This window comes from Cydia amplana, chromosome 3 (genome assembly GCF_948474715.1).
Source record: "Cydia amplana chromosome 3, ilCydAmpl1.1, whole genome shotgun sequence".
NCBI lineage: Eukaryota > Metazoa > Arthropoda > Insecta > Lepidoptera > Tortricidae > Cydia > Cydia amplana.
Genome location: NC_086071.1, coordinates 298,926 through 443,104, shown reverse-complemented (window position 1 = coordinate 443,104; position 144,179 = coordinate 298,926). Strand labels below are relative to the sequence as shown.

At 37.9% G+C, this 144,179-nt stretch overlaps 2 protein-coding genes across 2 annotated transcripts; both read left to right on the top strand.

The window, feature by feature from the left end:
* The first annotated feature begins 56,801 nt into the window (after positions 1–56,801).
* LOC134662632 (uncharacterized protein K02A2.6-like) lies at positions 56,802–60,150 on the top strand. Its single transcript, XM_063518905.1, has 2 exons — positions 56,802–58,580; positions 60,121–60,150. Exons 1-2 carry the CDS (start codon positions 56,802–56,804, stop codon positions 60,148–60,150), a joined length of 1,809 nt encoding a protein of 602 aa, XP_063374975.1.
* A 392-nt stretch (positions 60,151–60,542) lies between these two features.
* Positions 60,543–129,179, top strand: LOC134662631 (eye-specific diacylglycerol kinase). The gene is made up of 20 exons (XM_063518904.1): positions 60,543–60,895; positions 71,285–71,426; positions 74,863–75,066; positions 95,545–95,631; positions 95,759–95,888; positions 96,101–96,407; positions 100,183–100,351; positions 106,517–106,745; positions 106,974–107,166; positions 107,673–107,775; positions 109,320–109,510; positions 111,414–111,511; positions 113,029–113,154; positions 113,625–113,895; positions 114,287–114,562; positions 116,626–116,673; positions 120,712–120,775; positions 124,054–124,233; positions 126,237–126,378; positions 129,101–129,179. The coding sequence occupies exons 1-20, from the start codon at positions 60,543–60,545 to the stop codon at positions 129,148–129,150; spliced, it is 3,363 nt and encodes a 1,120-aa protein (XP_063374974.1). The 3' UTR covers positions 129,151–129,179.
* Positions 129,180–144,179: the final 15,000 nt, after the last annotated feature.

Genomic DNA, 144,179 nt, shown 5'->3' with positions numbered 1-144,179 from the left:
GATTCATCATGTCTGTCTATCTGTCTGTCTGTCTGTCTGTCCGTCCGTCCGTATGTCACAGCCACTTTCTTCCGAAACTATAAGACCTATACTGTTGAAACTTGGTAAGTAGATGTATTATGTGAACCGCATTAGGATTTTCACACAGAAATAGAAAAAAATAAAAAAGTTTTGGGGGTTCCCCATACTTAGAACTGAAAATCAAAAATTTTTTTTCCCTAAACCCATACGTGTGGGGTAGGTCTTCAAAAATGATATTGAGGTTTTTAATATATATTTTTTCTAAACTTGTGTCAAACCCCCCCCCCCTGTAACTTCTAAAATATGAGAATGATAAAACTAAAAAAAATATATGATGTACATTACCATGCAAACTTCCACCGAAAATTGGTTAGAACGAGATCTAGTAAGTAGTTTTTTTTAATACGTCATAAATCCCCTAAATACGGAACCCTTCATGGGCGAGTCCGACTCGCACTTGGCCGCTTTTTAGGATTCCGTAGTCGAAACGAAGTATTCGTTCAGTTAACATTTATTTTGATTAAATTAAGGAGTATTATCTTGTGCTAATTAATGGCAAACAAACAAACACAAACACTGGGATTGCGAGTCTGCACACAGCCGATTTAGTGTTGCGTCACGTAGTTCATAGTGAACGACCGCTTCTCCATACAAACGTAGTCGCCATTTTCCTCCCTGGGTATTAATACTATAAAAAAATTACACAACTCAATGTATATTGACCATAGCTATAGCAATAGCTAGCGAACGGGTCGTTTGATTCTTTTCGATTTTTAAAATTTTATTTTTACAAGATAAAAATTTAGGTAGGTATGCTATTCGTTATTCACTCCTAACTCTTATAATAATCATTAATATCTAACAAAATAAAACAAAAGGGCATAACTATATTTAAAAACCATCTAATTTTATAAATGTTTTTCCCATAATGTCAAATTGTCAATGTCCAGAGAGGAAAATGGCGACTACATTTGTATGGAGAGCCGGTCGTCCCCTTTCCTCGTAACACATTACGCAGCATTAGCAACCCGACAAGGAAGTTCAGTTCAGTTAGTTCGGGCAATTCCAATTAAGAAACATTTGTCCGTCTCCCAGGACCAACGGTACAAATTAATTTCGTTCCCGTGTTTGTTTATAGGTATAGCTAATGCTCAATATTGTTTTACCTGTCGTGTTTCGCGATGTTGGCATGTTGCTGTGTTTCTGTTAGTATGTAATTTATTTACTGTTGCATGTTGCATCGGTACAATTGAAAACACGTGAAGACCCTATAAAAGTTCGTCACAACATTTAAAGTTAATATGTCATTGAGCGTGAACACGGGTTAATTAATGTATGTTCTCCACGAATGTTTACTTCAGTTCTTTTAATCAAGCAATGCGACGAGTTAAACCGTTAGTGTAAGTACTTACTTAAATAGATAAGTACCTAGAACTCTTTATAAATAATTGATTAAACATGGAGGCAGCAGCAGAATAGCAGTAGGCACGGTTAATTATTAGTGTCATAAACAAGGAGCCTTACTTAATTAAATAGTCAGCTTGACTGGCGTGAACGACTCCAGAGACCGGATCGTATCGGATCCGGTCCGGAAATACTCAGGATAATGCAGATTGTCTTGTTTATTACGTAATCCTTTTGTTGGTACTGTTACTGTTGCGTCTATATTAGATCAAAAAACGTTATTTTTCTTGCGACATATCCGTTAAAAAAAACCGGCCAAGTGCGAGTCGGACTCGCGCACGGAGGGTTCCGCACCATCAACAAAACATAGAGCAAAACAAGTAAAAAAACGGTCACCCATCCAAGTACTGACCCCGCACGACGTTGCTTAACTTCGGTCAAAAATCACGTTTGTTGTATGGGAGCCCCACTTAAATCTTTATTTTATTCTGTTTTTAGTATTTGTTGTTATAGCGGCAACAGAAATACATCATCTGTGAACATTTCAACTGTCTAGCTATCACGGTTCGTGAGATACAGCCTGGTGACAGACGGACGGACGGACGGACAGCGGAGTCTTAATAATAGGGTCCCGTTTTTACCCTTTGGGTACGGAACCCTAAAAAGGATAACCTGGTCCGTCTTTTGCACGCTTACCTACAGAGCGTGCTTCGTCTGAACTAGATAAGTTGCAGGAGCGAGTCAGCGATGGTTAGAATTTTAAATAGAAAGCTATCTGATTTTACTCGCTATTGGGGTTCACCCCCTTTCCCCAAGGTAATTATTATTCTCTTTATTTATTTATCTTCTTAGTTTAGGTTTTTTACAATATGAATATAAAAGTAAAATAAAAAACACTTACAAAACAATAAAAAATACATATAAACATATTACAAAAAAACCTAACCTAGGGTGCCGCCAGCAGCGGGGCAAGGCCCAAGCTTAATTATTCTCTTTATTTATTTGTCTTCTCTAAGTTAGGTTATTTTATAATACGGATATAAAAATAAATTACAAAAACATATAAAAATAAAATACAAAAACACGTTATTATTATTATTAATAAATAAATAAATTAACTTCGTTTGAATAAAAAAATAATATTGATAAAACGTTCAGGGGAATGTGTCGCGTGTCGGAAGGTTTGTCATTCGAATGAAACTAAACTAGGTAATTGTGAACCTATACGGGATTGTTTGATCGCCGACTTAAAAAACTTTTGTTAACGACATTCCTGTAGGTACTCTGTTAAAGAGTACAGTGATCAATACAAATATTAATACTGTATTAAGTACTTGACATTTAATTGAAAGTTAGTTTATATTATTTTACCTTTTTAGGGTTCCGTACCCAAAGGGTAATAACGGGACCCTATTACTAAGACTCCGCTGTCCGGCCATCCATCCGTCCGTCCGTCCGTCCGTCCGTCCGTCCGTCCGTCCGTCCGTCCGTCCGTCCGTCTATCACCAGGCTGTATCTCACGAACCGTGATAGACAGTTGAAATTTTCACAGATGATGTATTTCTGTTGCCGCTATAACAACAAATACTAAAAACAGAATAAAATAAAGATTTAAGTGGGGCTCCCATACAACAAACGTGATTTTTGACCGAAGTTAGCAACGTCGGGCGGGGTCAGTACCTACTTGGATGGGTAACCGTTTTTTTGCTTTTTTTGCTCTATTTTTTGTTGTTGGTGCGGAACCCTCCGTGCGCGAGTCCGACTCGCACTTGGCCGGTTTTTAGATTATTTTGCTTGTTTTGCTCTATTTTTTGTTGATTGTGCGGAACCCTCCGTGCGCGAGTCCGACTCGCACTTGGCCGGTTTTTTTGTATTGATTTTTTTGACATTATTTTATGGAGTTTGACATTGTATTGAATTACCTAGGGAAGCCCTAGTGTTATATACCTACAACAGATTTTATTTTTGCTTTTTATTTTAATCTCTCATTGACATTACTGATTTAAACTTTGTTATATTTTAAGACTATTTCTATTTTTGTGTTGCAACCATTATTACTATTTTTTTTTCTGTATACAATTGACGATCGATCTTTTTATGAATTTCTGCTATTTTTATGATAAATAACAAGTAAATTGTCAATGAGAAATAAATATTATCTATCTATCTATTTATTCTTTAAAGTAATAGTGTCTCTATCTTCTGAAATATAATCTGTTTTTTAATCTAAATAAAATTTGTACATATAAATCTGAAAACGAAAAATGGCGCATCTTTCCAACCTATGAGGTACCACAGTACTTGAGGGGGTAATATAAAGGATGACTCACGTTAGATTAGACCGGGCCGTGGCCGGGCCGGAGCTTCCGGAGTTTCGTTTTTTATGAAAAGCATCACGTGATCACCGTTCATCTGTCATAGAAAAGTAAGCGCTGGAAGCTCCGGCCCGGACACGGCCCGGTCTAACGTGAGATGACGTTCATCCTTAAGCTGAATTCGTCATGATTTCAAAGATATAGTCGTAACAGTGGTAATCTAGATAAAAATTGAATCGATCTGCTCCGGGCCAGCGGCAGACAAGTCTGGCGAATCGACTCGAGATCGTTAGTTGTTAAGTGTGTGTCTTGTAGACGCGAGTGCTATTGGAAGCATTTCTATTTCGGAGCGACACGAATGTCGCGTACGCAGCGTGTGACCGCCAGACCACGCGCCGCGCTGCGCCGGCGCATTTCGGAGTGTTACTTTAGTTCGCGCGAGTGTTTATAGAAACAAACACGTGCTAACACCCACCGGGAAGTTAAAGTTATCGACTATCGTGGATGTCGAGCAAGCGAGTGTTCAGTGAAATAAATACTAGGATTTATTTTATATACATACATCAAAAAGTGAGGTTATCATGCAATGTGTTTCAACAGTGATATGGGGATATTGTTAATTTAAATAAACCCTAATAAAAGTAAGAAGTACCTAATAATCATGAGGATAATTTTACAGTGAAGGATATTATTATCAGTCAACTTGCGCGTGGTGTTATCCTACCTACATATAGCTATAGGTCGACAAAAAATTCAGTTTCTGATTAAGTGTAACCGTGAATTCAATGAGGACCCCAGGCTGGTTAACCACGACCCATGGAAACTACGTCATGTCCTTTTTGCTCATTGATGATCCATTTACACTCAGTGTAAGAATACTTAACTTGATAATTAGGTACTTACCCGCGGGGTACCCGTGAGTAACCCCTTTGTTATAATAATATGTTATTAGGAGGCCAATTCGAATGTATACTGTGCACTGACATCTGAATGATGTCATTTAGTTATTCTGCGACACGCTCGTGCCAATACATGTATGGACTAGTACGAGCAAAATGTACGACAATTGAATGACATAATATGTCATTTTGATATCAGTGTAGGTTCATCTAAAATTCTATTTTTTTTATATCAAATTTACGCACTTCATTTGTTTGTTGTTTGATAACACCTCTAAATGTAAAGGTACAATTATATGTGTGAGAGCATACCGGTCTAACTAAATATATATTTAGGTAGGTACCTACTTAAATATTTACACGCTGTAATGTTCAAACCAGGTTGTTGTGAAGGTTAAGTAAGTACATTGCCGTCACCTATTCTCTAATTATTGAGTCCCGCATTGTAACGTTAACTACATTCAACAATAAAAATATCGTTATAACATGATAGGTATACGAACAACTTGTAGAATGGAAATGGTATTATTTTACATGCTTTTGTTGTGCGTGGAGGCGGAGGCCGCCATGACTCATACAATATGGAGTCCTCTTCATTTGAATTCCCCTTCTGTTGTCGCTGTAAAGCGAACGTTGCTTCGGTTCGTATTTTATTCAGACTGCAAATAATTTACTCTCTGAATATCTGACAAGTTAAAATGTTGTACACGGTACCTATAGATGATTTTTTTATTTCACTGCTCGATGCGATATTTGTTCAAACCTACTATAATTACCTATACATTATGTAAAAATGGCATCTAGGTATTGAATTAAATAGGTACTTAATAATGTAGGCTTATTATGTATTGTACATATAACCGTAAATAGTTCTAAATTTAGGAGTTACCCGGGTGTTATCAGACAGCATGATTCAAAGCCATCAGGTTCGATATAGGTATCTCATAGTAGGGACGTTTACCCGCATTACCGAGTGATCGAAGTTAATGTACGCCGCGAGATAGCGCGTGTTTGCACAGTGATATGCCGCCGGGGGCTCGCTACGCGCGCCATCATCACATTCCTAACGAGTCTAACGACGACCTTAATTTAACACCGCATCCTGTGAGTTTGTAGCATGTAACAATAGTGAAGTGAGTGAGAAGTGCGCGTGAACCGTGTGCGTCGCTCAATCGGCGAGCCGATATGTTGTTGAATGGTGCAGTGAGCGGGCCTGCAGTACAACGGAGACGCTCAGGTCTCTGCGGAGCTCGATGCTGTCGTGGGGCACGGGCAGGGCACCCGGCCGCGGCTCGGAGGCTCGGGCGCCGGCGCCGGCCGCCGTGCCCCACGCCAGCGACGAGGAGCCCGCCGACGAGGGCGGTGCCGAAGGCGCGCTGCTCGCGGGCGCCGCCGCCCTGGCTCGAAGACGACACGCCATAAGAATCAAAAGGAAACCAAAAGTAGCTTTTCGAGTATTAAGGTCTGTAACACTTCTTCATGGTCTCATCGCCGTTTAGTATCTAAGGGCTAATTTAGACAGTGAGTTTCATGAGTTCATGACATTGCGGCATTTGATCAATCGGCTAAATTGCATGGAGGTACCTCTAACCTTAAATATACACATAGTCCGCATTGTAACTAAAATCACATGCGAGTTATCGCGTCGTCTAACTGCGTTTTATTATCGAGTGATTAATTAAATAATAACCTATTTCTAACTGCTACTACTATTTAAATTGAAGAATTCTATTATAGTTTGGCTAGCGAATTCGTCAACTGCAAATTTAATTTAAGTGCTAATCGGCCGGTGGCGTTCGTAGCCTCATTGTTCGACAATTTAGGTCAATCAATGAATAAAACACTCGTCGAGTCCATTGTGACAAAGTACCGCAGCGACACACCTGTTCAATTTTTTAATAAATTTTCAATAAATTGCAATTGCTTACTCGAAGCAATATGGAGTATCGATCGATGCATTTTTAAAGTCTAGCAACTAATTGGCTGAATTGATGAACGTGAATTTTCGATAACAGGAACAAAGTGGCATTTATTTTAATGACGTGGGTGTGAACCCAATTAAAACTACCACTTTGTTTCGGTAAGAGCTGTGTCTAACTTTCTCAGTCGATGGTTTTGTGTTCGAAAGATTTTAATGCAGCTACGAGTTCTTGCATTTTCTAATTAATAAGCCTCATCTCGTAACCTCGTCCGCGTAGAATTCGTTAAGTTTAATTAATACCTCCATTAGTACATACCTACATACCTACCTACCTACCTACTCCCGTACTAACTTTTACCATCCACTTCACCCCATTCGTTCTGGAGTAAAAATAAATATTTGGTGGTAATTAAACTTGGCGATGTCTATTGCAGACTATGTTAAATATGATTCAGCAGTTTTTGTGTTATTTGGTGACAAGCCGCGCTTTGAAATAAGGTGACATTTTCAATAATTTAGTATGGAGAAGGAACCGTATTGTAGGCGACGGGCCAAAGATTTATGTATTTTACTATTTTGGTAAATAAAAAAACAACGGGTTGCACTCCGGGAGTGCCGACAGAAGTGAAAACACAATGACTAGTCCAAAATGTCGGCAGCACTATGTATAATTGACCCATCCTCCTTTCTATTGAAAAACTTTAGTTCCGAAATTGCTGGCCAGTAAGCTTAAATTTGTAGCGTTAATTGTTTAAAATTCGAATAGAAATTGTAAAGTTACCTTGCAGACCTCGCATCTAAATATATTTGGTCATGATATTTTGAGTTTTATTCACCAGTACTAGAGTTCACTTTTATTAGCGATTTCATCAAGAGGTAGCTTTATTGAATTATATTTGAGTGATATAAAGTTAGAATGTAACTGTGAGATCCTCGTATTTCAGCCCGTACAAGATTAGAACCTTTTTCATGTAATATATGTCATTGAGTTTTTCTTTATTGATTTAAATGCCATCTAAATGAGTGGCCATCTAAACCTTATGGTCACGTGATCGCCTTACGGTCACGTGATCACCTTACGCTGTCTCGAGTTTATCATTTTTCCCCACCTCAAAAAGTGCCCAGCGCCGCTAAAGAAGTTTTTGACTTCAAAAATATCTAAGTACCTATTACCTCCTTAAAATAAATTATATCTTACTATGCTAAGAAATATCATAAACAACATGGAATAAACATGGTTTTGTTATGACCAGAGATCGGACAAATTTGCGTCATTGCTCGCAATAATGTGGACATGACTCCAAAATTGATTAAATAATTAATCATTTAATCAGCGTTGCCAGATGGTCACAAAAGTCACATTTTTCGTGACTTTTCGCCTTCTCGTGTGACATGTGCGTGACTTGATTTTGAGGCAATTTTTGTGACTTTTTAAGATAGTCGATTTTTGGACAAGTTTATTTTTGCAATTCGTATAATTTAGGAACTCTAGAAATTTGACACTTGCGCTGACCCTTGACGTTACATCAACAATCATGTTTATTATCAGTCATGGCAAAATGAGACTTGTTACCTTGACGTGACGGTGTTATATAGTTTGATAGTAGTAGTTTTTTTTAGTGTAATGATTCATTTCTTTTAGTCTGTATCTATACTACTCATTGTACTGCATCAGTCATTTTGAGATTTTTGAGCGCTCTAAAACCATTAATTTTATCCGGGGGTAAATTATTTACGCATATACTTTTTTATTTTCTTTTGATTAAAGATTCGCAGACAGGGAAATCGACTCCACACTCGCGTTCGCGCTTCCACACCGCGACAGTGTAAACTTTTAAAACTTTTTTTTCGCACTGACTGACTGTGACTCGTATCTTCTTAAAGTCCGTCAACCAAATCTTGTCAGTAGTAAAAGGCGGCAAATTTGAAAAATCGCGGGTTAGCAACACTGTGTTCAAATAATTCCAAAACGCGTGTCATCTGGGTCAATTTCACCAAACGAGCATTTTTGTCTAATTCCCATGGAATTTTGAAATACCAACATTACACAAAAAAAATTATGCTGATAATTTGATAAAAAATATAATAAATATTAATTTTCTTATGGGGTAAAAATATTCATAAAACTATAAAAGTTATTTCAATTAAAAGTTTGGTCAGGGCACGGGAATTAGTGTGTCCATGGGAATTAGATTTTACTAGCACGTAAATTAGAACATAGCACAGGAATTGTTTTCTTAACTTATTTTGGTAGTTAAAACTATTATTTATGTATATTTTAATCTACAATAATATACTTCGACCATACTGAAGTGGCATCGAATATTTACCTTCTTTAATTTTAGTTTCGGACGACAAATCTACGAAAGTATGATACACTAAAAACTACGTATTTGACTAATCGTTTCCTTGATTTTAATGGCAACTAATCTCTCTTTCTTAGTAAAATATACATATTTCAAAACAATACTTTGAGTAGTTGCGTAAACTTGTCCGCCTTACATACAAAACTATTCATTAAAAAGTGTCATTATGTATCTGCATGTAGATAGGTACAAGGTGTATGATCTGGTATATGGCCGTATAGGAAATGATACTAAGAAATAAATAGGGGCACAGAGAGAAGAAGTTATTGTGTAAGTTAATCTGAAGAAATCGAATATGCTGCCTTCATATTCATAACACAAAAAATTGTTTGACCACATATGAGGTAAGGTGGGGTAAAACTATCACCGGGGTAAGACTATCACAGACAGACAGACATGACGAATCCATAAGGGTTCCGTTTTTTGCCATTTGGCTACGGAACCCTAATAAGGTATCTAATAGTATTACGGTTTTAATACCCCCTGGCACTGATTAAAATAACCGACTTGGTCTTGATCTCAAAACTTTTTTATAGTAGAAGAACTGCGTTGCGAGACTTGCATCTTTTTACATGTAATGTTTTTGATAGGATCCCATCTCTTTTTGTAGGCTGTCCTTCTTTTCAGGTAATCATACCCATACCATACTGATACTATGTATACACATATATCATAACTATACACATCTTTATACATACTCACATCGTACATCGTAGTGTACCTTTACTTTCCCTACTAGTTGTAAGAACTAAAAGGTAAATTTGTTATCGCATATATTTCTAGGATTACAAACTTATTTATGCAGTTATTAGATCTTTAGAACATGACTAATATTGCAGTATTACGTTTCAAATTTGGAACTTGTGGGTATGCTAGAAGTACCTTAGAATAATGATGATCGTGAGTGATTGTGTCAGTGACAAAACTAAGGGATTATAAAGTGCATTAATTCTTAGACTACATGTTCAAATTAGATGTTATTTTGATAGAATGTTATTGAGATTTGATGGTACGGCCGTGCCACTTTGTTTTGCTCGACTTGGCGGCGGCACTGCCGTGCCCCCAGATCCTTTGTCCTTCCCCGGGCCTCAAACTATCTCCATGCCAAATATCATCAACATAATATTGGTTCAGCGGTTTAAGCATGACGAGATAACAGACAGACAGACAGAGATACTTTCGCATTTATAATATAGTAAGAATAGGATATATTTAATTTTTCTTGTATTAGAAAAGCTAATTTATAACAACTAATCTATTAAACGAGCAATTCTTGTATATATTTCGGGGATCTCGGAAACGGCTCTAACGATTTCGATGAAATTTGATCATATATGAGGGTTTTCTGGGGTGAAAAATCGATCTAGCTAGGTGTTATCTCTGGAAACACGCGCATTTTTGAGTTTTTAGGTAGGTATATGTTTTCCAAGCAAAGCTCAGTCTCCCAGATATTTAAACTTTATACGGCATACGCTGTCAGCTGTCAAATTTACAAAAAAAAACATTGCAAATTTGACTCATTTTGTTTCATGTAACCTTAGGTACAGGTATTATAATATGTAATCATTCCAGAAATAGTTTTATGTTTATATAATATTTTAATGTTATAATATGATCAATGAATAAGGTAAGGTGGGGCAAGACTAACAGTACAAGGATTCCATACAAGTGATAGTCTTACCCCGGTGTCGTAAGAACCCCACCTTACCTTACGTATTAAAATTGCCCGGGTTATTCGGGTCCACCCTGTATGTACTATAATACTTATACTAAAAAACCGTTCACAGATTTTTGTGCATTCTTTAAGATTTCCTTAAATGTAAAATAAAAAGATATACTTCATATTATTATTACATATAATATATATTCAATGCCAATATATATATGTAATAATAATATGATGTAAACATTGCCAATTAACTTACAGTGCCCCCAATAAAAGATTTGTTGACAATATATGTAATACTTTCTAATTCCCGTGCCACTTAATCAGCTGTTTTAGGTAAATATGCTATGGGAATTAGGGCACGGAAATTAGAATTCGTAATAAAAAAATTCGCCAAAAATGTAATTCGTGTTTGACCAAACTGTTATGTTATCTCTTACATAAAGATACATAAAGGGCTCCTAAATATGACAATTGTTATTGAAAAGCTATGTGGAAAATAAAATTTATAAGGGGCATCGAAATTAGAAAAAAATTGTCGCCCACCCGGCTTCCGAAATACTTACGCGATTTGCTCGAACACGCCGCGGCTTGACTTACATCCGCTTGCTTTGAGAGACAGCCGAATACTGCCAGTACAGAGGGCCTACCGCGAACCACGTTCGACGTGTTGCCTCTCTGTCGCACTTGTAAATTTGTACGTAAGAGAGACAGGGAGACAACACGTCGAACGTGGTTCGCGGTAGACCCTCAGGTGAGGCGGGATACGAGGCGGTTCAAATACAAACGTCGGCTGTCAGAGCCCTTTGAGTTTTGCCAACGAAATTGTACTCGCGCGCTCGGACAAAATTTAAACATCGATCACGAGTTATTTACCACAATGAAGCTAATAGTGTATGTGCTCAGTGATGGTAAATATCATCTAGTTTAAGTATTTGACACTAAATTAGTGATACTAATGTAGAATTTTTCGTAGGATTTTTCATTATGCTCAAAAGTCGATTCCGGACAGGGCACGGGAGTAGTAATTTGAGCCTTTAGGTATTTTTAAGTGTACTCTAAAAACCAACTAATCAGTGAATTCATATGGAACTCGGTGTGAAAGGGTGACTTCTTTATGTAAAAAAAAAATGGTAAGTATTATCTGATGCTAACCCGCGATTTTCATCACGGACAGAAAAAAAATCGTGTTCAGAAATTGACCCATCTGTGTTTTTTCTGTGGAATGTGGATCGTGAATGACAGCCGTCACCTTATTTGTTTTCATTCTGAATCGTTTTTCAAGAGATATTTCTGCTGTCACCATTTTTTTTTTCTCTTTATTTGAGCTTGTCACAGAAGTGAGCATGTCGCTCCATAAAAAAAACAACAAATTAATATATGTTCTTAAAATTAACTGTAGCTGTCACCATTAAATACCAATACATTAAATAAGAATAAGCAAAGCTAAGGGGCCTACAATGTACAATCATGCTCGTTGATGGTAAACATTACTGAAACAAACAAACAAGTACTGGAAGAACTCTTTCGAACTTTTAAGATTATGTTCAGTTTTTTTTTTGTTTTAGGGTTAAAAGGCATAAATAAAATTAAAACGTATGCCTAAATCTATCCAACAAGACCATAAATTGTGTCCTGGAAACCGTCCATAGGCCCACATGTCTAATATTTTCAGCAATCAGTTGTGACTATTTACAAAGGTAAACCTTTTAAACAGTATTAAGAGCCTTGATTATATCGCCGTTCTTTCGCAATATCTACCTAATCCATACATGTTTGTTGCAGGATTAAATCTTGCCCAATATAAGGCGTTCGTAGTAGGTAGTATCTCTTCAGACAATACTTACCTATGGCGGTTTATGTACGTGTACAACGCAACCAAGTCGAAAAGTGACCCTTATCTTATTTACCTTTAAATTAAATAAACACCGAAATATCAGTTGTTTTATTTTTAATATGTATATTGTACCAATCAAAAAAAATACACAGGTATGGTATTCATATTCATCCAGAACAGTACACTAATTTACATTAACAAGTGGCATATTATATTGTAAATAACAAATATATGCACTATCTAATTATCTGCATTTTGATATGATTTTATTTTAGTAAACTTAGAAGACATAGATAGGGAACAAAGAGAATATAAGCACTACGATAGGTAGTTGTTTTTGATATCTTCAAATTTGTTCATCATTTTGATTAACATTGTTTTAACATCGCTTTTAAATTGTCCGTCCATCGTCCATGTTTCAATTTTTTTCAATAAACCGCGAGTGACAATATGAATTGACGTACGCAGGGCGCGCTCAGCGGAAAAAAAAAATCTTTTGGTTCGATGTACATTGCTGCTTTTCTTAGCGCAATACTGCTCTTTGAGTGTTGCCCTACTTTAGTTTGCTTTACATTGCTACTGACAAGATTTGGTTGACGGACTATAGTAGTTTGTGGACTGATGTGACTGGGTTAAGGTTGGTAGATTAAGGCGTGCCCAGACGAAGACAACCCCCCCCACCCCACTCCGACCGACGTGCCCAGACGAAGACAACCCCCCCCCCCCCACTCCGACCAAACTATCCGATCAAAACAGGACGCGCGGACGCAAACACCAATTTGGCCAGTTTCATCAATTTTAATTTTATGGTGATAAGTTGCTTGACTGTACATTTCTAATATTTCTAATAGATTTTTCTGTCATCTATAGGTAAAGAACTATTTTGTGTATTTTTTTCAAAATTTTAGACCCAGTAGTTTTTTTTTTCTATTTTTGTGTGAAAATCTTAATGCGGTTCACAGAATACATCTACTTACCAAGTTTCAACAGTATAGTTCTTATAGTTTCGGAGAAAAGTGGCTGTGACATACGGACGGACAGACAGACGGACAGACAGACAGACAGACATGACGAATCTATAAGGGTTCCGTTTTTTGCCATTTGGCTACGGAACCCTAAAAATGTGACTTAAGCAGCAAAAACGTGACTTTTAGGGAAACGAAACGTAACTTATGACTCCAGAGCCCTGGCAACACTGCATTTAATTAATTTCTTACCTGAGGTTTTATTTTGATTCGTAAACACAAAGATTTCTTATACCTAATGAAAATGTATTAAAAAAATAATCAGTATGTTTTCCAAATTTTATGTAGGTATACTCATTTTTTTTATATCAAAAATATATTTAAGTGCTATTTATTGACTAGGGAACAAAATTAAATCTCAGGTAAAAAAATAATTAAAATAATTAAATGTTTAATTATTTAATCAAATTTGAAGTCATGTCCACATTATTGCGAGCAATGACGCCAATCTGTCCGATCTCTGGTTATGACTGACGCTATTCTACCCCAGCCCTGTCACGGCTGTCACGCTCCTATCTCTTCAACTTACCTACCTCTATATATAATTAGACAACACATGAGCACATGAGCAGTAGGTGTTCAGATTTTCAAATACGTAGGTATATTACGGTTTTGATAGGTATTGCTCTGATACGGTCGGAAGTTGTTTAACACCACTAACAACCTTTAACATGGAAAAATAATATAAATGAAAGAGGATTTTATGTTCTCCCCACTTGCCCTTGAAAAGTAATAAAGTAATGACTAAAACCCTTGTTCTAGTATTTTCTCAGAGAATGTTTTTTTTTCACAAAGTATTTCATAAAGTTTAATGTTGCCCTCCTAGACATATTTTCATAGAGTGCGTAGATTCAGGGCAAAAGGCGAATTTCTAAAAGATGAAATATATTTTTCAAGGTGGCGGTCGAGGTCCCCAAACATCAGATGGTCTGGCTGAACATAAAAACAGGGCATTTTATTCATACACCAACAATTCACGATTATTCTAGATATTTCGACCTTCGCTCAAATGTGCTTTAAACAGTAGGCAATTTTTCAAATGAAATCCGTGCCTATAATAGGTATGACTATGAGTTATGTATTAGTATATGTTTATAAAATAATATTGGTACACGCATTTTACGAACCTAAAACAAGGCGACAAAACAGCATGGCTCCGTTTATTTGTGATGAATTCGTCGAAAACTCCGAAACACGATACCCTTCCAAGTCAATATACCTAACTATTTATGTACCCAATGGATTTCCTCATTACAATAAATTTTGGCAAAATGGGACTAATCAGGATGTTCCCCTTAATTAAAAAAACAAATTAAATAAATAAATATTATAGGACATTCTTACTCAGATTGACTAATTCCCACAGTAAGCTCAAGAAGGCTTGTGTTGTGGGAATTCAATAATAAAAATAAAAAGAGCTTTGAAGGAGGTTATTTAAACATTAAATTATAGTGATTAAAAACCTTTTGACTGAAATGAACACCCACTCGTAGATCTAAAATATCTAAGTAATGGATTCTATGGATTGAAGCCTCCGGGCGGATCCATTACCTATTGTTGCGAAATTCAACGATATTAAATTCTGTAAATCGATCGAGCATCCTCGAGTATAATCGCACAGGCTCACAGTAATTTCCAGGAACACATTAATTACCAAAATAAATGAAATGGAATCCATTATTTGCATCTGACAATTGCGATGCCAGATGCTATTGCTATTCACACCTGTTATCGAAGCTAAACCAGGCTACTGCGACACAACAAAGTACCATTATTGGATTAGAATATTTTGTGAGCACTCTGCCGATGCAAACAAAGGTGATAGTCGTTATTTAGGTCAAAATAATTATGTCAAAATAGAATAACGTTGATATGTTACGGGCAACTTGATAAGTCCGGTAACTACGAATTGAATTATGACCAGAGCTCGGCGGGGGTGAGCTATTTACATTATAATTTGACATGTCTTACGTCATATTATAAGGAAAAAAATAGCTCACCCCCGCCGAGCTCTGATAATGACCGGTATGTATGCGGTATGCGTAATGCAATAAAATCAAGGAGCAATGTAATTAAAACTGCATGATTAATCACTTTGACCGGTCAGTATGACCATCCTACTTTAGGCAATGTAATAAAATAGATGAGCTGTTTAGTTTAAGTATGAACTGCAATCCCTCACAGGACTTCTTATGTTTGCTGCAATCCCGCACAGAAATAAATTGTTTATAGAAAATAAGGTTTAGGTTAGGTTAGAATTGCAACCCCCTATATGCAGAAATAACCTGCTTCCACCACGGCGCGACCGAATTTATCACATTGCCCGCTAGAGGTAGAAAGTATTCATACTACCCGGTCTAAGTGAAAAATTCAAATATAAGCCTTGATTTATTAAATGGACCACGGGCCGTCGGGCATTATTAATATGGACCGGCCAATGTACGACGAAAAGCACCTTCGAGGGTGCCTGAACGTGTTTCTCGTGATGAGAAGCCACTCCGCGCCGGAAAATGATTCACACAGGCGTCGAAGAAAAGGAAGCCGCGCAAGGCGCCTCGCAACAGCCACTGTGTGGCACTGCGGAGATATTGCTTCTGACCTGAGAGTTGCCACGCCGAATACAGCGCTACACAACCTATGTGTCGCGCCTTCACGTTTCCGCCACGGCTGACGATGTGGTGGAAAACTTCGTGTAATTTAAAACCAGATATAGATTAATGTTACACAATAAAGAAAAATAATAGAGAACCCATGATTACAGGTAATTCATTATAAGATTAAGTACCAGAGCATAAATAAGTACCTATTTTCCGGTGTAAAATTAAGATTTTACTGTCGATAAAATGATCATATTTACCAAGTTAGCTACCTATTTCAAATAGATATCTAACTATAGGTACATTTGTCGTAATAAACACTACATGTTTAATTAAAGTAATTCAATAGTAGGTACCTACGTAGCTTGTAACTATCGTAAAAATTGTCAGTGCGGCGCGCGGTAAGGTGCGTGCGTGAGCGCGTGTGGCAACCAACTGGCTTGCTTTTCTACCGTGAACGTGAAACAGAATCGTAGGTATAAAGTATAAATCCGAGCTCGCGCGGAGAGTTCCATAGGCCTGGTCGAGTGTGGATGTAGCCTGTCACGTGTGATGTGACGCCGAGCGAGCAGGCACGCAGAGAACAATGGCATCCGGGGCGGGCTAGTTAGCATTCCGCACGCGACGCGGGCGCCGCACCACGGCTACCTGTGACGTACAATTGATTTGGCTGGGCTAAGAGGCGTATTCTGATTGTAATAACAGGTTATGAATTTGACATGGATATGGTCTGTCAGTGTCAAAAGTGACGGTTTTTCAACCATAAACGTCACTTTTTTCTTTTGTAATATCTTGTAAGTATAACGCACATAATGCATGGAGATTGGAGATTAAGAGGCAGTTAAAGCAAATTTGCAGTTTTTATATTGACTTGATACACGTTTTAATCAAGGTCGAATGCCATGAAAAAAAAATCACACTGAAACTAGACTATATTTGCAGGGGCAGACTCACTCCAAAAAACTCATAAGGTTCATTCTAAAAGGGAGGGGAAAGGTCGGATCCCCAGGTCCAATCTTTGCTATATTTCTTTCTACTCTTAGCAACTAGGGCAAGTTATATATCATTTTCATACAATTTAGGGATGAAAACATTATAGTCATACTTTTAAAACGCCAAGTTAAGTGTTTTTTTTTTAAGTTTTTTAACTCTTGACTTTGGTCATAATTACGTTTCTATGGAAATCGTCACTCAATCCGCTTCATATTTTTACAAAAAAATGTACTTTATAGAATAAGGAAGCCCTAAATTATATGAAAATCATATATAACTTGCTCTAGTTGCTAAGAGCAGGAAGAAATATAGTTTAGATTGGACCTGGGGATCCGGCCCTTTCCCCTCCCTTTTTGGGGGGTAGGTACGGTACGATCACGTTGCTACTGGCCCAAATCAGCTTTGTTTGACCTTAGGAACAATCTTGCCAAGCGGCATCGCCTGAGTCAAAAGTGCATACTCACTGCACTCATATTATTATTAGCTTACGAGCTCAATTTCTCTCAAAAAAATCTAAATTTTGAAAGCCTTTATCTCGGAAACTGTTCAATCTACAGAGACAGTTCTAATCTAGGATTGTAGAAAATTTAGTCTTCTTTAAAAACGTTTAAGAAAGGTACTATCAAAAACTAGTCCTTTAGGGTTATAATCGCCAAAATCTAAAAGAAAACCGAAATTTTCGCGGTTTTTTCGTTTTTTGACAAAGTTGCGTTCGGCGCTCGAGGTCACAAACCTGGATTATTAATTGGGCCAATATCGTAAATAAGTCTGTAAAAAATCAGAACTACCGGATTTGACGCAGAAGAGCACGTTACAAAATTCTACAATTTCACTGGATTATATGTAAAGTCGCCAATTGACTCATATCGTTTGACGTATTGAGTTAAGTAAGAAATGCAAATAGCGCAACCCGGTAACGAACCACGAAATGAATCACCGGGATATAAACCTTCGCTGATCTATCCACAAACTTTTACAGAAAAACTGCCAAACAATAGTAATATTTTTGGAGATAAATAAAATATAGGAACATACAAAAAACATCTTCTCGCCCTAAATGCATGTCACAGAATTATAATGTACGTAAAAAATACTCGAAGGATTCTGTTTTTTACCTATTACGTTTGAAAAATGAGCACAAGTTCGCCTTTCATGTCGTTATTTTACGTAATTACATACTGGCTGTATTGTACTTTATACGTGCCAATGCGTACGGCTTCGGTTCCTCGGTTACATTATACGGTGTGGCCGACACGTGACCACAAAACTCGTGACATTTAATTATGTAGAATGATCGACTTCTTTACGAGTTACATGTTCAACTTGAGACTACGACTAGGTTTGAACTGCGCGCCCCTCCCCGAACTCCGCACCTACGACCTTAATACGCACTCGTTTAAAGCAGGGATGTTGCGGATGCAGATTTTTTGACATCCGCGGATGCGGATGCGGATGCGGATTTTTAAAGGCTCACATCCGCGGATGCGGATGCGGATGCGGATGTCAAGATTAGGTACTTATAAAACGTCAAATATTACATTTTTAGCATTTTTTTATTAAAAAAAACCAAACTTTTAGTATTTGAGCAAGAATATAGGTGCGTTATATTTAATAAACAGTAACTTCGCCGACTTTTCTGGATCTAGACGATTTCGTTATAGGCAGGGGTCGGACAAAAAGTGCGGATGACGTAAAAATGACGTAATCTTGCACACAGTTTGAGTTTGTATTTAAACTTCCGGGTGACATGTAGTAACAAAGTAGTATTAATGAAGTAACAAAATAATCGTAAATAAATCCATGGAATTAATAATACAGGTGGTAGGGTGATGTAGTGAATAAAATAAATTTCACGAAACTTGTTACCATAAGGTATAATTATTTGAAATTAGTTAGAACACTTAGAACAAGTCTGTGGGATCCTCAGATAAATAGGTTTAATAGTCAAAAGTGGGAACAGTAGGTAAGATTAGTAAAAATAAAAAAAGAATTTGATGTTATTACACTTTTATAGCTAAATTTTAGCTAAATATAATCATGAAGATACAATAGCTAAACAATAACGAAGTCAATTTATTGTTCATCTGATTGACAATGTGTCAGTCAAAAACGTACTTACTCATTTCAAGTGGCGATATCGTTTAATAAAGAGGTTGATAAATGATAAGTGACAATTGTTTATGAAAATCAAAAATACTATTTGAAATCATCCTATAAGTGGTTTGACGTCATCCGCACTTTTTGTCCGACCCCTGGTTATAGGTAATGACGAAATTACCTAGCACTTACGCCGCCGCTAAGACGTTCCTGTACCGACTTGTTCGACATCCGCATCCGCATAAGCTCCGCATCGATTTTATGCGGATGCGGATGCGGATGCGGATGTTAAAAATAATGCGGATGTTCCGCGGTTGCGGATGCGGATGCGGATGTTCGCAACATCCCTGGTTTAAAGTTACAGCATGGGCGTTTCAGCACAGATATGGCCGCTAGGTGGTGACAGCGCCACGCGCGGCTTATGGCTTTCCCCAAAATTGGGGCCAAACGGATGTACTTTTAGCTACCTGTAGCAAAGCGACGAAATTGCGGAGTGAGCCACGCCTGATATTACATACAATATTTTTTAAGTGGTCATTACACGAAGTATCGAAAAAGTGCCAAAAAGATACTGCGTGTATGCACAAATGCTTTTTTGGGGAATAGACTAAAGACTTGTCTTGACAACTATAAGGTAGGGTTTTAAAGATGTGTGCACGACCCTTTAAATGACAAATAAAAGTACGGGAGTAGAAAAAATTACATAACTAGCTCAGTGGTCCCACGCTAGGCTAGGCCTGTATCGTGGTGACCGCTCTACAGAATTAATATAAGTATACATTTTTGAGGTATCCTCTAAACTTAAGTCTCTTACATTGTATTATGAAATGAAAAACATGTGCTAAATGATATTGTAAAATCAAATTATCATATTATATTGACACTTTCAAGTGAGTACAAGAAAATCGTGATGTGTGTCATGTGATGTGTGTGTGAGTCTGAGTGTGATGTTTATCTAGTATTTGTGTCTGATGTGATTTAGTACCTCTACGAGCGAGCCTGAAAGATGTGTTTTTCTCGAACATACATTCGTTCAAACGTCGAAATTTGAAAATTGTTTACTTAACTAAATTATAAAGATAGTAGAGCAAGCCGTGTAGCCGGAGAGCTAGCCACGGAAATGGGTATGCAATTTATAGAGCAACGAAATCCCTCTAGTTAGTGTGCAATGCTAACATTATTAATTAATCCAGTCGCCTGGCAGCAGTTCAGCGGTGGGTGTGAGAGTGGTTGGGCAACAAAGGGGTTGTAAAATCAATCGAAGGTGTGAAATTTATAGAGCTCTGTGTCTGGTGTGATATTATAGCTTATTATGTATTTAATTCAAATATAACAATGCCAGGCGTTTTATTTGGGGGAAAAGTAGTGCCAGGTGATGAAAGTACACAAACCACTTGAGCGCCTGCATGAAGATCACGAGCAACTGCACCTGACTCACAATTGCTTTACGTATATGTCTTCTACTTTTTGTACTCTGTCACAGAATAAATAATAGTACTACTCTGTTCGATTACGCCTAGGTAAGTGTTAAGAAAAAGTAGACGACATATACGACTACCAGTAAAGCAATTGTGAGTCAGGTGCAATTTGCTCATAGTCTTCCTTCAATTGATTTTACAACCCCATTGTTGCCCAACCACTCTCACACCCACCGCTGAATTGCTGCCAGGCGATCGGATTAATTAATAATGTTAGTATGGCACACTAACTAGAGGGATTTCGTTGCTCTATAAATTGCATACCTATTTCCGTGGCTAGCTCTTAGACCAGTGGGACCGTTTTACGGTTCCTATAGGTACTTGTTATTGGAAAATGTACAGGTACCTATACATTTTCCAATATCAATCCGCCTTCGCAAAACGCTGCTATTAATAACCGTTTAAATAATGCGTTCCCATTAAAATATGAACCAACATCATTAATTATTATATGTTAATGTTTTAGTGTTTAAATTATACAGTCTGCAGGCGCTGCCTTATGCGAATGGGATCTGACAACAGCGTCAATATTATACAACGGTGATTTGAAATTATAATTAAATCTAATTTTGGAAACATTCCACTATATTTAAGCGCTCAATGAAGCAGGTAAAATATAGAGTACCTACCCTGCAAGCTCGGCCAAAATTCATCTTCCTATACAAACGGAGTTTCGTTCTCATTTACGTGTTGGATTGTAATGAAACTTTGCACATACAAATGACATAAGCTGACATAAGGTCATAGAGAAAAAAATACATAGAGTGCTCACTCCATACATCAGTTTTAGTACCAAAAAGACTATTAGCATCTAGCATCGAGTAGCGGAACTATCAGTACTGCTACTTGACAATAGATGTATCCACCGACCGGAAAGTCTTATGCTGTCGAGATAAGACTTTCCGGTCGGTGCTACATCTATTGTCAAGTAGCAGTACTGATAGTTCCGCTACTCGATGCTAGATGTAGACACTGAAATTAATAGTCTGAACTGATGTATGGAGTGAGCACTCGATGTATTTTTTTTTCTCTATGATAAGGTATATCTAGTTCTGTAATTAGTTTATGTAGCACCAGTTTATAAAACAGTTTTTGTATGAAAAACTTAAATTCCCTGTATTTTTTTAACTATGGTATTTAACTAATTACAGCCAGCCTATTATGGATAGCTTTATCCATCTTTATCCACGTGATAAAATAACTGTCACTGTTTAACACCGTGGGAAAGAAAGTGACGGACACCGTTTTATCACGCTGTCACGTAGACAAGAACGACCATCATATCCGTACAGAACTAGATATAGGACCTTATCCTATTGTTAAGTTTTTTTTATGATATAGGAGGCAAACGAGCAGACGGATCACCTGATGGTAAGCGATTACCGCCGCCCATGGACACCCGCAACACCAGAAGGATTGCAAGCGCGTTGCCGGCCTTTAAGATAGGAGTACGCTCTTTTCTTGAAGGTCGTATCGGTCCGGAAACACCGCAGGCGACAGTTCATTCCACAGTTTGGCTGTGCGAGGCAGGAAGATTCTGGAGAAACGCACAGTTGAGGACTGCCAACCATCTAAGTGGTGAAGATGGTAATGTTGTCGCGTAGGGCGATGGCGAAAAGAAACGGCAGGGATTAATCCGAACAATTCCTCGGAGCACTCCCCGTTATACATGCGATAGAAAATGCAGAGCGAGGCTACATCCACAGAGGCCACAAGTACAAAGTTTCAGAGCAATGTAGCTAGTCGTTTAAATGAGAGCGTAACTACGTTTGTATATATAGAGAACCGAGCTTGCCGGGGCCTCTTAACCATTTATATGTGTACTGTAAATAAATACAGCACTTTTAGACGCACGGCCGGCCGGGTTCCATCCTTACTTGGTAGATATTCCACCAATTCGCACGAAGCGCTTTGCTTCCTCGTTTCTTATGCGCACTGCCAAGGAATGGAATTCCTTGCCGGCGTCTATATGTAATTTCCGAGCTCATATAACCCGGCAACCTCCATATCAAGGGTAAACAGGCACCTTCTGGGCAGGCTCGCTCCATCGTAGGCCACGTCTTCGCCTCGGCTAGTCTGTGGCCATGAGTAAGCCCATTTATAATAAAAAAAACAACGGGTTGCACTCAGGGAGTGCCGGCAGAAGTGAAAACTCAATGACTAGTGCAAAATGCACTATGTATATTTGAGGTTAACGCCATCTAGTGTTAGCGTTAATTACTATCACTGCTAGTACTCGAGTTATATTAATACCAGTTACAGCGAAACTCACTAGATAGCATCTCAATCAATAAAGAAAAACTCATTGAAAGAAAGTGATCGGACAATTGATGAAATAGAACGTCGGCCACTGGAGCGGATTGTCTCGTCGGAGCGTGTTGCGCGACAATGTCCAATTACTCGCTACAGTTGACGCCCATGCACTCAATTGACTCAGAAATTTGAAGAATTCCGGATTTAGATTTTTATTTACAGGGCTGGGGAAATTTTGTTTCTATTTTAAGGCTCCGTTAACGATTTTAGAGCCAAAATGTAAAATTGATAGATTTAGTCGTTGAAATTGGACCTACTCCTTTTGTTACGTAATATCTAAATAACAAGTATTGGTTTCTATTAACACGTCTTCTCATCTTGCCTTTTAATAATAAGGTCCCGAGCGTGCGTCACCGGCAATATATGACGAGAAGGAGCAGTTTTTAAAAATTCATCAAAAAATTATAGTTATAAATTATAAAAAATGATGTATAAGAACAATTTCAGGAAATGTTGTAGATTGTTTAAGTATCAAAATTACGTTGAAATTAAGTCGATTTTCACGAAAAATATTCACTTGTTTTGAAGTAATTTCTGATGAAAAATGATATCGTCTAACTTTCATTTACTCTTGTTCAATATCATATAACAAAAATGTAGTCTATGCAAGTTCGAGTACAGGATATGTGTAATACAAAATTACCATTTTTAGCAGTCCAAACTTTACGAAATTTACAAATAAGATCGACTAAATCAGTGCTTTACGCGCGTTTATCTAAACGTCCATCAGAAAAAAAATTCATTACTAATTTAGTGAGTCAGTTTTCAAAAAAATTATCTGTACAAATGCAAGATAAGAAGACGTGCTAATAGATACCAGTACTTGTTATTTCTATTACGTAACAAAAGGTGCACAATTTCATCGACTTAATCTATCAATTTTACATTTTTGCGACTAAAATCGATACCGGCCTCTTAAGCCGTATTTCTTAATTTTTAGGGTTCCGTACCTCAAAAGGAAAAAACGGAACCATTATCCGTCCGTCTGTCTGTCAAGACCCTTTATGTCGGGAATGCGTGGAGGTATCGAGTTGAAATTTAAACCATTTACTCAGGTGTACGGTCTCTTGAAGGTGTGAAAAAATCAAACTTCTAAGTTAACGTAAAAAAAGATAGGGCCGTTTATGCCGCAAAAAACGTTTCGCCACTCTCAAGGGAATTAAAATTGATAGGGTACTTCCCGTTGAACTAGAACAATGAAATTTGGCAAGTAATATCGTCTTAAGGCGTTATTCATTAACGGTTGCTAACTTAATCAGTTGATGATCGTCGTTTGTCTCTATCTGTCGCTAGGCCAAACTTCTTTGACGGTTAAAATAACACTTGCACTGCGCGTGCTATCAAAATCGTTGCAGACTTTTCTTGGACTAAACTCAAACTTTAGTTTTTTATATATATTATAATCGATTGGCTTATTTTTAGGATTTTCTTGATGACGATGCCAATGAAAGCTATTGCTTTAATAGTTTGTCTGCCGTGATCGCATCGTGTACCTAATAAACCCTCTATTAAAATCAAAATCGACAGGCGACCTTTTCAACTTGCCTCTTTCCGCCTGCCCGGGACAAGTGATTTTAATCTTACCCTCTATTTACATTATTATTTTGCTCAAGTTGACGTTAATTGCTCTTCTGGTGCAGATTATATTCTCTTGAACAAACATTTGCCGCAAGCTTGTCTTGAACTATATCGGGTGTGGCCTGAAATATTAAACTGTAGTCTGTACTCCTCAAACTGACCCATGTTTGTTCAGCAACATTTTTTTTTAAATAACTTGTCTTTTGATTTTTAGTACACTTTGCTTGTTCTAAGACGCAACGCAATGTATTGCGAATTTTGTTTTGTTTCAGGCGTGAAAAGCAACGTCAATTACAATGATCATTAATGGCGTACATTGAAAATCAGTCACGTCCAGTAAATAAAATGAGTTGGATATCGTCTTTCTTTGAATGCCCTCATTGAAATGCGATGCGATTGAAATGTTCTCTCTAACATTAAGGTCAATGTGGCTAATTCCGTCATAGGGAATATTCCGTCCACGAGCGTATATTTCTTTTATTGCTGAAGTGGCTGAAACTAAAGGAAATCCCTGCTTTGTCGATGAATTTATCCATTTTGTTGGTTGTTCGAGAATAACGCCAATGGACGGAATTAACCACATTGACCTTACCTACATAATTATTATTAAGTGCTTCGTACAAAACTTTTTCAGGAATCACTTCAGTAACACAAGAATTAAATAAAGACAACCCATTTACTTGGTACAATTAATTAGGCACATTAAGTGGATTTTACTGAACTTCAGTATTCTAAGAGTCTAAGCCCGTTTCTACACTTGTAAGTTTTACTTACGTAAGTAGGGACACAGCTATACTAGAGAATGAGAGATGAATATCGTTATCTCATTCTAACAAATAGCTTTGTCCCTACTTACGTAAGTAAAACTTACAAGTGTAGAAACGGGCTAACGAGTAAAGGATGACTCACGTTAGACCGGGCCGTGTCCGGGCCGGAGCTTCCGACGCTTACTTTTCTATGACAATGACAAGTGATCACGTGATGCTTTCCATAGAAAACGAAGCGCTGGAAGCTCCGGCCCGGACACGGCCCGGTCTAACGTGAGTCATCCTTAACGAGTACCCAGGTACCCATTTTGACCGATGTGACGGTCGTTGCCGTAAGATCCACTTAATGTGCCTAATTAATTGTACCGAGTAAATGGGTTCAAGGGCTTCTCGGTTTTTTATTAATTGCTGTGTTAAGCCACATAAAAATTCATTTTCCTTTAGGGAAATTTCAGATGAAGTCGTAAAAAAATTGGTCGCCATTTCTAACCTTTTATTTCTCTACGGTCTCTGGAAATTCCTCTCATTTGTCATAGTCTCCTTTAAATCTCAATTATCATTAACAACTGGCTAAGGGTGCACTTACTGACGCTAAATGCAACAAACGTAAGCTATTTGTGTGAACGTAACAATGGTTATTTATGCTGTAAGCAATAGTGTAAGTATGATATTACCCATGTCAATCTTATAAACACTGAGTTGTTGTTATTGTTAAAACTGTTAAAAGTTTGTAAAATGTACTAAATTGTGTTAAGCTAAAGAACTGAAAATAAGCCTTCCAACCGCTCCTTATTAGGCATGGATTTTGACCTATTGAAATTGCGCTGGTTCAATGCCTTATTTTTGTCAGCCCCTCGGACAAATCCACAGCCGTTTCTTGAGAAAGGATGACAAACCAAAAGGATAAAACAAATAAATACAAGCTCTACACCCCCCCCCCCCCCCCCATCCCGATGATGCAGGAATACGTAAGTATGTAAATAATGCAAAGTTGTTAATGTTATTACTAGATAATAACATTAACAACTTTGCATTATTTACATGTAATCAATGTAAAATTGGTATCTACCTAGAAAAAGACAAGTAATAGTAGGTAAGGTGCGCCCACCCGAATTGGATGTCTAATTCGGTCGTAGGTAAATATGTTTTAATTTAACGCGACTGAATTAATAACAATTGTTTTTTTGTTTCAGGTAAGAGACAAAGGGTTCCTCGCGCATTGCGAACAATTAAGGTTTTAACCCTTTCAATACTATTCGCTATATACGTTTTATGTTTGTTTTAATAAATACTATATGTACTTAGGACAATTTTACACCGATCGACATAGTCCCACAGTAAGCTGAATAAGACATGTTGTGGGTACTATAAGTACGATGATATATATGTACAATATCTTAGATGGGTTTAATAAATACATACTTAAGTACTTTATAGGTACCTACATTGAAAACATAAATAACTCAGCAATAATTATTTGTGATAAACGCACAAATAAATCTCAATATGTAATAATTAGTACCTACGAGTAAGTAAGATATATTATTTAATATAAGATTCATTATTTCTTACACACCGGTTATAACGCGTAATACCGTTCTTCTTAGTATCTGAAGGATTTGTAATGATTGTATATACCTACCTAATACATGAATAATACATTCACTTACCTTCGCAAAATTGGCAAAAAGGCCAACGTTACAAGACATACCCATATCTGATATACCCGATGAGAGATTAAAAATTAAGTATGTATGAAACGTAAAATTTAAAAAGAGACCGAACAAAATGTAATAAGTTTGGTTTCTGTATTTTTATTGCATTATTGGCCATTGTAAAAACACAATATACATACCATTGTAAAATAAAAGTACTAATTTCTCCTTCGGCAAAAAGAGATTTATGTAACTCGGGTATTAGGTATATACCTACCTACGCTTTGTTTTAATGTTGCTGCGACCCTCGAACTTTAAGAATCCTTATTAATAACGTTACTCTTGAATGAAATAATATTTATTGCCTTACGGCGATGTGAAAGAGCGTATATTGTAGCGTATTTTTGCGAGGGAATTAAAAGCGAGGCGAGCGCGCAGCGAGTACGTTCTCACTTCTCCAATTCCCTCTTAGGAAAATTTAATCAAGAGGAAAATGATTTATCCAGTTGGATGAAGGAATTTAGACACTGCTGTTCTAGTCTAGTGGTCCCTGCAGAGTGGTTCACTCCATCTTCATGCAAAATAGGTTTGACCCAATTAAATACTAATCATCGTACGAGTCGCGGATCTATGTTCACTTCAGATAACCTCTATAGCCACCCAGAGGCCTATAAAAAGGTCACCATTTCCATTGAATTTTGAATCTTTATTTTGACAAATCACAATTGTATTTGTCTTGGCAAGTTTTGACGTGTGGACGGCATCGGCAGGATATTTAAAGCATAAATTGTATCTCGTATCTATTTCAGAAGACGATAGTAATTTGCTAACCCAAAAGACAAGCCTTTTTCTAAAATCAGGTTGGACTTAAAGTTTCCAACACGATTGACGTTACGCTACAAAATCAGTTTTAGACCCAAATAACGGATTAAAAATTATCACCGATCCTTTATTAATCATATATTAGAATAAATTTATTAAAACCAATTTATTACCATGTTAGGGTACCCCTCTTTCTATTCAGTTCAAAATCGAAATCGATTTTCCTGTTTACGTTGAAGTAAACATTTAAGCGGTTATATATGTACCTACATAATTATCGTTTCATTGTAAGAAGGTACCGAATATTAGTCACGACTGAAACGTGATTGAACTATATATATTTTCCCAGTCACGCGAATGGTATTCTACAGCTCAAAGAGACCAATTTAAACTTATATTTGTTACATCAAAATAATATCTAAATTCTGATGTCAGTCGTCCGTGCGTCTCGCTTGCGTAGGTAAATGTACGGACTAGTACGAGCCACATATTGTATGTAGTTTGAATTGGTCTTACAGTTCTTGCTACCTTTGTCACAAATGGAATAGCGACAATTGGCGACAAACACGTTTTCCTTATATAAAAGTTATCGTGGAGTTCTTGCGTCGACTAATCGCCTCCATTTGTTGTATGTTCATTGAATCTCTGCGTAGGCGCAGGTTGAGCTCATACATCGTTACTAGGCAAATAAGACCTCGACCTTTTTAAATTAAAGGTCGGTTTATATGTAGATATAAACCGTCCGTCCGTCCGTCGAGGAGTTTTAATATAATCGTATTAAAACTTAATTTAGCATTATGTTAGGCGTCAATAAATGTAAGTATACAACGTTCGTTTTTATTTGACATTTTGACTATACAATTGGCAATAAGATAAGATAACATAACATTTATTTCATTGAAAAATATCCAAAAATTAAAACACTATTTGAGCTCCTGACTCAACTATAATTATTCAATAATGAATTTGACCAATCAACAAAACGATAAAAAATAATTGTTTAGGTTGTATATATAGTAGAAACAATTGCTTCATGGGTAAGAAACGCGCATGTGACACCTTATTTATTTATCGTATGGCATTTAAATTACACTGTTCATTCATTAATTACCTAGCTTATAATCGAAATCTACATTTTTCCAAGTAGGTGATGGCTGCTCTCGTTATCGTTTTAAAATCTTCCACTGGGCCATCGTACTGCTTAGGGCATCCGCATTCGCGGCATTAAGGCATCTAGGCATATCGTACCCAACCCACTTAGGCCACTCAGCAAGCTTCGTGGCCTAAACACGGTACTCGGCTGAAAAGCTCTCCATTATATCACGATTGTATAAAATTATCTATAAAGTGTGTATCAGCGTCTGTATGCCCGTGTAACGATAGACAAATACGTTAATAGAGACTGTATAGAAGAATATTGTTTTGTCTGCCTCGGCACGTGTTTGGCACGCTCAATCTCTATGTGTCTGCACTCGCAGTTTGACGTAATGAAGTGTCGAGCAAGTCATCGCGTGCAGCGAAGTGCATCGAGTGCGGGGAAGCTCATCAGCGGTCCGCGGCGTCCCGTCCCGGCCCGGGCCCGCGGGTCGCGATGTCAGCCCCAAGCTGTGCTGTGCTCGCGCGCCGACCGCTTAGTCATGGCACACGCCGCGACCGCCGCGCACCTGCTATAAAACTTGAACTTACTCCCACATTCCGACTTGTGATAAATCTGTGATAATCTATCTGTGATCAGTAATAGCCATGGGCTTCCTTGGTGGTGTTTCGTTTTCTGTTTTCAAAAAGTGCCCTAACCTGAGGCTGAGGAGAAGGAAAACCCGGAACAGGTAGAATTTTTGAGGCCATATGAGATGAACGGCGTGTGTGTATTATCACTATCACTGATAACGCTTATCTATGTTGCAATATGTAGGTCTATGTGGTATTGCAAAGAAAAGTATTGTTAGGAATCTAACGCGTAAGGATACAGTTCGCGGACTATTGTTTGTTGATAGTTCAATATTGATTTTCAGCATAAACCTTGCACTTTTCCTTACCTAAGTAATTAATATAATATCTCTACTGTGTGTCGGCCTTTACTGTGCTGTGTAATGTGTAAATTAGAAACGACAGTCATTATTTACATTGGAGAACAATTTTATAAGGTTAATGGTAGAATCTAGATATTAATTTTGATTAATGGACTCTTCGATTATAGGAATTCTTGTTTTACTGGTTTGTTAATGTTCATTATGAATGCGTATTTATTATTCTACTATGTACTTTGTTTAAGCACTATAGAAAATTTGTATGACATGCATGACCTATAACCATCTACCTCCCGCCAAAACGTTTTGATCTAACAGTTTCAATGGTACAAACAAATGTGGTAGCAAAGATTGAAAACACGCCAGGTATTCGTAAAACAGAAATGTATATATAAAGTCGAAATCTGTTTGTTTTCCTCATCACGCGTTATCTATTGGGGATTTTACCTCTTGACAATAATAATACCTAATTTAACGAACCAGTTTTTCTGCTAAGTATAATAATCTCCATAAAAGAGCTCGATCGCAGACTAATCATTAAACTGTTTTTTTTTTTTACTTTGAGTCGGTATAAACTCTGAATTGATTATATTACGATTATCTGTTGCAATTTTGTCAATTTTTATTGTAGGGCAAACCTTGGCTTATCGGTGATACTTGGTAATTCGGTGATGATGCGTTGTTATCTTACGCTGAGCTTACAATGCTGAAATGTAAGCAATTAAATCGCTGCCAACCCAATTGCAAGCATCAAAACTAACAGCTGCCAACAATTTTATAGCTCGCATTTCCTCATGGTGAGAACTGTGTAAGATTATAACGCAGTATCACCGAATTACCAAGTATCACCGATAAGCCAAGGTTTGCCCTATATAAATCTCACTCTACTCCAAGATATTAAAAATACTAACTCATTTTTATTAGCGGATTTGAACATAAAAGTTAATGAACCTATCCAAAATAAAAGATAAATATAGGTCAGTATTCACATAAATTTACAAATACTTAGGCAGTTTTTTAGGTGTTGTTCACAATAATGTAAACACAGCAAGGCTATTAAACAAAAGTTGCTAAATCCAACCGGGAAGCGTTACTTATTGAAACGCTGCTTCTGTCGACTGTAGAAGAAAATGTGCCCTCCTGCTGGTGGAACTAGGTATATAATGAAATGACGTGACTATCCGTTGAGAGTGTAAGCGGATTGCGGCGACTTTTCATGGCAACACTATCTGCGCCGCGCCGAGCGTAACCGTGGCCGTGATGCGGAAACGGATCGCTGACTGCGCTCATGACCTCAGATTGCCCATTCAAACTTGGATTCTGTAACTTAGCAGTTAAAGTTCAAATTCGCGACGACCTGTAATGAATTAAAGTCAAAACACAAAGGACTATTCATGGTGGAGCATCAACGTTCCCATTTAAATAACAATATAAATATCTGGTCGAATCCATTCAGCCGCTATTTTGTCACAAATTTAAACGTAATAAAATGTATAAAAGTATAAATGTTAATAGAAAAAGCTTTGCATTGGATATTTGTTCTGGATTTTCTTTAAGACGTAGTTGTTACTTGAATGTAGTAACTACGTAAGCATGTTAATCACTAAGTGGTTGGCCTTGCTGCATCTGGTGATGGTATATTTAGGTAGGTGCGATTGAACAAGGATTATTAGGGCTGCGCAAATCTCGTTGGCCATAAGGCTATTCCGGATATAAAGATATTAAGCAACCTTGGTTTTTGTTGTTGTTGTTGGCGTTAGCCTATAGCGGCCCACCATACATAAATTAGCAGTCAAATTTGGACTCTTTTTCTAAGAAAATAGAATTGAATTTGATTTGTTTTAAAATTGAAACCTCAACTCGGTGCATTAAATAACGATTTAAATTTAATGTAGCTAAAGTGTATTAGTATTATATCCGTGGGACACTTTAGGTGGTTATGCCGAAACTAGATAATTATTATTATTATACACACGTGTCCATTATTTTTTCTCAATCCAGTAATTAACTAGCAATTTGCTTGAACGAAACTTCATACAGAAGTTAGAGGGTTTTATTACTTTTCAGTAAGTGCTTTGGAGGCCAACTAACATTAATATAACTACATATAAAAATAAATCAAATCGGAGCTGAACAGTTGGGTACTTAGTACTTACCCTTATTCCTTTTTAGCAAGTTTTGACGTGTAGGTGGCTAGAGGTAGCTAGGTAGGTACCTACATCTTACAAATTATAATACTGTTCTGATATAATTTAAACAAAATAAATTATTATGTATTTTAATTACCTTCATATAGACTTAATATGTTTACTATTTGCACGACATAAATTTATACGCATTTTACTGTAGGTAAGTACTTACTTTAAAAAAGAGATTAAAATATTCAGGATCTTTCAAATAACCTTCACATCGATTTTGTGTTGCTGATAATTGATTCCTTTGGTATCGACGTAAAAATACTCGTATTATCTAAGAGATGCATGCATCCACTCGAGGAATACAAAAACAAAAATCAAAGATCAAAGGTATCACAGATCGGATATCTCTGGAGGTTGCGTAGGTACTTATGCTGTCGTGACGTGACATAAGGCTTTGATGTTGAGTAAACCAGGAATTTGAATTAAGGCACCTTCGAAAATCCAATTTTAACTTACATCTGGGGCCGGTTTCTCAAAGGCTTGTAACTTGTAATACAAGTGGAAATCCCTTTCCAACAAAAGCTGTTAAAAAGTAACATCCGCTTTTACAAGTTACAAGCTTTTGAGAAACGGGTCCCTGATATCACGAATTCTAAACAAAATAATTTGTTCTCATTCGCCCCGTGTGTCTCGCTCACACTAATGTATAACAACAACAACAACACACACAACACAACAAGTCCGAGCGAAATGATCGCGCGAACGGTAACTAATTGACATCATTTAGACATCGTTTTAATGTTAGGTGCACTTTCGAATAGGCCTGTTTGTTACATGTTTACGCCTTGTCCTTACCTTACTACTAGGGTTTGTTAGGAATTCCCGGAAATTCCCGGTTCTCGCCATACAAACTCAGTACCGGGAGCAAACCCTACTTACTACCTATACCTTATAGATACCTTCAAGGAACATAAATTTTTAAAGAAGTTTTTTTATACTAGCAAAAAGCAGAGCTTTGTAAGGGCTCGCGGAGTTTTTCTACCTAAACGTACCGTACCGGACCGCGACCTTGATACAGTCAGAGACTTGTTCCATGTTCGATAAGTCCGTTAAGGACGCAGCTATAAGTGAGAGCAAGAAAGAAATATACCTACTAATTGGACCCCAGTCGCTGTCCGGTACGCCTGTCTGTTACAGCTTTTACTTTGTCCATTAAAACGTGTCCATGACGACAAAATCAAATTGCCAAAATCATCCACACGTAATATACAATTTCATAAGCGCCTATACATCCTGCGCGGTCGCCCAGTAGTTTTTGTATGGAAGCCAACTGGCTTTCCTACATTATGTTGGGTCAGCGAGACAATGTCCTTGAATTTATTTATGCGTCCACGCCACACAATTGAGCGTAAAACTATCCCGTCTGGACACCTACTGGCGGTAATCATGCTGCTCCGCACATAAACTTACGTATAATTTGCTCTCTTAAGTGCTCATCAAGACGAGTGAGATGACCAAAACAGCGTGTGCCTATGTTACAACAAACGTGAGTTCCACTAAATACCTACTGTCAGGATTCAGCTACAGCTCTATCGTGCGTATCTCCTAACTGCGCAAAAAGACGAGTCCAGTCGGATGACTAAAATAGCGTGTGCCCATATTGTATAAAACCCGAGCTCCACTAGGTAGGTACTTACTGCCAGAGTTCAGCATCAGCTACCTTGGGTACTACTCTACCAAGTGATCATCATGACGAGTCGGATGTCCAAAACAGCGTCCCAGACCCAAACCCGACCTCCACTAGGTACTGCCAGGGTTCAGCATCAGCTCTATCTTGGGTAGTACTCTCCTAAGTGCTCATCAAGACGAGTGAGATGACCAAAACATCGTGTGCCTATATTGCAACAAACCTGAATTCCACTAAATACTGCCAGGGTTCAGCTACAGCTCTATTTTGGGTATCTCCCAAGTGCTCAAAAAAACGAGTCGAATGACCAAAACAGCGTTTGCCTATGTTGTACCAAACCTGAGTTCCAATAGGTACTGCCAGGGTTCAGCATCAGCTCTATCTTGGGTACTGCACTCCCAAGTTCTCATTCTGACGACTCAAATGTCCACAACAGCGTGTATCTATGTTGCACCAAACCTGAGTTCTACTAGGTACAGCCAGGGTTTAACATCAGCTCATCAGCTCTATCTTGGGTAATGCTCTCCCAAATGCCCATCAAGACGTGTCGGATGACTAAAACAGCGTGTACCTATGTTGCACCAAACCTGAGTTCCACTAGGTACAGCCAGGGTTCAGAATCCGCACTATCTTGGGTACTGCTCTCCCAAGTGCTCATCAAGACTTGTTAAATGACTAAAACAGCGTGTGTCTATGTTGTACCACTTGCACCAAACCTGAGTTCCAATAGGTACTGCCAGGGTTCAGCATCAGCTCTATCTTGGGTACTGCTCTCCCAAGTGCTCATTCTGACGAGTCCGATGTCCAAAACAGCGTGTATCTATGTTGCACCAAACCTGAGTTCTACCAGGTACAGCCAGGGTTTAGCATCAGCTCATCAGCTCTATCTTGGGTACTGCTCTCCCAAATGCCCATCAAGACTTGTCGAATGACTAAAACAGCGTGTGCCTATGTTGCACCAAACCTGAGCTCCACTAGGTACTGCCAGGGTTCAGCATCAGCTATCTTGGGTACTGCTCTACCAAGTGATCATCATGACGAGTCGGATGTCCAACCCAGTGTGTGTCTATGTTGCACCAAACCTGAGTTCCGCTAGATACAGCCAGGGTTCAGCATCAGCTCTATCGTACTGCTCTCCCAAGTGCTCATCAAGACATGTCGAATTACTAAAACAGCGTGTGCCTATGTTGCACCAAACCTGAGTTCCACTAGGTACTGCCAGGGTTCTGGGTCATTTTGTTGAACTGCACGCCGACGTTGCAATTGGCGTGCAGTCGGCGTGCAGATTCCATACAAGTTGCAGTCGGGTTGTAGACCATCTGTATTGTTAATACAAACTTTAGTGATTTAGGGCGGATACAGACGGCCTAATATGCTTATCTTTATTTATAATTTTGGCAGTTCCAAGCACAGCAATAGTAACACTAAAACTGTTTCTCGAACTGAAAATACCCGATTTAAGGTTGCTAACACAACATGACTGATCAGTTCATCGGCGTCACAGAACAGAACATACGAGTAAATTGACCTCCGCAGTGAATATACAGCAAGATTGAATGTTCCCAATTCACAGAAACTTAATTGCTAAATTGGGAATCAAACCAGCGAAGCGAGATGGGTCAGAATCCAAAAATTTTACCCTTTTTAGGGTTCCGTAGCCAAATGGCAAAAAACGGAACCCTTATAGATTCGTCATGTCTGTCTGTCTGTCTGTCTGTCTGTCTGTCTGTCCGTCTGTCTGTCCGTCCGTATGTCACAGCCACTTTTCTCCGAAACTATAAGAACTATACTGTTGAAACTTGGTAAGTAGATGTATTCTGTGAACCGCATTAAGATTTTCACACAAAAATAGAAAAAAAAACAATACATTTTTGGGGTTCCCCATACTTCGAACTGAAACTCAAAATTTTTTTTTTTTCATCAAACCCATACGTGTGGGGTATCTATGGATAGGTCTTCAAAAATGATATTGAGGTTCCTAATATCATTTTTTTCTAAACTGAATAGTTTGCGCGAGAGACACTTCCAAAGTGGTAAAATGTGTGTCCCCCCCCCCCCCTAACTTCTAAAATAAGAGAATGATAAAACTAAAAAAAATATATGATGTACATTACCATGTAAACTTCCACCGAAAATTGGTTTGAACGAGATCTAGCAAGTAGTTTTTTTTTAATACGTCATAAATCGCCTAAATACGGAACCCTTCATGGGCGAGTCCGACTCGCACTTGGCCGCTTTTTGTATTCATCGTTGTTATTGCACGTAGCGAGCCAATGTCCTTGAATTTAATTTTTGCGTCCACACCACACAGTTGAGCGAAAAACAATCCCGTCTGGACACCTACTGGCGGTAATCACGCTGCTCCGCACATAAACAAACACACAGTTCCACTAGGTACAGCCAGGGTTCAGCATCAGCACTATCTTGGGTACTGCTCTTCTAAGTGCTCATTAAGACATGTCAGATGACCAAAACAGCGTGTGCCTATGTTGCCCCAAACCTATCTTGGGTACTAATCTCCTAAGTGCAACGAACCTGAGTTCCACTAGGTACTGCCAGAGTTCAGCATCAGCTATATCTTGGGTACTGCTCTCCCAAGTGCTCATCATGACGAGTCGGATGTCCAAAACAGCTTGTGTCTATGTTGCACCAAACCTGAGTAGCAATAAGTACAGCCAGGGTTCAGTATAAGCTTTATCTTGGGTACTGCTCTCCCAAGTGCTCATTATGACGAGTCGGATGTCCAAAACAGCGTGTGTCTATGTTGCACCAAACCTGAGTTGCAATAAGTACAGCCAGGGTTCAGTATCAGCTTTATCTTGGGTACTACTCTCCTAAGTGCTCATCGATACGAGTCGGATGACCAAAACAGCGTGTGCCTATGTTGCAACAAATCTGAGTTCCACTAGGTACTGACAGGGTTCAGCATCAGCTCTATCTTGGGTACTGCTCTCCCAAGTGCTCATCATGACGAGTCGGATGTCCAAAACATCGTGTGTCTCTATGTTGCATCAAACCTGAGTTCCACTAGGTACAGCCAAGGTTCAGCATCAGCTCTAAAAGTGCTCATCAAGACGTGTCGATTGATTAAGACAGCGTGTGCCTGTGTGCACCAAACCTGCAGTCGGCGTGTAGTTCCCATACAAGTTGCAGTCGTGTATCGGCCCTAAGTCGCTGAAGTTTGTATTATAATATGATCTTTATTTATAATTTATAATTTTAGCAGTTCCAAGCAATAGTAACACTAAAGGCGCCATTGATTAATTACGTAAGACAATTTTTTCCAGTTTTTGACCCCCTTCCCTATATGTAAGAATAGGCTGACCCCCTCCCCCTCTCATCCCTATATTATCCATATATTACGTAAGAATCTAAAGGAAAAAATGAGTACACGTTTGGTTTGTTTTAGTGTTTATTATTCAAAAAAATATTTTTATGAATGTTTATTTGTACGTACGTTGGTACAGGAGAAAGGTACTTGAGCTCGTTTTAGCTAACTCTGCACCGTGTTTGATAGCATAGAGTGTAGAAGTTCATATTATTATTATTTTAAACGTCATAATTTCGTAGAAATTAAAAAAAATCGCATCTTTGTGATCTTACTTACGTAAGAACTATAAAAAACCCCTCCCTCCCCCTAGTAACAAAAAATTGGAAAAAATAAGATAATTATGTTCGACCCCCCTCCACCCCAAAATCGTCTTACGTAATAAATGAATGGCGCCAAAACTGTTTCTCGAACTGAAAATACCCGATTTACGTTTGCTAACACAACATGACTGATCAGTTTATCAGCGTCACAAAACATACGAGTAAATTGACCTCCGCAGTGAATATACAGCAAGATTGATTGTTCTAGTCTAGTAGGTAGGTATTCACAGAAACTTAATTGCTAAATTGGGAATCAAACCAAGCGAAGCGAGGTGGGTCTGAATCCAAAATGTTAACCCACTTTTGTATTCATCGTTGTTAATGGCGTAAGCGCCATCGACATTATTGAAATTGAAAACACCACATAGGTATCGTTGTCTGAGTCTTACCCACAACACAAGCCTTCTTGAGCTTTTCTGGGGCTTAGTCAATTTGTATAACGACGTCCAATATTTTTTTTTTTTTTACTTTTAACGCCATCTGTTAGAAATAAATAATTAACATTAGCACGAATGTTAATTCATTATTTTGCCAACAGATGGCGCTAGTAGTAATACAAAGTGTTATTACATTATTTAATTTTTTTAGGTTTATAAAATGATATTTTTCTGTTTGATAACACATCTAGACATGAATTTAAATTACTATGTTAAATCTCAAACCTAACAGTGCAGTAGTTTTTCCGTAAAGTGTACCACAAGAATGCATAGTTTGTCGAATAGTGATAGGGCTCGCTTCGCTCGCCCTAATTATTAGGTAAAAAAATAAAAATTGTAAATTAATAATTGTCGAAATAAGTAATTGCCAAAATACAAGTTTGTCACGTTTTTTTTTTTTGATAATTGTTACATTTGTCATGTTTTGTTATGGTTTTTGTATTCTTTGGCAACTAATAATTTAGAGTAATTGAAATTTGGTAAAATAAATGTTGCCAAAGTAAAGAAATGTCAAAATATGTTTTTGCATATTGTTCTCTTGGGAAATATTTATAATATGCGTCTTGTTTAGTTGGGAAATTAGTTGGCTTTTATATTTTTGGGATACATTGGATGGGATATGAAAATCTGGCAAAAAAAATTTGGTAATCCATTAGTAACCCCCCTATTTTACTTTAATCTGAACTTACACAATCAAGACAAGGTTTTAGAAATAACTAATACCTAAATGTTACGTAAATCACCAAGACCCACATTTATATAGTCGAGACTCATCGTTTTCGATGACGGCGACCCTAAATATAAGTTTTAAAACAAAGATATATAGGTAAGGGTGTATTAAATTAATACTTTCAAAATACCTTTATTTTAATTTATTTATTTCGCATTTCCTGGTACAAACTACTTATTGAATTTTTTCCTTGATAAACTAGGTAAGTACCTAAATATTAAGGGTCCCCAGTCCCCAGCCGAGCTTCGGCTGAATTTCACCTTCCCATACAAAAACGGAGTTTCGTTTTCATTTTAAAACTACGTGTTGGATTGTAAATATTGTAATGAAACTTTGTATATAAATACAATGACATGAGGTATATCTAGTCCTGTAATTAGTTTATACAGCTCCAGTTTATAAAATAAACGAAATAGATCAAAAAGAAGTTTTGTATGAAAAACTTCAATTCGCTGTATTTTTTGTAACTATTCAATTTCAATTTATTTATTCAATAAAGATAACACGGATCTTATGTTTGTTAGTACATTCTTAATAATAATGTTAGTAATTTGATTTTACTTTTAAAATAATTTCATTAATTACAGGACAACACACATGATCTGATTGTCCTGTTGTGTTGTCCTGTCAGCAATCATCCTTAGGATGCTGTTTGGGCTGTCGCTAGATCTGCGCAACAGAGACGCTGCTTTTTTGCGCAAAATTGCTGCAAAGTCGTTTGAAAATGAGAGTGTAAACTACGTTTGTATGGAGAAACGAGCTTGCTGGGGACTCTTAACAGTCTTAACATTAAGATCGATTGCTCATAAATTTGACTCTTCGACTATTGTTGTTGACGGTAGCCCAATCACCATCTCTCATCAGTTTAACACTATTGCATATTGTGGAGGAATGTCGAATGGGAACTGGAGGGGTATTCGACAAGTGACGTTTGACGTATTGTGTTGAACTCCCGTTGAATCGGAACAACCCTGTGTCAAAATTTGACATTAGCAATCCACTGCAGTTAGGTGACAACCAAACCAAACCATTATAAACCTTAAAGTAGTAATAGAACAAAGTCGATTTTTGATCAATTATTGGTTGTGCCAAATTATATTATCCGCAGTTGATGAAAATGCGATAATCAGCTGTTGAATTGAAGTGGACGCAAAATCTGACAGTTGTACATCTCGAATAGGGGCTCTGCTGGTCTCTCACATCTCGGCCAAGGCCACGCAAACTGCACTTCGAGTGTATAATGCAGCCGTAGACCTATTTCACTACTCTGCCATGCTTAGCCCCCTATGTCCACTTTAAAGCTTGTTCAAACGTGAGCCTTATTAGTATTGAACCAAGGTAGAAAATTGAATGAGGTTTTGAGAGGCGCATACGGCAGTTGAGTGAGGCCGGCGACATTCCTGTGAGCTTCACGCCCCGTTCAATAATAACAATGCAGACTGCCTACGCTCTGTGGCTTTCAGGCTGATTGTCTCTTTGTGATTATTCAATTTGTAGATGTCTATGGAGGTATCTAATGTATATGTAGGAATTAGTATAGGCAGTATATCTATTAGTATAGGTATCTTAGGTTGAGAAACAAAAACGGCATAGTATTGGGGTTCAAAACTGTAAGAAATTTTATTTTTAAGCCGGATCCAGACGGGTGTAGGTAACGTGTAATGTAAGATAGCGTCGACGTGTGAACGCGCGCTAAGAACCGTCAGGCAACCTGGACTTGGATCCGGTGCTTCATTCTGCGTGTGGACTGCACTACGAGCATTACATGTGACGCTCGCGCCGGATCCATCGCCAATCGGTACTTAGCGCGCGTCCACGTTACATTACCTACACGTTATCTTTCATTACACGTTACACCCGTCTGGATCCGGCTTAAAGGGGCGATAAGGCAAGCAAATCTGCATATCAATATTTTCGAAAGAAATTGAAGGTTTTAACGAATCAAAATTAATGGTAGATAATTATAGACATAAGTGTTATTCTCTCACACCTCATCTACTATACATATGTAGAACAAATGCTACAAGACCTTAGCACGGCAAGTCTAGAAGTCGGGCTCGAAATTAACAGCGAAAGCCCAGTGACCAATCAATGGCGCGAAACCTATAATGTGCGTACTTTTGCTGAAAAATGAATGCAGGTAAAAAAATATGGAAAATCCTTTGATGATTTTTTTAGGGTTTCTATTATAAAACATAAAGCGGAGAGCATTTTAATAGTGGTTATACTTTACTAAATGCCCCTAAATGACGAAAGTTGTGACGGTGGGCAATGTAACCCACAGGAACTTACAGACCTTTAAATGACAACATTGCCCATCGCCAAAAACTGCTTAGGGAGACATCCCTAATCGAAAGTGACAACTTTCGATTATTTTACCTAACTGCATAAGTAAAAGAAGGTAATGTTTGGTACACTATATATGTGTTTGTGTATTTTTCTCGTCATTCGTTGTTTAGATAGGCCTTTTACGTATAAAAATTACAGCGTAAAATCACATTTTTAACCTTAAAACTACTGTGACAGATTTTCTCAAAGTGACAACCATAATACTTTAAAATAAAATAAGAAAAGCTGTATGCGACTTGTATGGAAAAGAGCAATAACGGGTAGGGAGGTAATCTTACCTACCCATTTTGTACTTACAGAAATTTACATAGTAAAACCTAAGATTTTTTGAAGGGAATGCTAGGATTACCCTTTGTCTTGAAGTGACCTTTGTTTCAACTTCTTGCGAGCTCCATATGAAATCGACGTGGACAATATTGATAAACTTGGGATAACTTTATTACCCGCCATCAAAATTGCCAAATAGTTGGGTTATATGATGATTCAATAATTATTTCTGCAAATATAATCATGCCTAAATGGGTGTAGTAGGCCAAAAATAGATAGCCTCTCATAGATATTTTAGAACGGTCTTGTCCGTATTTTCCGTTAAAAGTCGGACGGTACTAACGCCATTTTAATTATATTATTGAAAACGATCCCTTATCACGACGAGGGCTTTTAAAGATCAAATATTTCATTTCCCTTTTACAGCCTTTACACTGGTTGTAAAATGTAAATTTTATTACAAAAGATTTTCATCTCTCAAGCTCTCCTCGATGTTTTAAATGTTTTTATTCATAATTTTAAGAGCTTAATTAGGTCTTCACCAACGGTTGCAGCCAATGGTTTCAGTGTGATGAACAGGCCATTTCGGACGGTACCTACCTACTTCGACGGATATTAGAATGACATCTAACTGATGTAATTCTATGTAATATCGTGCATTTCACTCGTTCTTGTCCGTACATGTATTGGCGCGGGCGAGAAGCAGAATTTAGTAATTACCTACCTAATTTATAGTACATTGTGCAACGTGGGGGGTAAGTGAAATTTTGCACACGAGGTATTTAGATGCACGACAGCTACAGGCTGGAGTGCAATAAAGACTCTAGTTTGCAATATTCTTACCCCCGGAGTTACACACAATGTTTTTCATCACACTTGCGAAGAATAAATTAAATTTTAAGCGAAATAATTATTAAATACGGTGACATTTCAAACATTCGTCCGCCATATTGTAATTTCTTGACAGGTTCTTAGGCATCGAAGGCACAGAATAAGTATAGCCTGACCAGTAATATATGATAATTGTCAAGAGGGCGCTGTTATTCTCATGTATAGGGTGACAATTCAGTGTAGTATGAAAAAATTAGTTCCAGTGAAATTCCGCAACATGGCGCACCCTCAATAGATCCTGGTTCACCTATAATAGTATTCGAAGGCACAGACCTTCGGGATTCAGCCACGAATGAACATTTTGTGTAAAAATATTTTATACGGTTATTAAATTAATCAAATTAAATATTTTTAAACATAAACAAAAATATTAAAATGTAAAACTTCCTTATACCTTGACTTTAAACAAAGTATTTTACTTATAACCTACTTGGTTCGTATGAATAAGTGACATAATTTAAAAAAAAGCTATAACTCCCTAGGGAGTTATAGCTTTTTTTTTCACAATCCATTACTCCCGCGGGATCAATATAGGTCTTTGTCCTTCAGTACACCTGCATGAAATAAGATCTTTTTCTAGCAAGTGTGATGACAAATATCATTCTGAGGTGTTCGAATGGACCAAAATTTACTAAGCGCAGCGCGTTGTCTATTACTAGGTTTTAAATAAATAAATAAATAAATAAATATAAATATTGGGGGACATCTTACACAGATCAACCTAGCCCCAAACTAAGCAAAGCTTGTACTATGGATGCTAGGCGACGATATACATACGTATATAGATAAATATAAACTTGTCGGAGAAAGATGGTCCTAACGGCGGTGGGCGCGTGGGGGTAGTACCTAGATGTATTACTTCACAGCCAAAATAGTAGGTATGCTACCAACGCATGAAATAAACATTCGGACTCATTAACCATACTAGTGCCTACTATATTTCAGTACTAAATGATGAAAAGAACTAATTGCTATTAGAATGTTGACTGGTTAAATTGAAAATAAAAAGATCACATGAAATCGTTCAAATCTTTATTTCAGTCAAACTAAACCGGTTCCAACCCTACACCTCTGACCCGAGAAGATTTAACCCGGCAACAAACTCGGCGGGACACATCTTTTCAAAACAACACATAGTTTCTTTATTTTACAAAAGTAAGCTTATAATGGCACATAAGAAATCAAAATAACACTTGGAATAAAACACTTAGCTAAACGGTTAAAGAACGTGAGAATCTATAAGCTTTCAGAATAATACTTCAGGTGTAAGCCTTCAGGAACGTAGCGAATTAGGCACGAGCTTGGCTAACGTCCGATCTCTAGCGCGGTCCGATCAAGAAGAAGGAAGCCAGTTCCAGCGGCGGAGCCAACCGCTCCCGCCTCCAATTCAAGTTGGCAAACATGTCTGACCAGTCTACCAACATAACGACAAAAATGCTGACTCGTGCCTACGTTCACTCAAGAAAACACCTCTTGACGTTCCAAAGCCTTCTACCTGTCATTTTAGTTCATCAATACGCCAATAGATGGTGGCGTTACTCTCTACGCAACTTTATGATTCCGTTACAAGCAAATAATATGTAGCCAAACATTGCTAATCGATTTTATACAGGCGTTTAAAGCTATGAACTGTAACACTGCAATACGTCCTTCTGGTGTCTCGCTCCGACACGGCCGTCCGCCTTACACACGTCCTCGTGTGTGGGTGTATGCATTTGATACTGAAACAAAACATACAGCACAGTATCTCATCGCTCGGTCATTCCTGACCAACAATTTGGGTCTCACTCAAATTACTATTAAAATCAAACTTTGTTATCAATCAAACCAGAAAAAATAATTGTTCTAAATTACTTTAACAATCCTCAATTCTCTAGTCAAAAATAGTCCATCGAGCAACGAATAAATAAAAATAATCATCAGTAATCATCGCCGCTATCTAACGGATACACTCCAATAATCATCGCCTCCATCTGGCGGATACTTGCAAATTTATGTGAAAACAGAACAATCCCAAACATCAAAACACAAATCACAACAGCTTTAATTCATTGCTCGACAGTATCACTAACTATTGTCATCAATATCAATTTAAGGGGTAATTATCTGGCATTAAAAAAAATTGGTCATATGTGATCTAAATATTTGTAAGAGATCTTAAAATAAATAACATTCTGAATTGATAGTTCCAATTTTACTCATATGAACATAGTACATAAACGGGAATTCATTTTTTACAAAACAACACCAGTCCTTCGGTGCATTGCCAGTCCTTCGGCAGATACCAGACCCTCGTCAGAAGTAACCATCTCAGCCGCGTAAGTGCTACTCCTCGCAAAGAGCATTCTGCACATAAAAAGCAGACCACGTGCACCTCTTACATGCTCCGGTACTTCTGATGCGGTCACTAAACAATACCCAGTCCATCGGGCATACTTTCAGTCCATCGAAAGCAAAACAGTATTGCCCAGTCCATCGGGCGTGCCTTCAGTCCATCGAAAGCATGACAGTATTGCCCAGTCCATCGGGCGTGCCTTCAGTCTATCGAAAGCAAAACAGTAGTGCCCAGTCCATCGGGCGTAATTTCAGTCCTACGAAAGTACAAGCTTTCAGTCCGTCGAAAGCAAAACAATTTTAACAGTGAATTCCAAAAAAAAAGAAAATAAGAACAGGTCTTTAAATCATGTTACTCAGAACCATTGGTACTATCAGCGTCAACTGATCAACTGAAACTGAACATAACTGATCAAAATCACTAAAGATAGCTTTCTTCCTTAGCTTTAACAACAGAAACTCGCTCAAGACTTCTATGCAGAAGTAAAACATCTCAAAATAATCCCAACGAAATGGGAACTGCTCACCAGCTTAATAAAGTATGATGCACGCGACCAAGTCAAAGGTGGTGGTGGTGAGGTCCAACCCAAGCACGGAGGCTGATCCTTTCCGCTTGCCGTTGCCGTTGCTGCGGCAGATTGCGAGACACGATGTGGTTCAATATAGCTGGCTGTTACTGAAATCATCATTTGCACGGTATCAGGTTTATCATGTATGCAGGCTAAACTCAAAAGGTTTATGAAATGCAAGGTAGCAGACACAAAAAACATGTTTCCAATGTATACGGGACTTCAAAAATCTCATAATAAAATTTAAACTTCAATGAGTGCATTTTATTTCATTCTATGAACAAACAAACACGTGTTCCAAAAAGAAGTAACAAGGTAAAATGGGCCAATACGGATTTTATACAGGCGTTTAAAGCTATGAACTGTAACACTGCAATACGTCCTTCTGGTGTCTCGCTCCGACATACTTATATACCAGTTTAACACTATTGCATATTGTGGAGGAATGTCGAATGGGAACTGGAGGGGTATTCGACAAGTGACGTTTGACGTATTGTGTTGAACTCCCGTTGAATCGGAACAACCCTGTGTCAAAATTTGACATTAGCAATCCACTGCAGTTAGGTGACAACCAAACCAAACCATTATAAACCTTAAAGTAGTAATAGAACAAAGTCGATTTTTGATCAATTATTGGTTGTGCCAAATTATATTATCCGCAGTTGATGAAAATGCGATAATCAGCTGTTGAATTGAAGTGGACGCAAAATCTGACAGTTGTACATCTCGAATAGGGGCTCTGCTGGTCTCTCACATCTCGGCCAAGGCCACGCAAACTGCACTTCGAGTGTATAATGCAGCCGTAGACCTATTTCACTACTCTGCCATGCTTAGCCCCCTATGTCCACTTTAAAGCTTGTTCAAACGTGAGCCTTATTAGTATTGAACCAAGGTAGAAAATTGAATGAGGTTTTGAGAGGCGCATACGGCAGTTGAGTGAGGCCGGCGACATTCCTGTGAGCTTCACGCCCCGTTCAATAATAACAATGCAGACTGCCTACGCTCTGTGGCTTTCAGGCTGATTGTCTCTTTGTGATTATTCAATTTGTAGATGTCTATGGAGGTATCTAATGTATATGTAGGAATTAGTATAGGCAGTATATCTATTAGTATAGGTATCTTAGGTTGAGAAACAAAAACGGCATAGTATTGGGGTTCAAAACTGTAAGAAATTTTATTTTTAAGCCGGATCCAGACGGGTGTAGGCAACGTGTAATGTAAGATAGCGTCGACGTGTGAACGCGCGCTAAGAACCGTCAGGCAACCTGGACTTGGATCCGGTGCTTCATTCTGCGTGTGGACTGCACTACGAGCATTACATGTGACGCTCGCGCCGGATCCATCGCCAATCGGTACTTAGCGCGCGTCCACGTTACATTACCTACACGTTATCTTTCATTACACGTTACACCCGTCTGGATCCGGCTTAAAGGGGCGATAAGGCAAGCAAATCTGCATATCAATATTTTCGAAAGAAATTGAAGGTTTTAACGAATCAAAATTAATGGTAGATAATTATAGACATAAGTGTTATTCTCTCACACCTCATCTACTATACATATGTAGAACAAATGCTACAAGACCTTAGCACGGCAAGTCTAGAAGTCGGGCTCGAAATTAACAGCGAAAGCCCAGTGACCAATCAATGGCGCGAAACCTATAATGTGCGTACTTTTGCTGAAAAATGAATGCAGGTAAAAAAATATGGAAAATCCTTTGATGATTTTTTTAGGGTTTCTATTATAAAACATAAAGCGGAGAGCATTTTAATAGTGGTTATACTTTACTAAATGCCCCTAAATGACGAAAGTTGTGACGGTGGGCAATGTAACCCACAGGAACTTACAGACCTTTAAATGACAACATTGCCCATCGCCAAAAACTGCTTAGGGAGACATCCCTAATCGAAAGTGACAACTTTCGATTATTTTACCTAACTGCATAAGTAAAAGAAGGTAATGTTTGGTACACTATATATGTGTTTGTGTATTTTTCTCGTCATTCGTTGTTTAGATAGGCCTTTTACGTATAAAAATTACAGCGTAAAATCACATTTTTAACCTTAAAACTACTGTGACAGATTTTCTCAAAGTGACAACCATAATACTTTAAAATAAAATAAGAAAAGCTGTATGCGACTTGTATGGAAAAGAGCAATAACGGGTAGGGAGGTAATCTTACCTACCCATTTTGTACTTACAGAAATTTACATAGTAAAACCTAAGATTTTTTGAAGGGAATGCTAGGATTACCCTTTGTCTTGAAGTGACCTTTGTTTCAACTTCTTGCGAGCTCCATATGAAATCGACGTGGACAATATTGATAAACTTGGGATAACTTTATTACCCGCCATCAAAATTGCCAAATAGTTGGGTTATATGATGATTCAATAATTATTTCTGCAAATATAATCATGCCTAAATGGGTGTAGTAGGCCAAAAATAGATAGCCTCTCATAGATATTTTAGAACGGTCTTGTCCGTATTTTCCGTTAAAAGTCGGACGGTACTAACGCCATTTTAATTATATTATTGAAAACGATCCCTTATCACGACGAGGGCTTTTAAAGATCAAATATTTCATTTCCCTTTTACAGCCTTTACACTGGTTGTAAAATGTAAATTTTATTACAAAAGATTTTCATCTCTCAAGCTCTCCTCGATGTTTTAAATGTTTTTATTCATAATTTTAAGAGCTTAATTAGGTCTTCACCAACGGTTGCAGCCAATGGTTTCAGTGTGATGAACAGGCCATTTCGGACGGTACCTACCTACTTCGACGGATATTAGAATGACATCTAACTGATGTAATTCTATGTAATATCGTGCATTTCACTCGTTCTTGTCCGTACATGTATTGGCGCGGGCGAGAAGCAGAATTTAGTAATTACCTACCTAATTTATAGTACATTGTGCAACGTGGGGGGTAAGTGAAATTTTGCACACGAGGTATTTAGATGCACGACAGCTACAGGCTGGAGTGCAATAAAGACTCTAGTTTGCAATATTCTTACCCCCGGAGTTACACACAATGTTTTTCATCACACTTGCGAAGAATAAATTAAATTTTAAGCGAAATAATTATTAAATACGGTGACATTTCAAACATTCGTCCGCCATATTGTAATTTCTTGACAGGTTCTTAGGCATCGAAGGCACAGAATAAGTATAGCCTGACCAGTAATATATGATAATTGTCAAGAGGGCGCTGTTATTCTCATGTATAGGGTGACAATTCAGTGTAGTATGAAAAAATTAGTTCCAGTGAAATTCCGCAACATGGCGCACCCTCAATAGATCCTGGTTCACCTATAATAGTATTCGAAGGCACAGACCTTCGGGATTCAGCCACGAATGAACATTTTGTGTAAAAATATTTTATACGGTTATTAAATTAATCAAATTAAATATTTTTAAACATAAACAAAAATATTAAAATGTAAAACTTCCTTATACCTTGACTTTAAACAAAGTATTTTACTTATAACCTACTTGGTTCGTATGAATAAGTGACATAATTTAAAAAAAAGCTATAACTCCCTAGGGAGTTATAGCTTTTTTTTTCACAATCCATTACTCCCGCGGGATCAATATAGGTCTTTGTCCTTCAGTACACCTGCATGAAATAAGATCTTTTTCTAGCAAGTGTGATGACAAATATCATTCTGAGGTGTTCGAATGGACCAAAATTTACTAAGCGCAGCGCGTTGTCTATTACTAGGTTTTAAATAAATAAATAAATAAATAAATATAAATATTGGGGGACATCTTACACAGATCAACCTAGCCCCAAACTAAGCAAAGCTTGTACTATGGATGCTAGGCGACGATATACATACGTATATAGATAAATATAAACTTGTCGGAGAAAGATGGTCCTAACGGCGGTGGGCGCGTGGGGGTAGTACCTAGATGTATTACTTCACAGCCAAAATAGTAGGTATGCTACCAACGCATGAAATAAACATTCGGACTCATTAACCATACTAGTGCCTACTATATTTCAGTACTAAATGATGAAAAGAACTAATTGCTATTAGAATGTTGACTGGTTAAATTGAAAATAAAAAGATCACATGAAATCGTTCAAATCTTTATTTCAGTCAAACTAAACCGGTTCCAACCCTACACCTCTGACCCGAGAAGATTTAACCCGGCAACAAACTCGGCGGGACACATCTTTTCAAAACAACACATAGTTTCTTTATTTTACAAAAGTAAGCTTATAATGGCACATAAGAAATCAAAATAACACTTGGAATAAAACACTTAGCTAAACGGTTAAAGAACGTGAGAATCTATAAGCTTTCAGAATAATACTTCAGGTGTAAGCCTTCAGGAACGTAGCGAATTAGGCACGAGCTTGGCTAACGTCCGATCTCTAGCGCGGTCCGATCAAGAAGAAGGAAGCCAGTTCCAGCGGCGGAGCCAACCGCTCCCGCCTCCAATTCAAGTTGGCAAACATGTCTGACCAGTCTACCAACATAACGACAAAAATGCTGACTCGTGCCTACGTTCACTCAAGAAAACACCTCTTGACGTTCCAAAGCCTTCTACCTGTCATTTTAGTTCATCAATACGCCAATAGATGGTGGCGTTACTCTCTACGCAACTTTATGATTCCGTTACAAGCAAATAATATGTAGCCAAACATTGCTAATCGATTTTATACAGGCGTTTAAAGCTATGAACTGTAACACTGCAATACGTCCTTCTGGTGTCTCGCTCCGACACGGCCGTCCGCCTTACACACGTCCTCGTGTGTGGGTGTATGCATTTGATACTGAAACAAAACATACAGCACAGTATCTCATCGCTCGGTCATTCCTGACCAACAATTTGGGTCTCACTCAAATTACTATTAAAATCAAACTTTGTTATCAATCAAACCAGAAAAAATAATTGTTCTAAATTACTTTAACAATCCTCAATTCTCTAGTCAAAAATAGTCCATCGAGCAACGAATAAATAAAAATAATCATCAGTAATCATCGCCGCTATCTAACGGATACACTCCAATAATCATCGCCTCCATCTGGCGGATACTTGCAAATTTATGTGAAAACAGAACAATCCCAAACATCAAAACACAAATCACAACAGCTTTAATTCATTGCTCGACAGTATCACTAACTATTGTCATCAATATCAATTTAAGGGGTAATTATCTGGCATTAAAAAAAATTGGTCATATGTGATCTAAATATTTGTAAGAGATCTTAAAATAAATAACATTCTGAATTGATAGTTCCAATTTTACTCATATGAACATAGTACATAAACGGGAATTCATTTTTTACAAAACAACACCAGTCCTTCGGTGCATTGCCAGTCCTTCGGCAGATACCAGACCCTCGTCAGAAGTAACCATCTCAGCCGCGTAAGTGCTACTCCTCGCAAAGAGCATTCTGCACATAAAAAGCAGACCACGTGCACCTCTTACATGCTCCGGTACTTCTGATGCGGTCACTAAACAATACCCAGTCCATCGGGCATACTTTCAGTCCATCGAAAGCAAAACAGTATTGCCCAGTCCATCGGGCGTGCCTTCAGTCCATCGAAAGCATGACAGTATTGCCCAGTCCATCGGGCGTGCCTTCAGTCTATCGAAAGCAAAACAGTAGTGCCCAGTCCATCGGGCGTAATTTCAGTCCTACGAAAGTACAAGCTTTCAGTCCGTCGAAAGCAAAACAATTTTAACAGTGAATTCCAAAAAAAAAGAAAATAAGAACAGGTCTTTAAATCATGTTACTCAGAACCATTGGTACTATCAGCGTCAACTGATCAACTGAAACTGAACATAACTGATCAAAATCACTAAAGATAGCTTTCTTCCTTAGCTTTAACAACAGAAACTCGCTCAAGACTTCTATGCAGAAGTAAAACATCTCAAAATAATCCCAACGAAATGGGAACTGCTCACCAGCTTAATAAAGTATGATGCACGCGACCAAGTCAAAGGTGGTGGTGGTGAGGTCCAACCCAAGCACGGAGGCTGATCCTTTCCGCTTGCCGTTGCCGTTGCTGCGGCAGATTGCGAGACACGATGTGGTTCAATATAGCTGGCTGTTACTGAAATCATCATTTGCACGGTATCAGGTTTATCATGTATGCAGGCTAAACTCAAAAGGTTTATGAAATGCAAGGTAGCAGACACAAAAAACATGTTTCCAATGTATACGGGACTTCAAAAATCTCATAATAAAATTTAAACTTCAATGAGTGCATTTTATTTCATTCTATGAACAAACAAACACGTGTTCCAAAAAGAAGTAACAAGGTAAAATGGGCCAATACGGATTTTATACAGGCGTTTAAAGCTATGAACTGTAACACTGCAATACGTCCTTCTGGTGTCTCGCTCCGACATACTTATATACATAGAAAACATCCATGACTCCGGAACAAATATTAGTGTTCATCACACAAATAAATGCCCTTACCGGGATTCGAACCCAGGACCATCGGCTCAGCAGGCAGGGTCACTACCCACTAGGCCAGACCGGTCGTCAAATGAAGCTATCACAATATTTTCACAGATAAGAAATATGATGTAACAAAACAGTTTCAGTTTATCATAATGTTGGCCATTATTTACGGATTTTGAAGCCATTATAGAGGGTTTATGATATGTGTGTAGATAATAGTAGTTTATGCAACAGTGATATAATAAGGGTTCTTAAAATTCAAGGGTCGAAGTTACAAAACGAGACGTAGTCGAGTTTTGTAAAAAAAGACCCGAGAATTTTAAGAACCAATTATGAGCTGTTGCATACATTACTTTTTCTATGACAGCTGCAGCAAAAAAAAAAAAAAAAAAAAAAAAAAAAAAAAAAAAAAAAAAAAAAAGTTATTATTAAAAAAAAAGAGTTATTATTAAAAAAAAGAGTTATTATTTAAAAAAAATTGAGTTATTATTTAAAAAAAAAAGCGGCCAAGTGCGAGTCGGACTCGCCCATGAAGGGTTCCGTATTTAGGCGATTTATGACGTATTAAAAAAAAACTACTTGCTAGATCTCGTTCAAACCAATTTTCGGTGGAAGTTTACATGGTAATGTACATCATATATTTTTTTTAGTTTTATCATTCTCTTATTTTAGAAGTTACAGGGGGGGGGACACACATTTTACCACTTTGGAAGTGTCTCTCGCGCAAACTATTCAGTTTTGAAAAAAATGATATTAGAAACCTCAATATCATTTTTGAAGACCTATCCATAGATACCCCACACGTATGGGTTTGATGAAAAAAAAATTTTGAGTTTCAGTTCGAAGTATGGGGAACCCCAAAAATTTATTGTTTTTTTTCTATTTTTGTGTGAAAATCTTAATGCGGTTCACAGAATACATCTACTTACCAAGTTTCAACAGTATAGTTCTTATAGTTTCGGAGAAAAGTGGCTGTGACATACGGACGGACAGACAGACGGACAGACGGACAGACGGACAGACGGACAGACAGACAGACAGACAGACAGACAGACATGACGAATCTATAAGGGTTCCGTTTTTTGCCATTTGGCTACGGAACCCTAAAAAGAGTTATTATTTAAAAAAAAAGAGTTATTATTGTAAATGAAAACATACCTGAGGTGTATGCGCCCGCGCCGCCCCCACCAGTCAGCAATAAACTAGCTTCGTTACATACCGGTTGTTGGTTATTTCGCACCCCAAGTACTTCCCACTGGCGACGAACGGACGTTTATTTTTTATTTTATTTTATTTATTTAAGGTTCACCAACAATTGTTGACATCGATACATTAAAAAAGTACTAGCTATTACATATAAGGAGTGGTGTCACAATCAGTTACAGGTAAACACCGCATGCAAAACATATATAAGTAAACAACTATAAAAATACTTAAATTTAAACTTATTATCTAATTATTTATTTTTTAACAAATATTTTCTGACAAATGTTATAAATCTATATTGTGGATCAAAGTGCATATCCGCCTTGTCACAGCAACCATTAGCAATTTTACATAACCTGCATATTGGAGAGTTAGTGCCTGAGACTGATCTTCTAAGCGGGGCGTAAAGAGGGGTGATAGCATTACGGGGGAAACGAGATGGAGCACGAAAATTCAACAATGTCAGTAGTTGTGGACAATCTATTTTGTGGTTCACTAACTTGTACAAAAAAGTTGCATCTAAGAGCGTCCGTCGGTCTTCTAGGGAATCCATCTTGAAATATTGCAGTTTCCGTTGATAGGATATTGATCTTTTAGCCATAACACGTGCCTGAAAAGCTAAGTGACGAGTGAACCTTTTTTGAATACGCTCTAACCGTAGTGAGTGAGTAGCATAATGCGGCCGCCAGACAACGCTGCAATATTCCATAATACTCCTCACCAGACTATTATATAGTAATATTTTGGTTGCGCTGCGCCTAAATGATCTAGTGTTTCTTATGACAAAGCCCAAAGTCTTAGATGCCCTCTTGACAATATTTTCTATGTGGGGGATAAACGTTAACTTGTTGTCGAAAAGAACTCCAAGATCGCGAGTGTTCTCAACTTCGTTCAGTTTCCATCCGTCTATATGGTAGTCTGACTGTATTACATTTTGTTTTCGGGTGAATTTCATATGGATGCATTTTTTTATATTAACGTGCATACGGTTATGCTTACACCAGCCACTCAGTCTTATAATATCGCTCTGAAGTAAGGTGATATCCTCAGTTGTGTTAATAACGCGTGCGAACTTAAGGTCATCTGCATACATAAAAACCGTAGAGTGGTGGAAGCATTCAGTTACGTCATTAATAAATAAGTTGAAAAGGATAGGACCTAAGTGCGATCCTTGAGGTACGCCAGATGTAATATTATGGTAAGACGATTGGTAGCCATTTACTACCACATAGAAAATCCTTTCAGTTAAATAAGACTGCAACCACTGCAACATATTGCCTGATATACCGTATCCTGATAATTTGTACATTAGTATTGAGTGAGAGACTTTATCAAAAGCTTTACTGAAGTCAGTATATATCACGTCTGTTTGTTTACCTGAGTCCACAGCACTCGTTAATAGCTCGGTAAAGGATACTAAGTTTGTGCATGTTGATCTAGAACTCACAAATCCGTGCTGATGGTCAGTCAAATAAGGTTTAAGATGTCTTTGTATGTAAGGATAGATAAGGGATTCTAAGACTTTAGCATAACACGATAAAATCGATATTGGTCTATAGTTTGAAACTATACTATCGTCGCCTGATTTAGAAATGGGGACAACCTTAGCGATCTTCCAAGCTGTGGGAAAGACTCCAGAAGAAAGTGATTTGTTAAAAATTTGCGATAAGGGCTCAACCAATTGAGATGCGCAAGAAACAATAAAAATAGGTGGGATACCATCAGGTCCGGCTCCTTTGCTACAATCCATACTTTTCAGCTTAACAAGTAGGGCTTCTTTGTCTATGACAACAGATGATAAGCACTGGCTATTGTTGATAAGGGATTCTGGTAACGGTGAATTATATTCTAGACCGACGTCATTATAATCAGTAATGTACACCGAGGAAAAGTAGGATGCAAACATGTCGCAGATTTCGGTATTGTCTGTGGTGGCCATAGACCCGTGAGACATTGATGCCGGATAAGCACTTGACCCACCTCGTTTAGCTTTTAGATGCGACCAAAACAATTTAGGATTTGCAGTAAGCTCATCTTCCACCTTTGATATATAAGCATTGTACCGAGAGGTGGCCAGACACTCGCATCGCTTGCTAAGGAATTTTAACTCTAAGGCATCCATAGGATTTTTGTATTTTTTATAGCGAATTCTTATCTTATTTTTCTCGTTTAACGCTCGTTTTAAGTTGTTATCAAACCATGGGGGAAAACTGTTGTTTTTAGGCTTAGCAAGTGGTACATGTCTTCGAACCAGCTGTTTTACCACCTCCGAGAACGCGCCTAGCATATCGTTTACATCGGTGAGGCCAGAAAATATATCATCCCATAGACAATTACCAAGGTCTGCACGTATAAGGTCATATTTGGCTTTGTAAAAGTTTGGCCTGGTATTAACATTATTGTACGACAATCGAGGTGCGCTTGCAAATGTAATAACAACTTCAAGTGCAGGATGGAGAGCGTCTATATTACTCAGAGGACTTACATTTTGAGAAACATTACATGACGCTACTGTAGACATGATTAAATCTAAAATACGACCCATATTATTAGTAATAAAATTGAATTGCTTTAACTTGTTTAGATGCATAAAATCGATTAAAATATTGCTAAATCCTGGTACTATGTAATTACTGTCATCTTTTTGTATTAGATCCCAACTTATGCTTCCCAAATTAAAGTCCCCAGCTATACATAAATGATATTCTTTTTCCTCTATAATCGAACTACAGTGATCTACAAAGTGTTTTAGTGAACTTCTTAGCAAGGGAGGTGGAAGATAAACTGCACAGAGAGCCATTTGACGAGTACAGTTACTTGAAATATCGATAGTAATCCATAGGTCCTCAAACTTACTTTCCCAATGAGTAATTCGTTTAGAATGTAGTGTTTTCAGAACAGCAACCAACACACCCCCTCCCTCCTTACCCTTGTAAACACTGGATTCCTCTCTATCCCTTCTGTAGACCACATACCTATCGTCAAATAGCTCACTGCTCAGTACAGAGTTGTTAAGCCATGTCTCCGTTAATATTATAACATCATAATTACAACATCTTAAGTTAAGAGAGAACAATTCAGTTTTTGTGCGTAAACCGCGTACATTTTGATAATACATATTTAATTCTAGCTCTTTTAAAATTATACGAATAAATACGTGTTTACAAAACTTAAGGTTAATTAAATTATATAATTATTAATTGAGTTTGTTTAAAATGTCTATGTTTTTAATGTATATGACTTCACTTTCATCTGTTTTCCTTAAAAAGATCCTGCCATTTCGAACCCAAACATATTTGAAGCCTTTATCTTTAGCAGCGTGCCTGGCCGCGGCGTGCAACTTCTTATTGGCAGGTGACAAGTGTTCCATGACGAAAACCGATGAAGTTATGCCCGAAAATCCGAGATGCGCGCAATTAAGTTTGTCTTGAGGGTTGGTTTTGTTGAATTTTAAAACAGCGGCAAGCAACTCATCGCGGGCTCTAGGGGATGCAAGCTGTACTACTATGGAGCGGGGTCTAGCTGATTCGGTATTTTGTTTTGCAATGCGGGTACAATTCGTGATGCTGCTGTTTATGTCACATCCTACTGTCTGTGCCAGGTTGTTAATAATAGTATATAGATTTTCTCTCCTATTTTCTGGAACACACTGTATTTCCAAATTGTTAGTACGGGATTGCTGTTCTAGATTATTAATATGCTGAGTCAAGTCTGCAACAGTACTCTTCAGGTTCCTATTTTCTGTTTCCATTTCAGCCATCTTTTTCTTCGTATTACCGACTTCAACTTCCATGTCATCAAACTGTGAGCTCATAAAATCCATCGACTCTTTCATCCCCTTCACTTCTGCTTTTATAGGTTTTAGGTAATCTGCGATAGTTTGGCGCAAGGTGGAAGTGATCTCCTTTACAGTGTTGCTTAGTTCTTGCTTCAGTAGGTCCTGGACTATGGTACGGACGTCTTCAGCTGTAACGGCCGCGGCGGGCGTCGGGGGCGAGTTCAGGGCCGGCCTCTTGTTTCCTCTGACAGTGGTTACGTTACGAACAGGAGTCGAGTCGTGTCTGGTGCCTTTCGGAATGTTAGATACGCATGCCGGGCACTTCCAGTCGGCTAAACTTGCATATTCCGGTTCAAAGCCCGGGGCCCAGACGCAACTTAAGTGGAAAGACAATTTACACGTGACACAGTCAACCGACCTGCTGTCTTCCAGGTCAATATTATCACAACATCCCCACGATTTCATTTTGTAATGATAAATGTATTTAACAGATTATATTATTTAAGTTCAATGTTTACCCGCGTGTGTGTGTATTATAATTTAATCTGTTTAAGTCATGTCGAGTAATATCCTCGGAAGTTTAACCGCGTTTGACCACAATTCCCAGGAATGGGAGATTTTTAAAAGCAGATTAGTACAATATATTAAGTTAAATGGGGTGACGGAGGCAAATAAGTGTGCCTTGCTTTTAACTCACTTAAGTGACGAGACATTCCGACTGGTGAGGAACTTAGTGCATCCGAAGAAGGTCGAGGATTCTAAGTTCGAGGAGCTAGTAGCAGTGTTAGATAAACAATTAGCGCCAAAACGTTGTATTTTCGTCGAACGGGCGAAATTTTATGAGGCGACGCGTGACGTTGCAGAAAACATCGAACAATGGGCGGCTCGAGTAAGTGGACTTGCAGTACGATGCGAGTTTGGAGCCTCCTTGGATGAGCTGCTTAGGGACAGATTCGTGCTGGGGCTGAGCGTAGGCCCAGAGCGCGACCGGCTGTTCGAGCAGGATGCCACGTTGACGTTCGCGAAGGCCGTGGAAGTGGCCCAGAAGGCTGCGTATGCCAGGAGCGCACGTACTACGTCTGTTCCAGCTGCCGTCGTGCAAGTCAAGCAGGAGCCGATGTACCGGGTTGGTACAAGTCGCCCTGGTACCGGGGGGTCCTCGGACTCTCGACGCTGCTCCGTGTGCGGCCTTAAGAGCCACGACGCCAGTAAATGTAAATACAAGAACTACCGCTGCCAGGGGTGTGGACAAAAAGGGCATCTAAAAAAGGTGTGCAGCGCTGAGAAGGCAAAACAGTGTCGTGTTAACTGCATTCAAGCTGACCTCGACGGATCAGCTGAGGTCTCTCAGAGTGCTGAAGGTTGCAAGGAGTGCGAGCTATTTAATTTAAGGTACGTTAACTATTCACCAATATTATTGGATGTGGACCTTAACGATAAAACCTTAACAATGGAACTTGATTGCGGTTCAGGCGCGAGTGTGATAAGTGATAAATTATATTATAAAACCTTTTCGGACTCTAAATTAAAGAAATGCGATTTAAAAATGTGTTTCTACAATGGTCATCAAGTCGCGCCACTGGGCTATTTCACTACAAAAATAACATATTTTAAACAAACGCACGACATAGATATTTATGTAATGGAGGATGGTAGTCGTTTAGGTCTATTGGGCCGTGATTTTATGACCAAATTTAACATGTACTTTGCAATTGATAAACAAAGAATTAATTTTGTTAGTTCGGAATCGTTTCAAAGTGAGCTACCGCGGTTGCTAAGCGAATATTCGAGCCTTTTCAATGAAGACTTAGGAAAATTTAACAAATTTCAAGTAGAATTGAGATTAAAAGATAATGCTACGCCTAAATTCTTTAAACCTCGTACGGTCCCTTTTGCTATTAAAAATAGGGTAGAGGAAGAAATTGATAGGCTTGTTGGTTTAGGTATATTGGTACCCGTAAATTTTTCTAAATATGCGACACCTATAGTGCCGGTTTTAAAGGAAAACGGTAAAATAAAGATAGCGGGTGATTTTTCCGTAACGCTCAATAAAGATATGATAATAGATAGGTATCCTATGCCCCGTATCGAAGAGGTGTTTGCGCGGCTCGGTGGCGGTAACCGTTATACGAAACTCGACCTTAGTAACGCATATAATCAATTCGTTCTATCAGACGACTCACAAGAGCTCACTACTATAAATACATCAAAAGGGTTATACAAGTATACGAGGCTCGTGTATGGACTAGCTAACGCGCCGGCTATTTTCCAACGCACAATGGAGACACTCCTAGTAGGTATAGAAGGAGTCAGCTGTTGGCTCGATGACGTATGCGTAACCGGACCTACTGATGAGTTACATTTATCGCGATTACGAGAGGTTTTAAAAAGGTTTCATGACTCGGGGTTACGATTGCAAAAGAGTAAATGTGACTTTTTTAAAAATAGTGTAACATACCTCGGTTTTGTAATAGATAAAAATGGTCTACGTGCATGCCCTAAGAAAACCGAGGCTATTTTAAACGCGCCTAAACCGGCTAATATCTTAGACGTTCAGCGTTTTTTGGGCATGGTGAATTATTACCGCGGTTTCGTACCTAATGCGTCAGGCATGCTGAGCCCCCTCCACGAATTATTGCGCAATGGGGCAAAATGGCAGTGGGGTTCCCGACAGCAAGAGGCTTTTGAAAGCGTAAAAAAAGAACTGTGTTCAGATCGGGTATTGGGTCATTTTGACCCCGCGGCACAGCTAGTGTTATCGGTAGATGCTGGGCCTGGTCTTGGCGCTGTGCTGAGTCAACGTGACCCCCAAACGGGAGCGGAACGTCCACTTGCTTTTGCCTCGCGATCGTTAACCGCTAGTGAGCGAAATTACAGCCAAATTCAGAAGGAGGCTACTGCCTTAATATTTGGAGTAAAACGTTTTCACCAGTATTTATATGGTAGACAGGAGCCATTTATTTTAAAAACGGACCATCGTCCCTTATTATCCATATTTGGTAAAAAGGTGGGGATATCCGTAATGGCGGCGTCTCGACTTCAGCGTTACGCGATTATACTGTCGGCCTATAATTATGACGTCCAGTACATAAGTGGTTCGAAAAATATAGTAGCGGATTATTTTTCTCGCGCGCCGCTGCCGGAATGTGATGATGAAGAGGAAGAGGGAGATATATCTTTTCTAAAATTTTTAGATGCAAATGTGGCACCAGTAACATTTGATGATTTAAGGAAAGCTACCGAAGCTGATCTAGTGTTGCAAACGGTAATTAAGTATATGAGCCACGGATGGCCACGAAAAATCACTTGCAGTTCAGTTACGCCCTTCTTCAACTGCAAAGCTGACCTGGAAGTAGATGACGGTTGCTTGTTTCGGGGTCATCGTATAGTTATTCCGACGTCGTATCGTAATCAGATATTACAAGACTTGCATTCCGGTCACTTAGGCATAGTAAAAACAAAGAGTATCGCGCGTAGTAAATTGTGGTGGCCTAAAATCGATTCCGATATCGAACAATGGATAGGATCATGTGCAACTTGTGTGGCAGCGCGACCCTCCCCGCCGCGCGCCGCGCCCGCGCCTTGGCCTCGCCCGTCGGCCGCTTGGCATAGGATACATATCGACTACATGTCATTTGAGCAGCGGGTATACTTAATAGTTATAGATGCGTATAGCAAATGGCTCGAATGTTTGTTTATGAAAGGCGGTACGTCTACACGATCTCTAATAATCGAGTTGAAAGAATTATTTTCAAGATTTGGTGTGCCACATGTTATTGTATCAGATAACGATGTTAAAATTAAGTCGACAGAATTTGAGCATTTTTGTGCTATGAATGGCATTAGATATGTAACATCGCCTATTTACCATCCAGCAAGCAATGGGCAAGCGGAAAATTCTGTAAGAATATGTAAAAAGATGTTAAAATGTATATTATCTACCGCCAATTCACAAACAGATGTACATAATAAGTTATTGGGATATTTATTTGAATATCGAAATACATCGCATTGTTCTACTGGCTTATCGCCCGCGCGAATCATGTTTGGCCGTAACTTGAGGTCGCGTTTGGATCTGGTTTTACCTCAACGTAAAAATGATTTTGGTTTCAAAGACCACAATGAAAAGCAGCATTGTAGACATTTTAGAAAGGGGGATAAAGTATGGTTAAGATGGTTTACAGCAAGAAAACAATTTTGGACTTTAGGTCTCATACAAAATATAATTGGTAACCGGATGTTTGAAATATATGTTAACGATTACAATGTTTTGTGCAAAAGGCACATTGATCAGATTATGAGGTATACGGGGAGCACAAAATTTGACAGCAATGTAAGAAAAGGTGAGGACGATGACAAGTATACGTGGTTCACTTCGCCACCGCCCTCGGCATCGCCGCCATCTTCGCCACCGTTACCACTTGATCCGCCTCCTTCTCCAGCGACTGTCACTCAGCGGTCGGATTCAGTTTCCAGTCAAATAGAAAGTGAGGAGTGTAACACAGAGTTACAGGTGGAAAAAGAGGCGGAGCAGAGTTCCGGTCCGGATGTGGAACCTGCATCCTCATCCGTCGCGGATAGCGCCCCCGCGCCGCCGCTACGGGTGGGCCCCACCTTGAGGCCTAGAACTAAGAAAATAGACTATACCTTGTAAAGAAAATTAGTAAGTAAGTGTTAGTTTTAATCTTTGTGTTTTCTCATTGTTATCAGGTTTCAAAATTAAAGGGGAAGGAGTGAGGTGTATGCGCCCGCGCCGCCCCCACCAGTCAGCAATAAACTAGCTTCGTTACATACCGGTTGTTGGTTATTTCGCACCCCAAGTACTTCCCAATACCTCTTTCAATCAAGATGATCGGAACTTTTATCTTTAAAAAAAATAAAGCAGTTGTATTATACTCATAAGATGACTGCTAGCAGTCATCTTATGAGCCTATAGACAAAGCATTCAAATGACATTGCTTTAGATATCACTGTCAGTCATTTAATTGACACATTTAAGTGCTGGAGTAGAAAAAATAGTTTACTATATTGTTATCTTAGGCCGTACTTATATATGTTTATATAAATAAATCTTAACAAAAAATACTTTCAATGAAGTTACATTTATTATTTTCTTTCAAGGGCCACATATACACATAGTTGCACACACAGACGAAGTTGACGCGGGCCGCACTTTGTTAATATTTATGACTTTATCAGACATTGACGTTTGTAAATATTACAAAAAAAATAGCCAGGGAGGGTCGCGGGCCGCAGGTTGCCGACCGCTGCCCTAGACATACATATATTGAAAAGAAAATCATGTATCTCAGAAACAGCATTACATTATTTCATTTTGTAACAGACATTCGTGCTCAATTGTTATAGGTACTTTACAAGTTTAATTACTAATTTTGAAATTACTTTAGGTGATATATGTAATCCAGTATGTAATTGTTATGTCTGTGCAAGTATTCGCCGTTAGCAAGATGAGAGCAACCGGAAGTAATATGCCTGAGTAGAGTGACTCTCCGGGACGGCGGCATGCCCGACAAATGTCGACCGAACCGTCCTTCAGGATATATTTCCGATAGTTGTTCGTCATCATTACTTCGTCCGCAATTGCACAGGCAAAACCCTCGGTTTCTCCGAAGAGGTCCCCGAATCGTAACCAGTTCACCGACGCGAGCATACTTATTACTTACTTATTATTATTATATGTATAATATAGTAAACCGTAAAAAATATACTGCGGTCCCTCTTGCATGTATGTATAATGTGTACGATTTAGAAGGATATATTAAATAAATTACATTAAGTAACACTTATTTATTGACAACTAGATTTGTGTTATTGAGGGTCCACTCCAGCATTCGAACAAAAATACGAATGAGTGATAATCAAATAAAATTTTCACTATTAAAAGTAATATAAGATACCTACTAGTACGTACATAAATAAATGCTCATTTCACACAGTAATTGTACATATGCACAGCAAGCAAGCGTAAGCAAAATGCATAATTGAATATTCCCTGAATGCAGCATCATATTCGTACCAACATGCCAAAATCTACAGGAATATTCCGTTCATTTCACCTTTCAAAGGGCGTTATCGATGCTTTCGCTAGAATTTAGCCTCGGGCGCGTTGACTGACATCGCTGTTTCGAAATTACTTGAACAGAGCAACAGTACCGAGAATATAAAAAAACAGTACCGAGAATTCAGAAGAGGACTTTGTATTTCAAAAACTTTAATCAAGTACACCTTATAAAGCAAACTCCCCGCCGCGTCTGTCTGCTTGTGTGTATTATGATCGCGATAAACTCAAACACTACCAACTGAACGGATTTTCACGCGGATTTGAGTGATTCTTGAGGAAGGTTTAAGTGTATATTTTGTTAAGGTCTTATGTAACCCGTGAGAAGCCGGGGCGGGTCGCTAGTGAGTTATATTTTAACCCTTAAAATAATTTAATGAGCCCTCTGCAGAATGCTTTTAAGTGCAAATTGAGAAACCTTTTGTTGGGTGACCCTCTGTACTCTGTAAACGAGTTCATGGAATTGATTTTGTGAGTAATTTAAATTCAATATTTTTATTGTAATATAGTAGTATTAGTAGTACATTTTGAACTTGAATTTTGAATTGAATTCAATTTTATTATTCAATTATATTCTATTTTATTATGATTTAATTGTATTTTAAACATATAATTTTTTTCTTTTGTGATATTTTTTTTATCTTCATTTGACATTTTCATGATGATTCCAAATTGTTAATATTGATTGACATCAATTTTAAATTTTGTGGGGATAATTCTATCACTGATTTAGCAGAGATTGATAGCACAGTTAAACCACGAAAGTGTATATTAAAAGTATATTCAGACTTTACATGAGGACTGTTATTGATCGACTGACATACAAAAAGTAAACAAATATTTCATAGAACCGTTGCTATAAAAATTATGAATTTGACAGAGTTGCATCTACTGCCAGTACTAATGACCCTTAAAATAGGCGCAACTACATTCTATAAATATCGCATTAACATACATTTTCAATAAATTTAACTCGATTTATATTCAATTGTTTGACACGTTTTTCTTTTACTTGGTGTCAAGTAATTTATTTTATATTCTTTATGTAATGTGTTATGTAATCGCCGTCAAGGTAATTATGAGAAGCGAAGCAAAATTTTGACATCGATACAAATTTATAGTGTAATTTAGTGTGTAGTCGTTCTGGCTGGCAAATTATTTAGCTGTGGGTGGTTCGATTTTAATAAAACGTTTGTATATGTTGTGTAAGTATTAAGTAACTATTTTCCAAATGTTGAACATGCAGCTTTGGCGTGGTGTGTGTTACGGAAGCGCCTAGACTGTAAGTAATATTTAGTGGATGTGGATCTTCATAGGAAATAGGTTTGCTTACGAAAAGCAAATACCCGACTGCTAACTGTAATTACACATTTTACATATCATCAAAGTAGTATAGGCAGATTTGTATGGACACTGGCCTATGAACCAATAAGAATAAGCCACATACCATTGGAAAGGTTTTTTTATATACTCCATTTTTTTTGTATGACCAGACTTGTCAAATCTCTGTTAAAAAAAATTATGACACAAAAAAACATAAGAAAACGAATAAAAAACTAAAATATTGTGACACCAAATCATCCACAATAACAAAACCTTAATGATCTGTGACACAGGAACTTAGTATCGAAAAAAACTATACAGTCACGTTTAAACTCACACTACTTTTTGCGGTGATAACTTTTTTCACACCAAGATTTGGGTCTATCTGCCATAGTAAAAGTATTAGAACTTAGAATAAGCTATCCAGTGACATATTGCTTGTCCTTATTGGTCATATAGGCCAATTTGCCCACCCTCCTTTATAGTGTACCTAATTTTTATCACGAAATAAAGAAGTCTAATTAACAATTCATTAACGCACGCAATGTCATTATAATTATATTTAGGGTTAATATCATATAAAAACTCGAAAATGCGCGTTTTTCCAGAGATAAGACCTAGCTAGATCGATTTTTCGCCCCCAAAAACCCCCATATAGTAAATTTCATCGAAAGCGTTAGAGCCGTTTCCGAGATCCCCGAATACATATATATATAAATAAATAAATATATAAATAAACAAGAATTGCTCGTTGAATGGTATTAATAGATTCGTACCTACAGTGCTACAGTGCTACGGCGTAGCACTGTAGGTACACGTAGCGCATGTAACTTATCCATAACTTTAATTACAGTAGGTATTCTGTTGTCCGAGACGGTACATGAAAAGTGTAATGGCATCTGTCAAAAGGTCACATTTGAATGTCAGTACAGAACTTACCTCGTATCTAAGCACAAGCGTTAACGGTATATGAACAATAGATATGTGATGTAGTAGTTAGAAGAGTGGAAATACAGTTCTTTATTTAATTATTAAAATATGTTTCATTAGTGCCTAACATCTGTGAAGATAAATAAACTTCATTCACATGCCCTGAGGCCGATGCTGATTTATCAATCTGTTACGGTTTTGATTGTTTTGATACGACTTGGACAAACATTTTTGGTAGTTGCGATAGGACCCTTCGACCGGCACTTTATGAAAATTATGTCTTCATTTAAATATGCATCTGTAATAAGATGCCCTCCAGCGAGCAAGCGGTTTTGTTTATTTTTACAGATAATCAATTGAAAAAAGATGCGAACTTCCTAGAAGGAAAACAACCTTTGATACAATAAACTATAAGGGGTTTTATTTCTTTGAGATTGTTATCCCAAAGGAAACAGAAATCTCACGTTTCACTGTTTATCTGACACGGGGGGTACCGTTGTTGAACAAGGGATAGATAACTCCATAAACACGTACGCGGGAGCACCGGTAATAGGCATATACCGACATACAGGTATATACCAATTAAAAATGGTATATACCATACAGGTACATATATACCAAATATAAAATAAAACCGGCCAAGTGCGAGTCGGACTCGCGCACGGAGGGTTCCGCACCATCAACAAAAAATAGAGCAAAACAAGCAAAAAAAGCGGCCAAGTGCGAGTCGGACTCGCCCATGAAGGGTTCCGTATTTAGGCGATTTATGACGTATTAAAAAAAACTACTTGCTAGATCTCGTTCAAACCAATTTTCGGTGGAAGTTTACATGGTAATGTACATCATATATTTTTTTTTAGTTTTATCATTCTCTTATTTTAGAAGTTAGGGGGGGGGGACACACATTTTACCACTTTGGAAGTGTCTCTCGCGCAAACTATTCAGTTTAGAAAAAAATGATATTAGAAACCTCAATATCATTTTTGAAGACCTATCCATAGATACCCCACACGTATGGGTTTGATGAAAAAAAAAATTTTGAGTTTCAGTTCGAAGTATGGGGAACCCCAAAAATTTATTGTTTTTTTTCTATTTTTGTGTGAAAATCTTAATGCGGTTCACAGAATACATCTACTTACCAAGTTTCAACAGTATAGTTCTTATAGTTTCGGAGAAAAGTGGCTGTGACATACGGACGGACAGACAGACGGACAGACAGACGGACAGACAGACATGGCGAATCTATAAGGGTTCCGTTTTTTGCCATTTGGCTACGGAACCCTAAAAACGGTCACCCATCCAAGTACTGACCCCGCCCAACTTAACTTCGGTCAAAAATCACGTTTCTTGTATGGGAGCCCCACTTAAATCTTTATTTTATTCTGTTTTTAGTATTTGTTGTTATAGCGGCAACAGAAATACATCATCTGTGAAAATTTCAACTGTCTAGCTATCACGGTTCGTGAGATACAGCCTGGTGACAGACGGACGGACGGACGGACGGACGGACAGCGGAGTCTTAGTAATAGGGTCCCGTTTTTACCCTTTGGGTACGGAACCCTAAAAATGTTCGATATGTATGAAAAAAAATACAAATTGTCCATTTTATGGTGTTTGAGTGTATACCGATTATTGATTTCATTCTAAATTATTTTTATCTTACTTTGATCAAGAGCGGCATTGGACCTGTAGAAGCACAGTAATCTGATATTGAGCGGTTTTTACGGTTTAACCTCACGTAAAGTGTTATTCAATAGAACTTGCGAACTATGTAAACAAAAGTTACTATAGTAATTTGACATTCAGTGTCAATTTTAGTATGGCGGTTTGTTTACATAGTTAGCAAGTTCTGTTGAATGACACTTTAGGTATTTTTAGTCACTCGCGCGACATGCGTCGGAGAGCCTAGAGCCCGTAACATGAATCAATGACAGTGTCAAAACTGACATATAAATACCTAGGCTAACGTCAACGTAATTTACTTTCTCTAAATCTTGCTGGATGAAGTTTGGCAGCGTGAGCGGTATGGAGACCGACTTAGTTTAATTTTCCTAACTAGCAAAAAGCAGAGCTTTGTAAGGGCTCGCGGAGTTTTCCTACCTAAACGTACCGGACCGCGACTTTGATCCAGTCCAAGGCTTGTTCTATGATCGATCGAGTAGGTCCGTTAAGAACGCAGCTATAAGTGAGAGCAAGAAAGAAATATACTAACCGGACCCCGGTTGCTGTCTGGTAAGCCTGTCTGTTACAGCTTTTACTTCGTCCATTAAAAACGTGTCCAGACGACAAAATCAAATTGCCAATATCATCCACATATAATATACAATTTCATAAGCGCTTATTATTACATCCTACACGGTCGCCCAGTACTTTTTGTAAGGAAGCCAACTGGCTTTCCTACATAATGTTGGGTCAGCGAGCCAATGTCCTTGAATTTAATTTTTGCGTCCACACCACACAGTTGAGCGAAAAACAATCCCGTCTGGACACCTACTGGCGGTAATCACGCTGCTCCGCACATAAACAAACACACAGTTCCACTAGGTACAGCCAGGGTTCAGCATCAGCACTATCTTGGGTACTGCTCTTCTAAGTGCTCATTAAGACATGTCAGATGACCAAAACAGCGTGTGCCTATGTTGCCCCAAACCTATCTTGGGTACTAATCTCCTAAGTGCAACGAACCTGAGTTCCACTAGGTACTGCCAGAGTTCAGCATCAGCTATATCTTGGGTACTGCTCTCCCAAGTGCTCATCATGACGAGTCGGATGTCCAAAACAGCGTGTGTCTATGTTGCACCAAACCTGAGTAGCAATAAGTACAGCCAGGGTTCAGTATAAGCTTTATCTTGGGTACTGCTCTCCCAAGTGCTCATTATGACGAGTCGGATGTCCAAAACAGCGTGTGTCTATGTTGCACCAAACCTGAGTTGCAATAAGTACAGCCAGGGTTCAGTATCAGCTTTATCTTGGGTACTACTCTCCTAAGTGCTCATCGATACGAGTCGGATGACCAAAACAGCGTGTGCCTATGTTGCAACAAATCTGAGTTCCACTAGGTACTGACAGGGTTCAGCATCAGCTCTATCTTGGGTACTGCTCTCCCAAGTGCTCATCATGACGAGTCGGATGTCCAAAACATCGTGTGTCTCTATGTTGCATCAAACCTGAGTTCCACTAGGTACAGCCAAGGTTCAGCATCAGCTCTAAAAGTGCTCATCAAGACGTGTCGATTGATTAAGACAGCGTGTGCCTGTGTGCACCAAACCTGAGTTCCACTAGGAACTGCCAGGGTTCTGGGTCATTTTGTTGAACTGCACGCCGACGTTGCAATTGGCGTGCAGTCGGCGTGTAGTTCCCATACAAGTTGCAGTCGTGTATCGGCCCTAAGTCGCTGAAGTTTGTATTATAATATGATCTTTATTTATAATTTATAATTTTAGCAGTTCCAAGCAATAGTAACACTAAAGGCGCCATTGATTAATTACGTAAGACAATTTTTTCCAGTTTTTGACCCCCTTCCCTATATGTAAGAATAGGCTGACCCCCTCCCCCTCTCATCCCTATATTATCCATATATTACGTAAGAATCTAAAGGAAAAAATGAGTACACGTTTGGTTTGTTTTAGTGTTTATTATTCAAAAAAATATTTTTATGAATGTTTATTTGTACGTACGTTGGTACAGGAGAAAGGTACTTGAGCTCGTTTTAGCTAACTCTGCACCAGGGATGTTGCGAACATCCGCATCCGCATCCGCAACCGCGGAACTTCCGCATTATTTTCAACATCCGCATCCGCATCCGCATAAAATCGATGCGGATTTAATGCGGATGCGGATGTGGAACAGTTCGGTACAGGAACGTCTTAGCATCGGCGGAAGTGCTAGACTGCTAGGTAATTTAGTAATTAGCCAAAAAAACCTATTAGAAATTAGCAGTCAAGCGTGAGTGGGACTTATTGTACGGAACCCTTGGAACGCGAGTCCGACTCGCACTTGGCCGGTTTTTTGAAATAAAAATTATTAAAATGTAATATTTGACGTTTTTTATGTACCTATCTTGACATCCGCATCCGCATCCGCATCCGCGGATGTGAGCCTTTAAAAATCCGCATCCGCATCCGCATCCGCGGATGTCAAAAAATCGGCATCCGCAACATCCCTGCTCTGCACCGTGTTTGATAGCATAGAGTGTAGAAGTTCATATTATTATTATTTTAAACGTCATAATTTCGTAGAAATTAAAAAAAATCGCATCTTTGTGATCTTACTTACGTAAGAACTATAAAAAACCCCTCCCTCCCCCTAGTAACAAAAAATTGGAAAAAATAAGATAATTATGTTCGACCCCCCTCCACCCCAAAATCGTCTTACGTAATAAATGAATGGCGCCAAAACTGTTTCTCGAACTGAAAATACCCGATTTACGTTTGCTAACACAACATGACTGATCAGTTCATCAGCGTCACAAAACATACGAGTAAATTGACCTCCGCAGTGAATATACAGCAAGATTGATTGTTCTAGTCTAGTAGGTAGGTATTCACAGAAACTTAATTGCTAAATTGGGAATCAAACCAAGCGAAGCGAGGTGGGTCTGAATCCAAAATGTTAACCCACTTTTGTATTCATCGTTGTTAATGGCGTAAGCGCCATCGACATTATTGAAATTGAAAACACCACATAGGTATCGTTGTCTGAGTCTTACCCACAACACAAGCCTTCTTGAGCTTTTCTGGGGCTTAGTCAATTTGTATAACGACGTCCAATATTTTTTTTTTTTACTTTTAACGCCATCTGTTAGAAATAAATAATTAACATTAGCACGAATGTTAATTCATTATTTTGCCAACAGATGGCGCTAGTAGTAATACAAAGTGTTATTACATTATTTAATTTTTTTAGGTTTATAAAATGATATTTTTCTGTTTGATAACACATCTAGACATGAATTTAAATTACTATGTTAAATCTCAAACCTAACAGTGCAGTAGTTTTTCCGTAAAGTGTACCACAAGAATGCATAGTTTGTCGAATAGTGATAGGGCTCGCTTCGCTCGCCCTAATAAAATTTCCGGGATTCAATAGTACATTACAGGTGAATTCGTAAATGCTCCAGATCACAGGTGTTTGTGGCCCGAACCGAAGGTGAGGGCCATAAATATGCGATCTGGGGCATTACGAATTACCGCCCGTAGTTTGTCTAGAGCTTTATGTATTAACAAGGCCGCCGCTAAACTGATTTATGTATTTAAATAAGCTTATTTATTATTTAGCGACTGCCGTGGTGAAGTATATAATTTAATTTACCTGCGATTCATTCAACTTACGAAGTGTCAGCAGCAAATTAACGTAAAGTTTTACCCTAAATATATATAAAATTCCGATAATAACTAGCAGTTTATAGAGAAATTCTTAAATTACATCACCAATTCACGCTGCGGTTACGACATTACATACATTGTTATCGTATAACAACTTATGTGCTTACAAAATAGCCATAAATAGGGTTTGCAATCCGGATCCGAAATGTATGCAATTATCCGGATCTGAATCCGGATCTGCGGATCTTCCCATACATTTCGGGTCCGTCGCGCAAACCCTAGCCATAAACTAAACATATTTGTGTATTGTCACATATTTATTAAAATAATTTAATTAAGAAGCCGCCTCCATACTTGCTTAACTTGCCGGGTTTTCGACAACTTGTCAACAAGTTAAGGTAAAAATATATATCCGAATATCCGATCACTGGTAATAATGTCCTATGATATTTATCACTTATTTATTATATTGTCTTCGGTTACCGCGATAGTTACTCATTGATACTTATTTATTAGTTTAGTTACATGATACTTATGTTGTAACTAACATTATCTTAGATACTTACATGATATTTATTTGTTATTCTATAATCGGTTAGTTGGGCCTGGTCTTACTTAAGGACTAAATTACATGAGTTAAATAGTATAATTAGCTTAATGGTAAAGAGTATGACTTATGGAATTTTAAATTCGAATTTGATAAGTATTGATTGCACATTTGCGCTATCATCATCTTTCGCCGGTACTTTACTGCAAGTGACGTTAAATCATGACAAGATTTTTTAACTTCAAATTCCGTATTAAGTTGGCATTGCATGATACAAATAACTGTGGGTATCGTTACTCGTACACGTGTGTACGGAGCCGAATAGAGGACTTTTATACAATGATTTATAACTCAAGATAGGTTCCAAAATTGAAGCGCTTACCTTGTGACAAATTGGACAAGTTGCCTTTAGTCGCGGCTGGACAAGCGAGAAATGTGTACGTGCTAACGAGCTCCCGCACACCGAAAGAGAAAGAGACGACCTTATGTTTAACAACGAGTGTGACAAATATGGATGGAATGAGAAAATTAATCAAAAATAACAGATTTCTTCGTAGGCACAGAAATAAATATGGGAGTATTTTTTGTGCACCTCAAGTATGAGTATAACCTATCTATGGTTATATAATATCATTGCTTTTATACCTGAAACTTTAGTGTCATTCGATAGCATGACGAGGGTTCGCGTTTGCGTTATGTTTATGTTTGTATGGGATTTAGAACAGCGCGCCAAGCAGCACATTTTGGAAAACTAAAATCCTATACAAAATTTCACTTAACGCAAACGCGTAGGATATATAAATGTACTATCATTGATGTACGAATGTTGTCCACAGACGCACGGCCGAGGAAGCCGGCGGGGCGCGAGTGCTGCGCACGTTCCCCGACTGGAGCGAGAACGCCGTGAGCGGCGAGCACCTGTGGATGGCCTCCACCGTCTCAGGGGAAGGCTGCTACCTCGGCGACGGGGAATGCCAGGTGAGACACACTTTCTAAAGGAGCGAGTAACGCTCGACGCCCGACTGCAGCGAGAACGCCGTGAGCGGCGAGCACCTGTGGATGGTCTCCACCGTCTCAGGGGGAGGCTGCTACCTCGGCGAATGCCAGGTGACCCACACTTTCTAAGAGGGCGAGTAGCGCTCGACGCCCGACGAGCGAGAACGCTGTGAGCGGCAAGCACCTGTAGATGGCATCCACCGTCTCAGGGGAAGGCTGCTATCTCGGCGACGGGGAATGCCAGATGAGACACACTTTTGTAAAAGGGCGAGTAGCGCTCGACGCCCGATTGTAGCGAGAACGCCGTGAGCGGGGAACACATGTAGAACAAATATATACCTACACATTAAAAAAAATAGGTGTTCCTTTTTAACCATTTTGGTACGAAATCCTACAAACAAGGATCCCGATTAATTGACAATCGTAAAATCGGTTAAAAGTTTGAAGAATGTCAGACCATAAAGTCGGAAAGAGAAGAGTCGTGGAATATATAGGGCCCGATACATTCCACGACTCTTCTCTTTCCGAACAGGCTCTAATGTTTTACTATTTGACAGATGTCAAATGACTAACCCTGGCATGCCCTGGCGGCTACAGCGATTACGCAGACAGTAAATTTACCATCTCAACATAACGTGAAATGTGTCATAAACGTGTGAACGAAAAATTATCCGTGATAGGCAATATTCCCGCACCGTAAACCGCTTAGATAGCTCACTGCCAATGCCAATAAATATTTATATACTTTTCATATTTATTGTGTTGCATAAAAAGATAAAGCAAACATTTAAGTAACAATGTTTAACGAAGTAAGATCCCGATGAGTCGAACTCTATCCACAAGGGCTCCCGAAATAATAAGATAAGATACGATACGTAACATATTATAGTCTCTCAAGCCGGATATGTCATTAGCAAATACCATACTTTATTTTAGTTGAGAGTTAAGTTGAGATAATGCTAAAATAATTAAAAACACCTTTAAAATAAATAAATAAATGGTGAGCCGATTTACCGATAGATGACGCTATACACAAGTAATTAATACTTGGTATACTTCTGGTCAAAATCCTTTCGTGTTTATAGCTGTATTGAAAGTTTGTACGGGATGCTTCTTAAGTTAACTCGTACCTTCTTGGCCGTTTTATTATTAGTCTGAAGGAGTATCCCTCTGCTCACTGCACTGCTGCTGCTGATAGGCAAATCTCTTGCCCGCCTTTTCTTATCTAATGTGCTCGCTCTCTCTGTGCTGTATATTTTCTTGACACGTGCTTTAATACTAAAGGCCGAGCCACACCGGCTGCGTGTGCAGCACACTGCGTGGCGTGCGCTGCGTGACGTGCGCAGCACCCCTGTCACACCGGGTGACGCGCACGTCACGCAGCGCACGCCACGCAGTGTGCTGCACACGCCACGCAGGTGCAAGCTGCAGCTCAGTCATGCGTGCAGTAAAATAAAATACTCCTGCAACAGTACCTACATCATGTGACTCCCGTTGCAAATGGAAGCAGCTCACCTAATGCCGCCATTGCAATTATTACACATATAACATACCTAACATCGATTTGTTCCCACAGGCCAAATTATTTATATAAGACGTATTTTTTGTAATCTTTGTGCTATGTTGTAAATATACATTCGTATTGACGAAAGATTTTAATTAGTTTTTCTTTTATCACTGAATCCATATTAAAAACCAGCACGCGCACCGACCGAGTTGTAAATAAATACAAGCGAGCTGCGCGTGTACACGCACAGCACCTATGCAGCACCGAGCTGTGCGTGTCCGAACCTGCTCGGTTCGCCCTCTCATAGGGATCGCAGTTAAACACGTCATCACTACACGCAACGAAGCGATGTTGCCGCTCCGCTGCGTGGACGCGTGCACGCAGTACGCAGCCGGTTTGTCTCGTCGGAGCTGCGTTGCGTGCAAGTCACGCGTACGCGCACGTCACGCACACGTCACGCAAGCGGTGTGTCCTCTCTTATGTGTTTTCGTATTCTACAACGCAGCGGGACGCGTACACGTCACGCACACGCATCCGGTGTGGCTTGGCCTTAATCCGCTTTGTCTGATGCAGAAAAGGTTAATCCTGCATGTCCTTCGAGTATACAATACTAACCTTTTCCCTTCTATCCTTTATTTCTTTGCTTTATTTCTGCTACCTTTGTAAGCTATAAATCCTGTCACAATAGGTATTTGCTCCCAAAGCTCGCCCGATAAAATAAATAATACTGACCCGATGTACTAATGTTTCGTTTATTAAGAGTTAATGAGTCGACGCCGAAAGAGCCAGAATTTGTAGGTAATATCGTGAGCGCCATTAGCAAGTTTCCTGCCTATTGTGTGACATCTGTTGGTCGGTCGTAAGCGCCGCGTTCTAGTTGAATGTATGATTAATGAGCCGCTTCCCCATTATCGCGGCGGTGCGTGGGCCATCAATGTCGCCGCGACAAAAGACTTCGAGCTCGTACACCCATGCAGCCAATCGCCAACTAATCGCTACATTAAACAACTTTGCGTTCTGACGCGCCGCGCCGTCGTCTCTCGTGGAATATTTTTAAAAGTATAGTTTTTTAAAACTAGGTAGGTAGATAGGTAACGAAAGTTTTATAGTGGAATAAAGGCAACACTTTGTAAGTTTGTGGGAGCGTCTCAGGTTTCCGGGTGTTTTATTTAACAGTTTTACTCAGTTTGCAAGAGTAAAGAGTCAATAAGTAGGTATATAGTAGTAATTTAAGAACTTATTAATGAATCAATCTTTTATTTATAAAATATAGGTAATTTACATGTCAACACTTTTTTACAGCGTTTTATTTTTTGAATGAATTTTTTCGGTACCTACATCATTATTTTGAGTCCAATTAATTTTAATTATCTGGGAATCTAATTGTGGCAATGTATTTAAAATCATTAAGGGCTTAAAAGTTCGGATATTCACGACAACATATTTTTAATGGCAATACATATTAAGCGGTTTTTTTAAACAAGTAGCTACTCGAGAAATCTCTCGAGAGAAAAATAGGTAATGCGGCTACCATATGACTGCCACACTGCCTCAATACCGGTGTCAAGTTTCGCTAGTTCATGCTTTTTTATCTTTGTAAAAGGTCAGTTCAAATGTACATTGACATCAGAATACCAGCTAAATGATGTCATTCAGTACATGTATATATGTATGGGCGCGAACGAGACGCACGACTACTCTACTAAATGACATAATTATGATATTATCTGATACCAATTGTACGGTCGAATTGGCCTGTAAGGATCGTTTATCTAGATTTTTAACGAAGGACAATGCCTAATATTATGTCAACCTAATAATGTACGATTTCCACCGACCGGTTGGAGTCGGGCACGCTGGAGCATATTTTCAATGTGCTTATACATTTATATACATATGTATGTATGGCAGAAACTCGGGACCCGTATGCGGTGTTCAGCGTGCCGCATCGTCGCGCACCAGGGGTGCATCGACATCCTGATGGACCGGCACCCGTTCGCGTGCAAGCCGACGTTCCGCGACGTGGGCGTGCGTCAGTACCGCGAGCAGACCCTCACCCACCACCACTGGGTGCACCGCCGCAACGAGAAGGGCAAGTGCAAGGCTTGCGGCAAGGTCAGTACTCAATACATAAACACATTAAACACCTACTACACGGAGCACATGAGACAACTGCGAGGTCACCGCACGTCAACAACAGCGCTCCCGTACTCATTTAGTATGGGAGCGCGACCGCTCATTTCAGTTGCGCCTACATTTACGACCGGTACCTAATACCTACTCGTGTAATTAAAATATATATATATATATATTTGTACATAAATTAAGCTGTAGTCGTGTGCCTGGACTATTATAGTACAAAATGGTGTAGATTACAACTCAGTTGTGCTGATGCTCAAATCGTCGCATTTTACAAGTAAAATTGCACAGTATACGATTCGAGTAAATATTAAATATGTTGCTATGCGTGGTGACACTGGTGACCTCGTGCAATTTTAAAGGCTTCATAATACTGTGTTTGTGTACATAAAGGTCAAACATATTTCAGAAAAAAGTCTCTTCTGTGGACAATATAATAAAATTTTACGACCCGGGTATAGGTATATGACCCTTTCTTATTTGAGTCTCAAGTAGGGACTGAAAAAATGTATCCCGCCTGTAAGGATGTAGGATAAAAATTGGCTTTTGTACCTATACCTATCTTAACTTTGCGATGTCTACAGGAAAGACGCGAACGAGTTAACCATACTATGTATAAAATGTGTATGACCCATAACTTTGTAGATCAGCTTTTGCATGACCAACTCTAGAGTAATAATAAAAACGTGTTGCTTTGTAATATACATATTATTTTTATACAATTTGATGTAATTTTATTGCTCTTCAGTGTGCCTGCTATGCCTACAACTCGGTACTTTTTAATTGGTAGGTACTGTGTGATTTTCTTTTATTTTATGGAGGTAAAATAATTCCTAGATTATATTACAAACATAGGTACCTACCTAATGATGCTCCCACACGGGGTTTTATCATCACTACATACATAGTATAAAACAAAGTCGATTCCTGCTGTCTGTCTGTATTCTGTATGCTTTTAGATCTTTAAAACTACGCAACGGATTTTGATGCGGTTTTTGAAGTGAAAACTTCTTTAGCGGCGCTGGGCACTTTTTGAGGTGGGGAAAAAATGATAAACTCGAGACAGCGTAAGGCGATCACGTGACCGTAAGGTGGCCATTCATAATTTAGATGGCATTTAAATCAATAAAGAAAAACTCAATGTTATTTGACATGTTGCGGACTCCTTTTCAAGACTCTTTACCTATGTTCAAATAATTTGTCGTTGTCATGGCAGTATGTAAATAAACATGTCAATGAAAAAGTGTGATCTTATTTGAGAATGATAATAATATATAATAAATAAATATAATACCTCCGCTAAACGTATGTATCGTGTTACCGGGCGTCGGTAACATAGTGAGGTGAGTTTTCACTTCTATCGGCACTCCCGGAGTGCAACCGTTGTTGCTTGTTTTTAATAGATAGAGTGATTCAAGAGGAAGGTTAATGTTTAATCTGTTAACCCGTGCGAAGCCCGGGCGGGTCGCTAGTATTAAGTATAACATTTCGTGACAGGAACAATATAATAAAATACTATCAATCAATACTATCACTAGTGTGGGACGACCATCAACAATAAATATCAATAAATCGCATCAGTTATTCATCTTACATACGTATTTATTTTAACTACGTACCTATATGCTTCCGTTTATCTTTTATTTCAATAGCGCACTCTAGTCAAACTTTTTTTTAAACTCTCATACATAACCGGGAATCGAACCTGTACCATCAGTTTGTCACTGACATAAACGCCGTGATTGGTCCGTGTCTTTGAACGGACCAATCACGGCACGGGATTCGCTCACCTCGTCCCCCGCACCCCAGTATTTTTGGCAGCATCGGTTTCATGAAATAATAGGCTACATGACTAATTTTCATTTATGGTATCAATCGATCGGGTTTGTTTTTAGGATCAAATGTCTATATGGGACCCATTGCATTAAAGTAACACAAAAGTCAGAAATTGTAGTCAAAGGCCGACAGTCGCACTTCACTCGCGAACGCCCTAAACAAAACGAGAAGGGAACGTGACGTCAAGGTCTCTGGGAGCCCATGCATCTTGTAGTATGGACAAAACAAGAAAATTGCGTTTTTGTCGGTGAAATTTAAGGAATCGAATGGTACCCTTACTTTTATCGTTTTTGGAAGTTAAAAAAAACTTAAATTTTGAAACTTTCAGGTCCTGTATTTTTGTAATTTTTCAATATTTTATTTTAATATCTACATTATTGTGATAAATTGCTCGTTTGCTATCTATTTTAATAGATTTTGTTATAAAATTCAACATGTGTCATCATCCCTATTGCTCTAAACTCCGTCTAGACGATTCCTAGTCTATGGTTTTAAATCAAACAAGCCTTTTCAAAACCGCTTTGTGTTAATTTTAGATAACTTTCACATTATTATTGTGTTATGTGCTGTGTACTAATGTTTGTAAAATGCGTTTAACGAATGAAGCCTCCTCACATTACGCCACTTGATTATTTCTTATGGGGTTATGTCAAAGATGAAATTTACAAATCAAAATCAATTTTTTAAACATGCAGATTACGTCTGCAAGCGATATTCCAAATTTTATATTAAAGGAAAAAATGGAAAAATTACGCTTCCGGCAGGACTTGAACCCGCAACCTCCGCAATCCGTGCGTTAGCTCTGCCAATTGAGCTACGGAAGCCTACCAGAATCTTGCGAATTTTTCCATTCCTTCCCTCATGCATACACGCCTTTGGGGTGGCGTATAGCGACATCTACCGAAAGACGATTACATCTTTTTAACGGCACCGGAGTCTCAAGTTGCATTGAGCACATTGTTCACCAGTAACAATGTGCTAATCCGTATTAAATCAATTTTTTAAACATGCAGATTACGTCTGCGTGTTTTTTCCTTTAATATAAAATTTACAAATCAAATTACGATATAAACATTTACTGAAATAAAATAATTATCTTATTGTTGGGTTTTTCTTTCAACTACTTAAACAATATTAAAAATGTGTTCCTTGTGACTTATGATTCGCACCATCAACAATAACAACGAAAAAGCTTGCAGCTTTTATACCTAACATTGTTAACTGAGACTTCGACCAGGTTCGATTCCCGGTTATGTATGAGAGATTTAAAAAAAATTGAATGCCGTTATTATTAAATCTAAAATCGAAGCCATGGTTCCTAAGAACAGATATCGCTATCTCTCATAGTTTCTGACTTCTCCCTACTGACCCATTTGGATTGATCACCCTGTATATGCTGGCAGTAGATAATAAGAAAATGCAGCTTTATCTTTGAAAATCTAATAATTCATATTGTTTCAAATAAGCACATTATCTTTAGTATCTTGTACAGTACTGGTGGTATTATGTCCTTAATAAATACCCATCACGAAAGGTGTTCCGGACATTTGGCAGGCGCCACCACATACTTAATGTCCAGACATAGAAGTTTTTGTGGCAAAATAACGTGTTTGATAAAATGAAATATCGACATGTCTGTTATCGTTACAAGTTCTAAAACAAGTTCTAAAACAAAAATATCTAGGCCTTATAATTGACAACCGGTTTAATTGGGATGCTCATATTGACCTCGTTTGTGGTAAGTTAAGGGCAGTTATGGCAAAAATGTATATCTTACGTAATAGAATCCCGTTTAAAATACGATTAGATATTTATAACGCGCTTGTTGAAAGCATTATTTCTTACGGTCTAAGTAGCTACGGTCGCACCTTTAAGTCTTATCTTGACAAAATATACAATTTACAGGTTAGGTTACTTAAGCTTGTTGTACCCCTCAATGTTAAAAATAATCGTGAATCTGACAAAGACCTCTTTAGAATGTGCAAAGTATTACCAGTACACACGAAATTTGAATACCAAATGCTGAAAGAACAATATTTTAGGATCGAAATACAGCATATAGTTGATCATCCAAAAACGACCAGGCGGGTTACAAATAGCGTGCTAAAGAAACCTCAATTTAAAAACTTCTATGGACGACGTACATCGCAATTTATACTACCAGATCTCATAAATAAACTCCCAACTGAATGGAAGGCAGAAATTTCACCTAACAATATTACAAACTACCTTAAAAGAGCATTATTGAATCAGCTGTAAGAAAATTAGTTGTAGAATTAGAATTAGTACTTTCGTATTGCATCCCCCCCCCCCCACCCTTCGCTTCCTAAGAATTATAGCTTCCATATCAAATTTCATCAAAATCGGTTCAGTGGTTAGAGCGTGATGACTTGACAGACAGACCGACAGGCAGAGTCAACTTCGCACTTATAGGTATTTATATTATTGTATAAGTAATAATAGTAATTAATTTCAAATATTAAACTACAAAATTTGAAATCATTGGTAGGGTTATTAGTTAACTATAGGTACGTAATAAAATAATTAAATACTCAAACAAAATTGGAGCATCCTGTGCCCAGGCGAGTGCAGTCCGGTCCGGCCAGAGCGGCCGGTCGGCAGAACAATAGGATAAGGAAAAATGTTATTTATTTAGCGCTCAGTGCAGTGGTGTCGGTTGTTGTAATTTAAATGATAGATTAAGTTGAGCATGTTATGAATGTAAGTAGTTTCTTAAGTTAAAAGATATGATATTCTATTGTTGTATAAAATCTACCGCGGATGGAGTATCGAGACAAACCTTACTGGTTTACCGATACTTTTGTAATTAAGATTAGATATTGTGTTGTAATTACCTGAATAAATAATAATAATAATAATAAATCGATATTACCTTAACGTTATAGATATTTAATAACATAACATTTTGTAAGGAGATATTAGCTACCGCGAAATAGACAACACACTCGATATCTTCTTCTCTTTTGATATACATATTGGTAGTTTTCTATTTTTTTGGCACTGTATACTACAGTTGACGTTTTGATTTTCAAGTACTATAAATGTATGTAGTAAAGAAATGATGTAGGTACCGCGCTCTGTAATTGATTTGCAATCTTGTTTCTCGGTAATTTACCTACAGCAAGTAGAAGTTACATCTTTCTATGAGTTACCGATAACAGTTTTACCGATGGTTCATTTTCTCCAACACTCGTTTTTGCCACAAAAACTTCTATGTCTGATAATATCCCTTTTGATAATTGGGTACTTTCCTCTACTTAAAATAAATTATTTCACACCGTGGACGAAGCAACATAATATATTATAATTATAAGAAAAACATAGATAGCAGTTATTTTAAACATAATTTCTATTTAATAAATGGGATAGAAATATAAAAAGTAGGCGAGTTCACCGTGACGTCACTATACTCGTTTTCATATAAATTCCATATTGGGAAATCGTTTTGACACATCTAAAAAATAAGCTGATTTGACTAGTAGGAAAGTACTTAATTGAATGAAATATATAAATGCCCGTGCCATATATGGGACGCGCGCAGAGGAGGCCGTACCCGCCAGGGTGTAAAGATTAACAATAAATTTATGAAATCTAAAATGTATGTACTAGGCTATTGAAAGAAAGCAATACACTAAATTCTGGGCTATGGGGTATAAAATCAGACGCATGCTCAATAAAATTGTATGCATTTTATTTTCACCAGTATGGGACTCGCCTCCACAAGATGGGGCCCCACAAAAAGCTATATCTATAGCTAATGTTAATATGCACGAGATTACACTCTCTTGAGTATATGTTACAAATGCCAGCTCTACGTTCACTCTACTAAGTACTGCAGAGAAGCTGAATCTACATGCAGTCACTGCGGATTATCGGGACACACCATCAATGAATACACTAACTAAACTATCTGAACCTTCGAATTGCGCTACGTGTATGCGTTTCAAAAAACCATCCGACCACAAAACCGGAGATGAGCAGTGCCCAGCGAAAAAAAGTGCCCAAATAAGACATTTAAATAACATAGACTACGAGGGCGCCTAGAACGCCTCACTACCAACTACTTATCTCTAAAAAAACGACCTATTTTGTAATTTCGTCAAAGTTGAAACGATTTGCTATAATTATAATCTTTATTGTTTTGCACAATAAGGTCAATAAGATACAAGTATTAAGTTACTTACAATTAGTTTAGGTATTGATGTAAAATATATTAGAGCCAGTTACAATTTTTGCTTACAAGATCTTTTATTTTATTTGTTTACTTTTCTAAACCATGATTGTACATTTATAATATTTAAGTAACTATATTTAAGCGTATTATGACTGTTTGTAATTGTTGGATATTTTTCAATGAAATAAATTTTATATTATGCTTAATAAGCCTTCACTAATTGATCTACAAGTATGTACGCTGGCTATAAACAAATTAAATCAATCAAAGATTCATTATATGTATTGTATTACGAAGCGAACAATTCAGTATCGCGTCTTACGATTATTATAGGAATTGAGACGGAAAAGCTAAATTAAATTTAAATAGGTATTACTTACCCCAAACATCGATTCAACAGTTTCTTAACACACATATAATAATCATTAAGATAGTCCTGGTTACTGTTAAAGGTCCCTGAAGTTCAGGAAGCTCGAGTTGTCCGTTAATGAGAACTACGAAAATGTCGCTCGAAGGAGGAAGGAGAACCCTCTCGGAACAACTCGGCTTTATTAGGTCGTTAATAAATTAAGGTAGCTGGATCAACCGGCAGGTGGGCCATCGGGCCTGCGCTACGGACGAGTGAAAGTTCCGGGTAATTTCAGAATAATTGAAACAGCTGGGATATTAAACCATTGATATTTTATGGGGCCGTATTCCGACAGTGACTCCTGATTCAGAAAAGTATTCTAATTATTTGAACTTTGAACTTAAATGATATTAAAAGTAAAAAAAAAATATGATTAAAACCGTATTTTCCGTCGTAGTGGCAATCCTTATTTATTTTTAACCGCTTCCAAATCTCAAAGAAGGAGGTTATCAATTCGGTTGTATGTTTTATTTTTATTTTTATTTTTTTTATTTTTTTTTATGTTTGTTACTCCATATTTATTTTATTCATTTGGGTCATCAACAGCAATACAAACATAAATACAAAGCATAAAATACTAAAAGTGGAAACCCCAATGGGTCTATGATAAACTCTATACAATTATGTGCAAATATTTCAATTTAATATGTTGGCCATGGCCATTACCTATATTCAAGCTTTACATCTTAGGTATTCTAGGTAGGTACAGTCACCAGCAAAAATATATGACTGTGGGCAGCCGTGCAAAAATATCTGATGCTCCATTGGAGGCATAAGTATATGACGACACTACCTCGGTAAAAATATGTGATGCTTTGTGGCCGGCAAAAACATCGTTACTCTGTATCCGCATAAATATCGGATCGGATCGCTTAAAAATATTTGATTACTCATAAAAATCAAAATTATGTGATTACTCTCAACTGGCATAAATAGCTCTCGCAATGTGAATGCAAATACATCGGATGGCAGACGGACCGCCTATATATCTGACACGAAATTATGAAATATGTCATCAATCGGCAAAAATGAACCATACCTGGATAGCATAGAGCCTTACATTGTTTGAAGTGATTTGACAATTCACGAAAAGAGTGCAGACTTGTCATTGCATATGTCTGTCTCACATATTTCATTTGCAATTTTAAATTGTGACATAATTCAGGTAGACTTTTAATAGACAATGTGTAATAAACCTCCTTCTTACATAAAAAGAATGATGAAGAGGTCAACCTGTGAGACTGACAAGGACAAACAATAATAGCGCTTTCGCTGCTACTCCTACTGAAAGATACATAAGACTATCCCGTTTTGTCATTTCCCCCACCCCTCATGCCAGATCCAGTTATATACTAGAATTACTAGATTCATGATTGCAATACGTTACAATTCAAAATTATATCCAGTTTATTCCGTCAAATCGATGATAGAATACAATGTGAGACAGACATATACAATGACATTACAATGACAAGTCGGCACTCTTTTCGTGAATTGTCAAATCACTTTATACAATTTACGACTCTATACCAAACATGTATGGTTCGTTTTTAAAGGTCGATAACATATTTGTGATTTTCCAACGTGTCAGATAAATAGGCGGTCTGTCGTCCATCCGATGTATTTGCTTTTGCAGTGGAGAGATATTTATTCTAGACGAGAGTAATCACATAATTTTGAATTTTATGAGTAATCAAATATTTTTAAGCGACCCGATCCGATATTTATGCGGATACGGACTAACGATATTTTTGCTGGTCACAAAGGATCACATATTTTTACCGAGGTAGTGTCGTCATATACTTATGCCTCCAATGGAGCATCAGATATTTTTGCACGGCTGCCCATAGTCATTTATTTATGCTGGTGACTGTACTCCCATCTCACCCAGAGAAAATTAAACTTTTCTATAAGATGATCTTTCTCGCTGAGTGAACTAATTTTATTTATTTAAACTTTATTGCACAAATTTACAAAAATAGAGTATGAATGGCGGACTTAACGCCTTGAGGCATCTACTATCTCATCTATCTATCATCTCTACGAGTCAACCTTAGGGCTAAACAGAAACAGTTACCTAGTTTGGTGCAGGATTGTAAAAAGAGTGGATATTAAAATAGACACAAGTCGAGACTACTATAATACTATACTTACACAAATATACATTTTAAATATTGGCTGGGTGCGCATGACAGCGCCATCTAGCGGCTACACTTAGGTTAGGGAGGCCTTGAAAATGTCACATGGCTGGCTGCAGTGAACGCATATAAACCATGGAAGTATTCTGTCCGCTCAATTATGACCCAACGTAAAGTATTCGATTGTAGGCGGTGCTTACAGACTGTTCGATTGGCAACTTCAGTTCGGCCGAGATGACAGTCGGTGACGGATGGCTAAATTGGTTTATAAAAACTACGTTTTTTTGTAATTAAAAATGTCTTCATGTGTCGTGAAGTGGTGCAGAAGTTGTTTTAGTTCATATCAAGGGCAGTGGAATCACTTTTCACTTGTAGTAAACAGATAACTTCAGTAAAATTTGGAATAAACATGACGACATTTTTTCAATACTACCGTGCTAAGCTAAAACGTAACAACTGCATACGACTTTCATAACAACATACGACTTTTTAAATTGCGAGGATAATAGGGATGGTTTTATGCCAAATGAAGTAGACTATTTATTAACTTATGTTCGGTTTAGGTATTTTCTATATACAGTAGAATCCGCTTATAATGACATTGAAGGGAAGTAACAAACATGTCATACTAAGCGGATGTCATATAAAGCATAGTTGATAAACTTTTTATTTTATTTTTTCCAAATTAATCTCAAACTATTTTGTGAGAGACGAGTTTTATTAACCTTATGCCAATTATCAACTTTCACCGAGAGTAAAAACTAAAATAATTTAAACGCCACAGACGTCCTCGCAGGGAAAGATGTGGGGCCGGCCATGAAAACCAGCATACCCGGTCTCCTATATGTAGATACATTTTTTTCTATCACGCTTTCACTGAATTAATTTAACAAATACACACATTATCTCAAAATGTTGATCATTTGAATCCACCCTCTACTGTTACATACATGTAGGTTCTCTCTCAAGCCATTTTCGTCAGTAGAAAAGAGCGGCGAATTTAGAAAATGTAAGCGCGCGAACGGTTATGGTCCCATACAAAATTGTAATTATGCGCCATTTTCTACTGACAAACTTGCTTGACCGGCTATATACATATAAAATATTTCCATTGGAACTGAAAGTGGGGATTTATTGTGACTCCGCCTGTTCAAATGTTTTTGACCCGATTCGTGTACCCATGTAAATTTTGCAGGCTGTATAGCCTGTCCGATTTCTAAGATCAAGTTCGCCATACATTTACTATGGCGTACTCGATCTTAGAAAAACGGACAGACTATACCAGTACGGGTACCATCAGTTTGGCACTGACATAAACGCCGTCGAGAACGTAATTTGCTTTCTATACATCTCGCTCGTACTCGCATATTAGTGCAAACGAGATGTATAGAAAGTAAATTACGTTCTCGATAGCGTAAATGTCAGTTTTGACACTGTCAGTGACTCATGGTACGGGCTCTGAACGTGACTTCGCTCTGCCATACAGATTGATAATAAAATATACAAAATACTTATTATAGCGGAATACATTTATACAACAATGAATATTTAATTATGTTGAGTTAGTCTGTCATTTAATTTCATAACAACATTTTAACTACATAGTTATCTTTTAATCTGCATTAAATTATTATACGTGAATTATTTGACTGGTTCTTCAATGTATGGCATAAACCTATCCCTGTCCAAGTCATATTCTAATCAAATATGAACCGCGAACTCTCAGCGGCCAGTACGTACAGCAAGAAGGTTATTAGCGGATTAATGTCGCTGATTGGTAGTTATTGACATTATATGCATTTCATCTACAATTAGCTGTGTACGTTAGTGTAATAGAGACAGGCTCTGTAAACGTATCATCTTATTTAAATGTAGGCGTAATTGTGTATGTGTGCTAATTTGGCCCGAGAATTTGAACGGTAATGTTCCCAAAGGCGGTTTCCACTGGCTGGCTGTCATATGTTACGAAGAGTAAATAAACTAGCAAAAAGCAGAGCTTTGTAAGGGCTCGCGGAGTTACCTAAACGTACCGGACCGCGAATTTGATCCAATCCAAGGCTTGTTTCATGTTCGATCGAGTGGGTACCTACGTAATAAGTCCGTTAAGGACGCAGCTATAAGTGAGAACAAGAAAGAAATATACTAACCGGGCCCCGGTTGCTGTCCGGTACGCCTGTCTGTTACAGCTTTTACTTTGTCCATTAAAAATGTGTGCAGACGACAAAATCATCCACACGTAATTATACAATTTCTTAAGCGCTTATTACATCCTACACGGTCGCCCAGTACTTACTTTTTGTAAAGAAGCCAACTGGCTTTCCTACATAATGTTGGGTCAGCCAGCCAATGTCCTTGAATTTATTTTTGCGTCCACACCACAAAATTGACCGAAAAACTATCCCGTCTGGACACCTACTGGCGGTAATCACGCTGCTCCGCACATAAACACAGTTCCACTAGGTACAGCCAGGGTTCAGCATCAGCTCTATCTTGGGTACTGCTCTTCTATTAAGTGTTCATTAAGACGTGTCAGATCACCAAAACAGCGTGTGCCTATGTTGCACCAAACCTGAGTTCCACTAGGTACAGCCTGGGTTCAGCATCAGCTCTATCTTGGGTACTGCTATCCCAAGTACTCATCATGATGAGTCGGATGTCCAAAACAGCGTGTGTCTATGTTGCATCAAACCTGAGTTCCACTAGGTACAGCCAAGGTTCAGCATTAGCTCTATCTTCTGTACTGCTCTTCCAAGTGCTCATCAAGACGTGTCGATTGGCTAAAACAGCGTGTGCCTGTGTTGCACCAAACCTGAGTTCCACTAGGTACAGCCAAGGTTCAGCATCAGCTCTATCCCAAGATAGAGCACCCAAGTAGTACCCAAGTACTACTTTCCTAAGAGTACTCATCAAAACGAGTTGCATGACCAAAACAGCGTGTGCCTATGTTGTATAAAACCCGAGCTCCACTAGGTACAGCCAAGGTTCAGCATCAGCTCTATCTTGGGTACTACTTTCCTAAGAGTACTCATCAAAACAAGTTGCATGACCAAAACAACGTATGCCTATGTTGTATAAAACCCGAGCTCCACTAAGTACAGCCAAGGTTCAGCATCAGCTCTATCTTGGGTACTACTTTCTTAAGAGTACTCATCAACAAGTTGCATGACCAAAACAGCGTGTGCCTATGTTGTATAAAACCCGAGCTCCACTAGGTACTGTCAGGATTCAGCATCAGCTATCTTGGGTACTGGTATACCCAGTGATCACATGACGAGTCGGATATCCAAAACAGCGTGTGTCTATATATGTTGCACCAAACCCGAGCTCCACTAGGTACTGTCAGGTTTCAGCATCAGCTCTATCTTGGGTACTACTCTCCTAAGTGCTCATCAAGATGAGTCGGATGACTAAAATATAATGTGCCTTTGTTGCACCAAACCTGAGTTCCATTAGGAACTGCCAGGGTTCTGGGTCATTTTGTTGAACTGCACGCCGACGTTGCAATTGGCGTGCAGTCGGCGTGCAGTTTCCATACAAGTTGCAGTCGTGTATCGGCCCTAAGTCACTGAACTATAACTATGTTCAGTGACTTAGGGCCGATACGATACACGACTTAACTAACGACTTAACGACTAACTTTGTATTAATATGCTTATCTGTTATTTATAATTTTAGCAGTTCCAAGCAATAGTAACACTAAAGGCGCCATTCATTAATTATGTAAGACAATTTTTGCCAGTTTTTACCCCCTCCCTCCCCTATGTAAGAAATAATAAGAATAGGATGACCACCTCCCCCTCTCACCCCTGACCAAAAAATGAGTACACGTTTGGTTTGATTTAGTGTTTATTTTACAAAAATATATTTTTATGAATGTTTATTTGTACCTGTACAAAGGTACTTGAGCTCATTTACGCTAACTCTGCACCGTGTTTGATAGCATAGTGTGGAAGTATTATTATTATTTGAAAACGTTATAACTTCATAGAAATTAAAAAAAAATCGCATCTTTGTGATCTTACGTAAGAACTATAAAAACCCCCTCCCACCCCCTTATAAGAAAAAATAAGATATTGTTCGATCCCCCTCTACCCCAAAATCGTCTTACGTAATAAATGAATGGCGCCAAAACTGTTTCTCGAACTGAAAATACCCGATTTAAGTTTGCTAATACAACATGACTGATCAGTTCATCAGTGTCACAAAACATACGAGTAAATTGACCTCTGCAGTGAATATACAGCAAGATTGATTGTTCTAGTAGGTATTCACAGAAACTTAATTGCTAAATTGGGAATCAAACCAAGCGAAGCGATTTTAACCCACTTTTGTATTTCATCGATGTTAATGGCGTAAGCGCCATCGACATTATTGAAATTGAAAACACCACATAGGTATCGTTGTCTGAGTACCCACAACACAAGCCTTCTTGAGCTTACTGTGGGGCTTAGTCAATTTGTATGAGAATGTTTAATATTCATTTATTTACTACTAACGCCATCTGTTAGAGAAATAAATAATTAACATTAGCACCAATGTTAATTCATTATTTTGCCAACAGATGGCACTAGTTGTAATACAAAGTGTTATTACTTTATTTTATTTTTTTAGGCTTATAAAATGATATTTTTATGTTTGATAACACATCTAGACATGAATTTAAATTACTATGTTAAATCTCAAACCTAACAGTGCAGTAGTTTTTCCGTAAAGTGTACCACAAGAATGCATAGTTTGTCGAATAGTGATAGGGCTCGCTTCGCTCGCCCTAATAAACAAATAATTTCAATGAAATATCGTAATTTTCATATATTCTATTCGATCATGTAAATCTATAGTGTTGATAATAACGTTGACCTTTTTTATTTCCGTCTAAAATGGCACAATCAATAAATTTTTGGTAGTAAACACGGACTTTCTCATGGCTGACTTCACGAGGAGAAAGTAAAGAAATAAACAAATTTAATTGAATAACGCATTTCATATACAGGGTGCTTCCTGTAATAGGAGCAATAAATTAAACTAAAGGCTGTACTCCTCAAACTGACCAACATTAGTTCAGCAACTTTTAAAAATTATGAATCCTTTAGACTTCCTCTTTTTCATACAAAATAAATATTGCCTTCGATGTACACTGACATCAGCGAGTTTGACGTTGCTTGTCATGCTTTAAACATAACAAAATTTGCAATACATTGCGTCTTAGAACAAACTTAAAAGTGTAATAAAAATCAAAACATGAGTTAATTTCAAAAGTTGCTGAACAAATGTTGGTCAGTTTGAGGAGTACAGCCTACAGTTTAATTTATTGCTCCTGTTACAGGAAGCACCCTGTATATTGCAGACGATCATTTATGACTGTAGTGTCGTTAATAATGCTTACTTTTTGTGTATTTTCAGTTAAACATGGCCAAGTTAACTAAGACAATTGGATTCCGACCAATCACACACGACATCGCAAATCCTGTCATGTGCCTTTGGGTACCAATGGCGATTCCTCGGCACTTAAATAAAACAACAAATAAATTAATAGTAACTTAACCATTGTAACGTGCTACTTCCTACAACATACAAAATAATAATTATAACATTAAAATGTTGCTTTATAGGTTAGCTTATTTACTTTTTCCTCTTGACAGCGATTATCCATTTCATTAGTTGTTCTCGTTTCCAACTTTCTTGTGGAAATTTATAGAATTTGTGATCACTGTTTTTGCCATTGTTCTTGCAGTTAACTGCGCAGCAGGTTTCGCGACGCATGTTTATTTATTTTTACATAAAATGCACGGATAGGTACGTAAATTTCGCTAGTAAAAAGTAACAGTTGGGCCTCCGAAAGTTTCTTTTTTGGCCACGGTGCGCGCTGCGATCGTTTCGTAGTTCCCCCACCTCCTAGTTCGCACCCAGCGAATATTAATTCAATTCAATTCATTCAACATACTTTATAGATAAACATACATACTACATATAATACATATAAACATATATACCCACTGAAAATCAGCGTCATGGCTTGCCGTGGCATTATGCTGAGTGGGGATCCTGTTTATTTAGCATCTAGGTTGTGTTGTATGTGTTACTTTAAATTAAAATATTGTCCAATATTTTTTTAGATGTTTAATAAATGTATTTTCATTTTTTTTTATATATAATAATTACAATAATTATGTACCTAGTTATGAAACATCATACGTAGACATTTAGTCACGAATGTTTTCAATTAAGTAAGCTTACGCAACTTGCTTTTGAAAGTAAAAGCTTGCTCTGAGCTTGTCTGATAGGCAGAGGGAGAGCATTCCACAGGCGAATTACTTGGCAGGTGAATGAGTTGGACAAAAATCCAGTCCGATGAGGGAGCACAGCCAGCTTCAGAGACGAGAAGCACCAAGAGGCGAACCAGGACGGGCTGTTATAAACACACATTTAGACCTGAGATAACTGGGTGCAGCTGGGTCAAATAAAATTGAATATAGAGTATATAAAATTCGCAGTGACGACAAATTGTGGGCCAATGGAGTTTACTAATGGTCAATCATTCGGACTTTGTTGTTGTTATTTGACTGACTAGGTACCTGGATGTTTGCATGCTTGCTTGCTTGAGGCTCTGGTGATAGTGCCGCCACCTATAAGTGCCGCTCACAATAAAGCACGACTGTATAATATAACCTTTTTTATTTATATAAATAGACTGCAATTACATTGCACACTGTACGGTTGCTATGGCGTGGGCAGGCAGACTAGTACATGCTCTTATTGCATCCCATCACAATAGTATAAAGTTGCCTACGTGCGTAGTAATTGGAAGTAAAGTCCACAAAGCCAAGCCGGGTATCGTTTATATGAGCAGGTTGTGCATTGCATGTTCGCACGCTCCAAACGGCATCGGCATGTGTAGGCAAATTCCGATTTTAAAATTATGCCACCCAATTCATCTTACGTGCACCCTGTACGGCTAAAACTAAAATAATTCTGTGCCTCCAGTGTAAAAGGGTTTAACTCGAGTTTTTCCAAATTACAAATTTTGTCACTAAAAGGTTTATTTCACGAAACTACATCTTTTGTGCTGACACCCACTGCCCTACGACTTCTAGTTTCTGAGAAATCGATTGTGCAAAAGGGTTAATTAAAGTTTGTCAAAAATCTGAACCATTATGTTCAAAACGATTTATTTTTATATTATCTCCTATTTAATATTTGTTCCTGAGTCATGGTTGTTTTCTATGTATTTAAGTATCTGTATTTTATATCTATCGTTGTCTGAGTACCCACAAAACAAGCCTTTTTGAGCTTACCGTGGGGCTTAGTCAATTTGTGTAAATATGTCCATTAATATTTATTTATTTATTTATTTATCTCGTTTAAAAAAATGGTTTTTGTGAATCGTGTTACGAACGATGGTTAAAGCAAAGTTTAATCTTAGTGAATAAACTACATTTCAAGAAACATTCGGTGTAAAGAAATCAAAATTCACTTAGATCTATTTCAACTACCGGGTTTAGTTCGTGAATAACGGTAAAACTTAAGTTTTTTTATTATTCACAAACAATTTAAAAGATGTCATGATGTGTAAAGGGGTATAAAATAATTTACTTTGACCGTTTTTCACCATCTAGTTTCGCTAAATTGAGTTAATGATTATGGTTAATGTTCACTTAGATTCCTTTCCATATTAATTTTTTTAGTTGGTCAATGTGAAATAAAGTACTGCGAGAAAGGTAAACGAAAAAAAGGAAAAGTTGTTGTTTATTGAGGTGAGCGAATTCAAATATCAAAAAGAAAGTCCTGTAGAAGAAAATAAATCTGGAAGATTGATTATGAAATAATTGGAGAACAAAAACAAAAAAAAAAACAAAGATGGGGAATAAAAACCAACAAGTGCAACAGCTAGCCTAGCCAAGGTGACAATCGCTATGGCTTCGACAACGAAACGCTTTTTTGTCTCTCTATTACTCTTTCCTATTAGTGCGACAGTGACAGTTCCGTATCGCTACGGAGCGTTAGCGATTGGCATGTTGTCTACGGGACCTGCTCTGTTGTACTGAACCATTAGCAATTTCAGCAGAGAATGAAAGATATTAAGTCACTCTTTAATTACCTACATTGATATTATTCTTTTGGTTTGTTTTTAGGGTTCCGTACCCAAAGGGTAAAAACGGGACCCTATTACTAAGACTCCGTTGTCCGTCCGTCCGTCCGTCCGTCCGTCCATCTGTCACCAGGCTGTATCTCACGAACCGTCATAGCTAGACAGTTGAAATTTTCACAGATGATGTATTTCTGTTGCCGCTATAACAACAAATACTAAAAACAGAATAAAATAAAGATTTAAGTAGGGCTCCCATACAACAAACGTGATTTTTGACCGAAGTTAAGCAACGTCGGGCGGGGTCAGTACTTGGATGGATGATCGTTTTTTTTGCTTGTTTTGCTCTATTTTTTGTTGATGGTGCGGAACCCTCCGTGCGCGAGTCCGACTCGCACTTGGCCGGTTTTTTTACTATCATTCTAATAAAATGCAAGGTTTAGTTCCCATAATGGTTTCTTTACACAATACAAAAGTTCAAAAAGATTTTAGCAACACTAGAAAAGTGCAGTTTAACCTTTTCACACATTCATTATTTATGTGAAAAGGGATATAAGTTTTTTTTAAAGCTAATATTTCTGTTACTTTCACATAAGTCAGGTTAATTTAAAGGTTAATTGAAGGTAAAATTAATATCTTCAACTATCTAAACTAAAAAGAAAAACCTATTTTTTTTAGAAAGAATGCAGAGAAAACACGGTTTGAAAGTTTTTCGGCCATACTGAAAAATTAAATTTTTTGAGTTTAACCCTTTTACACTGGAGGCACAGAATTTTCGTTGAGCGACATTCAAACCTCCATTTGATTTCACATTATTCGCATCTGGCTTATTACACAGTTCTTATTGAATTTTGTACTCATGCAGAATCAAGTGGAGATTTTTCCAGTTTGAATGGCACTCCACATTGTAGGTGCAGATATTGAGCTGTGAGGGCGCAACGCAATTAAAACACAACGCGGTCGGTAGCGTGCGGCCGCCTGCCCCTGTAGGTATAATATACCTAATCCAACAAACAATTATGCACCTTATCCCGTTCAAATAAAAATGTCGACGCCAGACCGCCACGAAACTAGTGCATACATACAACTGTTTCTTATGGTACAGTTAGCTGCAGAGAAAAGGTAGGTACCACTTCTGCATACAAACATTACAAACTACTTAACTATGCAGGGGTGGTTAAGTACCTTTTCACTGCATCTGACTGTACTGCCTATTCATACAATCAAAGTGACTAGCAAATCATTTATTTATTCATCTCTCATATTTGCACCAAGTTATCATACCTTTCGGAGTATCGGTCGTATGAAGCATGTATGTCTGCATGTTCGCAAGGCGGCAGTCGACATGGCTACACAGTACACATACCTAACTATGTACATCTTCCGCGTGACTGCAATGTGCTCATGAATATTGGAGATATGACCTGATACACGGCTCCGCAGCCAGGCCTGTAAGCTTTTGACGTCATTACCCAGACGTAACTAGATAATGAATCATTAATCTGGGCTGATTATCGTATTGATTACGTCCTCCTTAATAAATATTGATTAAATACGGTAAATTTAGTTTGTGACGCAGAACGGAAGTCGTTAAGTCATTTAATTAGATCTTTCCGCTGCGATATGGCATAAGTTGTTTTATCTCTTTTTGGGGTTTCATCAAAAAACAATATAACTAAGTAATATATATATTGCTGTATGCAATTGCAAACATAAAACGGCGGCTTATTTGAAAATCAGTTTCATATGTTTTTAAAAGCGTCGGCAACGCGCATGTAATATCTCTGATGGTGTTGCAGGCGTCCATAGGCTACAGTGACTTCTTACCATTAGGTGAGCCGTATGCTTGTTTGCCACCGACCATGGTCTAATAAAACATGGTCTTCTCTTCCCAGAGTGTCACTTGTCTACGTCACAATAACATTGCCACTTTATTTCAACATAACATGTTACATGGGTACATTATATCTATGGTTAATAAGTTAATTTATTTCTTTATAATGTAATAATTTTCATTTATAAGTATTTTATCTTAAATTTTACAATAACATGTCATTTTTAATTATTCATTAGCAATATCTTCCGATTCACGAAATAAATTTCAGACGTTCGGGTAATTCTGTTTACACTACTGGCAACACAGGATAGCGCTTTCACATTTGACAATCCGCCATTTTGTCCCTGACCGACCGTCCTTGTCGAACGCGTGTTAATTGTTATTCCCTTCTCGCTCAGTGTCAGCAGTCGCAGTGTTTTCCAAACTTTTCACGTCGTAAGCTTCGTAATTAATGTTTTGTTACGAAAATGGTTGGCTGCTCTATTCGGAACTGTAAGAGTAGGAGTGAAAAGTGCAGTATAGATTTGTTTTATTTTACTATGTTTCTACATGAATAACTTAAAATTAATGCCGTTAAAATAATTTTCACTGTTGGTTAAAATTCTCCCACATTTTAAAGTTTGAGAACCTGTAAACAGCATGATGACGTAGGCAAGTGCCAGTTAGGTCATTCGCGAATCTCGGAATAGAGTACCAGGCGGAGTATATTATTATACCATGCCACCGACGTGGTATTAAAAAAAACAATTCCCAAATAGGCATGTTGAGTAATAATCCGCGTTGAAACCACGATGCCTGTTGAATTCAAACGTCGCTCAATGCTTCATTGGCGTTGGCGGACAGAGTATTCACCATCAATTTGAAATTAAGGGAAGGTCTTCTAAGACCAATTTCGCGTAGCTGTACGGGATCTGATAGCTGCCCTCACTGACCCAAAAAGAAAATCCATCCTGTATATCTGACACGAAATTATGAAATGTCATCAATCGGCAAAAACGAACCATACTGGATAGCATAGATCCTTACATTGTATGAAGTGATTTGACAGTTCACGAAAAGAGTGCAGACTTGTCATTGCATATGTCTGTCTCACGTATTTCATTTGCAATTTTAAATTGTGACATAATTAAAAATCAGGTAGAATTTTAATAGAAGATGTGTAATAAAACTAATAAACCTCCTTCTTACATAAAAAAGAATGATGAAGAAGTCAACTTGTGGACTGTAACAAGGACAAACAATAATAGCGCTTTCGCTGCTACTCCTAATACTGAAAGATACATAAGATCGTTCGTTCGGTCATTTCCCCCACCCCTCATACCAGATCCAGTTATATACTAGATTCATGATTGCAATACGTTCAAATTTACAAAAAAATTATATCCATTTTATTCCGTCAAATCGATGATAGAATATAATGTGAGACAGACATATACAATGACAAGTCTGCACTGTTTTCGTGAATTGTCAAATCACTTCATACAATTTACGGCTCTATACCAAACATGACATGTATGGTTCGTTTTTGAAAGCAACAAAAATATACCGCTCCCAGAGTATTAAGGCTTGAAATTAGAATGAAAAAACACAAATTAGAATGGGCGCGCGGTCAAAACCCAAAACGGAGCCCGGAGTCCGAGCGGTGTGAGCCGCGAGTTCGCGTCGCGTCGCACGTCGCCATCATTTGCATGTGCCTCACACGCGACACGGCACGCCACGACTCAACGCGAAATTAAAACTTCATTTTTAATGACGTGTTAGCATATCGCGCACACGGCGAGCACGATTTTAAGCATAAAAAACGGGGTTTCTAGGTTACATTGCTTTTATTCACGCGCTTTTCATATGAGTTAATGATAAACTAGCAGTAACTGCTTGCATTTATTACATATTTTTGTTTATGTTCAATGTGTTTGACCGCATGTTGTATGTTTTGTATGGTTGTTTTGTTGTCAGTCATTGCGGCGCAGTTGCTGCTGGGGGTGCACGCAATCGCAGAACTCTGTAGACACGGCTAATGAGATAAAACATGACTCGGAGATTGTGCGTATAAACTATGGCCACAGATGCTTTTACGCTGATTAGCTCATTTAATACCTTGACACACGAATTATGATTTTTAGAGAGTTTTATACGGCGTTGTACCTAATTACTGTGTTGTTGTCTGCAGGGACTGCAATCGATGTTGTCGTTCAGCTCTAAAGACATCGTGGCCGTGAGTTGCTCGTGGTGCAAGGACACCTACCACAACAAAGATCCCTGCTTCAATATGCAAAGAGTAGAAGAACAGTGTTCGCTCGGTGAGTACATATCTCTTGTCACGCAAAACTTTGTATATTCTACTCAATTAATAAAATTATTTATATAAACACGTGCCTTACGTTATTATATGTACTTATAGCTAGCTCCATTTGAAGTTATTATTTTTATTACTTCTTTGTCAGCGCTCTGAATGTTGATAAGAATATGTTAAGTATGTACTAACTAAGATATGAATTTAATTGTATTATAGGTTTACAATGCAACGTTACCGTCCCACCGTCGTGGATTGTCAAACTTCCAAATAGAGGCAGCTTTAAATCGTCGCTAAGGAAATCGCCAAAGAAGAAAAGCACCACTAAAAAAAATGGAAAGAGTTCCAAAAACGAGCAAAAAACATTTGTAATCAAACCGATACCTACTGGAAACATACACCCGGTGTTGGTGTTCATCAACCCGAAGAGTGGCGGCAACCAGGGCGCCAGGCTGCTCCAGAAGTTCCAGTGGTGGCTGAACCCTCGGCAAGTGTTTGACCTTACGCAGGGAGGGCCGGGCCCGGGGTAAGTGCGTCTGACCCCGAATAACTTTTTAGTTGTATTTGATTTAATCACAAAATGCTCATTTTGCATGCGCAATTTTCATATTTTAGTACGGTCGACGTCCATGATTCATCAATTAAGCAAACTTTTACGCCATTAACTCCATTTTTGAAACAATTATATATTATATCTATTCTGTATCTGGGGGCACGGAAGTGCCCCCGCCAAGTCGAGCAAAACAAAGAGGCACGGCCGTACCATCCTTTTCTCGAAGCGATTCAGGCCATTTTCGACGTCCTGTAATTTTGTGTTAGCTGAAGCTAGAACCCTGAATTTTCAGTGACATATAGGGCTTAACATGCTTTAGATATATTCTCAAAAACATTTTTGAACTTGTAGTTTAAGAATTATTGTACGTCAAAGTTCCTTAGTTTCGACACTGACACACTCACACATTCACTCACCTCACCGATCATCATTCTCGATCTCATACTTCTAGCATACCCACAAGTTTCAAATTTTAATACTATAAAAAGCGGCCAAGTGCGAGTCGGACTCGCCCATGAAGGGTTTCGTATTTAGGGGATTTATGACGTATTAAAAAAAAACTACTTACTAGATCTTGTTCAAACCAATTTTCGGTGGAAGTTTGCATGGTAATGTACATCATATTTTTTTTTAGTTTTATTATTCTTTTATTTTAGAAGTTACAGGGGGGGGGGGACACATTTTACCACTTTGGAAGTGTCTCTCGCGCAAACTATTCAGTTTAGAAAAAAATGATATTAGAAACCTCAATATCATTTTTGAAGACCTATCCATACACGTATGGGTTTGATGAAAAAAAAATTTTTGAGTTTCAGTTCTAAGTATGGGGAACCCCCAAAAAAAAATTTTTTTTTTTTTTTTTTTAATTTTTGTGTGAAAATCTTAATGCGGTTCACAGAATACATCTACTTACCAAGTTTCAACAGTATAGTTCTTATAGTTTCGGAAAAAAGTGGCTGTGACATACGAACGGACAGACGGACAGACGGACAGACGGACAGACAGACAGACAGACAGACAGACATGACGAATCTATAAGGGTTCCGTTTTTTGCCATTTGGCTACGGAACCCTAAAAAGTTTTGAGATGTAATGTGAAACCAAGTCGGTTATTTTAATCAGTGCCAGGTAGGGCTTGCAATATCGGACGGTTTCCAATTCCGGAACTGATTTTCGATATTGGGTCCCAATTCCGGAATTCCGGAACTGGTTCCGGAATTAGGGTTTATCATATTTTTATTAGATTTTTTAATAAAAAAAAGCGGCCAAGTGCGAGTCGGACTCGCCCATGAAGGGTTCCGTATTTAGGCGATTTATGACGTATAAAAAAAAACTACTTACTAGATCTCATTCAAACCAATTTTCGGTGGAAGTTTACATGGTAATGTACATCATATATTTTTTTTAGTTTTATCATTCTCTTATTTTAGAAGTTACAGGGGGGGGGACACACATTTTACCACTTTGGAAGTGTCTCTCGCGCAAACTATTCAGTTTAGAAAAAAGCGGCCAAGTGCGAGTCGGACTCGCCCATGAAGGGTTCCGTATTTAGGCGATTTATGACGTATTAAAAAAAAACTACTTGCTAGATCTCGTTCAAACCAATTTTCGGTGGAAGTTTACATGGTAATGTACATCATATATTTTTTTTAGTTTTATCATTTTCTTATTTTAGAAGTTAGGGGGGGGGGGGGGACACACATTTTACCACTTTGGAAGTGTCTCTCGCGCAAACTATTCAGTTTAGAAAAAAATGATATTAGAAACCTCAATATCATTTTTGAAGACCTATCCATAGATACCCCACACGTATGGGTTTGATGAAAAAAAAAATTTTCAGTTTCAGTTCGAAGTATGGGGAACCCCAAAAATTTATTGTTTTTTTCTATTTTTGTGTGAAAATCTTAATGCGGTTCACAGAATACATCTATTTACCAAGTTTCAACAGTATAGTTCTTATAGTTTCGGAGAAAAGTGGCTGTGACATACGGACGGACAGACAGACGGACAGACGGACAGACAGACAGACATGACGAATCTATAAGGGTTCCGTTTTTTGCCATTTGGCTACGGAACCCTAAAAATGATATTAGAAACCTCAATATCATTTTTGAAGACCTATCCATAGATACCCCACACGTATGGGTTAGCTGAAAAAAAAATTTTTGAGTTTCAGTTCGAAGTATGGGGAACCCCAAAAATTTATTGTTTTTTTTTCTATTTTTGTGTGAAAATCTTAATGCGGTTCACAGAATACATCTACTTACCAAGTTTCAACAGTATAGTTCATATAGTTTCGGAGAAAAGTGGCTGTGACATACGGACGGACAGACAGACGGACAGACAGACAGACAGACATGACTAATCTATAAGGGTTCCGTTTTTTGCCATTTGGCTACGGAACCCTAAAAACATCAAAAATATGAAATACTGATACTTTACGTTTATTAAAGAAAGTATTGTTTTAGAGGAATTTAATCTGAAGTATTATTAATCGAAAAATATCAATAAATTGAGTAGTGCACCTTATTACTATGGTAACTTTTATTCACTTCAATGATACGGTGTATTTATTTGGGGAAATTACGGATGCTAGAAATCGGCCACATGCCCAATTTTATATAATGTCTAAATATAACGGCTTCGTAGCCTAGTAGGTAGGTAGGAAGTGGCCCTGTTTACAAAGATGAAGGTCCTGGGGTTCCGATCTCGGTAAGGTCATTTATTGTGTTATGTTATGACGATTATTTGTTTCTGGGTTAAGATTGTTTTCTATGCATTAAAGTAGGTATTCAGCTATTGGTACATATTACCTTTATGCATTGCCGACTAGTGCCAAAAACGCAAGCCTTATTGAGATTACGTTTTTTAAGTTTGGTATTTTCCTTACTAGTTCCTAAATTCCTAATTCAAAATATAAGCTTCTACAGGGTCCGAAAATTTGACGACCGCCCTGGCCTAGTGGGTAGTGACCCTGCCTGTGAAGCCGCGGTCCTGGGTTCGAATCCCAGTAAGGGCATTTATTTGTGCGATGAGCATAGATATTTGTTCCTGAGTCATAGTTGTTTTCTATGTACCCACAACACAAGCCTAGAGCTTACCGTGGGGCTTAGTCAATTTGTGTAAAAATGTCCTCTAATATTTAACACAACAGATTGGCTAGCTACTTTATTTAGCATATACAGTGCATAGGAGTAACGACTTAACTTTTTACATACATTATTAATCTGACCTTTCCAATTCATGTTGCTGTCTAAAACTAGTCCTAAAAATGTTGTGTTATAGACTTCTACAAGTTGTTGCACCTTATATTTGACATCTAAATCTTCCAATTCGTTCTTCCTTTGTCTAAAATTCATTATTTTCGTTTTTTCAATATTTATTTTTAGATTGTTTTCATTAAGCCACTTTACAATACATTCCAAAGCATTACTCATTTCGAAATTAATATCAATGTCACAATTATTCAAACTTGTACCAGTGAAAATAGCGGTGCTATCATCCGCAAAGAGAACCATAAAATTAGTGTATCATTGCAGCTATCCGTACCTTTTTTTTTTGACGGAGTGAGAATGCATTTACGCACGGTGTGTGGGACTGATCTTATACCTTCTTAGTAACCGCCTCAGTTACACGGTACCGTTAGTACTACTAGTTGTATAAATAGGTATAAACATGCTCTCTATAAACGCAATCGATAATAAAATTTCTACATAGAAACTATTATCAATTTGTGTTTTCAATATCAGGTTGGAGATGTATCGCAAGGTGCCGAACCTGCGCGTGCTGGCGTGCGGCGGCGACGGCACCGTGGGCTGGGTGCTGAGCGTGCTCGACCGCATCGGCACGCAGCCCGCCGTGGGCGTGCTGCCGCTGGGCACCGGCAACGACCTCGCCAGGGCGCTCGGCTGGGGCGGGGTAAGGACACCTCGCTACATTAGGGCCACCCCACATCTAGCGTCTTTCGAGCGCCGGCGTCTACAACTCTATGGCCGCTGCTCGACGCAACCTCGACGCAACTGCGCAGCGACGTCATTTTCCATAGCGCTGACCAGACGCCGACGCTCGAAAGACGCTAGATGTGTGGTGGCCCTTATTGTCAGGGGACCCGGAGGTCTATTTCAGATTTTTTTGTGTGATAGTCAGCAAACACGAAGACGAGCCGCCTCATGGGAAGTGGTCACCTTCGCCCATGGACATAACCCTTGAAAACCCTAAGTACCCGCTTCTTGAAAAACCCCGTGACGCGTAATTTCTTATTATCAAACGTTCGTGTATATGATCTGTAAGTTGTCAACAGTGGTCAACATATTTCTGCTTGACGAACAACATAACCAGAAACGACTTAACGAGATGTTACTATCTGAATAGACCTCCCGGATATCTTGTATTTTCCCAGTATTTCACGAGCTAACACGTCCCTTATTGTGTGTAGTGATACCTACTTAAGAGGAGATAGGCGTTAATCCGGTTAAAAAATATATGACGAACACAAACCCCCGATTCGAATATTAACAGAATATTAAAGAGAAATAACTCATTTTGATTGTAAGTCAGTCTCTATACAGATACAGATACTTATACGGATTTTTATTGGTAAAATAAATACATTTAACAAGTCATTAATTTCTTAACAAAAAGGTATTAACTACCGGACATGGATATGTTACGGCATACTACGAGTTATTGACCATATACGCGCCAATAGAATTTCAACCTTAGCAATCGATTTACGGTTCAAATTAGATTTGACTATAGGGAAATGTGACTTGTCTTCAAATGTATCATGAAATCTGGATTAATGGGAATATATTTGGATTTTTTGAGGAAACCTTGTAGATTGGTGCGGCCTGGAAGAGGGTTGATGTTAATGCTACATTGTATGTTAATTATGCATGTCGTTTTAAAATGAGAGCGAAACCTCGATTGCATGAGAGCGGCTTTTTAACGTGGCGGGTTCTTGTAAATCTTAAATAAGTTTTTGTCGTAAAATTAGACTACAGTTATAGTAATATAAACAATGTATTAACTTAAGTAACACCGGGCCGGGGCCGGGTCAAGGCGTCTGACATGTCATTTTCGGTGATCACGTGGTAAGCACCATAGAAAACGAAGCACTGGAAGCTCCGTCCCGCTCGCCTTCTTGGTGCTGCTGAATGTCATGTCAGTTCAATCTCTAGAAGTTTTAAATAACTTGCAAACATTTGCAACATTAGATTACAAACGTGCACTCGATTGTAGAACTGTAGAATATATGTAGGCAGGGATCGCAAATCAGAATGAATATTTTACGTAAACTTTGGCCACAGAATAAGTAATAGTATTATCATACAGAACGGCCACGCACCGCCCCGCCCCGACTCGCATTAAACCTCGCCCCGCGACCATCCCCCGACATGAATCTGGCGGACTTCTGGCGTGCTCTCAGTACTGCGGCTTACCCACACATACACAATGCCGCGTGTACAGACGTGCCGTGCACACATATAAACGCAAATTTCGTGTCCGTAAGGTACAAAAGTCATTCGTTGGGCAATGCATTCATTTTTATAACAAGTTACCTGAGGATGCTTTAAGATTACCCTTTACAGCTCTTAAGAATTACTTAAAAAAGTCATTGATGTTAAAAGCTTATTACAGAGTCGAGGACTACTTGACAGACAAACATGCATGGTCCAAACCAGAAACTAATAAAAAGTAGTAGCAATTAAAAACATTGTATTATGTATAGAGTTATAGGTGACACAGCTCAGGTAAGCAGGAAAACACATCAAATATTATATGTTGGTAATTCATAATAATCAATCAGATTTATATAATATGTTTTCCCATTTCTTTTAATAACTTTATTTTCTTTTCCTTTTGTAAGAATTTGATATGTTTTCTGAAAGAGCTACGAATTTGTATGATTCCATGTACATATGTATATTTTCTAAATCAAATTTCTATTACACCTTATGTGTATAATTGCATGAATTCTATAGTGATTTAAATTGTATTTTTTTTTTCCTTATTTTCTCGTAATGCATGTTAATTATAAGATGTAATTATTTTTGAAAAGATGTGTCCCGCCGAGTTTGTTGCCGGTCCCATAATGGGATACCCTCCTCCAATTGAGGGGGGATTTAAATCTTCTCGGGGCAGAGGTGTAGGGTTGGAGCCGGTCTACCTAGCTTTATTTGACGTTCATAAGCGCATTGTAATTATGCCTACTTGAATAAACTATCTTTTATCTTTATCTTTAATGATTTTTGATGTATGGCGTGTCCGCCCTGTGCTTTGGCGGCGGCGTTGTTATTCCTCGACACGGAACCACGGAACACACGGGTTAACACGCAAGCATTATAAATGTAAATGACAGTGTAATTGTTTGTATGCAAATATACAAATGAGATCACGCGAAAACAGCTGAATGGATTTCGATGAGAACATCCAGTTTTAATAAGTATTATACCGGTTGAAGCCTGTAACACGAGCAAATAATTAAAACATAGATTGTACTTCTCAAAGGGTGACACTTTTGTTCAACAACTTTTAAAAATTATGAAGTCTTTAGATTTCCTCTTTTTCATACAAAATAAATATTATTTATTATAAATGGGTTTACTCATGCCCACAGACTAGCAGAGGCGAAGACGTGGCCTACGATGGAGCGAGCTCGCCCAGAAGGTGCCTGTTCACCCTTGATTTGAAGGTTGCCGGGTTATATCTGCTCGGAAATATAGACGGACATTCCTTGGCAGTGCGCATAAGAAAAGAAGAAATAAAGCGCTTCGTGCGAATGCGAATTGGTAGAATATCTACCAATATCTATTTATTGTCTTCAATGGACGCCATTATCATTGTGATTGACGTTGCTTGTCACGCCTTAAACATTCGCAATACATTGAATAAACTTTAAGGTGTATTAAAAGTCGCTGAACAAATGTCTGAGTCTCAGTATGAGGAGTACAGCCTACAGTTTAATTTTTTGCTTGTATTACAGGCCACACCCGGTTTTCAATGACACTGGTAAATAGGTAGGTAGTTATACATATAATTAAAGATATCAAAAACATGGGTAATGGTTCTAAATCATCTTGTAAGGATCTCCGTTTCACGTGTGTTACGCAATTTGCTCTCAAGTGTTGATTAAGGCATTCGTAATACCGTCTTAACCTGTCAGTTCCCAGTGGCTCCAATATGAGTCGGAATTGTATGGATTTGAGAGGTCCTGGGAAACGAGGGGTTAAATCAACAACGTAAGCCGCTATTATGATTTTCCCCGTAGCTTTCTGTCGTATAACATTAATGAGCACATAAACGATCCGAGGCATATTACTTTGAACATCAACATTTTATTAGGTATTCGACAACACGATAAACAAAATTCTGAACGACGAAACAATGACAATGATGGATTCATGAGTATAATATACTTACTAACTATGCACGGATACTACGGATATGTTTTTTATGTTTAAATTTTGCACCGGAAATCTGAATCCGCTGAAACTTTGTTGAAATGTTTGATAATAGACTTACGGGCACAGCCATAGCCCCGGGATAGATTGAACGAAATAACAGCTTTTTAAAAAGAGGAGGCTTTGTGGAAACCCGCCTCGTTTTTTGTGCACATACCTACATGAAAGCATTTATTTTCCGTCTGCTTGCACCCCATCGGGTTTCAATTTCGCTTAAAAATAAAACGAGGAATGCCCTTTGTATTCTTTATGGTCTTTCATCCAACAATGGTTAACTCCCTTCCTTTGAAAAATCCACAATACCTTTTAGCTCTTTGAAATATTAATTTACGAAGATATCGATGTGCATCTAGGGTTTGCAATCCAGATCCGGAATGTATAAAATTATCCGGATCTGGATCCGGATCCGCGGCTAATCCCATACATTTCGGATCCGTCGTGCAAACCCTATAAGCAGATCGCTAGCATAAAATTACTTTTTCATAAGCTTCGTCATATCAAATGAAATTCAGATGGCATTGCATACCTACTCTTTTTTTTTATTTCAAGTATTTAAAACGTCATTAACGTATTTATAGACTGCTAATGTTGTTGACAGTTAATTTCGCAAATCTTCTTGTGAATCAGTAAATGATAAGATAAGATAAGATAAAAGATAGTTTATTCAAGTAGGCATAATTACAATGCACTTATGAACGTCAAATAAAGTTACACCGGCTCCAACCCTACACCTCTGCCCCGAGAAGATTGAAATCCCCCAATTGGAGGAGAGTATCCCAATATGGGACCGGCAACAAACTCGCGGCGGGACACATCTTTTCAAAAAAATTACATCTTATAATGTTAATTATGCTTTACGAGAAAATAAGGAAAAAAATACAATTTAAATTACTATACAATTCATGCAATATGTGTATAAACATAAGGTGTAATAGAAATTTGATTTAAACAAGCAACAACGGTTGCACTACGGGAGTGCCGATAGAAGTGAAAACTCACCTCACTATGTTACCGACGCCCGGTAACAAGATACATACGTTTAGCGGAGGTATTCTATTTATTTATTATATATTATTATCATTCTCAAATAAGATCACACTTTTTCATTGACATGTTTATTTACATACTGCCATGACAACTTCAAATTATTTGAACATAGGTAAAGAGTCTTGAAAAGGAGTCCGCAACAGAAATGTCAAATAACATTGAGTTTTTCTTTATTAATTTAAATGCCATCTAAATTATAAGTGGCCACCTTACGCCCCTTACTGTCTCGAGTTTATCATTTTTCCCCACCTCAAAAAGCGCCCAGCGCCGCGAAAGAAGTTTTCACTTCAAAAACCGGCCAAGTGCGAGTCGGACTCGCGTTTCAAGGGTCCCTAACATTAAGTCCGACTCACGCTTGACTGCACATTTCTGATAGGTTTTCCTGTCATCTATAGGTAAAGAACTATTTTGTGTATTTTTTTCATAATTTTAGACCCAGTAGTTTCGGATATAAGGGGGGGGGGGGTGGTAATTTTTTGCCTATTTTCTTGAATAACTGCGAAACTATTAATCCTAAAATTATTTAAAAAAATATATTTAAGATTCTCTTTCATTTGATATGTAACACTATATAGTTTGAAAAACTTTTTTTTTTTAATTTTCTCATTTACCCCCCAAAAATGGCCTCCATATTTAAAATTCATTTGTTTACGTTACACATCCATCTTTGGGTCATAAACTTACATATGTGTGCCAAATTTCAACTTAATTGGTCCAGTAGTTTCGGAGAAAATAGGCTGTGACAGACGGACGGACAGACAGACAGACAGACGCACGAGTGATCCTATTAGGGTTCCGTTTTTAGGGTTCCGTAGCCAAATGGCAAAAAACGGAACCCTTATAGATTCGTCATGTCTGTCTGTCTGTCTGTCTGTCCGTCTGTCCGTCTGTCCGTCTGTCCGTCTGTCCGTCTGTCTGTCCGTCCGTATGTCACAGCCACTTTTCTCCGAAACTATAAGAACTATACTGTTGAAACTTGGTAAGTAGATGTATTCTGATTTTCACACAAAAATAGAAAAAAAACAATAAATTTTTGGGGTTCCCCATACTTCGAACTGAAACTCAAAAATTTATTTTTCATCAAACCCATACGTGTGGGATATCTATGGATAGGTCTTCAAAAATGATATTGAGGTTTCTAATATCATTTTTTTCTAAACTGAATAGTTTGCGCGAGAGACACTTCCAAAGTGGTAAAATGTGTCCCCCCCCCCCCCCCTGTAACTTCTAAAATAAGAGAATGATAAAACTAAAAAAAATATATGATGTACATTACCATGTAAACTTCCACCGAAAATTGGTTTGAACGAGATCTAGTAAGTAGTTTTTTTTTTATACGTCTTAAATCGCCTAAATACGGAACCCTTCATGGGCGAGTCCGACTCGCACTTGGCCGCTTTTTTTCCTTTTGAGGTACGGAATCCTAAAAATATGTCAGTGATATAAATATACTACGTCTATCAATAATAATTATATACTTCGTTCCAACGGAGTGTTCCACGACACTCACGCACTTTTATTTATTTATCGGTGATGGTTATAAGTTATAACCTTTTTAATAATTCCCATGCAGGGTTACGTAGACGAGCCAATCGACAGGATCCTGAGTCACATCGGTGAGAGCGACACGGTGCTGCTGGACCGCTGGGAGTTGAAGGTGGAACCGAACCCCGAAGCTGTAGCCAGCTGCTCCAGCGAGGAGATGAGCGAAGCGAAGTTCGATCTGCCCCTTAACGTCCTCAACAACTACTTTTCTTTCGGGGTTGACGCCCATATCGCCCTCGAGTTTCATAAAGCGAGAGGTAAGTGTTAGATACCCACCCGCCAAATAACAACAAGTACTTATTCCCTAGTGAAAACAGCCAATTTCACTTTTAAAGGTTTTCCTAACAGTATATAGGTAGGTAAATATTGGAAAAAGAGAAATTCATAATTTGCGTGGGATAAACGAGCAAGCTGCAAATATATCCGTCCGTTAGCCGAATACTTTTCATATGTGTATCGGTGAAGATCGTTATTTTTTGTAACAGAGGCGCATCCGACTAAGTTCAACTCGCGGATAAGGAACAAGCTGTACTACGGCACGATGGGCGGCATGGACCTGCTGCTGCGCAAGTGGCGGGGGCTGGCGCACTATGTCCATATGGAGTGCGACGGCATTGACATCACGCCCAGGCTTCTCGAACTCAGAGTGCATGCCATTGTTTTGCTAAACATTCCAAGGTAAGTGTTTTCTCCTTCTACCTGACTACGGTTAGGTATGATGTATAGGTAAAGCCAGCCATGAATTAATAATGTGTCCATGCAATTTCGTTATATTTATGTATGTTTTATAGTATATGTGTATGTTACGGGTAATGTTAGAAGGATGATTAAACATAAGTTTACCCGGGTATAACATGTATTACCCAAGCCTTTTGGGTAAAGTCTGAAAATTTAAACAAAATTAATCTGTATTCGGGGGTTATCCGTACACACCTAGGTCTACCCAACACTGGCTGGGTAATGGTGTAAAAGTTGATTTAATTTTCGGGCTTTACCCAAGCTTGGTTAATACTAGGTATACCCAGGTAAACTTAATTTTACTTCAATTAAGTATGTTACGGGTAATGCTACAATGTTAAGTTATTATTAAGCGGATTGTTCAATCAGAATTTATCACCAGTACTGTTTGTAACCTTACTATGTAATGACGATTACATACTGTATAATGTCGTTTTTTATTACAGCTACGGGGGCGGCACGCGCCCATGGACCAAGTCCAGGGGAATTCACACGCCCTCCATGGAAGACGGGTACATTGAGGTGGTGGGACTGACTACATTTCAATTGGTAATGCTACCACAGAATAAATAATAGTACTAAGTACAGAAGACTCACTCTCTAACAAAACGCGTCTGTTACGATCAGCACAGCTATGGCCGCTAGGTGGCGACAGCGCCACGCGCGGCTTATGGCTTTCCCCAAAATTGGGGCCGAACGGATGTACTTTTAGCTACCTGTAGCAAAGCGACGAAATCGCGGAGTGAGACACGCCTGATGCTACTGAATTGTCAAGAAATCATCTTATAGAGTCTGTTCGGAAAGAGAAGAGTTGTGGAATGTATTGGGCTCATACATTCCACGACTCTTCTCTTTCCGCACAGACTCTAATTTTTCCTGATTTTTCAAACAATTTTACTCAGCATTATATATTTATTACACTAGCTTTCGCCTGCGACTCCGTCTGCGTAGAATTAATTAGTACTTTCATAGTAAAATCCATGATGAGCTAACAGACAGGCAGGCAGATAGGTTAGGTATACTTTAACTTTCACATTTATAATTATTAGCTTGAGTCATATACATTGTGCTACGTTTATTGTTTTAGTAAAACATATGAAAGTTAATTCATTAGGGCCCATACAAACTATAAAAATACACGCTGTATAATAGTTTGGCGATTGGCTGGGGTCGGTAAATAAGAGTATGTGACAGCCAAATTGTGAGACATTATGGCTTTCGGTAGTAGAAATAATGTAGGTTAGGTACCTATCTCTACATTTCCAAAAGGAGGCACACCCTTATGTGACCGAAATGGAAGCTGATGTTATAATTTAATAATCAATAATCATTAACGCTACGCGAAAAGTAAATACATAATGTATAGAAATACCTACTTAATCATTTACTTTCGACATAGAGGTAGGAGGATGCGAATGACTCGCCTGTGTCGTGGGCAGATCTTAGAATTGATTATTTCTTGATACCTAACTATGGCAATCATTGTGCAAATTATTGTTTGGCCACATCGTGAAAAAGTCAAACCTAAAATGGCATTTTATGAAATGATCATGACCAGGCCCCTATTTCACCACGGCGACAGGTGCGACAATTCGGCAAATGTCACTGTTGCTAACGTCACAGTCACAGGCATCCATGGGCTACGGTTACCGCTTACCATCGGGCCATTCCTGTTTGCCACCATCATCGTATTATTAAAAAAAACTTTATTATATCGGCAAAAACAGGTAGGTATTTCTCTTTCGAAGTTTATCATGATGATGATGACAATTGTCACACGATTTAATAGAACTTTCGGTAATTCTTGATAGGAAATGAGTTCTGTTGCGGAATTTCGTGACAATTGTCGTGTTTCTTGTGACAATTGTCATTAGCATCGCAAAATAAGTACTTATTTATTGGCGACATAATGGAGTTCTTTTAATATATATGTTGGTGGCAAACAAGCACACCGCCCGTAAGCGGTTACCGTAGCCTATTGAGGCCTGTGACGTCAGTAACAGTGATGTCGACAATTCTGTCATAGGGGCCAGGGTCACGACACCTGTATAAGATTGGACAATATCAAACTGAATGATTGAAATGTTGCGTAGCCTCTACTGCAAGCGGGCTTCCACGGCACCTGCATCACGCAGTGCCGGACGGCGCGGATCGTGACGACGAGAGCCATCCCCATGCAGGTGGACGGCGAGGCGGTGTTCCTCGCGCCCTCTGTCATCACGGTCACGCGGCTCAATCAGGCCATCATGCTCGCCAAGAAGAAACCCGGGCGCGTCAATGCACTGTGAGTTACTAAAAACATACAGAATACTGATACTGATACTTGGGGTAACTCCAGCCAGCAGATCCTGCAGCAAGGACTAGGAAGAGGAGACTACAAAGGGGAGGCGATGTTGATACAAAATAAGCTTGTATGACTCTGCTGATTCAACCTAAGCGGCAGCGAGTCAGTGGAGGTGTCAGCGTCACCTCACACCGGCTAAGCCTCAAACGCGAAATCAAACAAAGTAGGCGCGGCGCGCAAACCGGCTTATTACGCAACAACCCCTGCCACCCCTCCGTAGGCGCCCGCAGCCTGCCCGAGACACCCGCAGCCTGCCCGAGACACCCGCAGCCTGCCCGAGACACCGGAGGTTACTAAAAACATACAGAATACAGATCTTTATTGGTAAAAGCAGATTTTACAGGTCACATTTTATACACTATTCACACAAAATATATGTTGGTAGGTCCTTACATATGTTCTTTAAATTACTCATTTACGTTTCATATTGTAAACATTAGGTAATACAATTTTAATTATGATGCAGTAGTCAACGACCTCATCGAGTATTTATAAATTCGTCAATGCTATAACATGCTTTTTCTATAAGCAGCAGTTTAAGTTTAGCTTTAAACACTATTTACGTTAAGTTTATCTGAGGGTATGGAATTGTAAATAGTTGGTCCTATGACGCTGAGTGACCGTCGTGATTTGGCGAGTCGGCGCATCGGGGCAAGTAGCCGGGGACGTCGCTCACTACTAGAACGTTTATAGTTCTGTATGTTTTGCCTAACGTACATACACGCGGCCAGTATCTATACACAGGGTAGGGTAAGGATTTTATGTTTCTTAACAACTGTTGTGCCGGATGGTCCACCGGCTTTTACAATAGGACGGTATAGTTTAAAACCCGTTTAAGAAGATTATACCTTGCGCTTTTGAAACGGAAGAAAAATTTAACATTTTTAGCCGTGAGAAAAAGTTGCAGGGACCGGCGTCAAATGGCGGACTAGGCGCGGGAACTCGTATTAAACATTTACTGTAATAGTACTATTAGTAAACTGTACAAGACTGAAAATTGTAACTTATATGGTTTTGCCATCGTATTAATGTTTACGCTCACTAGCTTAGATTTAAGCTTAGATTAAGTTCCGTAGCTAAGTTATGCATGTAATGTTTTCTTTTCTCAAATAAGTGAATTTGAGATGAGTTGGTACATACCTAGTCGGAGGGTCGAAATGGAGTTTAAGTAAAACCAAACATTACCGAAGTTGTGTTGTATTCTCGGTATCCAAGTATAGAGAGAGAGTAAATCTAAACATAACATTATATTTATAAGCTATTACTTATTGCTTACATCTTGCATGCTATTTATACAATTACGTGCGTCGCATATTTATGTCGCAGGCAGTAACGTATAGTTACTGTTAATATGTTAACTTGGGCATATAGTACTAATTATTGTTATTCTTTTGAGAAATAAAGATCTATAAAACGGAGATCCTCACGCCTACTATTGCAGTATTGGTACTTATAGCTTGTTATGACACAACAAATATTGAAATGCTGCTAAAACTTCAATTATAAATATCTGGAAGTCCGCGCCTTGCTCGGAAAACATAAAAACTCAGAAATGCACGTTTCTAGCTAGACCGATTTTTCGCCCCCGAAACCTTCCATATAGCAAATTTCATCGAAATCATTAGAGCCGTTACCGAGATCCTCAAAATATAAATACCTACGTTGTCAACGTATTTTTGGGCCAACCTGTATATGTACCTGTACAAGAGTAGCTCGTTTAAAGGTATAAGATAAAAAAAGACAATTAATTAAGCTAATTCTAAGCATTTCAAGCCAGTGTATTTTTTTTCTACAGTGAAATATTAAACGGATCTCTAAAAATTTTCATCTCTCCTTGTTTCAGTCATATGAAGTTGGAGAAACTTTCTCTCACCGTGAATCTCATTACAATGGCTAATTACGAACGTTATCATTATGAAAAGGAATTACTCGCACAGACAGGTAAGGGAAACTCGTTGCTCGCTTTTTACAAGCTTTTATTCGACTTACCCTATTAAGTATATATATATGGGAGAGGAGCCCGAGAGGGCATTGTTGTAGTTACCTACTCGAGCGTGTCAAGTTATGTTATGACGCTATGAGTGATATCTTGCTACTCGTCGAGTCTACCTCTAACCACTTTTAGCCATTTTTTCTGACAATTAATTGTACGCATTTTCTTAAGTACATTTTTACTAGCACCAAAAATAACTTATGAATACCCTGACGTTGTGAACCACTATTTAAAAAATATGTACTAAGCTTTTATAGTATCCCTATGTTTATATCATTAATAAATACCTAACTAATAACTTTTTTTAATGATTATATATTTATTTATTTAAATAAAACATAATAACACTTAAAATAAAAACTTATAAATAAAAAAATTGGCCTAGGTCGTGGTCGCTCGGTAGGGTACCCAGAAGGCTGGCCGCATTACCCCGCTGGATGGCAATGCTGATTCGCTGGGCAAAATATTGGCCAGCCCTCTGGTCACCAGAAGCCTCTATAAGGCGCTTTGACAGCTCCTCCTTTTCTTAAGTATTCTGACGGTTACAAGATTTTCACATTATAACCGTCAGATTAAGAAAATGCATACTAACAATTGTCAGATTAAGTATTAGGACCAATATAGCGTGAACGTGAAACAAACTAACCAAGCACTAGAATATAATATATGTATAAGTGGGTATAATTAGGTACCTCATAAGTACGTTAGTATAGTACCTATTATGTGCCCTACCCGGGTGTCATGTACTTACTGACTATATTCTACTATTAACATCTTCTGTAATGTTCATGACATGACTTTTGATGTTAAATAAATGAAATGAAGTCCACAATCTACTTAACGGTTTTTTTAAATAACTAATACTCACCAAACCAACCCCACCAACAGACGGTTTTTAAGGTAGACCTCACGGGTCGGTTTGCAATCCGGATCCGGAAGGTATGAAATTATCCGGATCTGGATCCGGATCCGCGGATCTTCGCATACATTTCGGATTCGTCTTGCAAACCCTACTCACGGGGTAGCAAGATATCACTATTCTCTTAATCCGACACGCTCGAGTAACTACAAAATTCCCCTCTTGGGCTTCCCTTCCACTATTTGTAAGAACCTACGTACGCTTGAATCAAATCTCGGAAGCTGAATTACGAATAGAGCCACTTTCATCAATTCCATAATATACGGTTCAAACTCAAATTTGGTTGACTTATGAAAGATCGGCGACATTGCAATAAGTACTAAGGCAGTGCAATATTATGATAACATGGAGCTGATCTGATGATGGAGACAGCAGGTGGTCATGGGAACTGTGTGATAAAACAACGCAAACTAATTGTGTTCGGGGTTGTTACAATTGTCTCGATCAGTATTAGTTGCTTGTGGAATGAAAAGGACAATCAGCGATAAAAGCTTGTACCAACAATTTTTTTTTTTTTGGCAAAAACTTATTATTTGTATGTTTCAGCGGAAACTCTGGGCATTTTAGAAGTAGAACCTGACGCGGTCTTGGAGCTGACGCGCGTACTCATTCAGAGCATATTAAAAGAATCTGAAGCGCACTCGACCCTTGAGGACTGGTGGTTTGTCGACTGTGAGTTCACTAAGATAAAGATTTCCCTTTTAAATTTGAGTTCATTTAGATTCGGCAGACCTTTATTCTTCAAAAAGTTTCCTAATAGATAGTACAAAAGTTCTCATGAAAGTTTGAAGACCGACCGAAATCAAAGCCAAACCAATAAATTGTAAAGAGCGATCTTCCGTTTGACCGCTCGCGCCATACGACAGGCTATACGAGCCGTACAAATAACGGACCTGACCTGACCTGAACAAATTATTCTTGTACCTACATTAATAACTAAATTTCAATTATAATGAAATTATTTGGATTTATTAATAAAATAAGATATATTTTATTTTAGTTTCTTCAAAATGTAATTTAACAAGAATAATCACATATCATAAAATCTCGAATATGCGAGTTTATGTAGATTTTCCTTACATTTCGAGCTATGCACCGCCGACTAAATAAAAAACTATCGACTCACATTTTGAATATTGTAGCCGTGACAGCGGTGCGGTTCTTCCGTATCGATAAAGCCCAAGAGCACCTGCACTACGCGACGGACATCGGGAACGAGAACATCTTCATCCTGGAGCCGACGGCCGAGGAGGGGTCGACGCCGCACCCCGACACCACCGCGTCGCTGGACAGCTCCGGGCCCTCCACGTCACAGGAGACCACCACCGGCCTCTCCGTCTCGTTCGAGAACTCGCACAGTTCCGACACGCCGAGCGCGGGCGTGTCGTTAGACGTCCCTGAATCTCATGCTAGGTATACTTATTAAGCGCCACTTGCACCATTTCACTAACCCGGGATTAACCGGTTAAATCAGGAGTTACCATGGTTACCAGTACAATTTGACATTAGGTTAACGGTTTAACCGCTTATCCCTGTGTTAGTGGGATGGTGCAAGTGGGCCTAATACTTAATTTAATTAACTAGGTACTTAGTTTTAAAATGGTCATCATATGTTTGGTTTTGATTTATTTTTCTATTCCCTAAAGTTATAAGCGTATGACCGCGGCGAGTGACCTTAGACAAATATAATTCACAACTATTAAAAGTGCGCCTTAATTTTGACACCATTTTTTCATTCGTTTTTCGGAAGAGACAATCTTTATAAATAATGACACATGTAAATTCTGTGATATTTTTACGACAGCGAATCTGGTGTGGGCAGTGCGGGTCGCACGGAAGAAATGCTGACGCCTCAAACGCCCCCGCCGGCATACCCCGGGCCTTCAACCTCTAAAAGCAAAGCCCCGCAACCTCCTAAACCGCGTGCCCCTACACCGAAGGTTCAACCACCTCCTACCCCTAAACACTCAGCATCGAAAGGGTCCTCCTCGGCACTGGAATCGTCCTCACCACCACTGTGCACTAGCCCCACAGCCAAGGACAACCCACCGTCCCAAGGCGCCATCGCACGATTCAAAACGTAAGTCACATGTGTGTCAGATATAAGAATGTGTGCGTAACCAAGCCAAGCCAAGTCGAGCAAAACAAACAGGCACGGCCGTACCATCCTTTTCTCGAAGCGATTCAGGCCATTTTCTACGTCCTGTAATTTTGTGCTGGCTGAAGCTAGAACCCTGAATTTTCAGTAATATATAGGGCTTAACATGCTTAAGATATATTCTCAAAAACATTCAATTTGAACTTGTAGTTTAAGAATTATTGTATGTCAAGTTCCTTAATTTCGACACTGATTCACTCACTCACGATCATCATAATTCTAAGGTACTTCTAGCATACCCATAAGCTTTTTTAAACATAAGTAGTTTTCAGCTTATCAAGCCATAGAAAACTTAAAAATATTGCCATATCAGTCATGTTTTAAAGATCTAAGAACTGCATAAGTAAGTTTGTAATCCCATATAAATATATGCTAATACAAAGTTACTGTTGCAGTTCCTACAAAATATAGGTAAAGTAAAGGTACCTACACTATTACGATGTACGATGTGAGTATGAATGAAGATGTGTTTATATAATTATGATATGTATATACATAGTATGGGTATGAGTACCCGAAAAGAAGGAAAACCTACAAAAAGAGATGAGATCCCATAAAAAACATTACATGTAAAAGGTGCAAGTCTCGCAACGCTTCTACTACAAAAAAGTTTTGAGATGTAATGTGAAACCAAGTCGGTTATTTTAATCAGTGCCAGGGGGTGTTAAAACCGTATCAATAAGATATCTTTAATTTGTAATACATAATAATGACTTGGCAATCGCACATAATGCTTTATTACTCGTACCGTACTCGTAAATATATGTAATGCTCAAACTGCAATTAGCGCTAGCATTATGTTCAATTAGAATTATTTTTAATAGGTGACGATGATCCTTATATCATTATGCAGCCGTGCGATGGCCAAGTCATTATACGTATTACAAATTAAAGATATCTTATTGATACGGTTTTAACACCCCCTGGCACTGATTAAAATAACCGACTTGGTTTCACATTACATCTCAAAACTTTTTTTGTACCTAGTAGAAGCGTTGCGAGACTTGCACCTTTTTACATGTAATGTTTTTGATGGGATACTAATTTGCCGCTATTGATCGCTTCGAACAAAACAAAACAAATATAAAAAAAGTATCAGCCGTCAATTGGCAGTGTGTTTGTTAGATACTATTAGATTTAAAAAAAAAAAAAATTCTAGTAAGCTTAAACCGCCTTTGAAAAACACGCTGTGCAAATCAAAAAAATATACCTGTGGAGTTTTGGTGCCAACCATATATCACGACGTAGCTCTGAGTAAAACCACAGAATAAGTAATAGTATTATCATACAGAACGGAGACGCACCGCCCCGCCCCGACTCTGATTACCTCGCCCCGCGACTGAGTTCTGACGGACTTCTGACATACTCTCAATTCGGCTAGCGACGCCGCTACGTTCAAAATGCCGGTGTAATGTGTGATGTACGGGTACCTACTTATTGTAGAAATGAATAATAATATAGTTTTCCAATTTTCAAGAGACGAAATATGTATAAGTAAATAAGGCTATACTTTTGCGTAAAAATAATAGGTAATATCATACGTCTACCGATTTTTTTGTTCCTGAATTAAAACCCGTTCGTTGAATGTTGAATTTGTGAATGTTAAGCCAACATTTAATATTTAAAGTACCTAAGGTAACAGGTAACTACGTAGACATTCTACACAGATATTCCTCGTTTTATTTTTAGTTTAACACTCTTTTTACAAAAAAGAACTTGTTGGTCGCGGGACACTCGCGTTTGTTTTTTAATTTAAGAATTAATTATGTATGTTATATAAAATAATATTTGTTAAACCAGTTTAACCGGTTAACTCCGGGTTAGTGGGATACCTAGTGCAAGTGGCCCTAACTGAAGTCGGTCAGTTACGCAATAGTTGACTAGTTGATGTAATCATGATAGTTCTGTTAACATGCACGTCACGGTCACACATTAGCCATTTGAGTTCAACATCTGCACTCTATTTTTATTTTTTTTGCATGCAGCATTCATGAAAAACTTTTTGGGCTTGATCAGGAAGTGTTTGGCTATGGGTGAGAACAACACGTATTTAGTTATACAAACGTATACCCGGGACACAACGGTTTTTTGCAAAATATTTAAATAGCTTTTTATGTCCTTCTTTTAAGTAGATTTATAACTACATAGCATTAAAGCTCTCCAAAGAGGCTCTACGTGTTGAATATATATCCCCACGCCACGCAAGCCTATCAATAGACCGGGATTTATAGGCCCGTGAAATTCAAAATGGAGATAATTATAGTAATATTTTCTTAAATGTAGAGACAAACCAAAGAAAGTCTGCAGCGCTAGATTAAAAGTAGTTTTTAAAAATCAGTATGCGACAACACCACAGAAAATGGATTAAATAGTCTTGATACTTGTGAAATTTCTACCATATTTACCGTCTATGAAAAAATTTAGCTGTATGCACAGCTTAATTTTTATGGTAAAATAAATTTCATTCCAACAATAGATGTCACTATTAATATGTAGACATATACTAATATTGATAAATAATATTGGGAGAATGTGACATTTGGCTTCATCAAAATTAATAAGCTTTTGTAATATCCGCGACGGCGGTAAATAGGTACAGAGGGCCTACCGCGAACACCGAAGTTCTCAATATGCGAGCATCTTTCTCTTTTACTCCCATTAAGGCGTAATTAGATTGACAGAGAAATTGCCCGCAATTTGCGAACTAAAGTTTTCGGAAAAACGAAATAAACCATTAAAACAATAAACATACAAGGTGTCCCAAGAAGTAGTGATATACTGAATGTTTTATTTTTCTAAGCACCCTTGAAGTTGTGAACATACTGGGTAATTTTATCTTTCTTGGCATTAATTTTCTTTTAATTCCATTCAAAGATCTAACGATAGTAAATGTTACCATACTGAATTGGCCTATCTATCAGCTTAGCACACAAAAAAAATCAAGCATCTACCGCAATAATTCACGTCACCATAAATAAAAATCTCATCGTACTCGGCGATAGGTGAAAAATTAAAAAAATCATAACTCCGAAAATACGAAAAATCGCGGAACATACATGGGGGTGATTCAGATAGCCCTCTAGGTCCTCTACCTCCCAGCTTCAGTATATCACTACTTCTTGGGACACCCTGTATATTAAAAATTAATTTTAGCTTTAACTAGTAGGTACCCATGCCGTGAGCATAAGCATGGAGGTTGTGGGTTCGAGCTCAAAACCCGGCTAGTACCAATGAGTTTCTCGAAATGTTAGAGGAAGTTCACAAGTATGCATATACCTATTAGGTGTGTTCAATTTGCTGTGAAACCTTAGTCTAAACCATGTCTAAACCAATATTATATTATCTAAGTAGGTACATATGGTGAAGTATTAAGATGTTTCATTCCACTTACCCGTCATCAACTCCAAATTTTGTAAACATAGTCGTTTTTCAGCTTGAATCGCCTCGTGCTGACTTTTTACAAGTGTAAAATTATTCGTCACGCGGAAAAGTAACTCCCGCACGCCGGTTTTGTAAGGTTTCACCATGTTTATTCCGTTCATCACATAACACAATGAATATTTAAACGATTTTGACAAACATACCATAGTGCATGACGTTTACTGACTGCTTAAAAAACATTGCCATATGTAGTTTTTTAATTCGATGTCAAATTATTGCGCTGCAGACTTTCTTTGGTTTGTCTCTACCTATTTTTGTATTTTACTTTTATATCCTTAATGTAAAATACCTACATATCTTAAGAAGATAAATAAATAATGGAAAAATAATATTAATAATAAAAAGGTACCTATGTATGTTCGTATATTGATATTGTAATTATGACTATAATATAGTAATATAAATAATTGGTGTAACATTGTAAATAATGTCAATGTGCCAAATTTTGTTACTTGGGTGCTTAGGTATAGATGTTATGTTTTCTGAATTATTTTTCTCACTGCACCCACATTCGATAATGTCTGTTTTGCCCTATGGTTGACTGGTAGAGAATGCCTTAACGCATTAAGTCCGCCATTTGTACTTATTTTTTCATTGTGCTATGCCTATTACATCTAACTGATGTCATTCAGTTACCGTGTATTTTGCTCGTACTTTATATAAGTATTATACGAGAGTTTTCTTACCCCATCATGACACTCGTCCCAGCAATAAATGTTAAGTAGTTTATTATAACACTCACCCTATTTAAAAAAAAGAATGTGCCCGGCGATCTAGTCAGGTCAAATGCACTAACGATTACGAGATAGGTACGATTGGAATAAGATTAAACCACCACGCAGTAAGTGGAGTTTTAAGTACCTACCCATACCATTCGTTAATTTTCTTCGTGTAATTTTGCCCACCTTTGGGAACTACTTATTTACATTATAAATATAGGTTTACATACTTACCTATATGTAGTTTCCGTGGAATACTTAAATACCATTCATAATTTAAGTAATCATTGTAGCCTGCAGCTTTTTTTTCTTTACGCAAGCTTTAAATGTACTGTGGAATGGGGTTACTTTGAATCCTGGGTTTACTTTGATAAAAAATTTACTTCGTGTTCAAACTCGAATATTAAGCTTTCTGAACGCACCCTGTGGATTGTTTTTTTTTTACGGTTGACAAGATTGAACGTCACTGTCAGTTAGTGATTTGTGTCCGTGGGAGCATGTCCATGAATCTAGTATGAAACTGGATTGGGCATGAGTGGTGGGGATAACTGACAGAACGGGATAGTCTTATGTATCTTTCAGTAGGAGTAGCAGCGAAAGCGCTATTATTGTTTGTCCTTGTCACAGTCTCACTTTTTTTTTATTCTCCACCGTAAATTAGATGCATGATTGGTCGAATTGATTTGTTGCCCACCATAACAAACAAATTCGACCAATCATAGCGTCGCATTGCGTATGTTTTGTCCCTCACGGAGGCACGCGTAGACTATATAGTCTATGAGCATTCTACCTTCTATGAGCATGTCTACCTTCTATGAGCATGTCGATCGATGGGAAAAAAAATAAAATATGCAAGTATCAGTTTTGTGTACTTTTAATAGCCTGTATAACTTCTAATGTACAATGTTCTATATAGCAAATACATAAATTTGATGTAATCCATTGAATCAGGCATGTATCGGCCTATAACATCTATTCTTGTTGCAAATCATACTCATGGCGGCCATTTTAGTAACTCGGTTTTTGTGGCATGGGGTGTCATTGATCGCCTATTAGGGTTTACTTTGATCACTGATCAATGACAACCGACGACATATAGTTTTTTTAGATTATTTAAATATTGAAGGTTTTTTAACTGATTTTTGTATTATTGTTTTTAGAATAATGCCTGAGCATATAGGAACTACTCTAATAAAATTTTTAAACCGGGCTGTGACAGAAGTGGTCGAAGGCAGGCCGTCGATACGCCAAGCATGTTCATCGTATTGTTATTACATATTGTTAATACATTTTGATAGATTTTTATTGTTCAATTATGCTTCTTACCTTAAATAAGTAAAATAAAAATAAAATAAAAAAATAATAAAAATCGTTTATTTCCGAAAAATATTCACTTGGATACAGTTTTTACTGACCTCCACACTAGGCAGCCTGTCCCGTGGAGTAGAATATCAGACTGTTTTGCAATAAAGTTGATTTTTTCTAAGCAAACCATTTTTCTCTTTATCAAAGTAACCCCAAAGGCAATAAAATCCTTATAAATCCTAAACCTGCGAACGGATTTTTTTGTAATGTTTTGAAGTTTTAGTCCCTATAGGGGTTACTATCGAATTCCGTCGAAAAAAAGGGGGGTATCAAAGTCACCCCAAATTAAGTTTAAAATTGATCACCTTTTTAGAATTTTTTTTCAAAGGACACATTAGTATTTAAAAAAATATTATTGGTGAAATCGATAGAGGAGCAAAAAGCGATATTGTATTTTTTTTTTATTTTTTTTTAGGTTCCATATTCGGGGAGATAAATAAATATTAATTTTGAAATTAATCAAAGTAACCCCATTCCACGGTAACTTTTGTAAAGCCTTCGATGTCATCATCGTCATATAGTTGGTAAATGTGTAACTATTTACAGAAACTTATTGGAAAAAACTTCAGCGGCTCTCTTGATAGCCGCAAAACTTGGAGATTTAAAAATGGTAAAGTACTTTTTCATTTTTAGTATAAACATTAATAGAAAACCACGGTACGGTCAGAATTAATGGTAGCGGATGACACTACGATACGCGCCAAATATATAAACCATTCTCTAATAGCTTTAGAAAAATACACAGGGTGCTTCCTGTAACAGGAGCAATAAATTAAACTAAAGGCTGTACTCCTCATACTGACCAACATTTGTTCAGCAACTTTTAAAAATTATGACTCCTGTAGACATCCTCTTTTTCATACAAAATAAATATTGCCTTCAATGTACGCTGACATCCATCTGACATCAGTGTGTTTGACGTTGCTTGTCACGCTTTAAACATAATAAAATTTGCAATACATTGCGTCTTAGAATAAACTATAGTTCGTTTATTTTAGAATTAGAAAGAACTCCACAGAAGCAAACATTATGAATCCTTTAGAATTCCTAAATTTCATACAAAATAAATATTGCATTCAATGTACATCGTTGTGATTGACGTTACTTGTCTGTCACGCTGCAAACATAACAAAATTCGCAATGCATTTCGTCTTAGAATAAACTTTAAAGTGTAATAAAAATCAAAACATGAGTCATTTTCTAAAGTTGCTGAACAAATGTTGGTCAGTTTGAGGAGTACAGCCTACAGTTTAATTTATTGCTCCTGTTACAGCAAACACCCTGTATATAAATAGCTGTAGGTACCTTTGAACCCCAACTATAGAGATGTAATCTGAGATACTTTTGAGGCTACTATTGATAGGTACTATTGATGCTGACCGTACTTATAACCAATAGGGAATATTACGCGAAAGTCTGCGTAGGGGGCGCTACTCCCACAATAAGTCACAATCTAAGGGTCTATCGAGAGAATCGAAATTTTGTTATCTAACCTCTCTATCACTCTTGCATACTCAAGCGATAAAAAGAGGCAGATAGCTCAGTTTCGATTTCACGTTTCCCGGTAGGCCCTTTGTAAACAAACCGCCTTGATGTATCAATGTCATATTTGATTGTCTGTGAAAACTTGTCAAAAAAAAGATTAAAGTTACAGTATGTATAAGTTACTCTATGGTATACTTACGTGGCTAGTAATTGCACTCTGGCGGCAAAACATTGCAGTAATACTCCCTATTGCAAGATGATAGCAAGCGCAAAATTCACAGATCATTCTTTTTAGGATTCCGTTTACCCTAAGGGTAAAAACGGGACCCTATTACTAAGACTCCGCTGTCCGTCTGTCCGTCACCAGGCTGTAACTCATGAACCGTGATACTAGCATGATGTATTTCGGTTGTCGCTATAATAACAAACTGTTTGTTGATTTGTGCGCGGGGCCCGAAGGTCCCGCGGTGTACGTGTTGTTTGTTGTATTGTTATTGTTGCTGATGTGTAGTTGTTGCTGTTGTTGATGGTGCTGTTGTTGGTGTTGTTGTTTCTGCTGTAGTTTTGTTTGAAAAAGAAATAAAGTTGTACTTTTGCTAGAAAGAAAAGATCCGCATGCGAGCACTTCATTCCCGCAGCTCGGCCTTCGGCCCGCTGCTTCGCTTATGAAAACACTTGGCGAGGGTTGGGTTTTTCTTTGGAGCGTAAGCGGGAAGTTGGAGCTTAAACACGACCCAATAGTAAAAGTGTCTTAGACAAGCGAAACGGCGGGCCGAAGGCCGAAGGAACGAACGAAGGAAGGAAGGAACTTCCCCCTCTCGTGTGACGCTTCGGGCCTTCAGCCCTAAATTACTGGGGGTTGCACGCTTCGGACGGAGTCAGTGTGGAGGCTCCGGGCCTTCGGCCCTACGCCGGAGTCGGCCTTCGGCCTCCCGGCCGGAAGCTCGCCCTACAGGCTCGCTTAACCTTCTTGGAAATTTGACTTTTGCCCATGTCCGCGCCGTTTTGGACTTTTACAAAAAATTTTTTTCACATGGTATCTTGGGCCCCCAGGCTCGCCGTACCTATGCCAAATCTTAGTGCGCCACCAACTTGAAAAAAAAAAGAGTCGGCCATTTTGATTTTTTTTTACCATACGAATCCAGAGGACCCCGAGATTTTGAAAATCGGCGGAATCGGAATAGGACGATTTTGAAAATCGTCCGCCATTTTGAAAAAAACCAACGGGTTGCATTCAGGGAGTGCCGGCAGAAGTGAAAACTCAATCACTATTGCAAAATGTCTGCAGCACTGTGTATAATTGAGGTTAACGCCATCTAGCGTTATTTCGTCGCATTACTTGAAACCCCTAAGCACATCACTGTTAGTACTCGAGTTATATTAATACCAATTAGAGGGAAACTCATTAGATGGCATTTAAATCAATAAAGAAAAACTCAGTGACATTGAAGTAACAGTTTTTCGATCAGGTCACGTGTCCGTCTTACGTCTTACGGTCACGTGACACTTGTTACGAGTCTAACATTTTTTCTCCATCACAAAAAGTGCACAGCGCCGCTAAAGAAGTTTTCACTTCAAAAATGGCGGCGTCAAAAACTGCCGAGGGTCCTCTATCACCTCTATGAGCTATGACATTTGGTCGAGCACCTCCCCTCTAGCCCCCACCGTTTAGCCGGGCCGTCAAACATTTTTCGACCCGGGAGCCGGATCCAAAAATCCATATTTTTCTGGACCTACATTTTCCGACCTCTATACAAATCTTTTTTTTTTTACCCAACCCCTACAGTTTCCAATTTAAGTAGGACTCCCATACAACAAACGTGATTTTTTTTGCCGTTTTTTGCGGAACGGCACGGAACGCTTCGTGCGCGAGACCGATTGGCACTTGGCCGATTTTTTAAATCCGATTTAGAACCAGTTTTATTTTTCTTAAATTAAGAATCAGCTACAATATTGCCGCCTATACTATACCTAGAGAAAACGCACAGCCGCGATAATGCGCGCTACCCCACAGAACAAATAATAAGGTTAGAATGGCGATGCGAGCAGGGTACGTGTTGTCGCGGTTTTGAGCAAACGCTCGCATGCTACTCGCTCGCGCTGACCGAAAAACGAAGTAAACATGCCTTTTTGCGCCACAATAACGTTCATATGCCAGATATCAAATCGGTCTAAAAGAGGCGTATCCATTCACCACGCACACAAGGCGCTAGCTAGTTTTTACTACCGTTGCGCGAGTGTTAGTAAATGTGGAGAGGAACGAGCGGCGACACCGGTTCCGATACTAACTGCGCTCGATAGCCACTCTAACCTCTTTAATATGTTCTGTGCGCTACCCCATCGGGGGCCCAATATCCAAGCTAATCCAGTTAGTGAGTTAATGAAATAAATAAACGTGAACAGTTGGTGGAGTTGCACGCGGCGGGCTATTCGCTGCTGTCGATCGACGCCAGCGGGCAGACCGCGCTGCACGTCGCCGCCCGCCACGGGCACAAGGAGATCGTCAAGTACCTCATCGCGAGCGCGCCCACCGCCATCCTCAACATGCCCGACAACGAGCTAGGGCAGACGGCGCTCCACAAGGTACCTACAGACAGACAGACACAACGCTGGGTGAGAAACGTTTGTGCCATACGCCACTTACATTGGTTTACAGAAAAGCGAAAAGAAGCAAAAAAAAATGTTTCTCGAAAAGTTTTACATTTAGGAAATATTGAACTTATTTATCATTTAGACACATATGTTTACTATTTATAGTACTATACAAATATTGTGATTATAGTGGTAATCATGAAATAAAAGCACTTTTATTATTTCCATATCCGTTTTTGATGAGTAAATGTTAAACGTACAATGTATGATATGACACAAAAGTTTTGGATATGTCACACTTTTGTGATAATTTTCTGTTAACAGAGTGTAATAGGGAATATAGGGATGATGACACATGTTGAATTTTATAACAAAATCTAGTAAAATAGATAGCAAACGAGCAATTTATCACAATAATGTGGATATTAAAATAAAATATTGAAAAATTACAAAATTACAGGACCTGAAAGTTTCAAAATTTAAGTTTTTTTTAACTTCCAAAAACGATAAAAGTAAGGGTACCATTCGATTCCTTACATTTCATCCAAAAAATATTGTATAGCAACTATATACATATACGCAATATTTCACCGACAAAAACGCAATTTTCTTGTTTTGTCCAAACTACAAGATGGGCGATGAGGTCACGGCCTCTGGCCGTTTTGTATAGGGCGTTTCGCGAGTGAAGTGCGACTGTCGGACTTTGACTACAATTTCTGACTTGTGTGTTACTTTAATGCAATGGGTCCCATATAGACATTTGATCCTAAAAACAAACCCGATCGATTGATACCATAAAAAAAATTTAGTCATGTAGCCTATTATCCTATAGTATAATGCGGATATGGCACATTTTTGAAAAATATTTTTTTCCAAAAACCGATTAGTGTCAATTATAGCATATTATTTGTTATTTTAGAAATCATTAAATAAAAGGATTTTGCTCAAAAATGGATATGGCACAAACGTATTCTCAGCCGGCGACAAGGCGTCAGAGGGTTAGGGGGTGGGAGAACTGGGAGAGGTGACGAAAATGTTCTGACAAGGGGGAAAGGGAATCACAAACTTTATGTAGGTACTTAATGTCATTCGTAATTGTGATTTAATTTTAAACTGACATTGTACAGTCTTATTATTAATTATTGTAGGCGTAGGATGTAAGGTTGAAAGTCATTTTATTTTAATTTTTAACAAGCAGAAACGTCTGTAATCGATGCTATTAAGCTTAGAATAAATTTAAAAGTGGAAAAATTACTGTCTTGGTTGAGACTTGAACTCACGGCCTCTGTATTGATTCTCCAGCAGATTAAAAAAATGAATGACATTTGTTTACATATATTTTAGTTGTATTTAGTTAGCTATATTTTTAAATATCGTACGCTGGAAAGGCGTTTTACATACATATATCATCATACTTAGCCGCTGCTGATCATACATGTAAAACACCATATCACATAGTACTTAAATGTATTGAATGTACACCTATGAAGATGAAATAAAAATGATTGATTGATTGAAAAGCATGAAAATAAACGTGAGTCGTAATCAGGGATGTTGCGGATGCCGATTTTTTGACATCCGCGGATGCGGATGCGGATGCGGATTTTTAAAGGCTCACATCCGCGGATGCAGATGCGGATGTCAAGATAGTACCATAAAAAACGTTAAATATTACATTTTAGTAATTTTTATTTCAAAAAACCGGCCAAGTGCGAGTCGGACTCGCGTTCCAAGGGTTCCGTACATTAAGTCCCACTCACGCTTGACTGCTCATTTCTAATAGGTTTTTTTGGTTAATGACTAAAAATTACCTAGCAGTCTAGCACTTACGCCGATGCTAAGACGTTCCTGTACCGACCTGTTCCACATCCGCATCCGCATTAAATCCGCATCGATTTTATGCGGATGTTGAAAATAATGCGGAAGTTCCGCGGTTGCGGATGCGGATGCGGATATTCGCAACATCCCTGGTCGTAATATGAGGTGTATTGCAGGCTGCGGCGTACAAGCGGCGCGCCGTGTGCTGCATGCTGGTGGCGGGCGGCGCCAGCCTGACGCACGCCGACCACGCCGGCCTCACGCCGCGGCTCCTGGCGCTGCGCGCCGAGGACCGCGACCTCGCCGCCTACTTGGAGAGTGAGTGCCGACGACAACACCCCAAAATGAGCGGTATTACAGATTTTTACATTTTTTTAAAGAGGAAAGTGGACGACCGCCCCGAAGTCGCCTTTCCATACTAACGTATCCCCATTTTCCTCACTGGATATTACGTTTGTATGGAGAAGCGGTCGTCCCCGTGAGGTTTTAATATTGTTATGATACGGTATTGACGCGACTGGCAGTGCATCTCGCGCGTTGAACAATGCCTCGGCCACGAAACGCTCGCTCCGAGCGTCAGAAGCGTGCATGCACGCTCGCCGACCGCCACTCATTACATTTGTGATTTCAAGCTGTATAAAAGCTGTATATAAGTTTATTTGTATACTATAAGCTGTACACTTAGGCTGTACAAAGTCTGTATAAGCGCTTATACAGCCCTTATAAGTTAAAAAACAGCTTTTCGCGTTATTGGAGCTGTAGAGTAGCTGTATATAAGCTGTATAAATTGTATAATAGCTGTATTATAGCTGTAATTTGATGTAAAGGAAACCTTAACACTACAGATAATATCTTATAAGTATGATTTAAGAATATAAGTTGTAAATAAGTTTTTAAAACTTCTTCTTGTTCATTCGTAATATTTGTAATGGCGACAAATGTTATAAGTGGATGATAAGTAAGGGACTTTAAATATTAATAAAGGACTTTGGGAGCGGATATTATATAGGTACCTAAGTGCCGATTAATATTTATTGTGAACCTGTGTATATTTACCGGCAAAATATTCACGCGCCTGCAAAATAATCAAGAGAAACTCAAGAAAAATAAAAAAAATTGCTAAGTTAGTGTTTGTTTTTAAGGTTAGAATGTATTTTTTTAAATTAAATATAATTTCTTTTGCTATAGTCATTATAGTCAATTTATTTTAAGCTGGTAATCTTAAAACGGCTTTAGTTTTTGCTAAATATTTGCAAGTATTCCTTTAATTACATTTTTAAATACGTTTTTATTCATTGTAAAATGGCGACAATTTTTAAACAGCCTACAAGATAACTATCTTGTAGGCTGTTTAAAAATTGTCGCCATTGGAGTTGGAGAGCATTATAATCTTAGTAGCTTTACTATGTAATTAGTGAAGTAACTTTTATAGCTTTGGATTCAAATCGGCTTTAAAATAGAATATTTTTAATCGTTTGGCTGTATTTTGGTTCTCCTTACATAAGGTATAATCCTTCAGTTTTATAATACACTCAGTGAGAACTCGTAAAACTATACTATACTTATACGAGTGTCAAATTACGCCACAAAATTGCTTTAATCGGCTCTGTCAGTAATACAGAAAAAAGCTGTACTATAGCTATCATTTATTCTTTTAGATTTATAATACCCTTATAGGCAGAAGTTATACAACTACTATACTTATAGGAGAGTAAAATTACGCCATAAGAAATAGTTTTAAAATGGAGTTGGCGGATACTTTTGTACAGCTACAAGTGCCAAGTGATACTAAAATACAGCCAATATACAGCTTTTACGCTAAAATTAGCTTGTAGTGTCTCACAACTCTTAAAGTTTTAAAACGGAGTTGACAGATACTTTTGTACAGCTACAAGTGCCAAGTGATACTACAATGCAGCCTGTATACAGCTTTAAGGATAGAATTAGCTTGTAGTGTCACACAACACCTAAAGTTTTATAGTAGATTTTTTATATTCTGATAAAGCACCTCATACGTAAGCACGCAGTATCCTTTATAATGCTTTTATAAAGCTTGAGCTGTATAATAACTGTAAAATACCTTTTATACAGCTTAAATCTTTTTTGACACCCTTATACGTCCCTTAAATTACTCTAAGTACTAAATTGGCTGGTATATTGATTTTTCCGACACTTACATGCTACTTGGGGGGCTCTAACACACTCCGCGCCGAGAACACGCGGTGGCGCGGAAACGCTAGTGTGTGAGGGCTCTGAGCGAGCGTTTTGTGGCTTCGGGTAGATGCGAGGTGCGAGTGATCATATCATATCAATATCAGAACCGTGTTAGATTTTAAAATCTGAATACCTCTCCACTTTACCTAGGCTCTCTGATGTTCCTGACTTGTTGATGAAAGTACCTACTATAGAATAAAATAAAATAAAAAAGATTTTTCCTATACTTCGTTTTTTTATTTATCTTAGCATTAGAAAGAAATCCGCATAAGTAAGCGTGCAGTTTTTATCAGGCTCTTTAATTGTTAATAATAATGTAATTATTAAATTGTACAATGGGACTTAATCGCGTATCTAAGTTTTAAGATTTACCTCCGACGTTTCGAGGACGGCGTTGTCGATATTAAATAAATAGTAAATATGTAGTATGTCGATAGTAAATGTAAGCGTAAACGAATATCGACAGTCGATAAATCGAATATCGTTAGTGTTGTGTGTCGACAGAGTGACATCCCTAGTGCGCAAAACGTTCAAGCTGATAAACAAGACCAAGTGCGGGTAGTTCTAAAAACTCGCGCGGTTAGAAAATGCTGATGTCAACTTAAGTCAGTCTTCTCCGAGACCACGGGGACAACGCCGTCCTCGAAACGTCGGAGGTAAATCTTAAAACGTTGTACAATTTAATAATGTGTAAAAATCGTGAAAGTTTAAATCAGTATAATGTAATTATATTTATATTTGTATAATTCGTGTCTTTGTAATTATACTGTTCGAGGCAAATAGAAATCTTCCGAATTTTTGCAATTGATCGCCTCCTCCCTTCCAGGTCAGGAGCACTTTCAATTAGTGTCTGAAGACTTGGAAACACCAGTTTGAAAGAACGAAATTCTCGGCGCGCTAGTCCGAGGCGCGCGGCGGGGCGGCGGCGGAACGCTACCTACGCGCATTGGTAATATTCTAATATGTAATGCGTGATATCTACCAAGATGCGCTCTTTTTTAAGAAACTCTTACTTAATACTACAAAATTATACTCTTAATACCAAAGTGATATTTAGATCTTTTTTTGGAAATTAAGACAGTTAAATATTTCATATAATCTTGTGATAGAACGAGTTGTCAAGTACTTTAATAAAGTGTGATGTGATTGTGAGTTAACTAGCTTAAAGCTATCACTCAAGTTGGTTTGAAAATACGAATGACTTTGTTAAAATGTTAGATTAAGGATCTGGTTACATGTAAAATTGTCTATTTCATAATAGGTAACTCATGATTCTCATGAATAACCATTTGAACAGTTTTGAATGATTCACGGTTAGTTTCACTAGACTTATATCGATCGGAATATGAACCGTGATTACACCTTTAGTGTTGTTTTCGAGCTCGAAAACAACACAAAAGGTAATCACGGTTCATATTCCGATCGATATAAGTCTAATAACTAGGCATCGGAGTTTTTATCGCATGGTAAGACTAATAGCAAGCTATGGAGTCGACATTTGCCATAAATGTAAACTTATTCATACTCATACTCATGATTAATTTTATCTAATATGAGAACAGATTACTAAATAGTTACTACGTATATATAAGTTTAATTTATTAAACCTCATTTGTTGCAATAAATGTATGTTTCAATTGGGCGAGTTGTACTTCACAACTCAAGCACACTATAGCAGATTTTTCATAGTCATATAATATGACTCATATTGTAAATCGTTGTATGGCTCTATCCATGCCAAAATTGCAGCTATTTCTGGGTTAGGCATAATAATTAATTATGGAATATTCCTCAACGTATTTACCACATACAGATATAAATAACTACTACGTTTGCAATCACCAGTGTTTGACACATGACAAATACTAATCAATTTTATCAGCGGTCAGTACCTACATGACATTAGGTCTTTCGCAGCGATGTAGTTTGTATAGTTGTATGTTAAAATAGTTGAAGTTATGAATTCATAATGTAATAGAAAAATATTTTTTTATATAATTCGACTAAGATAATATACACGACCGACCGCTCTAAAGGCATTTTAAGATAAATTAAATAAATGAGTATGAGTATGAATAAGAGTTTACATTTATGGCAAATGTCGACTCCATAACTTGCTATTAGTCTTACCATGCGACAAAAACTCCGATGCCTACTAATAACCATTTTGTCATTAACGATCTATCATGCATTTCATTAAGTGTTACACTTAAGACCCTTCACGGTATATTTTAACAACAAGAATTGCCAAATAACTTAAACTCGTGTATTACATCTAAATAGGATTAGTTTGAAAGCCATTACGGAACACAACGGTGGCAGGACTACGTAGTACGTACCAATTTATCTTTCCGACGACGTCTGAAGTTGATCCGGCAAGTTGACTTGATGAGTTGTATAATAGGTAGGTATTCCGTTATACCACTTAAGGGACCCACTGATTAATAGTCCGCCGGACGATATCGGCCTGTCAGTCAGTTAGAACAAAAAGTTGACAGTTCCGAACAACTGACAGGCCGATGTCAGGTAATCAGTGGGCCCCTTAATGTATCCGATCTAGTTTGTATATTAGTTGTAATGTTTGTTAATTTTAGCGTATAAGTCTTAATTTATTCTAGTAAGCGTATAAATAGGCTAATTTTAATTTAATTTGACATCACAGTCTGACTTTTTTAAATTTACTTACTCATAATAGTAAAACCATTGTGCGATAGATCTGAGCTGACACCAAGTTGCGTAGTACCAGGCGTGTCTCACTCCGCGATTTCGTCGTTTTGCTACAGGTAGCTAAAAGTACATCCGTTCGGCCCCAATTTTGGGGAAAGCCTAAAGCCGCGCGTGGCGCTGTCGCCAACTAGCGGCCATATCTGTGCTGATCGTAACAGACACGTTTTGTTAGAGAGTGAGTCTTCTGTACTTAGTACTATTATTTATTCTGTGGTAGTACCTAATATTTATTCATCAGTTTATGAGCATTGCATATTGCAGAGGTGTTATTGGAAACATCGACCTACAGATATTATGATAATGAGTGTTAATGTTAGCTCCTTAAGGGGCCAACTGATTAACAATCCGCCGGACGGTATCGGCCTGTGAGCCTGTCAGTTAGAACAAAAAGTTGACAGTTCCGAATAACTGACAGGCCGATACCGTCCGGAGGATTGTTAATCAGTGGGTCTCTTTACACTGGTATCGTTTCCTATGACATGAAACATTTATATAGGAAACTTTGTTGTTTCAAATTTTGATCTGGTGATGACGGGTTTTGTCCACAAACTTTGTAGGCAAATTGAGTTTACGTAATAATTAATCTGTCTTCACCATCAAGAAATGTGACTAATTATCCAAACAGTGTATTGATGTTAAATGTGTCTAATTATCCAAACAGTGTATTGATGTTAAATTTCATACTTTATTATAACATTAGTCTGGATACGTACTCATTAAATGTGACGTTATATATGAAAAGGGACCTATGGCGGTTACGCCATTATTAACGATGCTCCGATATAAATACAATGCCGCGCGACGCTGTGCGGCGTAAGCACCATCAACAATGAGGTCCCTTTTCATAGATAATTCCCCAAAGAAGTAATTGTCTAAGTAATCATCCAAACTAAACACTGACAACACACACACACACAACAAAACACACACTTTAAACACACAACACACAGTTTAAACACTGTATTGATGTTAAATGTTATAGGTACGTACTAACATTAGTAGGTATCGATATCATTATTATAAATAAGCAATGATATTATAACTATAGATAGGTTATACTTATACATAAGGAGCACAAAAAATACTTTCATCCATTTTTATTTATATACTTACCTTCGAAGTAATCTGTAATTTTTGATTAATGTTGGCAGTCCAATCATATTTGTCACACTCGTTGTTACACATAAGCTTGTCTCTTTCTTTTTCGGTGAGTGGGAGCTCGTTAGCACGTGCATATTTCTGGCTTGCCTGGGCGCGACTAAAGGCAACTTATACAATTTGTCACAAGGTAAGTGCTTCAATTTTGGAGCGTGTATAACCTATCTTTAGATATAAGATCATAGTAATTAAATGCGTGTCTTAGATAATCAATCAAACACTGTATTGATGTTAAATGTTATACTTAATACAATAACGGTCTCGATACCTGCGGGCTCAGCACGGTTCCATTTTTATCGACTATCACTATGCCCGTCAATTTCGCACTTACATACTTGTTAGAACGTGACAGGCATGGTGATAAACGATAAAAATGCGACCGTGCTACTAGGGCTGATCTATCCGAGCTTATCTATAATTCTAATGTATGTCAGTTACTAAGAAATATATGAATTTTCTGTTTTTACGAAATTTAAACGGATTGCAACCGAGTAACATATTACGTAGGTATGTCTATAAATATTCAATTCACAGGCAGCATAAACTACGACCTAACATAAATGTTTAACATTTTCTCCTGTTCGGAGTAACAACTTATGAATTTATGAAGTACATTTAGACATACATACATGTTAACATAGCGTGACATTTTACTTTATTAAACAACCTACGAGTATAACGCTATTAGCCTCGTTCAAAAACCTGTTTATTGAACGCAGGTAGTGAAAGTCAGGTTGTAGACGTCCGGTGTTTTTGCCAGACAATGTATGTATGTATAAATTCTTTATTGTACCTACAAAACACAAATACCTATATGTCACAGGATAGGGACAATTGTCCGGGTTCGACGACGATGTCTTGTTTTCCTCGGGGTAGCTGTCGGTCTTAGCCACATACAACACTGGACGTAGTCGCGGTCCGGCTTCCGGCGAAAACACCACGTGTACAACCAGCCAAAGTCTAAATTATACTTGGTAATATAGGTAATTATTAGTAACCTACCACTTATTTGTGATCTCATCGTTGTGCGTTTAAAATATTGTACAGGTTTATTATTATATTTAGCACTAACCCGAATGTCCCGAATTTCAGACTGAAAGCGCAGTATAAGGAAGGTGTCTTTTAGAACCAGTAGTCCAAATTCGATCAATTTATAATTCTCGTTCGAAATTCAAAATCTCGAACACATTTGCTTGCGCGCGACGCGACTGTCCGCCCGGGAGGCGGGCGCCACCTTACAAAACCTGCTTAGCACATTACGTGCCAGCGACTCGCTAGGGGAGTTCACTGTTCGTAGCCGCTTTTCGCTACATACATACCGTTTTCCCGTGTTATCGGCCACGCTCGTAGCGCGTAGCTCGCGCTGGCACTGAACGTGTTAAATCTGTCGCGTCGTCATTTGTTTTTTACCCGAGATCCGCTCATTTATTTCTGTTCGAAATTGGATTACACGATATAAATCGGTGTACACTGCTGAAAGGCTTGATTTGATTACGTGTATACCTATCATACTAGATATTTTTATTTGCCTCTATCTAAGCCCACTCGCTTGGTCTTTTGATGTAAAGGCGCACCGAGTGGACATGATGGCCATACAATACTCCGCCATCAGATTTTTAATCTTACGTCAATTTTAATAGCTATAAAAAATGTGTTTGTGATGAATTGTTAAAAGATTAAGGTTTTATTAATTTATTTTATTTTCACTTTGAGCGTTACTTATTAGTTATGTAGGTGCGTGACCGCGCGCAGTATTTCATGTGATGTAACTCAAAGAGTTTAGTACTTATAGCTTTCTTCTAAAACTGTGTAATGTCAATACCTCGAAGTGTAGACGTACTTAATAATTTAGTAATTAACGAATTTACTCGTACTACTCGCGGACAAGCGAACAATGAAAGACAAAGCTGTGAGAATTTTGGTCATAATGTAAAAAGTAAGTTCATTTTTATCGTAAGCAAAAACAATTAATGTAACTTTTCAAAAATACGCTCCTTTGTGGAATGTTTAAGAAGACATTATTACCGGCCAATGTACCTACAATACTTAGCCGAGTTAGACTTTAAAACCATCTGTCCCAGACAGATGTGATTCCATCTATCAGCTCAATATCATCTTGTCGTATTGCTAATATGTATCGGCTAGTGGCGATGGCGTGGTGCTCAAGTGAAAATGGACTCGGCGCTAACAATCTCAATACTATTAACACACGAGGCCGACGTCCTTTGTAGCAAGCACCCTACGACACGTAGAATGTAAGTAAGCTGTATGACAGCACCAGGTGGCGTGCCTGCATCTACTTTATTAGTGATACTTTCCTATTAGACAGTTTTATAGTCCTTGTACCTATTTATACTTGCGGCCTTCGTATAGTATAATTATTAAATTTTTTATAATTTTTCTAAATTTTTAATACATTATATTGTATTACCAACTTCCGACCAACTTCTTTCTAAAATGAGATGTATTATATAATTATATATGTATATATATTTAATAAATAATTTAATAATAAAAATACAAATATATATAACTTATGAACTAAATATATCTAATTAAAACTAAAAACCCTAAATATATCTAAAATAAAACAAGGAATATAAAAACTACTGAAAGAGGCCTCCACGCGCTACCCCCGGCGCAAAGGTGCCCATCAAACTAGCTGCGTTACCGCGTTGAATTGCGATGGACAGCCTTTGCACCAGGAAAAACCCGGAGCGCGGGTCAAGGCCCCTTTCTTCTATATATTTTCAGTCGTCTAAATTCTGTCAATGTCAATTTAGTAGTCTTATCCTGTGTTTGAATAGTTTTCCGTTTCATGCCTCATACGTATAATTATGAACTTTTATTGAGTAATAACTACTTACGACTCCTTATATTATTCCTTATTCCTTTTTTACTTTCGATCCCTTGCTAGGTTACTAGCAGGCAGGGTACAAACCTTCCAGTCGTTCATTATTTAAGTTACATACATACATATATACATACATACGTATTAGGGCTTATTCTAAAATAAATATCGAAAACCTGATTCTTTCAAATCTGGACATTCTTGGGCTCATTCTACTCAGGATCGACAGCACTCTCCACCCTTCCATTAGAAAAAGATGTCCCAAAATGTCCATTCCATTATGTCACGTTTTATTATGAGAAAAATTTTCACTTGTATGGACGTGACGTATTGGAATGTACAATCTTCATACAAATTATTAAGACATTTTTTTTAATCATCAGTATTGAATATGCTAGTGATTCTGAGTTGAAAGAACCCAAAAACACCAGGATCCGTGAGAATCGGGTTTTCAATATTTATTTTAGAAAACGCCCAATTACTACTTACATTTCTTCACGCCTGGAGTTGTATTTTCCCTTTTGTTTTTCAATTATGCATTTTAAGCAGTGTATGATAAAAGTTACAAATCCTGGGTTTCCATGTTTAGCCGACCAGCGACTCATCATTTCCTAGTTATGGGTCTCACAGTACCTAGATATTCTAGACATTTATATATATAGATAACACTGCTATTAAAATGAGATTTGGTTAATGGAGATTTGGTTAAGAAGTGTGACGTTGATTAAGTATTCATAGTTATTTATTTATTAATAGAGGCCAACTATTATTTGTTATTAAGATCATTGGTGTATCAATGTCGTTTACTTGTTAATGAAAATTTAATGTTTAATGGAAATGAATTGAACTGGTTGCCTTGCGATGATTGACTGTGTATATTTTAGAATCGTTAAAAATATATTGTATAACTTTATTGTACTTATCTGTTTTACTGCTAAATTTACTATCGAATACATTATTACAAAAAAGTATTACGACACTACATAAATTCAATTAATAATTTAAGGTCTTATTTTGATATTTCCTGTATAATTACAAATATTGGAACATAGTCGAAGTTGCTACGAGTTGAGTCTAGATCATTCCCAAAGATTGAAATCTTTACAAAACAATTATCTACATATGAATACTATATACTAGGCTAATGAAACGGTTTTTGAGTACCTACATACCTACTTTAATTATGTTACTAACTAACAATACGTGAGTTCAATAGAAGTAGCAAATAATGTAGGTACTTACCTACCTAAACCAACATGACAGATTTTGTTAGCATTTGACATACCGGGTGTGGCCATAAAGAGAGCAAATAATGAAAACATATACAGGGTGGATTTTCTTTTTGGGTCAGTGAGGGCAGCTACCAGATCCCGTGCTGCTACGAGAAAACGGTCTAAGAAGACCTTCCCTCGATTTCAAATTAATGAAGATTGGCTTTTACAGATTTTGGAAAAAACATACAGGGTGCGAGAAAAAGGTCATTTTTGACAAACTTTTTTTTTATGCCAATCGATCCCATTCCTATTAAGGATCAAAAGCTTGTATGGAACCAAAAAAAAATTTCCGGCTAGAAAAGCCACTAATCGAGGAAAACTTTTCCCATACAATTTGTATGAAAATGAAAACTTTTATTTTTCACATGCTGTTTTTGTATGCCAATCGATTCCATTCCTATCCAGTATCAATAGTTTCCTAGGGGTCAACTTACGGTAATGTACTAAAAAGCCACAAATTAATAAAAACTTTTTCCATACATTTACTATGGGGAAAATGTGAAATGTTATTCTCAATTTTCTATCTCGCCCATCAGTCCTACAGCAATGTCTTCATACAGTATTATGGTCCTTAAATGTAACAGGACTGATTGGCCAGATAGAAAAATGTGAATTAAATTTCACATTTTCTCCATAGTAAATGTATGGAAAAAGTTTTCATTAATTTGTGGCTTTTTAGTACATTACCGTAAGTTGACCCCAAAGAAACTATTGATACTGGATAGGAATGGAAACTTTTTCCATACATTTACTATGGAGAAAATGTGAAATTTAATTCACATTTTTCTATCTGGCCAATCAGTCCTGTTACATTTAAGGACCATAATACTGTATGAAGACATTGCTGTAGGACTGATGGGCGAGATAGAAAATTGAGAATAACATTTCACATTTTCCCCATAGTAAATGTATGGAAAAAGTTTTTATTAATTTGTGGCTTTTTAGTACATTACCGTAAGTTGACCCCTAGGAAACTATTGATACTGGATAGGAATGGAATCGATTGGCATACAAAAACAGCATGTGAAAAATAAAAGTTTTCATTTTCATACAAATTGTATGGGAAAAGTTTTCCTCGATTAGTGGCTTTTCTAGCCGGAAATTTTTTTTTGGTTCCATACAAGCTTTTGATCCTTAATAGGAATGGGATCGATTGGCATCAAAAAAAAAGTTTGTCAAAAATGACCTTTTTCTCGCACCCTGTATGTTTTTTCCAAAATCTGTAAAAGCCAATCTTCACTAATTTGAAATCGAGGGAAGGTCTTCTTAGACCGTTTTCTCGTAGCAGCACGGGATCTGGTAGTTGCCCTCACTGACCCAAAAAGAAAATCCACCCTGTATTGTACTCCTCAAACGATAAAATTTTGTTTAACAACTTTCAAAAATTATGAATCCTAGTTTTCTTATGTTTCATACAATATATATATATATATATATATCATTAGCATTGTGATTCAACGTGGCAATGCGGCCAGCCTTCTAGGCACGTTGCCCATCGGCAGTGACTTGGAGGCCGTTTTTTTATTTATAAGGCGTTTATTTTAAGTTTATTTATAGATAGTTTATATTATTATTTTATTTAATGTTCCATTGTGTATTTGTGTGTCTTGAAATAAACTGCCTTTCTTATTGAAATATATATTACCTATTTACCTTCAATGTACGCTAACATCATTGTGAATGACGACGTTACTTTTTACGATTCAAACAATAAAATTCACAATACATACGCAATGTATTGTTAGAATATTTTTTAAAGAGTACTAAAAATCAAAACACAAGTAATTTTTAAAAGTAGCTGAACAGTTTGATCAGTTTGAAGATAGTCGAGCTAGCTACGAAAATAGGTATGCAATTTATAGAGCAACGAAATCCCTCTAGTTAGTGTGCCATACTATCATTATTAATTAATGCGGGCGCCTGGCAGCTGTTCAGCGGTTGGTGTGACAGTGGATGGGCAACAAAGGGGTTGTAAAATCAATTGAAGGTGTGCCTATTTATAGAGCTCTGAGTTTAGTGTGATATAATAGCTAATTATGTATTTAATTCAAATATAACAATGCCAGGCGTTTTATTTGGGGGAAAAGTAGTGCCAGGTGATGAAAGTACACAAACCACTTGCGCGCCTGCGTGAAGACCACGAGCAAATTGCACCTGACTCTGACTCACAATACAATTGCTCTACGTATATGTTAAATTGTACGTAATGAAGGTAAATTAGTTTGGAATGCTATTTCTATTGAACTCTACTATACTTAGGTCCCTGCCTATATTAAAAAACAAAGTTTTCTGGAAGAACTACGTCTTTATAAGTTTTTTTTTTATAATAAATAAATAAATTGTGGGTACCTACTCAGACAACGATATTTTTCTACTCCCGTACTTTTTTTTGTCATTTAAAGGGTTGTGCACACACCTTTAAAACCCTACCTTATAGTTGTCAAGTAGTTTATACCCCAAAAAAGAATTTGTGCTTACACGCAGTATCTTTTTGGCGATTTTACGATACTTCGTGTAATGACCACTTAAAAAATATTGAATGAAATACAGTGTTACCAACCTTATTTTAAATGTCATCTCTGACAAATAAGTGAACCATAGACATGTTTTTTTTATTTCATTCATTCTTTTCCCGCCCGTACCCCATAAAATTTTTATGCAACCGTTGTTTAAGAGAGGTCAAAAAAGGCGAGTGGCGTGAGTAACAATTAGAGGCGAAGCCGAAAATTGTTAATAAAGACGCCACGAGTATTTTTTGACTCAGTTAAACAACGTTGCATATGCATACAATACTTTTTCTACGACCAAGCACTTACTTTGAAATAAAATTGAAAATTTAACAAATATTTTCAATTCAAGAAGTAGCAAAAATGGAGGGTACGGGCGGGAAAAGAATGAACGAAATTAAAAAAAAAACATGTCTATGGTTCACTTATTGGTTAGAGATGACATTTATAATAAGGTTGGCAACACTGTATTTCATTCAATATTTTTTAAGTGGTCATTACATGAAGTATCGTAGAATCGCCAAAAAGATACTGCGTGTATGCATAAATTCTTTTTTGGGGCATAGACTAAAGACTTGACAACTATAAGGTAGGGTTTTAAAGGTGTGTGCACGACCCTTTAAATGACAAATAAATGTACGGGAGTAGAAAAAATACTATAATGTACTTCATTATCATATGCCTAAACTGAAGAATACCTAAAGACCTTCACTTTCGAAGTGTTAAACTACAGGGCTATATTAGCTATATACAAAACTTTCTAGAGGTTCACTATGTAGATTGACTGACTCACCTCTTACAACTTACGCTGTTACTTTTATTAATAATATGATAGATATTTGAAACATTGTAATACTTAATTAGGTAAAAATCTCATACTGAATTTTAAATAGAGGTACTTTAAACTACTGTCTTAAATAATATATATAAAAATCAAGAAGTACCTACCTAAACGTAGAGTACCTATTTTAAATAATGTTTTGAGAGCACTCCTTTCATAAGGTAGGTACATTATTTTTGCACTAAATGAAATTACTATTTTAAATAAAATATTAACAGTATGTACACTGAAAGAACAATAAAGTGAGACAACTTAAGTAGATGTTTCTTATTTTTACCCTGATCCTCTACAAACAGAAATAAAACCTTTTCACCACACCACATCGTAAAGTCATTAGATGCCAATTTGCATCTAATTACTGTACATTTGGTGGAATGAACTTTTAAGTGATGATTTTGAAAGCAAAAAAATTTATGCCTACCGGTCATTTTGATTTCAATTGTAATTACTGATACTGATACTGATACTGATACTGATACTAGGGGTAACTCCAGCCAGCAGGACTAGGAAGAGGAGACTACAGGGGGGAGGCGAAGTTGAGGCAAATAGCCCTGTAAGCTCGTATGACTCTGCTGATTCAACCTAAGCGGCATCGAGTCAGTGGAGGTGTCAGCGTCACCTCACACCGGCTAAGCCGCAAATTTGGATTTCAATTGTAATTGGCATTTTACTCCCGTTGGTGTGGTAAATAGTGATGTGCCGTGGGAATTTTCCGGGAACAAGGAAATTTCCCGTATGGGAAACGGGGAACATTAAAACATAAATAAATTAAGTGAATTACAATTTTAATTAAGTAAATGTGACTATAACGGCAAGTGACTGCGTTTAGTAAAATAAAGTAGCCATAAACCGTAAAAAATGCAAAGTGGCTACCCAAAAAAAAACTTGGAAAGTGGGTTTGCTTACAACTGTCGCCACTTCAGATTTTACAAAAAAAAATAGCCCCTGGATGCGAATTCTTAACGAACTCAGACCATTTAGATATTTTCTCCATACAAACTCAAAAAAAATGTTTTTGTGATCGGCAATAAATAATGGCTACTGTTTTTTTTTATTGGATATATTGATACTGAAATGCAAAAGATTTCAAAAGAACCCGTCCTTAATACTCGTATGTACAAGAGTTTCTTGATAAAACAAGCAACAACGGTTGCACTCCGGGAGTGCCGATAGAAGTGAAAACTCACCTCACTGTTACCGACGCCCGGTAACACGATACATACGTTTAGCGGAGGTATTCTATTTATTTATTATATATAATTATCATTCTCAAATTAATAAGATCACACTTTTTCATTGACATGTTTATTTACATACTGCCATGACAACGTCAAATTATTTGAACATAGGTAAAGAGTCTTAAAAAGGAGTCCGCAACATAAATATCAAATAACATTGAGTTTTTCTTTATTAATTTAAATGCCATTTAAATTATGAGTGGCCACCTTACGGGGCTTACGGTCACGTGATCGCCTTAAGCTGTCTCGAGTTTATCATTTTTTCCGCATCTCAAGAAGTGCCCAGCGCCACTAAAGAATTTTTCACTTCAAAAACTTACGGAACTCCACTGTGATGATTTGTATCGATTTTTTTGATTAAAGACGTATTATTGTAAAAAATATTTTATTTTGGCCAAGTTTGGGGGCACGGCAGTGCCCCCGCCAAGTCGAGCAAAACAAAGAGGCACGGCCGCTTACCATCCTTTTCTCGAAGCGATTCAGGCCATTTTCGACGTCCTGTAATTTTGTGCTGGCTGAAGCTAGAACCCTGAATTTTCAGTAATATATAGGGCTTAACGTGCTTAAGAGATATTCTCAAAAACATCATAATTCTAAGGTACTTCTAGCGTACCCCCAAGCTTCAAATTTTAAACATAACTAGTTTTCAGCTTATCAAGCCATAGAAAACCTAAAAATATTGCCATATCAGTCACGTTTTAAAGATCTAAGAACTGCATAAGTAAGTTTGTAATCCCATATAAATATGTGCTATTACAAAGTTACTGTTGCAGTTCCTACAAATAGAGCTCACGATCGTCGCTCTCAATAACTAGTACAACCCCAGTCGCCGTGGCCGAAACCGGCCAGGACAGGATGATGATGATGATGATGAGGTAAAGTAAAGGTAGGTACACTACGATGTACGATGTGAGTATGAATGAAGATGTGTTGATTAGTTATGATAATAATATGTGTATACATAGTACGGGTAAGAGTAGGTACCCGAAAAGAAAGACTGCGTACAAAAAGAGATGAGATCCCATCAAAAACATTACATGTAAAAAGGTGCAAGTCTAGCAACGCTTCTACTACAAAAAAGTTTTGAGATATAATGTGAAACCAAGTCGTTTATTTTAATCAGTGCCAGGGGGTGTTAAAACCGTATCAATAAGATATTTTTAATTTGTAATACATATAATGACTTGGCAATCGCACATAATGCTTTACTCGTACCGTACTCGTAAATATGTGTAATGCTCAAACTGCAATTAGCGCTAGCGTTATGTTCAATTAGAATTATTTTTAATAGGTGACGATGATCCTTATGTCATTATGCAGCCGTGCGATGGCCAAGTCATTATACGTATTACAAATTAAAGATATCTTATTGATACAGTTTTAACACCTCTGGCACTGATTAAAATTACCGACTTGGTTTCACATTACATCTCAAAAATTTTCTGTAGTAGAAGCGTTGCGAGAGTTGCACTTTTTACATGTAATATTTTTGATGGGATTTATTTTTTTGCTGAGTATGGTCTGTGATGTGTATGAAATCTGTTTTTCGCCCCTAATTTTTACAATAATCTAAATATTTAAAAAATCTAACGTAAGGGGCATAGCTATGGTTATACAGGGTGACCTTAGCCATTGGACAAACCCTGAAATCCCAAGTAGGGTTACTTCTTTGGAAAGCTCTAACGTTAATGTTATACATCAAATTATATAAAAATATTTTCCATAATGTCAATTTCCAGGAAAATGGGGACTACGTTTGTATGGAGAAGCGGGGCCGTTCCCTTTCCTCTTAACTATCGCTTTGCACCTATTTCTCGGCGGTTTGCCCTTCGGAAGCTGCCTAACGAACCTAACCTACCTACCTACCTATTGATTTAGTGTGACTAGTGTAACCCGGCTAGTCAAATGGACCACATACAGCCTAGAAAAATATTTTTCCATTATATCATTTTGAACCTTATTGTAATCTCCGTAGAGTGGTAATTCAATAACCGGTAAAAACGGCCCAACTTTTTTATGCAGGTAGAAGCACGTGCGGTTACACTTAACAATAGACAAAGGACAAGCACAAGCCGTTCGAGCCAGTTCCAAATTGACATATATATGAAAACATTACTCTTCATTGGGGGAAAAAGAGACTTGGATTTACACGTTATTACACGTGTAATAAATCGACCATGGACACCATGGTAAAAATAAAATAATTTACCCGTAGACCCACTGGCGAACGCTGTTTAGAACGGTAGTACAACTAGGTACAGGGGACATGTTGGTGGGACCAGGGCAGGGGTAATATGCCACATTTGCAGCTAGACGATTACGCGTCCTCTCTAAGGTCAAGCGATACTTCATACTTACAGGGGCAGCTTCTTCAGCTGTACATAGTTCAAGTCCGGTCGTGTATGGAGTACTGCAGCCACCTTTTTATACTACGTCGGTGGCAAACAAGCATGAGACCAGCCTGATGGTAAGCAGTCTCCGTAGCCTATGGACGCTTGCAACACCAGTAGGTGTTATATGCGCGTTGCCGTCCCTAACACTCCGCACCCTCGTTGAGCTCTGGCAACCTTACTCACCGGCAGGGACGCCACATTATGGATCCGCCAAATATCAGCTAGCCGTCTTATATTCTACAGACGATCTCTATTCTTATAGATCGTGCCTGACAGGATTTCTTAATCCTGTCAGGCAAGCTTTTGAAAAATAAACATACCTACCTTATGGGAAAATATGCAGTTAGAGATGCTTTTGGGAACGGAAGCTATTCATCACTATCACTAGCTAGTATAAAACAAAGTCGCTTCCCTGTCTGTCTGTCTGTCTGTATGTACGTATGCTTAGATCTTTAAAACTATGCAACGGATTTAGATGCAGTTTTTTTATAGATAGAGTGATTCAAGAGGACGATTTATGTATAATTTGTTAACCCGTGCGAAGCCGGGGCGGGTCGCTATAGAAAATAAAGTTGTAAAAAACTTAAAGGTAACTTTGGCCCAGATACCCGTCAGCACGCAAGTTACCCAGTAACCTCGCTGAATAGCGATACTTATTCACTGTGCGTTGTAGTGGGTCTCTATTGTTTCCCAAAAAAATATGGTTGTCTGTAAAGTCGGTTTACGGACGATAATTTTGCGTGATAACGTCATAAGAAAATATTGATGAAAAATTGCATACTTTTATTTATGAATTGAATTGAATTATTATCGTCATTCACAACGTGGCCGTCGTTCCCATGGAGATCCGTCCATAACGTTACCATGGAGATCTGTCCACAACGTGACACTTTTTCGTACATGCTCATCGATTTAT

Excerpts from the sequence above, each read along its gene's own strand:
- LOC134662632 (XM_063518905.1), top strand. The coding sequence starts at position 56,802 with ATGTCGAGTAATATCCTCGGAAGTTTAACCGCGTTTGACCACAATTCC. Across the intron at positions 58,581-60,120 it reads GTTGGCTCGATGACGTATGC|CAAGCAATGGGCAAGCGGAA; the intron begins GTAACCGGACCT and ends TTTACCATCCAG.
- LOC134662631 (XM_063518904.1), top strand. The coding sequence starts at position 60,543 with ATGAGGTATACGGGGAGCACAAAATTTGACAGCAATGTAAGAAAAGGT. Across the intron at positions 75,067-95,544 it reads AGTGCAAGGCTTGCGGCAAG|TCATTGCGGCGCAGTTGCTG; the intron begins GTCAGTACTCAA and ends TTTTGTTGTCAG. Across the intron at positions 113,896-114,286 it reads GTCCCTGAATCTCATGCTAG|CGAATCTGGTGTGGGCAGTG; the intron begins GTATACTTATTA and ends TTTTTACGACAG.